General features: G+C 43.9%; 2 protein-coding genes across 9 annotated transcripts in view; one reads left to right on the plus strand and one right to left on the minus strand.

Moving 5' to 3' along the window:
* The first annotated feature begins 16,892 nt into the window (after nt 1–16,892).
* On the plus strand, nt 16,893–70,428 carry PLBD1 (phospholipase B domain containing 1). The gene is made up of 11 exons (XM_084617449.1): nt 16,893–17,228; nt 34,293–34,512; nt 38,084–38,167; nt 39,740–39,878; nt 43,739–43,900; nt 47,821–47,965; nt 56,519–56,719; nt 56,832–56,972; nt 66,239–66,424; nt 67,520–67,626; nt 69,401–70,428. Exons 1-11 carry the CDS (start codon nt 17,153–17,155, stop codon nt 69,566–69,568), a joined length of 1,629 nt encoding a protein of 542 aa, XP_084473575.1. The 5' UTR covers nt 16,893–17,152; the 3' UTR covers nt 69,569–70,428.
* Nucleotides 70,429–96,334: 25,906 nt separating this feature from the next.
* ATF7IP (activating transcription factor 7 interacting protein) overlaps nt 96,335–144,179 on the minus strand; it is a 168,292-nt gene continuing 120,447 nt past the window's right edge. For 7 of the 8 annotated variants that reach the window (XM_084634324.1, XM_084634326.1, XM_084634327.1 and 4 more), the window contains exons 11-15: nt 135,786–135,864; nt 129,621–129,779; nt 126,810–126,995; nt 103,322–103,434; nt 96,335–101,957 (exon numbers count right to left, since the gene is read on the minus strand). In XM_084634324.1, coding sequence (XP_084490450.1) covers nt 101,541–101,957; nt 103,322–103,434; nt 126,810–126,995; nt 129,621–129,779; nt 135,786–135,864 — 954 coding nt within the window. In that variant the 3' untranslated portion in view covers nt 96,335–101,540. The remainder of the gene's footprint in view (nt 101,958–103,321; nt 103,435–126,809; nt 126,996–129,620; nt 129,780–135,785; nt 135,865–144,179) is intronic. The other variant, XM_084634322.1, reaches the window with a different exon arrangement.

A 144,179-nucleotide genomic window follows, 5' to 3' on the forward strand; every position in this document is an offset into this window, starting at 1 on the left:
AGTATTCAAACAATGAAGCTTACTGCTTGAGCTGTCATTCAGTCTAGCACCCTTATTGTTGGAGACCCCAGAGCATGGCCACTAGTTAAGTTAAAAAAATAAAAGGCCATAAGGGTCAAGGAAGTCTCCCTGCTGTAGGCCTAAGGGCTTCTTTTCAACCTCCCTTAATAAAACTCAGGCCTGGCTGGTTTAAGTAAGCTCTTTTGCTCTTAAAATAATGTTGCAGCCGCAAATAATGCCTCATAGTATAAGGCTTGCTAATGCCAAGTTAAAAATAACAAAAAAAAAACAGCTACCAAGCCAAACAAAATGTGCTGGTTGTTTAAGTTGCTAAAAATGCTTATTAAAGGTTGCAAAAAATAAACATTATTATAACCCATATAAAACAGGCAAAGTATTTATGCAAAGTTTTAATTGGCTAATGTGTAGTGCAGTAGCATTAAAAAATATAAAAGTGTGTGTAATAACCTGCTCTAATGTGCAGGATTTGAGATTCTATTCTCCCTGTACCTTGTTTGCAGCTGCAAATAAACTTTCTGCTTCTCCACCCCGTTGTGTTTATTGGGTAACGCACACTGGGCAACAAACCCCTGCTGTTGTTTGCCTCTGGCACTGGGTGCCGGCAACAGCGTTTGGAGTCCCTGGGTGGGCGTAAGGCTGCAATTTAGCCTTGCCCGAATCCCTTCCGGCGGTCAAGGATTGCAGCGACAACCGACGCCCAGCGCGCACCGGTGAGTTCATCGGGGGCCTCAAAAAAAACGCAGTACCTCTATAATAACAATAAAAAAACAAAAATAAAAATATCAAAAAAACCCAAATCATCCTACCCCCAAAACCCCAAGTAAAAATGCGGGTAAAAAATAAAAAAAATTAATTTTCTAGTAAACTCTAAAGCAGCACAAACTGCTATAAATCAACCCCTTCAGTTGCCAGTAGCAGACTCCCTCACTGTGATGGGCGCCACAAGCAAAAATACCAAGCAAAGCTCTTAAAAAACCCCGAGGTCACGGTGCAGCCTTGTCCATCCCTTAACCCTGCCACCCTCTTACCAAAAACTAAAAAACAAAAACATAACTATTTAAAAATCATAAATGCCCAATATTCTAGCCGCCCAAACTTTAAAAATGTGCCCCTCCCAAATGCAAATTATAAGTGGTACACTAATAGTAGCAGCATAGTAATAAATAAGCAAAAAAAAGCGGGTTATGCTATTGTAACCCTCAATAACACCATAAAAGCTAAAAGTTTGCCCACTAAGACCTCTGCCCAGTTGGCTAAGCTAGTGGCCCTGACCCGTGAACTCAAACTGTCCCCAAAAAAAAAGGGTCAATATTTTCACTAATTCCAAATATGCTTTTGGTGTGCTGCATGCTCATGCTGGCCTGTAAGAACAAAAAAAAATGCTAACAGCCCAAGGCTCCCCAGTCAAGTACGGGCCCCAAATTCTACAGCTTCTAAAGGCAGTGCAACTCCCCTTGGAAGTGGCAGTAGTACACTGTAAGGCCCATCAAAAAAAAAAAAAAATCAAAATATAACCAGGAGTAATGCCAGGGCATATAAAAAGACAAAGCATGCTGCCACCCTGATGTCCCATCAAACTAAAAACACCTATATGCATGCCCTTATCCCATCAGTAAGGGAGCTCCCAACCCCTCAGTATTCTTAAAAAAAAAAACCAGCTAGCTAACAAACTTAATCTCCAAAAAAAAAAAAATGGCTTCATTCCCCAGAAAAAAAAGTCCTCTTACCAAAAGGCCTAATCCTGCCAATATTACAAAAATTACATTAAACCACTCGTGCTGGCAAAAAGGCACTTATCCAACTAATAAAAAAGTACTTTATAACCTCCAGACTCAGACCCCTGGCTGCCCAGATACAGGCAAAATGCCTAGTCTGTCAAAAAAATAACCCCCGACCAAAACACCCAGTGCCACCAGGGGCCCTGGAACCCACTCCAGGCCCCAGACGGGTGTAGCAAATAAACTTTACTAAGTTTCCCCAGACCCAAGGGTTCAAATATCTCCTTGTCATAGTAAATAAATTCAGCAAATGGCCAAAAGCCTTTCCATTTCGCAATTGCACTGCCAAAACAGTGGCTCTCAAGTTTGTTAAAAAAATCATTCCTCGCTTTAGACTTCCCCAGTAAATAAAATCTAACAATAAAACACACTTCACGTCAAAAATCGTCCAAATCATCTCAGACGCCTTACAAATTCCCTAAAAACTCCATACACCCTAAAAGCCGCAAGCCAGTAAAGTAGTAAAACAAACCAACCAGACCCTTAAGCAACATCTCTCAAAAGTATGCCAAAAAGCCTCCCTACGGTGGCCTAATGCCCTGCCCCTAGTTCTGCTCCTCATCCGTGCTCTCCCAAAAAGTAAATTAGGGCTCAGTCCCTTTAAAACTATATTTAAAAAAACATGGGTTATAAATAATACACCAGTTGCATCAAAATAAAAATTAAAATTAAAAAATGGGTTTCGGTCTCAGTATATATATTCCCTGTCTGCTGTTCTTTTGTCTCTTCACAGGTATACTAAAAATTCCCAGCCTCTACCCTTGAACTCACCCATCCACTCCCTGCAGCCTGGTAATTCAGTGCTCGTATGTACCTAAAAAAACAAGCCCCTCCAAAAAAAGTAAAAAAAACCCTATACCGTCCTGGTAGTCTCCCATATGGCAACAAAAGTAAAAAAACACAAAAATTAAATTCATTATACCTAGCTAAAAGCAGTGTCAACCCCCCCGCCCCCGGCTGAAAGGTAAACTGTGCATTCAGCCCCCTCCACTAAAAATCTTAAACTAAAATTACTATTCAAACGGCAGCCCGCCGGGAAGGCAAAAATATAAATAAAAAAGCATTCATCAACAAACTAAAAAAAATTGGCTGGGCTCTTTATTTTCTGGTTAAAGCCTTTCCTTGTAACTAAGTAAATTGTTTAGCCTATAATTTAAGCTTTTTTCCCTGTATTAATCATATTATGTTTACTGTGTTGTATGTAATCCTGTGTAAAAATGCTTATTTTGCATAGCTTTAAAATTTTTAATTTTATGCATAGCCCACTAGTAAGCAATAAAAATAAAAAAACTCAAGCAACAAAAATAAGTATTCTCAAAAAAAAAATTATTAAAAACCCCAGGGTGTGGCCACTAGTTAAGTCAAAAAAATAAAAGGCCATAAAAATCAAAAAAGTCCCCCTGCTGTAGGCCTAAGGGCTTCTTTTCAACCCCCCCTTAATAAAACTCAGGCCTGGCTGCTTTAAGTAAGCTCTTTTGCTCTTAAAATAATGTTGCAGCCGCAAATAATGCCTCATAATATAAAGTTTGCTAACGCCAAATTAAAAATAACAAAAGAAACAGCTACAAAGCCAAACAAAATGTGCTGGTTGTTTAAGTTACTAAAAATGCTTATTAAAAGTTGCAAAAAATAAACATTATTATAACCCATATAAAAAAAGCAAAGTATTTATGCAAAGTTTTAATTAGCTAATGTGTAGTACAGTAACATTAAAAAATATAAAAATGTATATAATAACCTGCTCTAATGTGCAAAATTTAAAATTCTATTCTCCCTGTACCTTGTTTGCAGCTGCAAATAAACTTTCTGCTTCTCCACCCCATTGTGTTTATTGAGTAACGCATACCGGGCAACAAACCCTTGCTGTTGTTTGCCTCTGGCACTGGGTGCCGGCAACATTATGGTTTCCAGAAACTTCTTTGACTAAGGAAATGCTTTATAAAACAATAACAACCCCAAACTTGTTCCTTGAGCAGCTGCTTTGTGTCTTTCTTGATCATGTATTTCTTTGATTTAAGTCCAACAGTGATTTTTTTTTTAAACATAAAAATTGAAGGTGGAGCGAACATACATCAGGACAGAATTGAAGTGCTAAGTTTCCTGGAAAAATGAGAGCAGTAGCCAGGGCTGCAGGCATCAAGGGATCATATTAATGTAAAATCCTACACTCAGGAAGAAGAAATACACACCACAGAAACAACTTGGGTATAGAACCAAGCAAACATATGGACCAGATTGAACTAAATTGTAATATTGTATTCTGACTACTATTTTTAAATTACTTTTCTTCCCTGTATTAAGCATTATAGTTGCTACAGGGAATGGGGAGGACTTGGATGAAAATGGAAGAAGGTAGGAGGTCCAAAAGATGGCTTGTCCATAGTTCCAAAATAATAAAAATAAAAATTGAGAACCGTTGCCCTGCACTTCTGTTTGGCTCCTTATTAAATTAGTTTTAAGTGGGTGAGCAAAAGGGTACGCTCCCTTACTTTAAAGTAGTAGTTTAAATGCCTTGTCTTTCTAAGATGGATCTTTTTCAGTCTTGAAATATTAACAAAGATAATTACAACACATCCTCCCCCTGTCCCAATTTTGCTGCCTATTCACAAATCTTCATGTGCATGTCTGCACTCCCTGAATGGCCAAAAATTTCTGCAAGCTGGTATAATATACTGGCTATCTGACACCACTCTACTTGGTGGAATATCTGACCTGTTTAAGTCTGCATAACCAAATCACACTCTGGTGTCTAGATCACTCAGGACAGAAAAGGTCTAATGTTATTATACTAAACAGAGATTCTCCCTTAACTCAAGTTGCAATGGACTATGTTTTTGGAGATAAATATTATGGGTTCCATTCCTGATGCCTTTCATGTACAGGTTAGCACAGACCCCACATTTGCAGCCACCAATGTATTACATTTACAGTCCCTAAATGCAGTTTTTATTAGACCTCTCCTCTCATGCACGGTTGGGGTCATTAATTCCTGTATAAGTCCTTTGATTTAAATAGTTACACCACTGATGAATCAGTTGGAATGTGTTATTGTGTGTCTCCTGTCCACATATTCCAGTCCTGTGCATTTCCTTTCCACATATATCAAGGCAAATTCATATTCATTTACCCTCACTTAAAAATATGCACTGTTTCTAATTTGAATTTGTCTAGCTTCAACTTCCAACCACTGGATCTTGTTATGTCTTTGCTAGATCAGAGTGCCTTCTACTACCAGAAATCTTCTCCCTTTCTGCTATTTCAACCCCAAATTTCTCCCTGCTTGTTTTAAAAACAAACTGCAAGGCATTGCATTCCAAATGGCTTAGTGAGACATTCTTCTGCCCCACAACTGGAGAAGATTTTGGTTGCACCTTTCACTTGCTCATTTGAAGTCATCTCACCAAATACCACCTACAGCTGTCTTTGATCAGCGTGAGAGCCTTGTGTTTTGGTTAATGAGCATCTACATTTCCTTCTATTGAGTTTGTACAGCTGCACTTCATGTTCGTAACAGCATTGCTTGTCTGTATTCCCTTTCCATTTGTGCATCACCTGCAATCCCGCTGGCCATGTTCATCTCTGCATACATTCTGTGTTATGGCATATCTTCATGGATTGAAGATAGTCTGTGGTGGTGTTATGTAGCTCTATAGGTAATTGATTCCAAACCTATCTCAGCACAACTAACATTAGAACACAGTGGCTTCTTAAACATAATACCTTGCTATGGGTTTGATTAAAGTAAATGAGGAACAAATGAATATTCTGTGCCCAACACAGCACTACAGGCCCTTCACTTGGAGATCCTAGAAAATATAGGGAAACCAAAGGAAAGACTAAAACCTGAAATGTTTTCCTTGCTAATAGAACTGCAGTAATCTCCTGTATGATGATCTGAGAGGAATGCAGAGAGAGGTGTTGAAAGGAAAGAGCAGCTAGACACAGCGTGTCCTTTATCACCCTGACGATAGTTCCAACCGTGTTTTAAAACTTTTCTGCTATGACAATCAGCTGTAAATCACATATTGGAGCTAAACATAGATATATATTTAACTCATTTAAATATTCCTTCCTTGCCAGTAATGTCAAATGGAGAGAGCATGTGATAAAAGTGAATTTTTCATTTTATGAAGCATGTTTCATAAATGAAAAATCATGAAATATTTGTTTTCAGGCAAACCTAGCACTTATGCATTTAGCCTTAGACATTAGAACTAATTTTATTGAAGGAGGAATAGTTAGCCACTGCACTGGGGGTTTATCCTCACCTCTTTTTAAGAAGCACTCTGGGACCTTTACCTTTCAACTAGAATAGCAACAAGGACAAAACAGTTTTGCACAAGGATGGTATATTTAGTAGTGCTGCATCCCTGCTACTGCTACAGTACTGCAATATGAGCTTTGGGCATGAGCCCAAGCCTTGGTGTGTGACTTGAATGAGAGCTCATCTGACCCAGATATGAAAGAGCTACCACACAAACTACAGTGACAACCTTTAAAAGAGTCCTGGTAAGAATGGCAATACTAGTTCAGACCAATGGTCCATCTAGTGGTCAGTGCCAGATGCTTCAGATAGAGTGAACAGAACAGGGCAATTTATGATGTGATCCATCTCCTGACATTCCAGTGCCAGCCTCTAGCAGTTAGAGGTTTAGGGACTCCCAGAATATGGGGTTGAGTCCCTGACCATTTTGACTAATAGCCGTTGATGGACCTATCCTCCATGAACTTCTCTCTTTTTTAAACTCAGTTATAGTTTAGACTGTCATAACATCCCCTGGCAATGAGTTCCACAAGTTGACTTTAAACCTGCTGCCTCTTAATTTCATGGGGTGACCTCTGGTTTGTGTGTTATGCAAAGGAGTAAATAACACTTCCTTATTCACATTCTCCACACCCTTTATGATTTTATAGACCTGTATCATATGTCCCTCACTCATCTCTTTTCTAAGATGAAGAGTTCCAGTCTTTTTAATCCTCACATGGAAGCTGCTCCATATCCCTGATAATTTACATTGCTCTTCTCTGTACTTTTTCCAATTCTAATATATCTTTTTTTTGCACGCAGTATTCAAGGTGTGGGCATGTGTTAACAGCTGCTTTAGAACATCAGGAGGAATACCCAAAATAGGACAAGAAAGTCTACAGGATCTACAAGTAATCTGGATTGCAGGGGGCAGAGGAGGGATGCTGCTGCTTTATCATCTCGCCTTCTGAGGCATGACCATGTTAGACATATTTTTTTAGCAGCATAAGGAACTGGTCTTTCTTTGATGGAAAATGTGTGGTCTCACAGGGCATGGCCTCATTCTTGTAATAAATACATTGTTATATTGCGTGCTTTTCTGACAGCCACTTTGTGGTTCTTGAATGTACCTGGAAGCGATGGGTTAAAATGGCACCTATTGGAACTAGGTGCTATGGGCCATTGGATGAAGCAGCAAGTCCGAGGCATAACACCATGACCCACGCAACATATAGGAAATTGCTGCTGTGATGAATCTGCCTCTGGCAGGAAAAGCAAGGATTTAGGATTGGAAGACAAGCATCCATAGGGGAAGCTGAAGAGAGGCCAGCCCTGATCCCAGCAGTGGGAAGAATGGTATAGAGAAGGGGTTTTCAACCTTTTTCTTCCTGAGGTCCCCCTCAAATGCTATAAAAATTCCTTGGCCCGTCTGTGCCACAACTGTTTTTCTGCATATCCAGTAGCTTAAAAGCCAGGGTCAGCATTAGGGGATAGCAAGCAGGGCAACCGCCTGGAGCCGCATACCATAGGGGGCCCAGTGAAGTTTTGTTGCTCAGACTGTGGCGTCAACACTGCGCGGTGGGGCTCAGGTTTCAGCTTCCTGGCCTAAGCCCCAGCGTTTCCAATGCTAGTCCTCCTCTCTGGTTTACTTTGATGGCCCCCACAGGGGCATCAGACCCCAGATGGTGAATCACTGGTATTGAGTAGACAATAGGGCATGAGACACTAAAGACAGTTGATCTTGGTTCATTTCCCAGGTCAGAGGCTCCCCCTGTGACCTTGGGCAAGTCGATTCACCCTGTAACGAGCTCCCACCTGTTGCCGGTGTTGCCGGCACGCAGTGCCGAGAGGCTAAATAACAGCTGGGGTTGGTTCACTACCCGGTGTGCTACACCCAATAATCACAACGGGGTGGAGAAGCAGAAAAGTTTATTTGCAGCTGCAAAAAGGTACAGGGAGAATAGAATCTCAAATCCTGCACCCAGAGCAGGAAGTTACACAGGCTTTTATACATCCTTTTTCCCAGCATACTTATCCAATAGCAAGCTGCCCTAAGTATCCATATAGCCAGCCAATCCAGTTCCCAGCTAGTTCCCTTGTTCTCTGTATCATTTGTTAAACCATACATAAAGCTGCTTTAGTCAGCATCGTTCTTCCATATCTGCCCTGTTCGGCCTTACTTAGTTTCAGACAGTCTGACTCTGCAACAACATATTGTTGCAGATCCTCAGCATAACTGCTGTGAGTGCCTCCAGGTGGGGGGGAGGGGGGCGGGCAAGGACACTTGGGCCTCGTACGCAGAGCTGCTGCGAGTGCCTCCAGGCGGGAGCGGGGGGCCAAGGACACCTGGGCCTAATGCGAGGGGGCTTCATCGACACTCATGGTCTTCCATCCCCTCAAATTACCTAGTGGCCATGCTCCAGTGTCCCCAACAACTCCCTCCTTTGAGAACACTCAACAACCTTGGCTCTGAGTTTTCTCACTTGGGCTACTTATTTCTTTACAAATAGGACTTTGCATAAGCACTTTGTGATAGCCCTGAAGAGAATGACTTATTAACTTTTGCAAAAGGGCCCTGACACATGATACTGCACAGCATAATACCAGTAATACAAGCAATACAGGAAAGAGAAGTTTCAATAACAGGCTAAATAAACCACCAAGCCAAAACGACAAACCCCAGCCTGAAAACAAGGTTTGCAACCAATCGCTCTCTGGGGCGGCATAGGCCACCTGTGCTCCGGCTCGGGCATGGGCCTCAGCCTGTACCACCTTTTCATAGATTTCATAACTGCTATCATTTAAATATATACAACATTGGGGCCCGACGAGGGCACAAACCCCTCCTTGGGATGCCAAGAGATAGTCCAAAGCCAGCCTGTTTTGGAGGGAAAACGTCCTGAGCTGCTGTACCTCTTTATTTAATGTTTTTACTGCTGACCCTAAATCACTAACCGAGTCCTCTAACTCTAAGGCAACTTTCTCAAGTACCATTTGCAGCCTTACAGTATAGCGGCCTATGCATGCCATGGCTGGCCCAGTAAACAGTGGCGCTATTCCCAGTACAGAGCACCCTACAAGCTTCTCGGTTGTGAGGGAATTCTTCATATTGCCCTCCAATGCCGTAGTCAGTCGCCGCAGGGTCTTTTCTCGTGACTCAACAGAGGTATTTCGGGCATTTCTAATCTTTCCTTTGGGCAGTGTGGCAGTTATGGAAAGAAGAGGAACTCCATGAGCTATATAACAGCTACCTGTCCAGTTGGCTGGCAGCACCTTGTAAGCCTTTTGGCCACATACAAAATAGTGACCCTGTAGGGCCCAGTAAGGACTGTTTCTTAAGGGGATTCCTGGGATATTTAAGGCTGCTTTGGCTGCTTTTCCAAACAGTTCATATGCCCCTAAGGGGGCATCCCATCCTCCTGATTGGGTACAAGTGGGGGCGTTTCTAACTGTGCCGTTCAAATTACACTCGCCATAGGGACCACTACAAACCCCATCATTGGCTTGCTACATTGGAGATGTTAACTGGACGGCAAGTTATATTTCCAAACCTTTCTTTTGTGGTAAGATTATTTGTAAGAGTTTCCCTAAAAGAGGAGGAACCATTACACCCACACTGTTGGCCTCCCCTTTTGGTCTTTATCCAATACCCATCAGCCCACTGTGTAATAACAAAGGAGCTTTTTCCCACAGGACGCCCATAGTGATCAGATTGGCTTCGGGTAAAACATAACACTTCCTCAGTGAGTATTGCAACTGAATACTCCTGGTCCTGTTAGGTGGCTTGCTGTAAAGAGGTCTTATTCCAGAATGGCGAGTCCGTTCTTTCCTGCTCTTTGGTGGCGGCTAATTCTGCTAGGGTCAGGGGCAGCATGTCAAGGGGCATTCCCGTTTTGGGGGACAGTGGAGTTGGAGCACATACCCAGCAATTAGTCTGGTTTGTTAAAGTAGCAACATTGTGCGCAAGCGAAACAATGGAGTTATGCTCCCGATATGCATGGTTTGGAAATACCAATACAGAGAATAACAATGTTACCCAATTAATTATCACCAGAGTCTTCCCAACCCAGGGTCTCCAGGACCTGGGTGGGCCCATTTTAGCGTTAAGGTGCCCACTATTTGTGTCTTTTAAACAGTAGCTTTAGCCCGAGATCGTCACTAGATGAGGAGTCAGCAGGTTGGACGGTCCACTGTCCTGCTGACGAGGGGGCAGGTACTGCCTTCAGACGAGAGTGATGGATCCAGTTCTTGTGTTCCTCGATCTTTGCCGCTGTATGGGAGATCAGCAGGACGGTATAGGGTCCTTTCCACTTTTCCTGGAGAGGCTCGTCTTTCCAGGTATGAACAAGCACAGAGTCACTGGGCTGTAAGGAGTGGACGGGAGAGTCCCAGGGGAGAGGCTGGGAATCCTTGTATACCTGTGAAGAGACAAGAGAACAGCAGACAGGGAACACATATACTGTGACAAAAAAACATTACCCAGCTCCCATTCCCCTGACAGAACCGGGGTGCCATTTATAGGCCATGCCCTTCCAAACATAATTTCAAAGGGACTAAGCCCTAATCAACCCTTAGGGAGAACGCGGATACGAAGTAGGATGAGGGGCAAAGCATCAGGCCATCGCAGTGAGGCTTCTTGGTACACTTTTGAGAGATGCCGTTTAAGGGCCTGATTGGTACGCTCCACTACACCACTGGCTTGCGGTCTCCAGGGCGTATGGAGTTTCCAGGGGATCTGTAAGGCATGTGAGATGCTTTGAATGATTTTTGACATGAAGTGTGTCCCGTTGTCAGATTCCATCCACCAGGGGAGTCCAAAGCAAGGAATGATCTCCTTAACAAACTTGAGGGCCACTGTTCTGGAAGTGCAATTATGGCATGGGAAGGCTTCTGGCCATCCGCTGAACCGATCCGCTATGACAAGGAGATATTTGAACCCTTGGGTCCGGGGAAACTCAGTAAAGTCTATTTGCCACATTTGTCTATGGCCCGGAGTGGGTTCTAGGGCAGCTGGTGGCACAGGATGTCCCGGTCGGGGGTTATTCTTTTGGCAGACTAAGTAGTCCGCTTGTACCTGGGCAGCCAAGGGTCGGAGTCCGGAAGTGATAAAGTATTTTGCCATTAGCTGGATAAGTGCTTCCCTGCCAGCATGAGTGGTTTGATGTAGTTTCTGCAGCACCGGCTGGATCAGGCCCTTTGGTAAGAGGACCTTCCCTTCCGGGGAATGGAGCCATCCCTCCTTTTCCCGGAGACCGAGTTTGTCAGTTAGCTGTCTCTCCTCCCCAGAGTACTGGAAGCTCCCCTACTGATGGGGTAAGGGCATGCATATGGACGTTCTCAGTCTGAGGGGATGGCAGGGTGGCAGCATGCTTAGCCTCTCTATCTTCCCGGGCGTTACCTCTGGCCACATCTTGGTCTTCCCTTTGATGGGCTTTACAGTGTACCACCGCCACTTCCAAGGGAAGTTGTATGGCTTCTAGGAGCCGGAGGATTTGGGGCCCGTACTTGACTGGGGAGCCTTGGGCTGTCAGCATTCCCCTTTGCTTCCATAGGCCAGCATGAGCATGCAGCACACCAAAAGCATACTTTGAATCAGTAAAAATGTTGACCCACTTTCCTTTTGACAGTTCAAGTGCACGGGTCAGGGCTATTTGTTCGGCAAGCTGGGCAGAGGTCCCAGCAGGCAAACCTTCAGCTTCCACAGTGTCATGGAGGGTCACAACAGCATAACCCGCCCTCCTTTGCCCATCTTTTACAGTACTGCTACCATCAGTGTACCACTCATAATCTGCATTTGGGAGGGGTACATCCTTTAAATCCGGATGGCTGGAGTACTGGACATCTATGATCTCTAAACAGTCATTTGTGTTCCTCTGTTTCTGGCAAGAGGGTGGCTGGGTTAAGGGAGGGGCAAGGCTGTAAGGTGACTTCAGAGTTCTCTAACAGCTTAGCCTGGTACCGAGCAATCCGAGCCTAGGTGAGCCAAAGCCCTCCCTTTGCATCCAATAAGGCTCGGACCATATGGGGAGTATAGATTTGCATAACCCCTCCCAATGTTAGCTTCTCGGCTTCCTCAAGCACTAGGGCAGTAGCTGCAACCACCCGTAAACATGCCGGCCAACCCTTTGAAACCTGATCCAGTTGCTTAGAAAAATAAGCCACAGGACGTGTCCATGCTCCTAACAGCTGTGTGAGTACTCCTAGGGCCACCCCCTGAAATGGCTTAGAGAGATCCGGCAGGCCCAGAGCCGGGGCTTCCATCAACTTCCTTTTCAAGATTTTAAATGCCCCGTCAGCCTCTAAGGTCCAATAGAAGGGGTCATGATCCGCTCCTTTTACACAGTCATACAGGGGTTTAGCCCACAGTCCAAACTCTGGGATCCATATCCTGTAAAAGCCTGCCATACCCAGAAATGCCCTGAGCCGCTTACAATTACTTGGGGTAGGAACTTGACAGATAGCTTCCTTTCTTTCACTTGAAAGCTGACGCTCCCCTTGCCGTATGTGAAACCCGAGGTACCGTACCTCTGGGAGGGCGATTTGAGCCTTACTCCATGCTACCCGATATCCCCGGAGTCCAATAAAATTCAGGAGGCTCACGGTGGCTTTAAGGCAGGGGGTTTGGCCCACAGTGGCAATTAACAAATCATCTACATACTGCAGAAGGAGGGCCTCCGCATTATCCCACTCCTCTAGGTCCCTGGCCAGAGCCTGGCCAAAGAGGGTGGGGGAGTTTTTAAATCCCTGGGCCAACACTGTCCAGCAAAGTTGCTTTTTGACCCTTTTTCGGTCCTCCCACTCGAAGGAGAAAATCTCCTGTGACGGGGTGGCAACTGGGATGGTAAAGAAAGCATCTTTCAGATTGAGGACTGAAAAATGGGTATACTGTCCCCCTGTAGAAGCCAATAAGGTATACGGGTTAGGGACAAGAGGGTGCAGAGGGTGCAGAGTCTTAACCCGTTCATTGACTGCGCTTAGGTCCTGTACCAGCCAATAAGTGCCATCAGGCTTCTGTACTGGTAGAATGGGAGTGTTCCAGGCTGACTGACATTCCCGGAGAATACCATACATTAGGAATTGATCTATAGTTTCCTGTAAACCTTCTCTGGCTTCCCTCTTGATTGGATACTGTTTTACTTGCACAGGGCCTTTCCCTGGTATGAGCTGAATAGTAATGGGGGTCTAGTGGGTAGCCTTTCCTGGGATTCCTGATGCCCACACGAGAGGGTACACCTGGTCTTCCCACGGGCTCCATTCTGGGGCTTGCATGGCTGAGGGCTCAACTGCAAGGGTCATGATCCATGCATTCTCAGGGGGTAAGGTAAGGGTTATTTCATCCTCAGTAAAATGCAGGGTGGCACCGAGGCGACAAAGCAGATCCCATCCCAGCAGAGGTGTTGGACACTCAGGGAGGTATACCAGCTTGTGGGATATAGTTCGGTTTCCCAAAGCGCATTCTGCTGGGGCATACACTGGGCACTTGGTGTCCCTGCCTGTGGCTCCCACCACAGTAAGGGAATCTGCTACTGGCAACTGAAGGGGTCGATTTACAGCAGTTCATGCCGCTCCAGAGTCCACTAAAAAATCTATTTCTGAGCTTCTCACCCGCATCTTTACTCAGGGTTCCGGGGGTAGGGTGGTCCGTCTCCCCTGACACCCCTATTCCTGCTCCGCCATCGCCATCATAGATGCACCCCCCTTTTCTTCCTCTTTGGGCACTAATTTTTCCAGTGTCCCTCTTGTCAACACAAGGCACACTGGTTGCGACCCAGTTGTCTCTCCTGCGAGCCTGGACGTTCTTGTCCACGGCCCCTTCCTCCCCGGCCACTTCCCTTAGTGCCGGCCTGTACAGCTGTTACCATCAGTCCTCACTTGCTTTCTATCCTTCTCTGTCTCTCTCAGACTATAAGCTCGGTTTGCAGTCTCTAAGATTTGTGCCATGGTCATGCCCATTAAATCCTCCTTTTTTTGTAACTTTCTCTTAATATCAGGGGCTGCTCTGCTTGTAAAAATTCCCTTAATAATTGACTCAGTTGCCTGATCATCGGGGTCTGCATTAGTGTTCTGTCGAATTGTGTCCCGAATATGCTGTAGAAAGGCCCCTGGGCTTTCTTTTAAATCCTGCATTACTTCATATGGCTTTGCCCAATTATTATGTCGGACAGCCAAGTGACGGAGTCCACGCAAAAGTAACTCCTTATAGGAGGTAAGACGGGTCATATCCCCATGATCATTTGGATCCCACCTGGGGTCTGCTCGGGGGACTTGTGCATCTGGGTCAGGGACATTAATACGATCCCGGTCATACCGTTTCTGCGCCTCCTCCCTTGCCTTGGACATAACCTGTTGTCTTTCAACCTCAGACAATAGGGTTCGCAGGAGGATGTTACAATCATCCGAGTCCGGCTTGTGACTACTGAGGCACCTCTCAAAGACTGATATAAACCTGCTTGGGTTGGTGGAAAACTCTCCTGCCTGTGCTTTGAAGGCAGCCAAATCCACAGGATTAAAGGGCACATAAGTATAAACCTGCATAGTCATCGCCGGACGCCTATCCGATCCAGACCGGGCAACTTTAGTTTCGGTGATTAAGGGGTATAGGCCAACCATTGGGGACTTACAAGGTGTGAGTGTAGGGGCCGAAGGGGACACCGGCTCTGCCATTACAGTGGGGGTGGGGGTCTGGAGACTAACATTAGCTGCTACCGAACCAGTCGGAGTCAGATTACAGTGCTGTAAAATATCTGGTCGAGTACATAAAGTCAGAAACAAATGCGCATACCAATGTTCATTCCATTTCCTTGTTCTCTGACAGAACAGGAGTAACTGAAGGATCGTGTTGTAATTAATTGACCCTCCTGGTGGCCACCACTTCTGGTCCTCTAGTTGATATTGAGGCCAGTCAACTGTACAGAATCATTTTAATTGTCTCTTAGTCATCGGATCCTCACCAAATACCTTCCAGTTTGCTAGAATGCACTCTAGGGGCGTACACCATGCCCTAATCCCCGAGCTCTGTCTCTGTCCCATACCTACAGGGTAACTCTGGGCGTCCCCAGGTTCCAACAGAGCATACAATCCGGATTTCAAAAGGTTCCTACCTTATCCAAGGGACCGGTTCCTCACCGTCGTCCACAGCTGCTTCTCCACTATATGAGTGCGTTGCACCGTTGTGCCCTCCGGGGTCGATCAAATCGCGTCTCCTCCGAGGCCCCCGATGAACTCACCAGTGCGTGCTGGGTGTCGGCTCTCGCCGCAATCCTCGACCTCCAGGAGAGGTCCGGGCAAGGCTAAATAGCAGCCTCGTCGCCCACCCAGGGACGCCAAAAGCTGTTGCTGGCACCCAGTGCCGAGAGGCTAAACAACAGCTGGGGTTGGTTCGCTACCCGGTGTGCTACACCCAATAATCACAACGGGGTGGAGAAGCAGAAAAGTTTATTTGCAGCTGCAAAAAGATACAGGGAGAATAGAATCTCAAATCCTGCGCCCAGAGCAGGAAGTTACACAGGCTTTTATACATCTTTTTCCCCAGCATACTTATCCAATAGCAAGCTGCCCTAAGTATCCATATAGCCAGCCAATCCAGTTCCCAGCTAGTTCCCTTGTTCTCTGTATCATTTGTTAAACCATACATAAAGCTGCTTTAGTCAGCATCGTTCTTCCATATCTGCCCTGTTCGGCCTTGCTTAGTTTCAGACAGTCTGACTCTGCTACAACATATTGTTGCAGATCCTCAGCATAACTGCTGTGAGTGCCTCCAGGCGGAGGCGGGGGAGGGGGAAGGACACTTGGGCCTCGTACTCAGAGCTCCTGCGAGTGCCTCCAGGCGGGGTAGGGTGGGGCCAAGGACATCTGGGCCTAGTGTGAGGGGGCTTCATCGACACTCGTGGTCTTCCATCCCCTCGAGTTACCTAGTGGCCATGCCCCAGTGTCCCCAACAGCGGCACAGAGTGCCCGAGGCAAGCAACAGCTGGGTTCGTTGCCCAGTGTGCGTCACGCCAATGATCACAATGGGGTGGAGAAGCAGAGAAATTTATTTGGAGCTCCAAATAGGGCGCAGGGAGACTGAGCTGTCTCAACTCCTGCAGCAGTGCAACAGATTCCAGTATACATTTTATACCTTTTCCTACTTCACTACACAAGCTTATGCAACCAATTACCTGTTGCCCCGTACAATACCGTAGCCAATCGGCGAAAGCAGCCAGTTGTGTTTTTTCTCAGCAGCATTGCCCGAGCCTTGCCTTATTTGGTCCTATTTGTTACTAGTTTTTGCTAAACATTTCTGCCTTATCCATCTGTTTCCCAGGCCGAGGCTGGCCTTGGCTGGGGAGCCGTGTGCAAACCTGTCTGTTTGTGCGCTAGCCTCCTCAGTGTTATGCAGGATCACAGAGGGTTCAAGAAGCAAAGGGGCCTTGGTTTATCCGGGCCTAGAGCAGGAAGGCTTCCTGGACACTCCTGGTCTTCCACCCTCCCGAGTTACCTAGAATAGTGCCCAGTGTCCCCAACACACCTGTAAAATAGGAGCCGTTCTCTCCCCTCCCCCAGCCCGTAAGTCCCTTGCTGAGCGTCAGGGCTGAGGAATACACAGGCACCTAGAAGAAAAGGAGGACTTGTGGCACCTTAGAGACTAACCAATTTATTAGAGCATAAGCTTTCGTGAGCTACAGCTCACGTAGAGAGACGCAAGTGTGAGCAAGGGCTGGTGGGTGGCGCAGCCCTGGGGCTGTTGCGGCGCTGAGGGGCTTGTGTTGGGTGGGTTTTGTGGGGCACGAGCGGAGCGAGCCAGGCCGGGCCTGCCCCGCCCCCGTGTTTGGCGGGAAATGCTGGCCCGAGGCGGGCCCGGGAGCGTCCAGGTGCCGCTGCCGCCCGCCCCCTCTACGGCGGTGCCGTGTCCCCGGGACAAGCCCCCCGCCAAGGCACAGCCCGGGCGGGAGGGCGGCTCCCGGGCAGCGAGTCTGTCCTGTGTAGCCGCAGCCTCTCCCCCAGCACAGGGCTCAGCGGACGGGGCGTGAGCCGGCCCCGGGAGGAGGCGGGGGCAGCGGCGGGACCTGCCCTGAGCTGTTCCGAACTTCCCCAAGTCCCGCAGCCGGGAGACGCGGGGAGCAGCATGGCCCGACTCCGCCACGCAGCCTGCTGCTGCTGCTGCTGGGGGCTCATCCTCCTGTGGGCGGCGGCCCGAGCAGGTGAGAGCGGCCCCCCTGGCGATAGACAGACACCGCCGCTGCCCCGGGGGACGGACAGATTGACCCCCCTCCGGCAGGGGATGGAGGGAGACAGTACACAGCCCCTTCAGCGGGATGGAGAGAGAGACAGACACGGGGGCCGTCTGGGGGCCAGACAGATACTGCAGCCCCCACCACCTGTCGGAGTCTGTGCCAGGCACCCAGGGTGGCTTCCCAGCGCAGTGACAGACAGACAGACAGACCCCCGCAGGGCTCCCCCTCCACACCCTGAGCGCAGCGCGGCGCGGCCTCGCCGGGCAAAGGGCTGATCAGTTCCATGGCTCTGCCTGCCTGAGCTCGTCCCTCTGGGTCTTCTCAGCGAGTCCCGTTGTATCAGAAAGGCAGCTGGAGCTGGTTTTGTCTGCCACTGGCGCCCATAGCTACAAACCCTTCTTGCTGCTTGTGGAGTTACTCTTCTTAATCTTCTTATTTTCTATAATAAACCCCTCAACGTGGAAGCAGGTGCAAATTCCGTGATTGTGTTGTGCATCTCCAGGTCCATTCCCTAGTGAGTCGATAACTGTGCCCCTTGCTGCCCAGAAGGATCAGTGTAGCTGAACTGGCATGAAGTCGAGGGTCTAGCCATGATAGGGATGTTTGAGGCAGCCAGGACACATTATAAAGGGATTTAAAACAAACGTCCCCTCGGTCAAGTCCTTCAGTTATGATAGGAATTAATGATAGCCGACTGGTAGGCAAGAATAGATGCAGCACTACTTCCAGAGCAGATCATGCCCTGCAGTCCAGAGGGTAGTCAGTACAAAAAAGTTTATTTAGGTGCCCATATTTCCTTGTGTATAGCTAACATACCCAGTGGAGAATAGTGGCTGTAGGCACGGAATATTATAGTAAAGAATATGATACATTACAGTGGTCCCCAACCTTTCTGTGGGAATAGCATATTCCTATTCCCAGAAGAATGTGATGGGTGCCAGACACTCCGGCGCTGAAATGCCACCGAGAAATGGCAATGCTTCTCGGCGGCATTTCGGCAGCGTGGTGTCCTGCGGGTGCACACAACTACCCCGGCGGGTGCCATTGCACCCGTGAGCACCGCAGTGGGGACCCCGGGATACAATGTTACAATTTGTAACTTTAATGTTCTGATTTGTGGGTGTATAATAAATATTGTCCTTTTAGCCCCAGAAGTGCTACATAAATTAAAGATCTGGTGTTTTGTGTCTGTATATTAACTTGTTGCTTTTACTGTGGTCAATGAGAAAATATCAGGTTATTTTAAAAAAGTTTCTTGTCTTATATTACAAAGACGAGAAGCGATTCTGCACAGAGCTGCTTTTCATTTTATATCTGCATAAGATATTTGTAGCCAAAGTTGTAAGGTTAAAATTAGGTTAATTTAATAACTAAAACTGATGTGAGCTGTAGCTCACGAAAGCTTATGCTCAGATAAATTAGTTAGTCTCTAAGGTGCCACATGTACTCCTTTTCTTTTTGTAAAACTGCTGTAGCACTTTCAAACTCCTTCATGGATTGCTTTGATTTTTCTGCATCCTGTTTATTCTGTCTATTGTCCCACACCCTGGTGACTTCAAAGCCAAGGGTTGGATTTAATTGAGATGTACATTTTTGGTAGCCCTGCAATTTTCTGTAGAACTGGAGTTTCTATTTTAAAAATTAATTTCCCACCTATTTCATTTGAGAAACCTTGCAGATATGAATGAATGCCATGGGTCTAATTGTATGCAGCTAGAAAAAAATAGCCCCTGAGAAGTGTGAACAGTCCTATTAACCTCAGTGGAAATACGAAACGTCGTGATGAGAACAGAAAAGATTATTCAGTAACTGGAAGGAAGGAGGAAAGAGAAACTAAAAGGAAAAGTCTGGTCACTCAGTAACAGACTTAAAGGTGGCAATTTTGCAACAAAGAAGCTTCAAGAACAGAGAAACTGCCGAACTAGAATTAATTTGCAAACTCGATACCATTAACTTGGGCTTGAATAGAGATTGGGAGTGGCTGGGTCATTACACAAATTGAATCTATTTCCCCATGTTAAGTATTCTCACACTTTCTTGTCAGCTGTCTGAAATGGGCCATCTTGATTATCACTACAAAGGTTTTTTTTCTCCTGCTGATAATAGCTCATCTTAATTAGCCTCTTAGAATTGGTATGGCAACTTCCACCTTTTCATGTTCTCTGTATGTATATATATCTTCTTACTATATGTTCCATTCTATGCATCTGAAGTGGGCTGTAGCCCATGAAAGCTTATGCTCAAATAAATTTGTTAGTCTTTAAGGTGGCACAAGTACTCCTGTTCTTTTTGAGGAGAGGAGCAGGAAGTTAAGGCAATAGCCCATGGTATAGAAAATACTATCCAGAGTTCAAATTTGCAAGAAGTAGTCTGACATCTCCCCCAGCACAGGAACAACAGAAATATATCAGAGTAGGAGGCAGGAACTAAATTAGTTTCTTTCTTACCACAGGTTTCAGAGTAACAGCCATGTTAGTCTGTATTCACAAAAAGAAAAGGAGTACTTGTGGCACCGTAGAGACTAGCCAATTTATTTGAGCATAAGCTTTCGTGAGCTACAGCTCACTTCATCGGATGCATACTGTGGAAAATACAGAAGATGTTTTTATACACACAGACCATGAAAAAATGGGTGTTTATCACTACAAAAGGTTTTCTCTCCCCCCACCCTACTCTCCTGCTGCTAATAGCTTATCTAAAGTGATCACTCTCCTTACAATGTGTATGATAATCAAGGTGGGCCATTTCCAGCACAAATCCATGGTTTAACAAGAACGTCTGAGGAAGGGGGGGATAAACAAGAGGAAATAGGTTATTTTATAATGACTCAACCATTCCCAGTCTCTATTCAAGCCTAAGTTAATTGTATCCAATTTGCAAATTAATTCCAATTCAGCAGTCTCTCGTTGGAGTCTGTTTTTGAAGTTTTTTTGTTGAAGGATAGTCACTTTGAGATCAGAAATCGAGTGACCAGAGAGATTGAAGTGTTCTCTACCAGCAACCACATACCACACAACAGAACCACTACCCCAGGAACCTATCCTTGCAACAAAGCCCGTTGCCAACTGTGCCCACATATCTATTCAGGGGACACCATCACAGGGCCTAATAACATCAGCCACACTATCAAAAGCTCATTCACCTGCACATCCACCAATGTGATATATGCCATCATGTGCCAGCAATGCCCCTCTGCCATGTACATTGGGCAAACTGGACAGTCTCTACGTAAAAGAATAAATGGACACAAATCAGACGTCAAGAATTATAACATTCAAAAACCAGTCAAAGAACACTTCAATCTCTCTGGTCACTCGATTTCTGATCTCAAAGTGACTATCCTTCAACAAAAAAACTTCAAAAACAGACTCCAACGAGAGACTGCTGAATTGGAATTAATTTGCAAATTGGATACAATTAACTTAGGCTTGAATAGAGACTGGGAATGGTTGAGTCATCATAAAAAGTAACCTATTTCCCCTTGTTTGTTCCTCTCCCCTCCCCCCCCCCCACTGTTCCTCAGACGTTCTTGTTAAACCCTGGATTTGTGCTGGAAATGGCCCACCTTGATTATCATACACATTGTAAGGAGAGTGATCACTTTAGATAAGCTATTAGCAGCAGGAGAGTAGGGTGGGGGGAGAGAAAACCTTTTGTAGTGATAAACACCCATTTTTTCATGGTTTGTGTGTATAAAAACATCTTCTGTATTTTCCACAGTATGCATCCGATGAAGTGAGCTGTAGCTCACGAAAGCTTATGCTCAAATAAATTGGTTAGTCTCTAAGTACTCCTTTTCTTTTTTCTTACCACAGAACAGTGAAAAAAAATCAAGAAACTTTTGCTGTAAAATGGATGAGAGTCCAATTTTGTGGGAGGGGTGGTCATAGGAAGAGATGTAAAGCTGTCCTACCTTATCTCAAAGACCTATTTTTCAAAGAACATGAATCATTTGTGTGATTCAGAAGGTAAGGAAACTCAAAAAGAAACTTGAGCTATGGAGAAAGTGTTATAGCCAGTATCTAACTGCCTCAACAGCTTTGTACTTAGGCATTCCCCTGTCCCCCAAGAGCCTGATTCACTTGGCTAATGAACCCCTATGCCCTCCCCTCCAAATTTGAGTGAGTGGACTTGAGACCTGGTGCGTGGGGTTGTAGTACCACTTAGGTTTGGCCTGGTTAAAAAAGTGGTGAGGCTCCGGAGCTTATGCTTGTATGTATGTTTGTGAAAATCATGCATGGAAGTTTCAAAATGCAATACATAATTCACATAGGGTTTGAATGTTCCCCCCTCACACCTTCCCACCATTTGCACATATCAAGTAACTAGTTTTATATAATGGTAAGTGTGGTGAGATGAAATATCTTGCTTTGACTTGATAGTATGGGGGGAATAAACATGAGTTTGGACCAGTAATTAAGTCTCCCTACTGGAAGAAGGAAAACCCAAGTAGTGTATATCCAAATAAAACAGAAGGTATTGTCCTTAGATTTGTTTCTTAATTTGGAAAGGTTTAGGTTTCTTCTCTAATATATGTGCAGTATAAGGAAATCTATGAACAAGTACTAGAGATTTAACATTTGATACGTATTTCAGTCTTAAATGTACTTTGAAAGAGTGTAAACTTCCTATTTTTGGGGCGGGGGTTTCTGAAATCTTATTAAGCAGATAGTACAAGCAGTATCAAAATAAAAATAAAACTGGAAAAACACCATAAGTTCCTCACTGTAGTTGAACTGAAATGTTGCACTAAAACTTGACATCTAACTATTGAGCAATGTGTTTGTGGGCTGAAAATGAAAGAGGTACAAATTTGTACAAGTTCTGCATTTGTGGTTGCCAAGTTCTGCAGAAATCACTTTCACGGAGATGGTAGGTATGGTGTTGTACAATTAATCCTCTGCATTACCCCACCTAATTTATACTGTCCATCAAACTTAATTGTGCATACTTTTTGTAATTAAAATATGTTATTTAGTACATTCAAAGCACTTGATGAATACACCCAAACACCACTGAGGACTAAGCCTGCAAACTTGGGCAAAAAATACTGGTGCTATCACTCCTCCAAAGTTGCAACTCCTGCAGTTTTAAGGAATAAGTCATAAAATATCAGGGTTGGAAGGGACCTCATCTAGTCCAACCCCCTGGTCAAAGCAGGGCCAAGCCCCAAATCCGTAAATGGCCCCCTCAAGGATTGAACTCACAACCCTGGGTTTAGAAGGCCAATGCTCAAACTGCTGAGCTATCCCTCCTCAGTTGTTTAAGATGTCTAATTTTAAGATAAGGTCCATTATTTAATAAGCTTTTTAAAATATGTAAATCTAACCTAGGACTGGCCGAGCAGCAAAGGAAAAAATAGTAATTAAGCAACACTTGAAAAATTTTACTGGTGTTATGAGATGTGCCAAATGGTATTTGAATAGCTGTGGAGCTGGTTGAATGCTGGGGGGGAACAGTCTTTAACTTATTTGATAAATATTAATTACATTTGTCAAATAACATATACTGAATACTGTTGAACCTGCTTTCTTTGCTTTTCTCTCTACTTTCTCTTATTTCTTATAGTAGATTGTGATTTTTTTTCTGGACATCATCAGCAGTGTCTGTCTCCTCTTTTCCTCCATTCTCCCTCAATCTGTTCTCTCCTTATTTCTCTTCATTGTGTGCTCCACTGTCTACCATGCTTTGTATATCTCTTCTTTTTTCTACACCACCAAATAAAAGAGCACCTAATTTTTAGCATATCCCATTAATCTCTCCCTCTCTCCCATACCTACCCACACATGCAGACACAGGGCTTGGGAATTTTACCAGCACCTGACAACAGGACCACCATCTACCAGACACAGACTGATAAAAGATGGGAAGTGGCTTCCACTGTCTAGGATATCATTAGTTGAAAGCAAACACCACTTAGCTTTTGGGAAAGGGGAGGGTGCTAGGATTAATACTAGAGTGCTGTCTCTAGATCTTTCCTTGAGGAAGTCAATCTTTCCTATCAGCCCCCAGCCAGTATGTATTTGCTAAATTTGAATTCCCCCCGTAACCCTCAATGACTACTGGAAGGGAGGAGGAGTATTCTTGTTTCATTTGCTTTCCCACCCCTATGGTGTCTTGGCTGCTGTAGGGTGTGGTAGTAGGTATCTCCACAAACTACCCTGTCGGCAGGGTTGGTTTTTTTTTTTGACTCATCCTCAGTGAATAGCTCCAATGTTCGCCTCTGGTTGCTACTCAGACCTTCCCAAGCAGCAACAGAACAGAAACTGACCCAATTATTATCAGTGGTACTGCTGTTATTCAGAATCCCTGTGGACTGCAGTGGAAACTGATAAGACAGTGACCAGCTTTCACTCTGCTGCAGTTTAGCAAATCTATGAGCAGCTGCGGCACTGAAACTGTTTGCATCACTTACACTTGGTTCCTCTTTATCTTTGCAAATACCAGGGGTAGAAATTTTAATTTTTTATTTATTTTTAAGACACTTTAGACTCTGCAGAAGTTGATATTATTCACCTGGAAAAGATTCCAGACAAGTTTTCTCAAGTCCTGTGTATGCTATTGATTTTCATAGAAGGTTTATTAATGTGACAAAAGTTCAGAAGAACTATAATCACAAGGTCCATCATCATATGTCAGTTCTGTGTGTTTGTTTACAGAGTGAAATGCTAGTAGAATAGAAAAACTGAAATGGTCTGTGTGTTGAAAAAGTTTGGATTATATTGTGATGTAAATTTATGTAAGTGCATTCAGACCTTGCTAGTTTGCGGTTTCATGTGTTTAGAAGTGTTACAGGGCAGCGCTAAGGCTGAATAGGTTGACTGCAAGCCAGGTGGAGTGAGTTAAGAAGGACTGGATGGATCCCTTAAATGTACTTTTTCAGACTCTAGTAGCAGTGTTTGAGTTTTTAAAAAAGTATAAAATGTTTTTGGAAGTTAGCTGGACTCTACTGAAACAACTTAACTTCGTTTTGAATGGATATTTTTGTTGGGGATTTCCTTCATTTAAAAAAAAAATCAAAGAAAGAAAACAAACAGCAAAAGTTTAAATTGGGTTAGCTTGTAAGGCCTGTGAGAGAAGAGTACTTTTCTGGCAGTTCTTGTGAGCACATCAAAGCTTGTCTCCCCTTCTGCAGATTGTAGTAAGTCATAGAAGGGGAGGAGTGAGTTGGGGATGGAGGAAGAGAATTATACCCGCTTGAGATGTGAGAATAGTGGATGACAGAGGGGGAGAGTCTTCTATTCACACCGAAAACTTTATGCACTTAACAGATTTTTATATTTAGAAAATGTTAGTGTCTAGTTTTTAAATGTGGATAAAAATCTCCAGCTTTCCCCATTCCATATTTACTTTTGATGTCCCTTTTTTGTGCTCCCAGATTCTACACACATGCCCACACATACATGCATGCCTTCTCCCTTTAATAATAAGACTGAACAGTTAATTAGCTCTTTTCATCCATAGTTTAAAGCAGTTCTTCACAAAGCCTCTTGCCTCCCTCATTGCCCCTTGCCCTCATTTTTAGACCAGGGAGTACAGCTCTCCATGGCTCCCACAATCCTACCCTTTAATGCTTCCCATGGTCTCCTGCCCTCAACCTATCCAAGCATCCCCTAGTTTAGGCTCAGGAAACCATGCTGTCAGCAGCAGGTCAGATTATATTTATAAACATTTAAAAATAAATTGAAAGCCTACTATAATAGCCTCATAAAGACAGCTCTGTACCAGTGTGGCCCAGAATGGAGGCATGGATTACAAGAAGGGAGGGCGTAAAGTAAAATAATGCATCTTGCAATTTTGAAGCACCTCTGCACAGACTGTTTCTCCACCTTAGTTTAACTGGTTGAGAGTCAGGATCAGGTTTTACTTCAATGTGTTTTTTTTGTTTTTGTTTTTTTAAAGGCAAAACAGCAAACAGTTGGCTCACTTCAAGGAAGAGAACACCTTGCAACATGCAAATCCTTATATTACTAAATTAATCCTTCTGTGTAAGAACAATAATTAACTTCTCTACTTGTTCTTAGTTGCTTCCCATTTATTCACTAGGTTAAGGAGGAATAGAGTACTTGCTGTCCTCTCCACCCAGTTTTCCAATTCCTCCTCTTTGTATCCCTGTTCTTATACGCTCCTCGTTAATGCCTGTCCTCCCTACTGAAGCACAGAGCACAGACCCCTTCACATAAGCTCTTTATATTATAAATCTTTACAAGTTCTCCACTAACTCTTCCTCTCTATCCCTGGAAAAACAAACAAACAAACAAACTCAAACACTGAAAGATTCTACTCTTCAGCAAGGCCAACAAAATAAATATATACATTTGGAGTTTGTAGGCCAACTCATTTTGGAGATATGATGAGTCAAAACAGTCTTGAGAAATTTCTCATCCCTGGGTAAAAATGGTTCTGGGTTGTGACATTCAGGGTATTAGCTTCTTTGAGTAAGATGAGCTTTGCGGAGCAGGCTGGAAGTCAGACTTATAATTGGAAGCTAGCTTCTACCTTAGTAGATGGAGATGCTAGTGCTGCTCTGTAGTGGACCTGTTGCACCATCTGTTTTCAGGGGAATCTGGATTGTACCACTGTTTATTAACTCTTGTTCTCTCCCCCTTCCTTACCCTTCACTCCTACATGGTCAGTTTTTGTGAACTCAGCTTGCAGCAGGATGGATAAAAATCAATGATTTTTTAAAAAAAAAATTAAAAATCGGTTTTTATTTAAATAGGATTTTTTGATAAAATGCTTTTTGAGGAAAAAACCTATCTAAAGATAAAGATATATTATAGCTCAAAGATATCTCATCATGGAATAGAGATTATAAATTCTAATTCTATAGTATGAGACAATATATTCATGTAACGTTTAAGAAAAGTTTTGTAAATGAGTTCCAATAGTTCATGGATTAGGCACCCAATTTTATGAGGTTCCAGGGGCTTCTGTATAGATTTAGGTTAATCTTTCTATCTGCTCAATGGGACTCAGTGTTCAGTCTAGAAGATACCATCAGAGATGCTTAGTTTTGCAGTTCTCAAACTGGATTTGTGTCTCCAGAGATAACATGCTTGTTAACAGCTAAAATGTTTTTAAATAAATAATATGTAGAGATGAGAAATAACAGACCTCAACCCTGTCCCTCTGCAAATTTGTGTACACAGAGTCAATCCCTTACCTCTCTCTAAAAGTGCAAAGTTTCAAAAAGTTCAATGAATAGAAGATTATTGGGGGCGGAATAGATCTGGACAAGGAGAATAAGTCTGGAGATAAATGTGAGAACGGAGGGACAGGCAGCAGAAACAAAAGTGAAACTGAGCAGCATATTCCAGAAGTCTTGAGGTCTTTCTGAGTGTAGCCTTCACTGATTTGAGATCTATCATACCATTCTCTCACTAGAAGGGAAAACCTATAATGGCAGCAGGTCGTAAAAGAGACCCAGTTTGGGAATATTTTAATGAAGTTCCTCTACCTGTGGGTAAGACAGGCATGCGTGCAAAATGCAAACAGTGCAACAACGAAATGCAAGGCCCAGTTGCCCGAATGAAACAACATCATGAGAAGTTTTCCTTCTCAGGAGGACGCTGCGTTGAAGATGATGAAAGAAACATGTCTGAACATGCAGGATCTTCAGGTTGGTAAACTTTTTTATTTCATACTTCTTTCTTAAGGACTGCCTGTCTTCCTTCTGGACTATTCTTGAATTCTCACGTTTGAGCAAAAAATATAGTTGTTACTCTATGGTACTATCATTTTAGATGCAGTTGTGATAAAAAATAAATAGTTGAAATAGATCTTCCTTTTACAATTTCACCTTTAAAGTAGTACTGAGTCTCAGTGAATGCAATGAGTAATACTAAATGAGCAGTATGGTAATAATAATTAAATAACTGCACTGACTTATTTTGTTTAGGAGAACCCATCCTCAACATACAGGATTCTGAAGACTGTCCACCTTCAAGATCACCATCATTTTCTGTAGTTTCAGAGTTATCTGCCAGTGATAGTGTTTCAGTCACATCATGTATGTCACATAGCCACAGTATATCACCTGCAGCAAAAAGAAAAGAAAATCTCCATCATCCAGAAACAACCACAGATAAGTTTGTGATAAGAACGAGCAGATTACAGAAAGAGGTAATTGATGAAAAAATTGCCTGGTTTGTTTAAGGAACCAACTCTCCTTTCTGTATGATTGACAACCCACACTTTATTAACATGGTTCAGTCATTAAGACCAGGATACAGTTCACCCAACAGAGCAGATGTCGCAGGCAAATTGCTGGATAAAGTGTATGAAAAAGGAAGTGAGCAGTGTACAAAAGGTCTAGAGGGTGAAATTGTTAACCTGAGTCTTGATGGGTGGGGAGCAATGTCCACAATAATCCTGTTATATGTGCTTGTGTGACAACAGAAGAAGGGAATGTCTTCCTTACAGAAACACTTGATACATCAGGAAATGCACACACAACAGAATACTTACAAGAAGTAGCAGTAAAAGCTATAAACTGTGGGAAAAAATTCAAATGTCTAGTATGCAGCTTGGTCACAGACAATGCTGCAAATGTATCCAAGATGAGAAGAAATTATTTAGAAGAGAGTGAGGAAAGTCCCAAGCTAATAACGTACGGTTGCAGTGCTCATTTGGTGAACCTCCTAGCCAAAGACTTCAGTGTTCCAGAAATAAAGGCTAATGTTGTTGAAATTGCAAAATATTTCCATAACAACCACTTTTCAGCAGCTGCTCTGAAAAAAGTGGGAGGAACCAAGCTAACTCTCCCACAAGATGTGTGATGGAACTCAGTAGTGGACTTTTTTGAGCACTATATCAAGAACTGGCCTAATCTGATGATAGTTTGCGAACAAAAACATGAAAAAATAGATGGCACTGTCACAGCCAAAGTTCTTAACATTGGGCTTAAGAGAAATGTGGAACACATGCTGAATACTCTGAAGCCTATTTCTGTAGCCTTGAACAAAATTCAGGGAAATAGCTGTTTTATTGAAGACGCTGGTGAAATTTGGAAGGAACTGAGTAAGATCTTAAAAAGAGAAATATGCAATGATGAAGTTAAATTACAAGCATTAAAAAAATGAATGGGACAAGCACTATTTCCAGCTCATTTTCTTACAAATATTCTCAGTACTTGGTACCAGGGTCAAACCTTAACTGCTGAAGAAGAGGAGTTGGCTATGACATGGACATCCAGCAATCATCCCTACAGAATGCCAACTATAATAAACTTCAGAGCTCAGGGTGAACCACTCAATAAATATGCTTGCTGCTGATGTTTTAAAGAAAGTCACACCAGGGAACTGGTGGAAGTCACTGAAGCACTTGGATTCAGAGACTGTTGAAGTGATAATCTCACTTTTAACAGCAGTAGCTTCTTCTGCTGGTGTAGAAAGAATATTTTCTTCCTTTGGACTAATTCATTCCAAATTGAGAAATCGTTTGGGACCTGAAAAAGCAGGAAAGCTTGTTTTTCTTTTCCAGATTATGAACAAACAGGAAAATGAAGGTGAAGATGACTGGGTTAGCTGCAGAAGCCAATATTTTAAGTTTCTCATGTTGACCTGGCTGACAGAATCCATTTAATTTTTTATTTTTTAAAAAATATATTTCATTTTATTATTTTAGTTAAAAACAAGTTTAACAAAAACAAACCTGATTTTAAAAAACTTGAATGTTTAACTACATTAAAAAATCATATGCTTGTTTTGTTAAAATATTATATGTTTGCTGTTGAAGAAGACCATCTAGAATACATAACGTTGTTGTTTTAGTTAAATAAAATAATTTAAATGTCTGTCTGGTGATGTTCTCCTCCTAATACAGCATGGCAAGAAAATCCGCCAAATATTAATGATTAACCTGTTGAATTGGAGATAGTTCACCTCCCATTGATTTCATAAATATCTGCTTCAATTACCTTTGGTAAATGAAATAACCAATCATTCATTTTCTGATATAGCTGTAAAACTAATCTGAAAAGTTTTCAAAATAAATCACTTTAAAAATGTACCTTCTAAAAATGAAACCTACCTCTACCTCTGAGTTGTGAAGAATATGTATTAAGGTTATAACAACCAACAAGAAAGCACTTTGATGTCGAAATCCATGATTAAATTGAGTCTTCCCGACTAGTGATTTAAATAATGATTTAAATCAATTTGATTTAAATCAAATCCACCCTGGCTTGCAGGGATTGTTTGTAACTCTTTTCAGCACTACCTGCTTACCAGCCTGATGAAACCAGCTCTTATTTGTTCAGCTTTCGGTCGTTCAGCCCAAGTGAGTCTCACATGACAATGGGATTTCAGTTTCTCCTAAACCTAGAGCAGTACAGATACATTATGCATTACTAGATGATAACTAAGGAGGTTTAACCTTTCTTCTCTGCCATATGTGCTTGAAGAAATGTCAAGTCTTTCATGTCTCAAAGCACCCTCTATTTAGCTTCCATCCACACTAGTCAAGCAACACCTTTTAAAACATCTGCTCCAACTGCCATTTGGGAGGGAGTACTGGAGTGGTTCCCTTCCCAAATATACATGTTTGCGTTACACCCAAAGTACCTGATATCCTCAGAACTCCTATAACACTGAGTCTGGAAAAAGAGAAATGTAGTTCACTGGTAAATAATAACCAGAGCTGGACTTTAAATTTTGATTCAAGAGAGCTGTACCTCTTATGTAGCTGAGTATTATGAACACTGACATGATTAGAAACAGTTACTGCTCTGCCTCTGAACACTAGACTAGCCAATAAAGTGTTTCTGACTGTAAAGTTACAACCTTTTAAAGTAATAAACACTGAAGTAAAAAGAATGAAAACTGCCTTAAAGCAACTGAGTTATCACCGTGTCAGAAGTGCTTGAGCAAGAGCTTAGCAACTCAGAAAATAGTTTTTTTTAATTGAAAAACTTCATAGCTTATGATGGAAAAAAATTACTTCTTAACAGGGTATTTTAGGGCACTGAGCAAAATGGGTGCATTTTATTTGAAATCAAGCTAGGTATCCAATCATGAATGCCATTACATACTGCCTTTGCAAAGCATTAGATATTGTGCTGATACTCATCTCTTAGCTGTTTATATGGTGCCAGTCGTCATAGTGTGAAAGCTAAATATGGTGAGATTTTCACGGTTGTCCATGCTGCATTCAGCTCTCTGCTTGGCAGGTTTCCTTAGTGTGTTTCTTTTATTTTTCTCTCCTCTGTTTTTCCTTGTCTTCAGTTCTTGCAGGAAACCTTTTGCACAAAGGTGAGTCATGTATTTTGTTCTGAAAATTCAGCCTTGGGCTTAGTCTTATCTCTTCTAGAATAAAGTTCCATCGTCAGTAGCTTTTAACCAAATATGCCTTGTCTCTAGCTCTTGCAAGTTTTGTCCTTGGCACCAATAGCTGTATTGTCCTAGAGGAATGTAGGCAGTGTTGCCCACTCTCACATATTTATCATAAGAAACACAAATTTGGCCCTTGCTGGAGCCAGTCTTCCCATGACGTGAGAGGCTCATCCTTCAAGTGATTTTTTTCAGGCTGTCTGGAGAAAATCCCGTCTGATAGGTTGCCTTCCCCCATGTCCTCACCTCCTGGGGAGTTTGTTTGTTTGTATAGTCACTCAATCACAGCTGCGATAAGAGACTTGCAGAACACTTCTTCTCTCCTCAAGAGCCAAGAAGGTTTTGGAGGAGGGAAAGAGAGCAGCCAATACTATTTTCTCAAGAGAAGAAGGGGAGGAGAGAACAAAAATTACCCAGCAGCTCAGGGTGTCCCTGTCCCACCCTTCTTTCGAAAAATGGGTCAGTCTTCTCTCTGCTCCTCTATCCTCCCCTTTCCTCTTCTATAATGCTGCCATACCAGGCCTGGGATGGAGGAGGAGGAGAAGGCCCTCTTGGAGCTGCCCTCTCCCAAGGCCTGTGAGAGGGGTGTTTGTGAAGATCTTCTGAAGCTGCCTAGGCCTGGTGTGTTGTGAAGATCCAGTGGAGCTGCCCCTCCTCCCAGGTGTGTGCGTTTGCGCGCCTCTCTCTCTCTCCCGCTGGAGCTTTTCCTCCGACTAGGTCTAGATGGGGATGAATAACCTACACTGGAGGAGCAGAGGTGTGCTGGGAGTAAGGGGCACATACAGGGTTGCAAGGCAAGAGGTGCGCAGAATTGTTGTGTGGCTGGGTGTGTGGAGTTGATATGTAACTGGGATAAGTGTGAGTGCTGGGGATTTGTCACAAAATAAGTTGTTTTGGGGTTGGGAGTGCAACGTTGATGTGTTGGCCAAAATTGTATTTCTCACTGTAAATTGGCAATGTGAATTGACACACGTATTGGAGGCGGACAGGGGAAGTTAAAGTCAGAAGACAGCTCAGTAATCATTAAAATTAAAAAAAAAACAACCACCACCTTACAATTTGAGACAACCTCATAATTTTGGGGGTTCTGACTCCTGATTTTTTAACTTTTGGTGTTTGCGGTACTATGCAGCTGTCTTGATGGGTTGTGAATGGAGTCCTGATGTTACCAGGTCCCATGTCACTGAGGGCTGAAAGATGAAGGTTGGGATTTTCAAAAGTATTCAGCATTGGTCTTTTGCCATTGACTTCCTACCAGAGCAGAGTTAGGCTAACTGAGCACTTTTTCAAAATGCCAGCTGAAGACTAGGATTTTGAATTGGTAGAATAAGTGAATAGGGACAGGTCATAGAACAGCAGAGTGATATGCTCTTGGCATCTTTTCCTGTATTCTGTACAGTTGAGTTTCTGTGCTGCCTTCACCTTCAGCCTCTGATCCGGCGTTTTAAAATTGGTCAGTCTGTAGGTGACTAATACATGGATTGCTGGGGGCACATCTTCATCGGTGGGAAAGGGCACTGATTATATAAGTTTTGTGGGAAGCTGGATGTAACCATCATCATCCTTTCAGTCTTGTGCCTTGAAGAAATTGTACTGAGAAACATCCATGTATTTGTATACAAGACAAAAGTGAACATGGTGTTGAAATTTGAGGAAACCATCAGTCTAACTTAAGTGCATTGCTGTTTTAGCAAGATTGCTGTTTTATTTAATGTGATTTTCAAAATGCTAAAGGAAATAAGCTTGTGTTTTTGTCAGGATTCTATAGAAAAGCAAGATAAAATCTCAAGTTCTAGGGAGCCAGTGTCATAATAGCTTGGGGTTGCCTGCCTGGATTAGAGGTGCAAAGCAGCTATCAAGTGGCTCCTTCACAATTAGTTAAACAGGAGAACTATTTAAAAAAAAACCTTTGCAATCTTTTGAATCTCAACTGGAAATCAAAGTTGATGATGCTTATGGTACTCTGTTCGTAAATTGCTTTCCATATGTCTCTTTGTAGAAAGAAAAGGAGTACTTGTGGCACCTTAGAGACTAACCAATTTATTTGAGCATAAGCTTTCGTGAGCTACAGCTCACTTCATCGGATGCGTACTGTGGAAAGTGTAGAAGATCTTTTATACACACAAAGCATGAAAGAATACCTCCCCCACCCCACTCTCCTGCTGGCAATATCTTATCTAAAGTGATCACTCTCCTTACAATGTGTATGATAATCAAGTTGGGCCATTTCCAGCACAAATCCAGGTTTTCTAACCCCCGCCCCCCCCCACACACAGAAACCCACTCTCCTGCTGGTAATAGCTTATCTAAAGTGACCACTCTCCTTGCAATGTGTATGATAATCAAGGTGGGCCGTTTCCAGCACAAATCCAGGGTTTAACAAGAACGTCTGGGGGGGGGGGGGGTTAGGAAAAAACAAGGGGAAATAGGGGAAATATTTTCCCTTGTTTTTTCCTAACCCCCCCCCCCCCCCCAGACGTTCTTGTTAAACCCTGGATTTCTGCTGGAAACGGCCCACCTTGATTATCATACACATTGTAAGGAGAGTGGTCACTTTAGATAAGCTATTACCAGCAGGAGAGTGGGTTTCTGTGTGTGGGGGGGGGCGGGGGTTAGAAAACCTGGATTTGTGCTGGAAATGGCCCAACTTGATTATCATACACATTGTAAGGAGAGTGATCACTTTAGATAAGATATTGCCAGCAGGAGAGTGGGGTGGGGGAGGTATTCTTTCATGCTTTGTGTGTATAAAAGATCTTCTACACTTTCCACAGTACGCATCCGATGAAGTGAGCTGTAGCTCACGAAAGCTTATGCTCAAATAAATTGGTTAGTCTCTAAGGTGCCACAAGTACTCCTTTTCTTTTTGCGAATACAGACTAACAGGGCTGTTACTCTGAAACCTCTCTTTGTAGAATTTCTTCTGGGTCAGGTATGGGAGCATCTTCTTTTCTATATCAGGACTCAACTGTGGCTGATGCTATGCGTTGAAAAGATTGTGGACATAGTTTCCTGCAAGTGATATAGCACATGGTCACTAGCTTTTTAGAGGGTTACTCTTAATACAGTCACAGTGTGTGCAGCTAATGTAGTATGTTTCTATCTTTGGAAAGGCAGTAGGAGAGTTTGCTGTAGTGTAAAATGTGTTAACTTTAATTGAGCGAGTACTGGGTGGAGCGTTTTGTTTAAAAAAAAAAAAGTCAATATAATTGTTTTGAAATGTGCCAGAATTTCAGTCCTGGAAACTGAGGATGTCCACAGGTCCAATATGAGACAGGAAGTGGCTCTACATGCTTTTCCACGTCTCTGCCCTGCCAATGAACTGGACCTTAGCTCTGTTCCTCAGGGGCCATCTCGAGGCCTGAGTAGGTAGTCTGGTTTTTGTAGCTTTTCATTTTTTTCACCCTTTAAGATTGTGAACAGAGGTATCAGATATGGTGAACCAACCAGTCTGTCCAGTTGTCTGTTACTTAAGTGAGCAAACAGGCATCTGATGATGATTATTCTAGGTCATTAATTATAGATTGAAACTAGTGACCTAGAATTGGTTGGCTGCATAAACTTCACTACCAATTGTCTCATCCATCTAGTTCTCCATGAGGGATAGGATATTGCAGTGGAATGAGGTCCCCACACGTCTTATTGCTGGAGATATGTAATACAACCTTCTAACTTTCTCCTCCTTGGTTTTTGCTTGCAGAAATCCGCTATGCAACTGTATATTGGATGAAAACTGAGAAAATAATCCAGGTCAAAGATATATTGGACAGAAATGGAGATGCCTATGGCTTTTACAATGACACCATACAATCAACAGGGTGGGGGATTCTGGAGATCAGAGCAGGCTATGGGAGTCAGTCCATAGGCAATGAACACCTCATGTATGCAGCTGGCTTTTTGGAGGGCTATCTCACAGCTCCGTAAGTACCTTTCAAGTTAGCTTACTCTGTAAATACCTAATTTCAGTGCATGATACTGCCAGCTTTTTCTTCAGGTCTCTTTTCTCCCTCTCTATTTTGATGCATATAAGTTAACTATAAATGTGGCAGTTCAGATATTTGTTACAATATAATACTTATCACCTTTCATTCAAAGATTTCAAAAAGTTTGTTTTTTAACAGAGAGTCTCACAACAGGCTGGAGAGAGAGAGATGAGTATTAAACCCATTTTACTGATGAGGAATTGAACCACAGAGATTAAGTAACTTTTCTAAAATTCAACAATTGGAATGCAAGCCCAGAGTCCTGTCTCACATTTCCCCCAAGTAGATCACAAATGGATGAATTAGTCATTCTTGAAAAATAGCTCTTATGGAGGGATACGTACATCTTCCCTTCCTTTCCTTGCTCAAATGCTGAAAGTACCCGAGTTAACATAAGGCAGTTGTTCTCCCTTGGGACACTTGCATAAGTCTTCCATGTTGAAATCTGGAAACAAATGGGGGCATCTCAAGCTTCCCCATCTAACTGCCTGCCACATTCATCTCTGTGCATTTGGAAGGTCTGTTCTCCAAGAGCCAGCATTGTCTGAATTTTCTCCCATAAGAGATAAGTAAGTCTCTTTATGCCCTTGTTCTCTCCTTTTGCACACAGCTGTGACCATGCAGCTTAACTATCGCTTTTAAAGACTCTCCCCATCTGATAACAGCAAGTGGAAAGCATAACAGTCTGTTCCAAGATGCTGAAGGCTTTACTTGCATCAACAACTGCTCAGCTGTCAGGCATCAGGCTACAGCAAAGCTATCTAAATAGACTGGCATGCTCTATTTCACTAAGGAGCACATAGAACTTCCCTATGTTTCAGAAAACTTATGAAAAAAATGTATGATGAAATAAACTAAGAGGTGCTGATGCTCTTCTACTAGATCTTATCCTTTACCACATAGACTAAGAAAGTATGTGTCCTGTTGTGCTTTTTTTTTTTAACTTGTAAAAACAAAATGACTTGCAAATAAAGGAAAATCACCACTTCATCCTCCCTATCCCTCCCACACCCCTCCACTCTTAAAAGGAAATAATTTGGCTGTTCCTGTGTTCATTTAGTACCCTGGACACTGATTAAAATGAGGACAATTTTATTTTTTAGCATTGCTCCCAAAAGCTGCATTACCTGGTACTATAAGGAGTGAGGGGGAAAATAGTTTATTTTATAATTGCTTTTGGATTTTCAGAATTCACAGTTCAAATCTGGTGGACACTACCTGTTAAATTCCTTAATACTAACTAGTTGTATTCAGACTGGGATGCAATCTATCATTGCTTGGACTAGAAATGGCTCTGAGTTCTTTCAAGTACCCTTGTTTTATACATGAACTGAGAATTATTGGCACAGATTTTCAAAAGCAGGTGCCTGAAGCTAGGCACCTAAATCCATGTTTAGGCAGCTAAATCAATGTCCTGACTTTCAGAGGCACTGAGTGTCACAGTTACAGGGCTGGCTGCACCTCGGATCCCTTCTCTGGTCTCTGAGTGCACCCCCACAGGTAATAGCCCTCATGTCCTCACCTTTTCCAGGGTGGAATCCTGCAATGCTCACTTAGACGTGGCCCTGGGTTACAGTATCTGTGGATCAGCTGCACTTACCCCTGCAGACCTGACTGGGTTTGGGTCTCGTCATACTTCCTTTCAGTGGCAGACAGAAATAAAATTGAAAGGAGTACTAGGCCTCATTTTGCTCAGCCAATTACAGAGCAACTCCAAATCCATCACACTGAGCCCCTGCGTTTCTCATGTACTTCAATGGAACATGATAGGTCCGAGAGAGCTAACTTTAAACTTGAAATATCATTGGTCAAACATCACTCTGGTACGATCTCTCCCAGCCTGCATCCTGTCAGTGATGCTCCTCTTGATTTAAAGAGGTAAATTGAAATTCTCCTTTGGCGTGTACCTTGAGATTCTCAGTCCGGTTTCCTAATTGCCTTACATTTTGTCCTAGGTAGAACAGAAAAGCTTAAACTTAATCTCTGCTTGAGTATGACACCATTATAAAGCATGAAGGACTTAGACGTTTCATTTAATATCTCAAGGCAATTAAAAAAAAGATCACTTGAGTCCCTGAACTCCTTCCTCCCTTCTGTCTGATCTCTGATTCGTATAAGGAGGCGAGGCCTCTCAAGAAGCTACAAGTCCCTGATTCTGCACTGGCTTGGTCAGTGAGCAGCCTAGAGATGCCACTGGTGTAAAGTGTGCCCTCTGTTGCTGGACATTCACTAGGTGTGGCAGATAGAGGTGTTTGTTGGGGGGCTGGTTACAACTCCTTGGTTACCTGCCCTGGCCCAAGCACTTATTAGAACAATCTGGGAGCTTCTCTAACTTGCTTATCTGGCTGTCATCCCCAAGGGAGCATCTGCCAGATGGAGTGTACTGCACTCTGGCCATTCCCTTTCCCTGTCCCCAACATGCCCCCTCCGCTGGGGTCTGAGGGGGAGGACTATGTAGGGGCCCACTCTGCAGGTTCTGTGCCTGCTGTGGGAATCCCCAGAGGGGGAGTCATGGTGAGTCTCTCCTTCCTTTGTGCTGCCTGAGTGGTACAATGGGAGCAAAGCAGAGATGAGAGTTTTCTGCTTACATAGGACTTGTGGTACATAGGCCCTCTGCAGAGGAATGCATTTCACCCTCAGATAGGAACTGGGAATAAGGCCTGCGGATCTTGCAAACCTATTCGTCCCAATGAGGGTTGCCCTTACAGTGAAATGACCTAGGATTGTTGCAGACTTTAACAGAAAGAAGTCTGGCCTTGTGACAAGTGCTCAGCATGATCATATGCAACCCAGGTTACATAGTTGGCCCTGATGTATTGCTCTCAATGCTAGGCGGGAGCTCCCTACACAGATGAGTGGCTTAGTTCTGCTCACTCTGGATCCCAGCAAAGCTCCTGGCAATTCCCATCCATTCCTCTTCCTCAAAACAGTAAGGCCAGAGACAGTCTTTAGTGCTCTGGAAGTGTGCAGGACCCCTTTTTTCCTCTTTAAATATACATTTTTTGCATAGATATTTAGCTAATCCATTGAGGAAGAAACACTTGGTTAATTGGTAGTAAAACACTATTAGATATCAGTTGAGTTTTTCACAAGCTATCAAATCAGCATCCACCTGAATGCTTTCTTGATCCCAAATGGGATCATCTTCCAGTAAACCATTTGTGTCATACTTTCAGTTAACGTGTTAGGACATCCAAGATGCTACAGACCTGAAACATGCTGGAAAACAGAAGTTTCATTATAGAGATACTTTAATCTCATTTTCTCATCTTTTTCCATTGTAAGACAGTTTGAGTGGGTGGTGAGCTATGCCATTTATACTCTGAAAAGTCTCCTCTTATTACATGCATCATGGTTTGTCTTGCACCAGAGATGCAAAGTTAATACTGTGATAAAGAAACAGCTGACTTGCAAACTATGCTGCTTATCTGTTACTATTCATGAAACCAGAAATGAAAGAAATGAAGGAAAAATGGCAGAAAATAACTTTTGACACTTATTCTTTCAGGCGTATGTATGACCATACTTCAAACCTGTATCCACAACTAATTAAGAATCCCACCATTCTAAGCACCATTCAGGAGTTTATGGGGTATGTATTGAGTTACTAGAAATGTGATTCTTGCATTCATGGCTTAGAAATAAAAGAATGATGGAATCCTCAGGTCTTTCAGCAGAGTTTGTTGATCTTGTTTGTGTGCTAAAGAGGAAGTAGAGGCTCCTTCTGTTATGATTATGTACCTAACAAGAATAAGAAGTGCAAACATATATTAAGAAGGGAATATGCCCTGTTCCCTATTCTGTTCCTTCAAAGAGGCATTTGAACTCTCACAAACAGGTTTAATTAATGCCAACTAATTCACAAGCTTACTGTATTCAGTTACTTTATGGACAAGCTTGTGTACTGAATACCACATTGGACTATCTCTTGGCACCTGTAATTTTTCCTATATATTTCCTACTGTAGACATTTGTATAGTGTATATTCTATAAGGTCAAGTACATTGTATGTTAGTTACTAAGTGCTGGAATCTTTCACTTACACCTGCGAGAATCAGGAGTGACTTTGTTCAAGTCAATGGAGTTACACTAGTTTAAAACTGGTGCACATGAGAAGAGAACCAGGCTCTAAATTGGGTGGCTCAGCATTTGGCCTAACTTATTTATTTCCTTAGGTTCATGTGTTGATATAATTTCTGTTTTCTTTCTTCGACTACAAATATTTCTGCAAAACCTCAGCCATTTCTGTAAGCTGTGCCTTTTGCCCATCTTTATGCTAGGAAGTGATGGCTCCATGGGTAGCATGCTTTCAGTAGTTCTGGACCCCACACTAGGACTTGTGCTTGTGGCTCATGCTGTTATTGCTGCACATATAAGTAGTGATCCCTCTCATAAGGTACTACATTAAAGGCATTTTTTTTGGCCTGTTGAAGCAGAAGTTAAGGATCCCAATGCTTCCTTATACCCCTCTAACCACCAGCCTTTCCTCAATGAAAAAAATAGCAGGCAATCACTATGCCCTGGTAAACATTCCAGGCGAAGTTCTATGCTGCATCTCCAAAGAGACGCTGCACAGCAGGTGCAGCTCAGGGTGGTGGATGGGGGTGAAAGTGGCTTTATACCCACCATTGCATGGCCCAGACTATGGATTGCTGTGGGGATTGATCTGCTTTACAGCAACCTTTGCTGGGCTGGCTATAGGCTGCTATACAGTACAGAAAACCTGTAGGCCTGAGAGCTATGACCATGCCCCTAAATGTTCCCAGGATGCACACTATTCCTGAGCCTGTGGAGGGAGGGAATGGGGGCATCATAGAGCCATTTATGTCAGCCCTACCTTGCGACAGCACCAAGGGAATTCGGTTGCAGTCATTTTACACTCCTGTATGCTTACCAGACTTGGGTAAAGGGGCCGGAGCAGGGGCCAGAATTTGGTCTGGCCTATTTTAACAAAACATGGTGTTTTATATTCTAAGCTCTGTCTGGGAGGTGGAGTGGGGAGGGAAGGGGAGAGACAGCTATGGCTGAGCAGCATTATCACAACTACATTTGTCCATGGTTAATCCACTCTATTATTTAGTTAATTATGGTGTAAAGTGTTTTTCTTTGTAGGATACATGGAATATGAAGAGTGCTCTGTAAAACCAAATTTTTTCCTTTGCAGGAAACAGGATCAATGGACCAGACAACAAATCAAAAATAATAAGGATGACCCCTTCTGGAGGCATGCTGGCTATGTTATTGCACAGCTGGATGGGCTGTACATGGGAGCCCAAGAATGGGCTAAGCACCACAAGCAAAGAGTAAGAGTGATGAAGCTCTCTAAGTGATTCTAGGGGGAGGAGGGAAGGATAGGGTAATTCAAAGTCAAAGATGTAGAAGATATTTAAAGACAAGGGTCTCTGCTGACCTATTCAGCAAACAAAGCTTTCATTAACATTAGTGGATATTCGGTATGGATTATGTAAGAAGTCTTCAGTGCAGATCAGAGAAATTTTCCCTAAAACTAATTTGCAACTCTGTCTTCTTGAATGCTGGTGGGGAATGATTTTATAATGCACACTCAGATTGGAAGATTGCACTCTTAATTGGTTTCTGGGCAAATAATTCTTGGGTGTTCAAAGTGGCAAGAATATTGTGAATAAAAAACTGGGAGGTCACTAAAGCTTTCACCTTTATTTTCAAAGGTAACTTTAAAGCCCTGGATTTTTAAAAAAAAATTAGTCTTTCATTTTAGAGTGTGTGTGACAGTATTATGGCAGAGTTGTTTGTGATTCATATTAGAATTTGTATTGGAAGTATCATTTCAAAGATCCAGATCATCAGCTGGTGTAAAACAGTGTAGCTCCATGAACTTCAGTAGAACTACAGTAATTTACAACGGCTAAAGATCTGTCCCAAAATGTCTAATGCATGTCACACAGTGAAAGTAAGGACTTCAGTAACTGACCTTTCAATCTTTGCCTAGGACTGCAAGGAAGAGGGAAGGTTGGGAGTGGTGAACTGCAAGGCAGAAACATTTAAAATAGCAAAGCCCTTTTTTTTTTTTCTGTAGAATTTGCTTTGGGCCTTTATTGCAGGGGAAGCCAGACAGTGAAAAAGAAAGAGACAGGGTCCGTTCAGAATAATGGAGACACACTTCTCTGTAGGCCAGAGTTGCTGAGATTCTGTTAAGAAAGCTTGACTCTCGGACAAGACTGCACAAGCTTTCATAACTAGGGCCCTACCAAATTCACGGCCACGAAAAACACATCACGGACCGTGAAATCTGGTCTTTTGTGTGCTTTTATCCTATATTATACAGATTTCATGGGGGAGACCAGCATTTCTCAAATTGGGGGTCCTGACCCAAAAAAGTTGCAGGGGGGTCACAAAGTTATTTTAGGGGAGTCTCAGTATTGCCACCCCTACTTCTGTGCTGCCTTCAGATCTGGGTGGCTGGAGAGGAGCAGCTGTTAGCCGGGCACCCAGCTCTGAAGACAGTGCCCTGCCAGCAGCAGTGCAGAAGTAAGGGTGGGAGCGGGGCGAGGCGGAGTGGGGCAGGGCAAGGCGGGGTGGGAGCTTGGGGGAAGGGTGGAGTGGGGGCAGGGCCTGGGGAGGAGCCAGGGATGGAAGAGGTGGGGCAGGGGTTTGGGAGAAGGGGTGGGGCGGAAAGGGGTGGAGTGGGGGTGGGGCCTAGGGGGGAATGGGGGCCAAGCACCCCCTGGGTAGAGGGGAAGTCGGCACCTATGGTGAATTTGGTAGGGCCCTGACTACACAGCATCCTTTGGACTTCAAAGGATTTGTTGCAGGACTTCGATCAGTGTCTTGAGGCTCTCCCAGAATCCTGAAGACGAGATGCTAATTCCTGAGCAAATGGATTCATCGGAAAACTTTAGACATGTAGGAGTATGCTTGTGATGTCCCCTTTTCTCCATCTCACCTCTCCCACTTTTCCCTAGGGGGAATGCTTGTTCCAGGTTCTGGGTGGTCATGACTTAAAGCCAGATGCGGGATGTTCAAAAGCACTCAGCATTGGCCTAGTCCTGCTGCCATTGAAGTCATTTGGAATTTTACCATTGATGTCAGTGGGGGAAAGAGTTAGACCAGCACTGAGCGCTTTTGAAAATCCCATGCGGACAGTATACAAAGTATTGTGCTGATCCAGTCAGCAATGGTGTATGCATCATCACAATCACTTACCTTGTACACAGTGCCAAAAAACATGGCCCTTTTAAGTAGGTCACTGTGAAGGGCTCAGCTCACCTCTGGAGTTGCTCCTTGTGGTCAGGCATGGCAGCTCTCACCCTGTCTGGCACCCCCTGCCGACCGATGCTCTGGTCCTCTGGAGGTCAGCCTCTTCCTGGGATGATCCTACAGCCAGGTCATGATTTAAGTCCACCCATTCCAGGGTGACATACAGTCCAACAAAATAAAAATCCAGTCCTTATATCTGGTGTCTGGCTCCAATGCTGGGCCCTGTAGTCCTTTCCCCTTCTCTGGCCTTGTGCCACCATACCAGTGGTTGGTATGGGAACCCAGGCACACACAGTACACCACTTCCTAGCCCAGGGAACCTATAATCAGCAGCCAAAGACTGCTCCATCTCACTTCTTGCTGCTACCTCCATTGGCTTCTTCCTACTCAGTTTGTCAGGCCTTCTCCCCTGCAATCTCTCAGTCCAACTCTTGATTATTTTTGAAAGTGGTTTCTCATGTATAATTTAATATAGAAACTAAAGTTGTCCTATATACCGACTCCCAGGACCCTCTTCTGGGTACATCACACTGTTGTTTAAAAGAAACTCAACACTTGAGTCATCCCGCTGTTTATAGACCTGAGGTACCTTGCCTGCCCCTCCCCTGCCATATCTTTTCACTAAAAAATGTGAGAGTATAAAGCAATATAATAAAAGTTAAATGTATGTCTCGGCCTTCCGCCTCTAAATCACAGCCAATATTAGGGTCACCTGCTATACAAGATCTTAGCTTAGTGGGGAAATTTTGCTTATTATTGGAACTTTTGGCAAATGCTTTATTTTTGGAAGGTTTTTCCCTTCCCCTTTGTGCACATGTGCACAAAGCAGTGTATTACATTCTTTCTGCTGATTACTTCCACTTGAAAAGCAGAATAGTTTGAATAGCTCGTGGACAATACAGTTCTCCATTTTACTTCCATGTTAAAATAGGTAGCAATTGAGAGAACACCATTCTCTTCTCTTCCACCTCTCCCCAGCAGTCTCTCTTAAGAGAGGCCAGCTTCATGGTTAGGAACAGGGCTTCATGGAAGCACTGTACTTCTTTCCTACCTGGTTGCTTCCCCTTGCAAATCAACCAGTCTTATTCTTCCAGCCACAAGCACTCTGTCACCCTATTGAGCCTTGTCTACACAAAGGGTATGGTGTTAACAACCATGGAGAATTTTCTAAAAATTACCCTGGTGTCAAGAAGGCTTAAGATTAGAATTCTGTTTATATGTTTATCTGGAAGAGGCCAGGGGAGAGACTACCAAATGATAGGTTACAAATGAACTGTGAATTAGATCACTCTGGTCTCCTAAAGCCAGGATGGGATTTTTGAAAGTCCTTGGTCTAGTTCCTGGTGATTGGCTTTCTCTATTAACCAATCTGAGAAAGTAGTTTCACATTTGGCTAGTATCACTAAGCTTACCTAGCTCCCCATGCATCATTTATCTCCAGTCTTTCCAACCTCAGGATGTGTCTGATCAAAGAGTTTGTATACACAGGGAAGTTAGTATGAATAGCTAAACACATTAGCTATTGTGGGCTTTTTTTTCTCATGTAGACAAGCCCAAAGTCTTTGTGAGACCTTAGTGCTCATCTGGGTCATTAATAAAGACATTTAGATAAATGTACAACTGACTAAGTTTTCAAACCTAACAGTACAGTAGCTGCTGACTCTGGGCTTTCTGTACAGATACAACAGGTTTTAATAATTCTTGTTAACTTCTCCTTTTCTTCCTTAGTTGTTTTCTCCATAGCAGTATTCCAGTATCAATATAGTGTAATTATGGCATTATATGAACAAATGTTTTATGTAAAGGGAATAACTTAATGATTCCTTTGGGGGTGAAAGAAAAACAAACTTGTATTAACAGCTGAAGTTGCTCACTTAGTCACTTCTCCATCTGAAAATAATTTTGTTTTGGTCTCTTTGCCTCCCAGCCCCTGAGTGTCTTTGATGTCCGCTTCCTGAATGCAGTTGGAGATTTACTGGACCTTATTCCTGCATTATTCACGTATTCAGTAGTGGGTTGGTATAAGGATGACCCAGCAGGCTTTGGGAGATATCAGTGGGACATCGGTCACTGCTCTGCTCTTATCAAGGTGAGGGCAACAAAATTTCTCATAGCTTCTAGCCCCTGAGTAGACTTGTATCATGATCATGTTGATGTAACCCTCATTATTATGACAGGTTTCAGAGTAACAGCCGTGTTAGTCTGTATTCGCAAAAAGAAAAGAAGTACTTGTGGCACCTTAGAGACTAACCAATTTATTAGAGCATAAGCTTTCATGAGCTACAGCTCACTTCATCAGATGCATATCGTGGAAACTGCAGCAGACTTTATATATACACAGAGAATATGAACCAATACCTCCTCCCACCCCACTGTCCTGCTGGTAATAGCTTATCTAAAGTGATCATCAGGTGGGCCATTTCCAGCACAAATCCAGGTTTTCTCACCCTCCACCCCCCCACACACAAATTCACTCTCCTGCTGGTGATAGCCCATCCAAAGTGACAACTCTTTACACAATGTGCATGACAATCAAGTTGGGCTATTTCCTGCACAAATCCAGGTTTTCTCACAACCCCCCACCCCCATACACACACAAACTCACTCTCCTGCTGGTAATAGCTCATCCAAACTGACCACTCTTCAAGTTTAAATCCAAGTTAAACCTGGATTTGTGCAGGAAATAGCCCAACTTGATTGTCTTGCACATTGTGTAAAGAGTTGTCACTTTGGATGGGCTATCACCAGCAGGAGAGTGAATTTGTGTGGGGGGGTGGAGGGTGAGAAAACCTGGATTTGTGCTGGAAATGGCCCACCTGATGATCGCTTTAGATAAGCTATTACCAGCAGGACAGTGGGGTGGGAGGAGGTATTGGTTCATATTCTCTGTGTATATATAAAGTCTGCTGCAGTTTCCACGATATGCATCTGATGAAGTGAGCTGTAGCTCACGAAAGCTTATGCTCTAATAAATTGGTTAGTCTCTAAGGTGCCACAAGTACTCCTTTTCTTTTTTCCTCATTATTATTTATATTTCAGGAGCACATAGGGGCCTCAATCAGGTGTCAGGGCCCCATCATCTTGATTCCATTTTGTTTTAACTGATACTGTACATAGATAGGTTTCAGAGTACCAGCCGTGTTAGTCTGTATTCGCAAAAAGAAAAGGAGTACTTGTGGCACCTTAGAGACTAACCAATTTATTTGAGCATGAGCTTTCGTGAGCTACAGCTCACTTCATCGGATGCATACTGTGGAAACTGCAGAAGTCATTATATACACAGAGACCATGAAACAATACCTCCTCCCACCCCACTCTCCTGCTGGTAATAGCTTATCTAAAGTGTTCATCAAGTTGGGCCATTTCCAGCACAAATCCAGGTTTTCTCACCCTCCGCCCCGCCCCCCCAACTCACTCTCCTGCTGGTAATAGCCCATCCAAAGTGACCACTCTCTTTAAAATGTGTATGATAATCAAGGTGGGCCATTTATTATCAAGTGAGTTTGTGTGTGTATGGGGGTGGGGGGGTGAGAAAACCTGGATTTGTGCTGGAAATGGCCCACTTTGATTATCATGCACATTGTAGGGAGAGTGGTCGCTTTGGATGAGCTATTACCAGCAGGAGAGTGAGTTTGTGTGTGTGGTTTTTGGAGGAGGGTGAGGGGGTGAGAAAACCTGGATTTGTGCTGGAAATGGCCCACCTTGATTATCATACACATTTTAAAGAGAGTGGTCACTCTGGATGGGCTATTACCAGCAGGAGAGTGAGTTTGTGTGTGTGTGGGGGGGGGGGGGGGCGGAGGGTGAGAAAACCTGGATTTGTGCTGGAAATGGCCCAACTTGATGAACACTTTAGATAAGCTATTACCAGCAGGAGAGTGGGGTGGGAGGAGGTATTGTTTCATGGTCTCTATGTATATAATGTCTTCTGCAGTTTCCACAGTATGCATCCGATGAAGTGAGCTGTAGCTCACGAAAGCTTATGCTCAAATAAATTGGTTAGTCTCTAAGGTGCCACAAGTACTCCTTTTCTTTTTGTACATAGATAATTTTTCTAACAAATCATTCCAGTTCTTGTTTTTGTATCATGTTACTCTTGTATTTGGTCTTTCATTTGTCTCTAAATTGAAGTTGTTTAAGATCTGAAGATGGCTAAAAGCCACTTTGGAGAGATAGATGATAAGTTCCCATGCATTTTTAAGGGGTACAAAACATCTCAGAATGGCCAATCATGTGACTCTGCAGCGTGCCTTTGAAAAGGTCAGCATCTGATTTTCCAGAACCAGTCTCTGTCCCTTGGTCTGGTAGTGATCAGGAAGACTGTTGAGGCAGCATTTTAGCTTTCTGGGGGGAGGACCGGGGGATACCTGTATCTGATTTAGAGGTAACCTCTTTGTGTAAATTTGGGGAGTTAAAGATGCTATAGGAGGCTGTGCAACTGGGGATTTTCACAATCATCCAGGAGAAGCACTATGGTCCTATGGCAATTGGTGTGATATAAAAATGGTTAGAAATTGGTTTTTCGTTTCTAGGGGTGGTCTCCTTCCCTGTGCTGTTACGGGGTTGGAACACTGCAGCTGTGGGCACAGTGCTCTGAGGAGGGAGTGCCATCTAGATCAACAGGCAGTCTTGGTTTGATTTAAAAAAGAATTTTTGAGAGAGGTTTTGTTATTGGGCTTCGGAAAGAATCTCACTGCAGATGGTGGCCGCAACATGGTGCTTCAAAGATTAAGGTGACAAAATGGGGAATTCTCAGGGTTCCAGATGGGATCTGAAGACTTCTGGGACACTCCCTTTTGGTGTGGGGAATGTCGCATCTCAGGAACCTTAGCTTAACCTTGAAAAGAGTCCGATATTTATGTACTGTAACTGGCTCCTGGATATTAGAGCTGAGTGAAAACTTAAAAATGTTCTGTCAATATACATTTAAAATTTTAAACAAATTTGCTTTTACTGACAAGGTCCCTTGTCTTTGCCTTCTGTACTTTCTATTTAACCAGGTCACCAAGAGGAACATACACAAAACCAGCATATTTTCAGCTCATATTGAAGAATATTGTAGAAAGCAAATTTTGCATTTGTAAATATGAGTATTTAAGCAGGAAACTTGATTCTAAGTAGCACTCAGGGAACTGAAACATATCATAATACATGTGTCCAATAAAAACTAAACTAACTAATTTCAAATAATTACTACTAATTGCTTGTAAACAGCGAACTGACCAAGGATTATTCCCAGAAATGTCAGTGACTAATTTTTAACAGCTATAGCTGGCTGCCATTGTAGGGCAGCTTCTCCAAGCTGACCTCTGTAAATTTCCCTTAACCGGTTCCACCCAGGTTGGCAACACGTTCTTTTTTTAAAAAAAGCAAACAGAACACAAAACAAACCTTCATAACAAAAATTCTTTCCTCCCAGGTGCCTTGTCTGGGGTGAAGGTGTTAGCCTTCCTCCCCAACTTGGAGGCCAGGTCACACCACCTCAATCTTTTCTCCTGTGGGCTGGGAGAGGTCAGCAGGCAACCAGTGCTTCCCCTGCTCACGTCTCTCTCAGAGTAAGGCAAGAGTCAGGTTGTATGCCATGCTTTTTCCCAGAACTTATTCTGGATGGCGGACAGAGAGGGGAGCCTTGTCCCACACCACACTGCAAAGCTCCTAATCCCAGGCCCTTAAAGAAACAGTACCCTGGGTTTCCCCAGACACTGTCACCTTCAGACCACTTCTTCTCTCCCAGCACCTGCAGCTGTCATTTCTTAGGCCCTTATATCTGCTCCAGAATTCCTGGTCTCCCAGGCATCCCCTCTCTGGCTTTAAAGATTATTAAATCTTATAAAGATTATAATCTCCCATTATAACAAGAGATTCAAACTTGATAGTCTGATAATTCTTGAACAAAGGCAAAATCCATCATATGGGTTTTTTGCTACAAGTTGTTCTTCCAGGTCTACTGGTGTAGAGTTGAGTGTTACAATGATCAGGATTACTCACTGTTCTGCTTCTGTTTTCTAGGTTCTCCCCGGATATGAGAACATCTATTTTGCTCATTCCAGTTGGTTTACATATGCAGCTACGCTGAGAATATATAAACACTGGGACTTCAACATCACTGATCCAAAGACTGTTACTGGTCGGATCTCATTCAGCAGTTACCCAGGTAACTGGGGTGAGAATAGGAAACCTCATACTCAGCTTTCATAAATGCATCCATGTCTGTATGTGCCCTCTCCACAGCTCACTGACTCTTGTGGACTCTTCTATAAAAGCCTTATAGACAGGACACTGTTACTGTAGGCACCGAGGCTGACCTACCTTAATACCCTTAGAAGCCAATAGAGGAAAATATTTTCCAGATTTATTGTTTTGAATGTGTCCTTTTTTAAAAAAATTGTCTGAGATTGTGTTCTGAAGAGTACTTGTTAAATATTCTGCAACCCCCTGGCGCAAATGTCATTCCTTTTGAAAGAGTTTGAATTCTGCTTGCTTGGTACATGTTCGCCTGCATTGCTGATCTTTTCCCCACCCTGCCCAAGAGTAGCCCTACAGTGCTAGTGTGTCTCTGGTGATAATACAGTTCTGAACACTTCACTTTAGTGGTGTGACTGATACTAATGGGATTACTAGGGAGTATCAGATTTACATCATCTTTGACATTTGGTTGCCAGTCCTCAAATTGATTTTTCAATCGCCTTTTTGATTTGTGAAGGTGGGGGTACGTGTTGGGGGAGGGCGATTCTACCTGACCAGCGAACTTTAGACTTACTCTCCCTTCAGAGGATGGTCTTTTTTTCTTGTTCTTTATGTATGCTTCATGTTTTAGTTATGTAGCCAAAACTACTTATAAACTGCCACAGACAGACTTGGCAGCACATCTCATTCTCCTCATCCTAGAGCAATGTTAGAAAGTGCCAGTAGTTAATGTTAAAATGTGGATTCTTGGTTTTAAAAAAATGGGTGGGAGTTCAGATGGAGGGGTGGCGGAAATGATTCTAAACTTCAGGACTTGAAAAAGTAAGCAAAATGAAAAGCTGTTTGTGTTTGCATCACACACGTTTGAAGCTGAAATTCAAAACTTAAAATCATTTTTTTAAAAAAATAGTTGAGATGGGTATGCAGGCAGAGGCTAATTCTGATAGAACTGTGGTCATCAGTTTGTTTAGCTGAGGATTTCAGTACTCCAGTTAGTTGGTGTGTTTCCCTTGCAACAGAAGCTGAAGGGTCCTCAGTGTCTCTACCTACAAACAGCAATAACCCTGGGGTGGTAGTGTTTTTTTGAATGACATTTGAATGAAATTGAGGTTGAGGGACTGCTTGTCTTGTGCATCCTCTCTCTCCGCAATGGTCCTTAGGCACCACCTTCTCTTAGAGATTTGGGCTCTCATCTTTGAGAGGCTACTGAAGTCAGATTAGAAAATTTCCACCAAATTATCTCCTTTCAGTAGTGCATTCTAGCAGTATTAGGAAGAAAGTCTCTATAGTAATTCCAGTCCCCACTGGCAAGGAATGCCACTCAGTCTCTGTCACCTGTTGAGAAGGAAAGGTACTGTCTAGGTACCTAAACAGACAGAAGGCTAAGGGCCAACCTGGATCTGAGATCTCTCTGAAAAGATGCTGTTGAGAACCATTGCACCCTTTAGAAAGGGAGATGGAGCTTACATGTGTACAGACATACTCTCTGTGCTTCAGATATGGAACCAGAACTACCGATTTAAAGTGTTGCCATTTGGGCTGGCATATGTGCCAAGTGTTACAAAATGCTTTGCAATCTTTGTGGCCTCGTCACACAAGACAAAAATCTGAGTCTTCCCTGATTTGACCAATTGGCTCGTCAAGCACTTCACCTTGGAAGATATCAAAGAATCAGCCACTGAGGTGCTGGTATAACTAGAGTTCATTCTAGAAGACCCAAAGTCTCAACTTGTTCCCTAGAGACAGTCAGAATAGCCCAGAAATGTTGTAGACATGGCTCATCTTAAAGCTTTCTTGTGCCAGGACAGACTCTGATACAATGATATGGTAGAATTTGCCATTACCTGCAAATTTCAGCAAAGACAAAAAGCTACAAAAGTTAGGTGTCATGGCCACAGTGAGGTTCCTGGCTCCCAGGGTATGTGTCTACATGAGAGAAATTCAGCGGACTCTGAATTATGGTGTAGTATCACATGCCATTAGGAGAGCCAGATCCAGTGACCTCATCAGTTGGCACTAGCTGACAGTATGGCTCACAGACTCTTGCACTTTTCCAAATGATGGACAACAACTGAGACGCAAGCTTGGTGTCAGTCTAGGGACATCCTGCAATAAGGAAAACTTCCAAATTCTTCTGCTGTAAGTTGCAGTAATGTGATGGAGTCTTGTACCTTTCGGTCATTTAGCCCTCTGGGGTCTACAGTGGAACCCACAGGTCCCATGTCACAGCTCCAAATGAAGACTGCAGCCTTTTCCATGTACATGACCCACACCAGGCTATCACTTTTTCCCCTGAGCCAAGAGAAGTTTGTTCTGACAGAGCCAGCCAGCAAACTGTCTTGATAAAATACACTATATTCTGCCTGGTTGCAATCGTGCTATTAGCAACTTCTGGTTAATGGCAACATATTGTTGGGAACCAGTCCCATCTCATTAACATCAATGTTAATGGGATTTGGATATTAGCAACAGCATGCTTCTTATTAACAGCTTTTTTTTTGAAAGAAAGGGCCACCTGCAGGCATGTTTACAAGACTGCAGCCCTGGAAGGAAGCACTGGGATGTGCAAACCTGCCTGAGGCCAGTGCTTCGCATGTCCCAGCCACTTCCTTCTGGGGCTATATCCCAGCAAACTGGCCTGCACACAGGGACCACAGGAGATAAAGGGCTGCAGGCCGGGGGACTGCAGCCCAGATCCCAGAGCTGCACGGTACCTCTCTGTGCTCTCTGGGGGACTGCACACGCAGAAGGAAGCGCTGGGACATGCTGAACTCTGACCCCTGGAGAGCGCAGGGAAAGGTGCCATGTAGCTCCGTGGGCCCCAGTCTCCCACTCCCCACAGAAAGCCCCAGCATCCAGGCTGCAGCTCCCCTCCCTGCTGCTGCCCTGCCCCCAGACAAGTTTGCAGGGCTGCATCCATGGAAGGCACGTCCCAGCGCTTCCTTCTCTGGCTGTTGCTTCACTTCCACTTACTAGCAAATGCTGGATAATAGCAATAAGCGGAATCTACTGTAATTGGAAACGCAAATCAGCTCAGTGTAAATATAAGTATTAATTGACATTTCACAGATAGAGACGGTATGAAAGGCATAAAACAGAGACAGCCATCCCTCCAAGCCATCCCTGATAATTAGTTTACAAAAAGTAATTCTAGATTATATCTGGCCTACCTCATGACAGAAAAGTCTTGGCTCTTCTACTTTCCAAAGCTGCTTCACATCCCCTGTAAGAAGTGACATGTCCTCCCAGAAAAAAAAAATATACCTCCTCTCCAGTCAGTGTACTGTTTGACCCCAACACGAGTCACGTTGCCCCAGATAGCAGATCCTCCACATTGTGTCGCAATAAATACTGTTTTTTTATTATAGCACCCTATCTTTTGCAGTCTGGTAAATAGGTTGTTAGTTAGTTAACATTGGGTCACAGCACATATTATGTTTTTGATTAAGCATCCTTTATTTTGTAGTTAACAATAGATACAACTAGAGGGTCGTACGCTTCATTGCTTATGTCGGTCGAGCTGACAAATAGGGGTGGAGGGAGGTAGCAATACACTCTCCATCTCTGAAACTGCAGCAATTTTACAGGATACTGCCACAAAACCTACATTTTATTGTCAGTTTGTCTTAGCCGCTCCTCTTTGTTGATTTATCAGTTTCCTATCAACAACAAGTTCTCCTTGATGGTGCCCATTTGGTGCTGCGGGCAGAGGAGCCTGAGCAGTAGCATTGTGACAACAGAGGTAACTCAGCCAGTTATCACTCACTCCCTTCAGCGACCTTAACCCTAACCTTGCTGCCTGCATTGGTCATCTCTCCCCTGGACATTGCCCATGTGATGCTGCACACAGAGGAGCATTGTGACAACAGACACAAAGAGAAATGCCATTGAGTTGAGTGTAAGGCCTGGCTTTGCTCAGCCAATTAAGATTTCAAAACCAGGCTGAAATAAATGATGCTTTAGCCACTGGGTTACCCCTATAGAGAATACCACATGAATCTAAATACAGCAGATAAAATACAAAATTGCACAGGCCAGGACCTGATTTCTGCAGCTGCTGTGGGAAGCCCTGCTGCATGGACCATGGAGCCAAGCCTCAGGCAGGAACCAGAGCCTGATGCTCCTAGCCAGGGCCAGCTCCAGGCACCAGCGAACCAAGCAGGTGCCTGGGGTGGCAAATGTAAAGGGGCGGCAGGACGTTGCGCTCCGGGGTGGCAATTTGCCCTCAGTGGCGGCAGGAATTCGGTGGCCGCTCTGTCACAGCACGTTTCGCGCTTGGCGGCAATTCGGCGGCGGGGACATGACTCTTATTCAGTCACCAGCAGCAATTCGGCAGCCGCACCATCACTCCGCCTCCATGTTCGGCGGGAAGGATTCTGCCTCCCCGTTTGGTGGCAAGTTGGGGTTTTTTTGCCTCTTGGGGTGGCAAAAATGCTGGAGCCAGCCCTGGCCCTAGCACTATGATGTTACATTGGGTGTGGTTCCCAGCATGTCTAGCAAAAGAGCAAAGAAAGCCAGGCAAGAAGTGGCTTCATCATGGACTCTCCAATGTGTTTGCTGTGTGCAGCTCTGTTCAAGAATTCAAAGAAGGCCTTCAGTGTGAAGGAGCAAAACAGAGATTGCTTTCTTGATGAAGACGACTTGCATAATATGCCTGCTTCCTTTGGAAAGACTCCCACTAATGGGATCCCCACTCAGAATCACTTGGGCCCCCCTCCTGAAAGAGATAATTATAGCCATTTTTGAAGAAGAAAACTAAAGAACACAATACATTAGCCAGCTGTCGAGTAGCCATCTCCGGACCCTGTGGATTGAGCGAGTTACTTATTGATATCTAACCTTCCATTTAAGCAAACTAATTGAGAGCCACCTCCAACTACACCTGTCTACTGACAATAATCCTGGACGCCTCCTGGTCAGGCTTCTGCCAGGACATGGAGCAGAGAAGCATTAGTCACATCACCAAAACCAATAGGTTCTGCCTGGAATGTGAAGGGTGAGGGGCCTGGAAGGAGCAGGGATGTGAGTGGCCCTGCGGGGGGTGGAGGGTTCTGGCTGAAGTGGGAACAAGCATGCCGGTTGGGGGGCAGGCTGGAGTTGGGGTGAAGAGTCTGGCTGGAATAGAGTGAGGGGGCCACTAACTCATACCCAGTTCTTACCCTTTCCCTAACCTTGAGATCTCTTCCTCACCCCTGTATCCAGAGTGACTCTGCTGCCCTGTTACAGGCTTTTTTAAGGTCACTGCCTCACCTTTGTATTCTAAGTGATGTCTAGAACATTCTTGTAATTTTGGAATTTATGGATGCAGTGGTCAAAAGTTATTGTGTTACATGCAGACAAACCGAGAAATGCCATCAAGTTAAGTGTAGGGCCTCACTTTACTCAGCAGTTAATAGTGCCATGATGAATGAGGCTCCAGGTCCTGGAAACTTCAGTTTCCTACATTGTTTGGAGATAAGGTAAATGGCTCTGATCCAGAAGATGTAATCAGATTGCTTGTGTTGGCTTTGATACAGGAGTGACAGGGTTCATTTGAGAAGTTTGTTTGAGAGATGCTGATAACGATGGGAGACTGGTTTACAGATAGGTTAGATGGATTGTACAGAGAGGCAACAATTGACCAAAAAAAAGCAATTTCAGTTACATCAAGCTCTCATGCATCCTTAAACATAGATGACAAAGACAAAGATGAATGAATGGAACTCCAGCCATCTGCTGATATCTCAAGTTTCCACTTGTCCTTATTTCTGAGGGATTTTTCCCCTTGTTGAACTTGTAGCATGCATTTAACTTTTTCCTTTCTCCGAATATTGATATATTCCAGGCCACACTGGCATATTTGCACGTATGTTATTAGGCTGGGAAAGGATGACAGATGATATTTTATTGAAAAAGAATTGAGGATAAAAATCAGTGAATATGAAAACCCAGGAAGAAATCATCCTTTCTAGCTTACCTGGATTTTGATGTTTTTGTAATTAAAAATTCCACTTTTAAATAACAATTTATTGTATAAATTAAGAAAAAAATCACAAATAACAGAAGATGTGACCTGCCCGGGAGGGGGACCCAGCCAGCCAGACCACACACTACAAACAACCACACACAATCTCCTGGAAATGTCTACTTTTAAGATCCTTGAAAGACATGGTATTCTAAAAGATGGCTTGTTTGAGTCAGGTCCATCAGACCACTATATCTTCAAGGAGGAACAGGAATTGGCCTTTGCAGTCACATGGTAGGGGCTATTACTCCATTACAGGGCCTGTATATGGATATCTAAGGCTTGTCTACATGGAAATTGAAACCAATATAACTAAACTGGTTTATAATTAACAGCTTGAGTTATTTTGGTGCAAGCCTGTGTGTGGACACTTATTTCAGAGTAAGAATGGCCTATTCCAATATAATTTAAATTGGTAAAATCTACTTTTATTCCGAATGAGTGTCCACACACAGGTTTGCTCCCAAATAACTCAAGGTGTTAATTACAACTACAGACAAGTCCTAAGCATTTTGTACTGCCACTCATCACTGGAGTATCCAAGTGTGTAAAATAGACTATCAATAGAGAAGAGTCTTCTGACCTTCTTGGCATCTCTAGCTCTTCTCCCATATCTGATGATAGAAAACTAAAGGAGAGTGCTAATTGGCCATTATCTTTGAAAACTCATGGCAATCGGGGGAAGTCCCAGACGACTGGAAAAAGGCTAATGTAGTGCCCATCTTTAAAAAAGAGAAGGAGGAGGATCCTGGGAACTACAGGCCAGTCAGCCTCACCTCAGTCCCTGGAAAAAACATGGAGCAGGTCCTCAAGGAGTCAATTCTGAAGCACTTAGAGGAGAGGAAAGTGATCAGGAACAGTCAGCATGGATTCACCAAGGGCAAGTCATGCCTGACTAATCTAATTGCCTTCTATGACGAGATAACTGGCTCTGTGGATGAGGGGAAAGCAGTGGACGTGTTGTTCCTTGACTTTAGCAAAGCTTTTGACACGGTCTCCCACAGTATTCTTGCCAGCAAGTTAAAGAAGTATGGGCTGGATGAATGGACTATAAGGTGGATAGAAAGTTGGCTAGATTGTCGGGCTCAACGAGTAGTGATCAATGGCTCCATGTCTAGTTGGCAGCCGGTATCAAGTGGAGTGCCCCAATGGTCGGTCCTGGGGCCGGTTTTGTTCAATATCTTCATAAATGGATGGTGGAGGATGGTGTGGATTGCACCCTCAGCAAGTTTGCAGATGACACTAAACTGGGAGGAGAGGTAGATACGCTGGAGGGTAGGGATAGGATACAGAGGGCCCTAGACAAATTAGAGGATTGGGCCAAAAGAAATCTGAGAGGTTCAACAAGGACAAGTGCAGAGTCCTGCACTTAGGATGGAAGAATCCCATGCACTGCTATAGACTAGGGACCGAATGGCTCGGCAGCAGTTCTGCAGAAAAGGACCTAGGGGTTACAGTGGACGAGAAGCTGGATAGGACTCAACAGTGTGCCCTTGTTGCCAAGAAGGCCAATGGCATTTTGGGATGTATAAGTAGGGGCATTGCCAGCAGATCAAGGGACATGATCGTTCCCCTCTGTTCGACATTGGTGAGGCCTCATCTGGAGTACTGTGTCCAGTTTTGGGCCCCACACTACAAGAAGGATGTGGAAAAATTGGAAAGCGTCCAGCGGAGGGCAACAAAAATGATTAGGGGACAGGAACATGTGACTTACGAGGAGAGGCTGAGGGAACTGGGATTGTTTAGTCTGTGGAAGAGAAGAATAAGGGGGGATTTGATAGCTGCTTTCAACTACCTGAAAGGGGGTTCCAAAGAGGATGGATCTAGACTGTTCTCAGTGGTAGCAGATGACAGAACAAGGAGTAATGGTCTCAAGTTGCAGTGGGAGAGGTTTAGGTTGGATATTAGGAAAAAATTTTTAACTAGGAGGGTGGTGAAACACTGGAATGTGTTACCTAGAGAGGTGGTGGAATCTCCTTCCTTAGAAGTTTTTAAGGTCAGGCTTGACAAAGCCCTGGCTGGGATGATTTAGTTGGGGATTGGTCCTGCTTTGAGCAGGGGGTTGGACTAGATGACCTCCTGAGGTCCCTTCCAACCCTGATAGTCTATGATTCTAAAGCTGTGCTTGGGATAGGTTTTATTTATTGCTGCATTTTGTGTTTTGGAACTAACTACTCAGAACTTCAAGCTATGAGTGTTCCCTGCCTGTTTTGTGCTTGCAGAAACCTGTTATTGCTCTATGTTCAGAGAACAATTATTTGTAGAGTAATTCTCTTCTAGGTGTATTCCAATCTGAGAAAAGCCATGGAATCCTGATTTATGAGAGAGGATAATGGCTTGAGCCTTCAAAGTCGCTCTGGCTCTATTGTAGCACATATGCCTGATACAAGTTATATGCCTTTTTTGTTTGAGAAAGGAACATCTTTTGGTTAAAGCATGGGACTGTGAGGCAGAGCTGGAGTCTATTCCATGTTAAGAGCCCACAAAGATAACAGGAACTCTTCTGTTTTGTTTAAGGTTTTTTGATGTCTCTGGATGACTTTTACTTACTTGGCAGTGGCTTGGTAATGTTGCAGACCACAAACAATGTGTTTAACCAAACTTTACTTAAACAAGTGGTGCCCGAATCTCTCTTTGCCTGGCAGAGAGTCCGTATTGCCAACATGATGGCAGACAGTGGCAAAACCTGGGCACAAACTTTTTTAAGATGCAACTCTGGTAAGTAAGTTTATATGAACTTCTGAATAAAGAAAACACTCCCTACTTTTTTTCCCACCCAGCTTCTCCAGGCAGTAGTGAAAGATCTAACCTCCTCCTACTTGCCCCCTAGGAACCTATAACAATCAGTACATGGTCCTGGATATGAAGAAGGTTAAGCTGGAAGGAAGCCTGGAGGACGGAGCACTCTATATCGTTGAGCAGATCCCAACACTCGTGGAGTATTCTGATCAGACAAGTGTTCTCCGTAAAGGTAATCACTGTTTTGATAGTTTTAGGGTTAGGAAAATTCAACCATTTGTGCAAACTGATGGGAGTGTTATTTTACTTCTGGGACTCCAAGTTGGGAAGCTTTTTGTGTAAATGTCACCGAGATCCAATGGCAGTAATTTCTTGTGTGCACCTTGGTGTTCCATATGAAACTGGCTCCCACCTGCTGCATCTGAATGCAAATGGCCACCGTGAACATCTTTTTAGGATGTGCTGAAGGTAAGAATTGGTGACTTGTTCTTCTTTTGCTGACTTGGCTTTCTCCTGCATGGTTTTCCTCTATACTGGAGTGCCTTTATTTTTTTCTCAGAGGCGGGAAGAAGCATTTTTAATTAGTGCTGAATTATTTTGACATTGAGAGTCACTTGAACCTTTTTGTGATTGTCACCCCAGAGGGAAATGGGTTTAAAAGAAAAAAAAGGACTCCGATAGACTCAGTCTCTGAGCTGAGCTTTCATGGGGCTATATTATCTAGCAAATATTTGCTCTCCAGAAGATATCTTAAGCCCACAGCAAAGCTAGTGACAGGTTGACTGAAAATATAACCCAAAGGCATTGTAAGAAATCATGCTAGCAGCCAGCATCAGCAATCAGGGCACATTCACAAGCATTTTCCAGGCACTTGTGTCTGAGCTCTGTCCACAGTCTTCATTGTTTTGTTTCCATTGTTCTATTGTGCAGTTGCACAGCTGAAGATGTATGAGTTTCAGAATTGACCCACATTCACAAACATTCAGGAAGATGCATCAGTCATAACTGTGGTGGGTTTGTTCTGGCTTTCTGCCCTCTCTAATTCCGTGGAAGCGTCTAGAAGATTTTTGGTGCTATCGCAATATAAATAACGCTTTGGGGGGGGGTGCTTATCATGAATAATCTATAAATTTTCTTCATCTGCTTTATGTTTTGTGTACCTCTAATCTGCTGAAGATGCAGAAATAAGTGGTTTTTCTCCTTCTGTTTCTCACTTTTTGAAATGGCTTAATTAGGGACAGACTAACAAATTGAGGCCTCATTAATCCCCTCTGACTGGGGGAGCTCATGGCAAACTTCACTACCTGCAAACCTAGAGAATCTGATGTTGGACATTGTGGACACATGCTTCTCCCAGATTCTCACTGAGGATCTGAAACATGGCTACTTATATGGCAGTTGGTTGTTCCTGCTGCTGCGTGGGTGGGCTTAGCATCGCTACTCTGGTGGCTCTTCCGAGGGGCTAGAAATGAAGGAGCCTAATAGCTGATCTCAAGTGGGGTAGCAGGAGAGAGGTCTTTAGAGAGGTGGTTCCTCCTTCCCATTGCTCTGGGATTGCGACAGATACCTGAGGTGCAGTGCCCGCTGGTGATGGCAGAGGATGATGCATCAGTGACTGGGACCAGACCATCTGCCCTGTGTGATTGGGCCAAGCCTTTCTTAGGCTGAGCTGGAACTGCTGTCGTGCAGTTTCATTTTGGTCTTGTGCTTGGCACAGTCATTTTTGCCTGCTTCTGCCAAGTCCTCATTTGGGAGGCCAGTTGCCTGTCTAGTATTATCCTTCTAGCCCATTTTGTTGATGATCTGTGTTTTTCCTAGTCAAGTCCCTCTGTCTCTGGACCAGATTAAGTTGTGTTCTCTGACTATGCTTCTGTCTCCAGGCCCCCTGGCCTGGCCATTCACTTGTACCATGTGTTCAGTTCAAGAGAACATGGGGAAGTCTGATTCAGGTCATCTGCTGGTTGGGTGTGGTTTAAGCTATTCTATGTGTTTCCAAACCCTAAGTTTTCCTGACTTATGCATTTGGGCTACAGTCAGGGAAGCTGCTGGTCTCGTCCCCCAGCTATAGCTACTTCCTGGAGCCTGTCTATAGTCAGGCTGTATTTGGACCTGACCTACCCCTCACCCCAGGATCTGCAGTCACTCCTCTCCATAGTTTGTACAGAATGTTCTGCCCTAAGCCTGGAGCTCCTTTTTAAGGCCTAAACATTTGCCTGAGAGCCAAGCAAATAGACTCATGGCCTGTCCCTTGTCTCCAGATGAGCAGAACCCGGAATCCCTCTGTTCAGCAACTTCAGGCAGCTGATCTCAGTGGCTATCTTCCTGCCCACCAGAAAGAGCAACTGAGAGACGGTGGGTCTAGTGCTGCCAGTTGGCTCCTTCCCTCAGGTTGTCAGGGCTAGCAATGGCTCTGGTCAATTAAGGGCCTGAAAAGTGATGGGGTAACATCAGAAGTCATTGGGGGAAGTCCTGGTGTCTTCCAAGCTGGTGGTCCATGTGTGGCCACCCAGCAGGTGTGAGAGAGGAAGATAGAAAATGTGCAGTGAGGACTAAAGAGTTAAAGGAAATCAGAGCAGGAAGAGGAACAAGTCACAGCTGGGGAATTTACAAAAACAACCCACAAACTGAAATTTTGGCAAAAAACAGAAAGATCAACTCTGTATTTGAATGTTTCTTGTACCACATGTAGAAGATTTTAGGGAAGGGTAGAGGCAGAGCCAAAAGGTGCAATTCAGAGGCACTTGGGAAAACTAAAAGCATGTAATTTTTTAAAAGAAGTTTTTTAGCTGTTGTGTATGGCTAAGTTTTAAAGGATTGGAGGCTTTAGAGAAGAGAATATGCAGGAGTGGAAAATGAAATGAATTGTGAGGCTTAAACAACTTACTGCTTTGGGAAAATCTTCATGTGTGTTAAATGTTAGAAAAAATAACATTTTACATTACGTGCTTTGATAACATGGCCATTTCCCAAGTTTCTGGACATGTTTTGCATATGTTGGATCAAGCACAGTACAAATCAACCATTTCCCCAAAGTCTGAAATACATACACTTCTTCTTCTCATCCCAAAGCATGAGGAGCACTACAGAACCGGCACTCATTCCTGTCTGTGGCTTGTCCCTCCATTACGCCCAGCCTGGTGAAGTCCCTGCATACAATCTCCTGCCATGTAGTTGGTGGTCAGCCTTCAGGTCTGACTGACCGTGGTTGCGTTTGCATTATTTTCCTCTGCATCCTGTTTGCCTTCTAAAGTGTTGTAATTATTATAATCTTTTTGATTTCAGCCAGACCTATACCGTCACTTCACATCCTGCTCCTTCTAATTTCGTCAGTTGTCAATGTCATTCCACAGTACGTACACTTCCATCTTCCAAAGAACTCTCATCTCTGTTATCTCCAGCCGCTTTCTGATGTCTGTTTCATTTAATGCAGCTGCTTCCAGACCACAGAATAATACTGCTAGTACATTGGTTTGATTCATTTTCATTTTGATGCCAAACAGTGTTTTTGTCAGTCCATAATTTCATCAACTTCTGTGTAGCTGTTGTAGCTGAAGCACATGTCCTTTTAACCTCATCTTTGGTGGAACTGTTGGTTCTGATCAATCTTCCTAGGTACGTGTAAGGTTTTACTTGTTCTATGACTTCACCACTGCTGCATTTCAACACTTTACATATTGTCCCTTTTCCAAGATGCAACCACTTCATCATCTTGGCATTTATTGTAAGTCCAAGTCAACTACACCAATTTTCCAAGGTAGTGAAGACCGTCATCATCAATTCAAACATGTCTGCTAGTTGTACAGTGTCATTTACATGAGCCAAAGAGCTTAACTTTAGATCACCCAGCGTCACGCCCTCCAACTTATATACCATTTTTAATGTCCAATTTAAGAACATGATGAAAAGTGATGGTGATTCCATGCCCCCTTGTCTTACACCAAACTTTGACTTGAACCAGTTGCTTAATTTTCCACCAGTTCTTACGGCACCACAGGAATCTTTGTACATAACTTCTATAATTGCAGTTATTCTGTCTGGAACTGCATATGATTTTACTACTTTCCATAATGCTTTTCTCCAAACCAAATCAAATTTCTTCATGAAGTCGACGAAAAGAGCAAACATCTTTAATCCCCATTCTCGCTTTTTTTCCATCAGCTGTTGGAGTGTGTGTCAGATCAGTTCAACTTTGGCCTGGTATGAAGCTGCACTGATCCTTGCCTACTGCTACTTCTAAAACTGGCCATAATCAGTTGACAATTACTTTCATCATGATTTTTCCAGTACTGATAATAAGCTTTTACCTCTTCAATCATTCAAATTGGCAGGATCTCCTTTCTTCAGGATTGGTACAACTATTGCCTTTACCCAGTCATCAGGTACTTTCTCTTGCTCCCAGACCTTATATATTTTTCTAATGCTTTGATAGCACTTATTCCACCAGCTTTTAGCAGCTCAGCTGTTATATTATCCATTCCTAAAGCTTTCCCATTTTTTAACTGCTTCATTGCTCTTTCTGTTTCTTTTTCAGATGGTGGTTTAGTGCTTATATCCATTTTGCCCTGTTCATCTGGCATGTCTAGAATGCTTGCTTGCATCTGGAAAAATTACACGGTTCAGCTCTTTGTCAAAATGCTCCTTCCATACTTCCAGGAACTCTTCGATATTTGTTGTTGGTTCACTGGTAGCATTTCTTACCACTTGCATTGTTGACTTGATTGTGTTTCTGTACAATTTAACCTTTTTGTAGATAGATGGGAACTCTGATTTCAAACCAGGGCAGATAGGGCTTGTTTCACCTCTTTAGGCAAGTCTGTCTAGGAGAAGAAAAACTGATTTCAAATCCAAGCAGTCCAAGCTTGTTAGCCTTGAAGGGCAAGTAAGGTGGAACTGTTGATCGTGCCTGTTCCTAGCAGGCCAGCAGGCTATGACATCGCGTTCCCATGAGCTGGATAGGGTAGAATGTGCTAACAAGCCATTACATCTGAAATTGATTTGTTATAGAAACAATACAGCAAGCCAGACTGATTTATATGGCCTAACAAATGGAAATGGTCATGGATTTTGATTAACAGCTAAACCTATTACACATATTGCAAGTGGAATGTTAGAACTGTTCGTGTCAGGCCAGACTGAGCCAGTAGTGGAGGAGTTAAGGAAGTTACACATTACCTTTGCTGCCAAACAGAAGACACATTGGCTGAGTACAGGAGAGTTCACAGTTGGACATTATACTTTCTTTTACTCAGGACACTCAGGTGGACAAGTGAAGCATAGGGATGGGGTTGCTATAGCAATGGACAAGAGAATAGTTACTTCAAATAACTGCTGGAAACCAGTGTCTGAGCAGATTGTCATAGCAAGGTTTACTACTGCCTGCAGTAAACTATGCATAACTGTGACCTGTTGTTATGGACCACCAGAAGTAGCAGAAGTGGAAGAGAAGGGTGGGTTGTAACAACAGGTGGATGGCATTGTAGATGAGATTCCTGATCATGATATGATTTTTATAATGGGAAATATGAATGCAAAGGTTGGTAGCGGATATGATAAGCAAATGAATAAAGTTGGGACAACATGGTATCAGGATGGCAAATGAACTTGCTGTGAGATACACAATCTGATTATTGGTGGAGCTTGGTTTCTTCATGAAGATATGCACAAGATTATGTGCAGCTCAGCAGACAGTCAAACTAAAAACCAGATTGACCACATTATTATTAGTAAAAAGCATAGAAGGGCACTTTTGGATGTTAGACTATAGAGGTGCTGGCTGTGGCAGTGATCATGAATGACAAATGGGAAAAATTAATATTAAGTTAAAGTCCAAGAAACAGAGGGGTGTAACTGGAGCCAAATTTGATCTTGATAAGGCTAGCTATGTGAGGGAGGTGTACAAGTTGATGCTTGAAAGGTGTTTCATTAATTTGTGTTTGATGAAGAAAACTCACTACAGACTGGATGGGAAATATTCAAGGAAGTGACAAAATACAGTGGAGGAAGTTATTGGAAGGTGTAAGCAAACAAGGGAAAGCTGGACATGCAATGAAACAAGAACATTACAGGAAAAGTGTAAACAAGCCAAGACTGCTGGGAAAGTGGAAGAAAAAAAAGTGTTGCAGTTGCCCAAAGCAGTGACGAAATCACAAAGATTGGACAAGCAAAAGTTCTGGAAAGAAGAGTCTCAGCAACTAAAGATGGTGTCAAGAGAAGAATATATACACTGCAGCATCAAAATAATAGCCCTTAAAGCATTCTTGCGGAGCAAGTGAGCTGAATGACAAGGGACTCAAGACTTACTTTAAGGGAAAGCTGGAGCAAAGAGGAGAATCTTGCAGTGTTCATTAAAGTTGTCCAGGCTTGGGCTTAGGTAACATTTCTAAGTGTATTTCTCCACTGCAACCAAGGATATATCTTTGTCTCCTTTGAGCTTCACGTATGAGACAGGCAGCCAATGTGGTCCCGCAAAACACAGGTGATGCTGCAGAGTAAAGGTGGAGAGGAGGTCTCTGAAAGCCAGGATCCAGATAGACACAAGCACCTTGAGTTTTAGTTGTAAGTGAACTGGCAGCCAGTGCAGAGCTCAGAGCAGGAGCAATATGCTCTAACCTCCCTGTTCTACTGAAAGTCAGGCACCTGCATTTGTACTGGCTTAAGCGTCTAGGTGGCCTTCATGGGGAGCCCTAGGTACAGCAGGTAGCAGCAGTGGAGACCTTAAGGTGACAAAGACATGGATTGTTGAGGCGAGGTCCATATCTGAGAGAAAAGGATGCAATTTCTTAGCCAGCCTTAAATGCAGAAGGACTTGCTGGCCACTGCATCTGTCTTTGGCCTCTGGAGCAGAGGTGAGTCAGGTAAGACACCGAGATTGTGAACCTCTTACTTTGCATCTACATAGCACCTTCCATCCAAAGATCTCACAGCACTTTGCAAATAGTAATGAATTAAGCCTTCCAGCCCCTGTGCGAGGTTGGCAAGTATTATCCCCATTTTATAGATGGGAAAACAGAGTCCCAAGAGGTTGTTTGCCTACAGTCAGAAAACATGCCTGTATTAGAGCCAGGAATAGAGTCAAGATTTCTGGACTCTTAAGTCTTGTGCATTAACCACAAGACAGTCCTTGATTCCCCACACAGCACTCAGTACAGTCCCTTGCTGCTTCACAATCAGGAAAAGTAAAAAAGAAAGTTCCTCCTAGAGACCCAGGAGAGTCCCTGCTGTATGCATGGGCCAGCCGCCCCCCATACTCCCAGCTCTATGTACTGCTCGTTGTGCACTCTGCATGGTCTAACCTGCAGCAACGGCATGCCTCTATCTGGAGCAGAAACTCACCCAGGAGTTGTTACATGAGGGCACTGCACTATGTAGGTGGGATTTACAGCCTTGCAGAAGCAGGGAACGGTGAGGGAGAGGCTTTACTTGAGGAGAACTTAACGTGGGTTACTTTGCTGTAGTTTTTAAATATATTGCTTTCTAGGTGGGGGTAGGGAGGCATCTGCATTCTTTGCCTTCCTTTGAGACAGTACAACTGTAGAACTTATTGCTAAATAATAATTAACCCCCTTCTGTTTGGAAATGAATGTTCCTGAAAGCTGTCCTGCCCACACCTTGCCAGCTACTTCTTTGGAGGATGGCTCAAGTACATTAATCTATGGAGGACATCTCTTTTACTGCTCAGAGAAACATGTTACGCTGGATGTTCCCTTCAACTAGGTTGTGTGTCATGTCAGACAATGCAGGCTGTGCAGTTATACAGGACACCCACTTCTGTGCCATGTATGTATTGAGACATAAGACTGCAAGCCACCTACTCAGAGAAGTGCATGGCTCCCACATATTGGCTACTAGTTCAAAACTTTATATGTCTAAACGCTTGGTTTGTATTTTTGTAACAGTTGCCTAATGAGCCCCAACTTATTATTTGAGCATCAACCAATCAGATTCCCCCACTCCAACTCCTCAGAACAAGGGGCGTTACATCAGTCGGTATTGAGGTGGGAGACCTAGCAAAACCCTGGTGTTGAGACTCAGTAGGTGGCAATCTCCCTTTGTCAGTAGCAAACCAGTGCCCTAGGCTGGGGATGAAGATGGCTGTGTAGCTCTAGGTGCCGTGTTTCAATATATGCCATCCCATTACCACCTCATTCCCCCATGGGGGAAAAGACTACATTACTGTACATTTTTAATTGGCAGAAAAGGATCACATTTTAATTCTTCTAGGATTTCACTTCAGAGCCAGGTCCTATTTATGGTCCTGAATGATCCCATGTCATTTTTGTATTTTTTGCAAACTGAGGAGGTTCCTAACTTATTTGTACTGTAGACAATTGCATTCTGCCTTCCGAATAATCTCCCTGTAATTTCAGTTGGATACAGTATTCTTTACAGGTACTTTCATGACAGGATTGTCTTGACCGTTGTCTTATGTGAGATAGGACAAAACTATCCTAGTTCGAAGTCTTTGGGCTTGCTGAGGCAGTGATGGCAGTGGCAAGCACAAGATTCTCTCTCTCTCCCTTATTGGTCAATATGTGCCATCAGCTACCACAACCTTCCAGCCTTCTCCACTCTGGCTCTCACTAGCCTGTCGCCTGTTTCTCTGGGGATCCTTTTGTGTTGATCTGCTTTCCGATCAGGTCTATAATAACAGTTAGTTCTGTTTCAGAGTAGCAGCCGTGTTAGTCTGTATTTGCAAAAAGAAAAGGAGTACTTGTGGCACCTTGGAGACTAACAAATTTATTTGAGCATAAGCTTACTTCACTGTGGCTCCTTTCTGGGTTACTTGAGTTGAAGGCTACTGGCCTCTTTGGTTTCATGGTTTGTTTTGCTGTGACCTCTCTTTCTGCTTGTTGTTTCAGAGCCTTAATTGTATCCCTGATGTCTTGGGTGCCTGTTTGTTCAGTGCCTTGGCACACAATTTTTCCTCACTTCTGCATTTGTTTGGTGCTTTGGCACATCTCAACTTTTCAGCATGCCGCTTTGATGCATATATTTGGTGTGTGAGGTTGATGTGCTTTTCATTTTAGGAATCATTTTTTCTTTCAAGAAAGAAGCTCAGTGGCTTCCAGATGTGCTTGAGGGAGGCATGTATTACTGTGGATGAGCACTGTTGCTGCATCCTCTGCTTCATCAGATCATGAGGGCGCACAGGTGGTCAGCTCTTCCTGTGGGCACTATCTAGACCTGAACCTCTCAGACCTCAAGATACTCCTGTAAGTCTAACTTGAAACTGGCTCAAACTTGCTTTGTGGGATAAGCCTTCAAAGTGGAAACCGGAGGCCTGAGACTCTGTTAGCACCGTCTCTCCAGTGGAATTACTTATGAATTAACTCATCTGCTTCCAATGGCGACTGATATGTTCTGCTGCTGTCAGACTGGGTCTAGATACTGTTCCCTAGCCGGCACTGTTAAGGCAACACAGCAATTAAACATTTTTTTTAAATGAGTGCACAGTTTGTTTAAATAATTAAACAACAGAATGGGTTATCTCCCTTGCAGGATACTGGCCTTCGTACAACATCCCTTTCCATGAAAGGATCTACAACCTCAGTGGATATGCAAAGTACGTTGAGAAATATGGCTTGGAGTTTTCTTATGAACTGGCCCCCAGAGCAAAAATCTTCCGACGGGACCAGGGGAAAGTGACTGACTTGGAGACCATGAAGTATATAATGAGATATAACAGTAAGAAGCTCATTTGTTTTCCATTGATCTGATTTTTTATTACTTATTTATTTTTTGTATTATGTTGTTGCCTAGCAGCCCCAGTCATGGCTCAGGACCACATTGTGCTCAGCGCTGTACAAACACAGGACAAAGAGACAGTCCCTGCCCTGAGGCGCTTACAATCTATGTCTGAAATAAGACTGGAAAATCTTTTTTTTTTTTAAACCCCATGCAGGAACAAGGGAGGTTTTCATTTATGAGTGCACATGCCATTGAGGTCTATTCTAGCTAACCGTTCCAGAGAACATCTGAAACACCAACAGAATTAGAAGACTTGTTAGGGCTCTCTGGGGAGAACTGTTCTTGAGCACAGCTGGAGCAAGGAAAGGGTCTTGCAAAGCCTTAAGTACTAGGCAATGTGTCTATAATACTAACATAGAGGATTTAGCATAAAATCGTTTTAAAAGACTCCTTTAACTTTCCCCTCTCAGAAGGAATGTCCTTCAATGCACAATCCTCTGTCTTGGTGCTGTCAGGATCTGCCTTACTGGGATTAATGGGAAAAAGTGGTCTGAATAAACACCATCTCTAGGTACAGATGACCATAGCTGCTTTATTTTTATTCTCTTTTGCATATAACATTTGTTTGCCACATGTGAAGTTTGGAAGGGCTTTTCCGCATGGTGAACTGGAAGTGATCTGAGGGAAAGGGCCTGGGGACTGCCTTTCTTTGGTTCACTGAGTAGCAATACACTACTGCAATCAGATGGGCATAGTTTTCCCCCACTCCCCAATTTCCTACTATTGCAGGGGGCATTGATAGACCTTGCTCCTTGCCATCTTCATTTTTAGTTTCTTGTTTTGTAATCTTTTTTCTTCTGTTCTAGACTAAAATATTAAGGCCAGAACTGCTCACTACCTTCTCTCTCCTGATCCCTCCCCCATTCTCTTGTACGAGTTGACTTTCTCTCATTACAACCTCCCAGGTAGTGGCGCATCAGCTTGCAGAGTATTCCATTTGGGACTGTATAGGAGGAGCCCTTAGCCCCTGCTGGGGACGGTCGTGTGAGTAGACTGGCTTTATTTCTTTTCTCTTCCCCATTTATTTCCCAGACTATCTGAAGGAGCCCTATGCCAGGCACAATCCGTGCAACACTATCTGCTGCCGCGAAGACCTGAACCCTTCTCTCCCAGTGCCAGCAGGCTGCTATGACTCAAAGGTAAAGACCCCTAAAGCCCATGGCCTGCCTTACATACTGTCTGAGTGAAAGTAGGGCGCTTGCTCTGGACCTGCCAACCAAGTCTTTGTACTCTGCAGAAGGAGGTTCCCTGTCTGTCCCTTCTGTCCCCCAAACTTCGACAGTGGGGGAGAGTCAGGAATAAAACACTATCCTGGCCAACACTTCTTACCAGCGATTAAAGAAAAGCATCTGTAGGGCAGGGTTAGGGGAGACTGGCTGCTGTATTTGCTTACTTAGCTAGGGCCCTGCCAGCCTAACTGACCGCTCTGTACAGTGTTATGTGGTTTCTAGGATCTCTGATCCTCTGCACCATCTGGGAATTAGTTGCTTTCCAAAGGATTAGCTAATTGCCAGGGTTTCCTGAGGCCACAAGGGAGTGCTGTGGGGTGGAGGGGAAGCACCTGGGCCACACAGGATAGGGCTTCTGCCTGCCGTGAGTCTTGCTTGGCCACATCTCCTCCCTGCAGCTGCATTCTGGTCCTTCTCCTCAAGGTGGCACTGGGAGAGCCAGGGTCACGACTAGCTGGGGTGAGGTCAGTCTCACTTAAACACAGGGAGCAAGAGGGCTGGAACCAGATGGCAGATGGAGGTGAGCTGTACATTTTGTGGGTGGATGGATGCTGGACCCCAAGGTACGTGGGTACATACTTGTCCTGTGTATCCAGGTGCAGAATGCTGGGGTGAGATTGCTTACCCTTAGGGGTCTAAGGATTAATACCCAAATTCTATTAAAGCCTGGCAGTAAGTAGGGCTCAGGAGTGTACTAGTGATCAAAGGCCCTCAAAGTTATCTTATTTTCAGGGTGGCACAGAGGGAATGGGAATTTGCCACGCAGCTGTCTGCTCTCATTAACGGGGACCATGCAGGAAAGTTTCTTCCTCCTGACCTCCAGTGACCCCTGTGTTTGCTAATGCCTTACTCTTCAGTGAGTCATTTTCTCTAGACTTAACCTGTATAATTATTCTCAGCACAAAGTTGGCAAAGGTCAAGTAACTTTTAGTTTTAAGCCATGATTCAATAAAAAGGAATGATTTTTACAGGCAGGATTTATGGCAGCTTTGTTCCTAGTACAAATGCTAGGCAAATTAATAATAACCCTTAAAACACTGGCAAGGTCTAAAGTGTTTTACCTTGTCAGGGCTAGCCTGTTTCAGGGATTGTGTGCGAGGCTGCAAGGACAGGCAGCATCAGAAATTTTTGGCAGATCCAGTTCTGAGGATTTCTGCTCTTCCCTGGCTTGCCTGACTTGTGTCAGATAGCAGGGGTCAGCAGGGACCCAGGGGCCTCGTTCTGGCAGTTACACTGGGTGCAGAAATGTGAATGGGAAGGTGGCTAACGTGGCTTTATACCTCCCTGTATTTTCTCAATAAGTCCCCCAAGTGGTTGTTGCAGTAGCCAAGAACAGCTGGAGCACAGCACTGTTTTGGCCATGTCCCCGCCCCACCAGCTGGGGAGACCCTTATGCTGGGGGTATTCCCCAGGGGGCTGCCTTTACATCATTGGGGCCATAAGCCACTTGGGTCCTTGGTGTCTTAAGGTGTGGGCAATACTTGGTTTAATAAACCTTTCTGTTTGGGGGGATGTTGCTTGAACTAGCATAAGTTTTCCTCTACTCAGTTTCTTTCCCTTACTCCTGCATATACCCTCTTGGACCAACCTGAGCAATGCCCTCCCTCTCCATAGTGTTTAAACACTTCAAATGCAATAGAACAACGTATCCTCTAGCTATAAAATCCTGCCCTGTCCTTCACAGGTGGCAGATTTCCATATGGCTTCAGTGTTTGCAGCCTATGCTGTCAGTGGCCCACCTGTAGAGGATGGGCTTCCTGTTTTCAGCTGGAAACAATTCAATGGGACCAAGCATCAGGGTCTGCCAGAATTCTACAACTTTGACTTCGTCACCATGAGGCCAATCCTGTGAAACTGGTATCAGCGTTGATGAAAAAATATTTTTCCTTTTTCTGAAAACTTTCATTCTCCCACAAAATAAAACATTCTTTAAGTCCCTGTGCTTGTGCCTTAACTGCCCTCTGCTTACCTAGCTTCCAGAGCTTTGTTCTATGAGGCAATGGGCTTGGGGAGGCACCATCTAATCAGTCCTGTAAGAACATAGTATCTTACATGAGTTATTCACAAACTGCAGTCAAAGAATGAGAATAATGACACAAACCAGCAATGAATGAGGAGGCTCCTTGGGCAAGTCACTTCACTTCTTTGTGCCTGAATTTCTCCATCTGTAAAATTTGGATGACGCTTGCCTTCCCTTTGTAAGGTACATCTGAGAGCCATGGGTGAAAAGTCTATACAAGAGTTAAATATTATTATTACAAATTAGAGGCAGAACAGGTCCACTTCACAATGAGGCTCTGATAGCGCTGCTCCCTGGGGCTGGGTGGAAACTGTCCTGTCTACAGTGCATTCTTTTCAGTAGTTTGTGTTAAAGCTAACGATGCAGAAAGGCACCTGGTGCGATTTTCCCACCAGATGCCTAAATGCCATTAAAAATCCAGCCCTGGAACCCGAGAGGCAGTCATATGCAGAAGGGAGGCTTTGTAGAAACCTTTGGACTCAAACAGGCTGTTTTGTGGCTAGATTGGCGCGAGTCAATAGCTGTGAGGAATAGTTTAGTGGAAAGCAAGGTATTTTCCTCTCTACATACAGGCATGTGACTGGGCAGCCAGAGACATGGAATTTGTTACTATCTTATCTACTGAATTGTTCAGTGGCCTTGTATGAGTCACAGGGTATGTCTACACTACGAAATTAGGTCGAATTTATAGAAGTTGTTTTTTTAGAAATTGTTTTTATATATTCGAGTGTGTGTCCCCTCAGAGAAAATGCTTTAAGTGCAATAAGTGCATTAACTTGGCGAAGTGCTTCCACAGTACCGAGGCAAGCGTCAACTACTGGAGTGTTGCACTGTGGGTAGCTATCCCACAGTTCCCGCAGTCTCCGCTGCCCATTGGAATTCTGGGTTGAGATCCCAATGCCTGATGGGGCTAAAACATTGTCGCGGGTGGTTCTGGGTACATATCGTCAGGCCCCCATTCCCTCCCTCCTTCCGTGAAAGCAGCAGTAGACAATCGGTTCATGCCTTTTTTCTTGAGTTACCTATGCAGACGCCATACCACGGCAAGCATGGAGCCCGCTCAGGTAACCGTCACCGTATGTCTCCTGGGTGCTGGCAGACGTGGTACTGCATTGCTACACAGCAGCAGCAACCCATTGCCTTGTGGCAGCAGACGGTGCGATAGGACTGGTAGCTGTCATCGTCATGTCCGAGGTGCTCCTGCTCGCCTCTGTGAGGTCGATCAGGAGCGCCTGGGCAGACGTGGGCGCAGGGACTAAATTTGGAGTGACTTGACCAGGTCATTCTCTTTAGTCCTGCAATCAGTCCTATTGAACCATCTTATGGTGAGCAGGCAGGCAATACGGATTGCTAGCAGTCCTACTGTACCATCTTCTGCCAGGCAGGCAAGAGATGAGGATGGCTAGCAGTCCTACTGCACCATCTTCTGCCAAGCAGCCATGAGATGTGGATGGCTTGCAGTCCTTCTGCACCATCTGCTGCCAGCCAAAGATGTAAAAGATAGATGGAGTGGATCAAAACAAGAAATAGACTAGATTTGTTTTGTACTCATTTGCTTCCCCCCGTTCCCCGTCTAGGGGACTCATTCCTCTAGGTCACACTGCAGTCACTCACAGAGAAGGTGCAGCGAGGTAAATCTAGCCATGTATCAGAGGCCAGACCAACCTGCTTGTTCCAATAAGAACAATTACTTAGGTGCACCATTTCTTATTGGAACCCTCCGTGAAGTCCTGCCTGAAATACTCCTTGATGTAAAGCCACCCCCTTTGTTAATTTTAATTCCCTGTAAGCCATGTCGTCAGTCGCCCCTCCCTCCGTAAGAGCAACGGCAGACAATCGTTCCGCGCCTTTTTTCTGTGCGGACGCCATACCAAGGCAAGCATGGAGGCCGCTCAGCTCACTTTGGCAAATTAGGACCACATTAAACACCACACGCATTATCCAGCAGTATATGCAGCACCAGAACCTGGCAGAGCGATACCGGGCGAGGAGGCGACGTCAGCGCGGTCACGTGAGTGATCAGGACATGGACACAGATTTCTCTCAAAGCATGGGCCCTGGCAATGCATTTATCATGGTGCTAATGGGGCAGGTTCATGCTGTGGAACGCCGATTCTGGGCTCGGGAAATAAGCACAGACTGGTGGGACCGCATAGTGTTGCAGGTCTGGGATGATTCCCAGTGGCTGCGAAACTTTCACATGCGTAAGGGCACTTTCATGGAACTTTGTGACTTGCTTTCCCCTGGCCTGTGGTGGGGCCATAGACGGAACCCGTATCCCTATCTTGGCACCGGAGCACGAAGCCGGCGAGTACGTAAACCGCAAGGGGTACTTTTCAATAGTGCTGCAAGCTCTGGTGGATTACAAGGGACGTTTTACCAACATCAACGTGGGATGGCTGGGAAAGGTACATGATGCTCGCATCTTCAGGAACTCTGGTCTGTTTCAAAAGCTGCAGGAAAGGACTTTATTCCCAGACCAGAAAATAACTGTTGGGGATGTTGAAATGCCTATAGTTATCCTTGGGGACCCAGCCTACCCCTTAATGCCATGGCTCATGAAGCCGTACACAGGCAGCCTGGACAGTAGTCAGGAGCTGTTCAACTACAGGCTGAGCAAGTGCAGAATGGTGGTAGAATGTGTATTTGGACGTTTAAAGGCGCGCTGGCGTAGTTTACTGACTCGCTTAGACCTCAGCGAAACCAGTGTTCCCACTGTTATTACTGCTTGCTGTGTGCTCCACAATATCTGAGAGAGTAAGGGGGAGACGTTTATGGCGGGGTGGGAGGTTGAGGCAAATCGCCTGGCTGCTGGTTATGCGCAGCCAGATACCAGGGCGGTTAGAAGAGCACAGGAGGGCGCGGTATGCATCAGAGAAGCTTTGAAAACCAGTTTCATGACTGGCCAGGCTACGGTGTGGAAGTTCTCTTTGTTTCTCCTTGATGAAACCCCCCGCCCCTTGGTTCACTCTACTTCCCTGTAAGCTAACCACCCTTCCCTCCTCCCTTTGATCACCGCTTGCAGAGGCAATAAAGTCATTGTTGCTTCACATTCATGCATTCTTCATTCATTCATCACACAAATAGGGGGATGACTACCAAGGTAGCCCAGGAGGGGTGGAGGAGGAGGGAAGGAAAATGCCACACAGCACTTTAAAAGTTTACAACTTGAAAATTTATTGAATGCCAGCCTTCTGGTTTTTGGGCAATCCTCTGTGGCGGAGTGGCTGGTTGGCCGGTGGCCCCCCCCACCGCGTTCTTGGGCATCTGGGTGTGGAGGCTATGGAACTTGGGGAGGAGGGTGGTTGGTTACACAGGGGCTGTAGCGGCAGTCTGTGCTCCAGCTGCCTTTGCTGCAGCTCAACCATACGCTGCAGCGTATTGGTTTGATCCTCCAGCAGCCTCAGCATTGAATCCTGCCTCCTCTCATCATGCTGCCACCACATTTGAGCTTCAGCCCTGTCTTCAGCCCGCCACTTACTCTCTTCAGCCCACCACCTCTCCTCCTGGTCATTTTGTGCTTTCCTGCACTCTGACATTATTTGCCTCCACGCATTCGTCTGTGCTCTGTCAGTGTGGGAGGACAGCATGAGCTCAGAGAACATTTCATCACGAGTGCATTTTTCTTCTTTCTAATCTTCACTAGCCTCTGGGAAGGAGAAGATCCTGTGATCATTGAAACACATGCAGCTGGTGGAGAAAAAAAAAGGGACAGCGGTATTTAAAAAGACACATTTTATAAAACAGTGGCTACGCTCTTTCAGGGTAAACCTTGCTATTAACATTACATACATAGCACGTGCTTTCGTTCCTAGGTCGCATTTTGCCTCCCCCCACCGCGTGGCTATCCCCTCAACCCTCCCCCTCCCTGTGGCTAACAGCGGGGAACATTTCTGTTCAGCCACAGGCAAACAGCCCAGCAGGAACGGGCTCCTCTCAGTGTCCCCTGAAGAAAAGCACCCTATTTCAACCAGGTGACCATGAATGATATCTCACTCTCCTGAGGATAACACAGAGAGATAAAGAACGGATGTTGTTTGAATGCCAGCAAACATACACTGCAATGCTTTGTTGTACAATGATTCCCAAGTACGTGCTACTGGCCTGGAGTGGTAAAGTGTCCTACCATGGAGGACGCAATAAGGCTGCCCTCCCCAGAAACCTTTTGCAAAGGCTTTGGGAGTACATCCAGGAGAGCCGTGAATGCCAGGGCAAATGAATCCTTTCACATGCTTGCTTTTAAATCATGTATAGTATTTTAAAAGGTACACTCACCGGAGGTCCCTTCTCTGCCTGCCGGGTCCAGGAGGCAGCCTTGGGTGGGTTTGGGGGGTACTGGCTCCAGGTCCAGGGTGAGAAACAGTTCCTGGCTGTCAGGAAAACCGGTTTCTCTGCTTGCTTGCTGTGAGCTATCTACAACCTCATCATCATCATCATCATCTTCTTCGTCCCCAAAACCTGCTTCCATGTTGCCTCCATCTCCATTGAAGGAGTCAAACAACACAGCTGGGGTAGTGGTGGCTGAACCCCCTAAAATGGCATGCAGCTCATCATAGAAGCGGCATGTTTGGGGCTCTGACCCAGAGCGGCCGTTCGCCTCTCTAGTTTTCTGGTAGGCTTGCCTCAGCTCCTTAAGTTTCACGCGGCACTGCTTCGGGTCCCTGTTATGGCCTCTGTCCTTCATGCCCTGGGAGATTTTGACAAAGGTTTTGGCATTTTGAAAACTGGAACGGAGTTCTGATAGCACGGATTCCTCTCCTCATACAACAATCAGATCCCATACCTCCCGTTCAGTCCATGCTGGAGCTCTTTTGAGATTCTGGGACTCCATCATGGTCACCTCTGCTGATGAGCTCTGCATGGTCACCTGCAGCTTGCCACGCTGGCCAAACAGGAAATGAGATTCAAAAGTTTGCGGTTCTTTTCCTGTCTACCTGGCCAGTGCATCTGAGTTGAGAGTGCTGTCCAGAGCGGTCACAATGGAGCACTCTGGGATAGCTCCCGGATGTCAATACCGTCTAATTGTGTCCACAGTACCCCAAATTCGACCTGGCGAGGCCGATTTAAACGCTAATCCACTTGTCAGGGGTGGAGTAAGGAAATTGATTTTAAGAGCCCTTTAAGTCGAAATAAAGGGCTTCATCATGTGGACGGGTGCAGGTTTACATCAATTTAACGCTGCTAAATTCGACCTAAAGTCCTAGTGTAGACCAGGGCACAGACTCTCTGTCAAGTCTGCAAAAGGGGCATAGGAACTTATCCTCCTCTGTGAGATACCATATTTGGGGTCGGGAAGGAATTTTCCTCCAGGGCAGATTGGAAGAGGCCCTGGAGGTTTTTCGTCTTCCTCTGTAGCATGGGGCATGGGTCACTTGCTGGAGGATTCTTTTCTCCTTGAAGTCTTTAAACCATGATTTGAGGACTTCAATAGCTCAGACATAGGTGAGGTTTTTCACAGGAGTGGGTGGGTGAGATTCTGTGGCCTGTGTTGTGCAGGAGGTCAGACTAGATGATCATAATGGTCCCTTCTGACCTTAGTATCTATTAATCTATAACATCTGTGAAGGAGCAGTGCTGTAGCTATTATTTCTTCGATACCCATGTGCCTGAGACTGGAAAACCTTGCAAGTAGTGTCCATTGGTCCACAACTGCTCCCTGAAGATCCTTTAGGTCAACACGAAGAGTATAAGGGGAAGTGCGGACTGTCCACCTCTCCAAGTTCATCCTTAATGCCTCATGGCCTGAGTTGAAATCCTCTGAGTCTGAAGCTGTCTTAGCACCAGATTTCTTATCTGTAACTATAACTGTAGATGGTTCTTAGTGTTTTTAATAGTCTCTTTAGGAGTTAGTGTAGATTAGTTTTCCGCACCCTTGGGAGAAGGACTATGCAGAGATTTCTGAGGTTTAAGAATCATATCTCCTGTTCTTGCTCCTCGGTCAGCAATGACCACAACCACTGTCTTTACTGCCTTGGGGAGGCATATATCTCTGCAGGTGCAGGATCTGCTCCTCCTTCCCTCTCCTGAGAGGGATGAGCACTTCAGCTAAAGAAGTACCTCATGGAGAAAGCCATGAGACCCCAATCAGATCCAGGCTAGGGATATTCCTCCTATGTTGGTTCTTTCTAGGGTGCCACCTGGAACTGGGGTACCACTGAACCCCCCCGACCCACCAGCCTGGGCTCCCTTTTACACTGTACTGCTGTGACAAGCTGCAAAGCCCTCTCCAGCCTGTACTTTCACCAGCATACATACAGGTAGGGACACACCCAGCTGCAGTACATGCAGGTTCTTTTACCAGCCCCTGCATGGGAAGGCTACAGCTAGGGCAACTACCAGGTTGTCAGGCAAGCACCCCCTCTGGAGTATAAACCCAAAATTATGCCATCTTGCGCTACACAGAGAACCGTACAGCTTAAGCTCATAAAATTTGCCCCCTCCATCAATGTGAAGAGGAATATGCAACAGCCTTTTGCCCTTGAAATATGATTACCACACACTGGTTTAGATAAAGCAAAAATAAGTTTATTAACCACAAAAGATAGAGGTAAAGTGATTATAGGTGATAGCAGACAAATCAAAGCAGATTACTTAGCAAATAAAAACACAAACTAAACTTAATATAGATTGGATATGAATAGCAGATTCTCACCCTAAGAGATGATACAAGCAGGCTGCAGATTCTTAAGGGGCAAGTTGCACTTGCTTACAGCTTGGAATTCCCAAGTGTTCCATTCACAAGCTAGAAATCCCTTTAGCCTGGGTCCAGCAGTTCCCACAGTTCAGTCCTTGTTCCTCAGGTGTTTTCAGGATCTTCTTGAGTGGGGCACAAAGAACAACAGATGATGTCACTCCCTGCCTTATATAGCTTTTGCATATGGTGGGAACAGTTTGTTTCAACTCTTGGTTCCCAGACTGGACTGTGGAAAAACACTGACATCCCAAGATGGAGTCTAGAGACACGTGGTCTCATCGCATGTCCTTGCAGAGTCCTAGCAGGCATTACTCTGAGGCTGTCAGTAGCATTCTCAAGAAGGCTCCCCAGGTGGGAGATAAGCTTCTCCTAAGGCCTACTGTTTTCCTTATGACCCATTCCCCACTCACTGTCTAGAATGAAATCATCTTGTCTAGCAGGCATTCCCCAGGTGTAACTACATTTGAAATTCAGAGACATAGTCAATATTCATAACTTCAGATACAAAAATGATACATGCATACAAATAGGATAATCATATTCAGCAAATCATAACCTTTCCAGTGACATTTCACATGACTTATCTTGCATAAAATTCATTTTAATTATGTCATATCACTCTGAAGACTATGGGGTGCAGTTTCACACCTCCCTGCACATCAGCCTCAGCCCTTGAGTAGTGCCCCTCCAACCACGAGCACTGGAGCGGAGGCCAGATCTGATATAGCCAAAGACTGGTTGTCTTAGGCTTCTCACAGGAGTAAGGGCAGCCTCATGGGCACAAGAACATATCTCCTTCCACATCTGCTCCAAAAAGAAAGGATCCCTCCCCGACTCCTTCCAACTCAGGTGAGTCCTTATGTTTAGGTGCTTCAGACTTAAGGGTGCTTAAGCCTCCTGATCATGAGAGCAAGGGGCCGAGGACAAGGATCCAGTGGTACTGACTCAGGTACCTGCTAGTAAGCTGAAGAATTGGCATTTTCTGGCACTGATCAAAAGCTCCAGGTGGGACTGTTCTGACATCAGAAGAGGAATGAATCCACTTCAAGGAGAAAGAGCTACTCCCCTGCTCCATCTATCAGCACAGAGTACCAGTGATGGAACTGGATCTGACCTTTACATGGGTTGAAGTTGATGTCCAGGGGGAACCATCACCTCCACAAAGGGAGGTTAGCCCAGAGAGAGCTTCTAGACTGTCCTGGAGCCATCCTCCAACCAGACAAGACTACCCTCCCAGGGACCACTGGTGCCCAAAGCAGGCCCTTTCAGAGGTCCAGAGAGGCCTGTGCCACCTTCCAGCTTTTGAGGCCCCTAGCCATAATAAAAATAAAAAATGACGACACATGAAAACAAAATAAGGCACCAAAAAAAAGAGTGAGAAATAATTTGAATATTTTTTTATTTAACAAATGCTTTTCTAGCCTTTTTCTGTGCAAAACAATGGGTTTTTTTTACCAAATCACATCTCTTATTTGCTTAAATTTGAAGCTCTAAGCCGAGAGAGAGTGTCACATTTTGGTCCGATAGGAATGCGCATAAAAACAAGTTGCGAAACTTATCAAATGCCAAAAAAAATAAGAAATGTCTAAATTTGAGGCCCCCTTTGAGCTTGAGGCCCAGGCCAAATGGCCCTCCTGGTCCCCCCTATGATTGGCCCTGGCCCAATGCCTTGGGGATCCTCCCCCCACCAGCCTTTGAACTGGCCTTATTGGGGTCCATGGGATCCCTATATGTGGTATCCTGGATCCATGTGAGAGTCTCACCAGTCCTCTTCCCTTAGGCAATAGCAGTTGGCGCCTCTGAAGTAAACAGAGGAGGAAGACGTTGAGCTGGATCTACTGGTACAGACAGGTGAATCATCCTCCTTGCCCAATGAGGCAATTGCCCCATCTTCATTATCCCTGCCGGAAAACCACAAGCACTACCCAGAACTCTTGCAGAGGGTGCCAACTGAACTTCAGATCCCACTTGAGGAAGTTCATGACACACAGCATAAGCTCTTGTTCATCGTACAGCCCAGGGGACCCAATCGGGTAGGTCTCCCAGTAAATGAGGCTATCATGTAACCTACCAGGTTGGGATGGCACACCTACATCATGCTCTTTTACCCCCAAAAGAGCTGAGTGATGATACTTTGTCCCTGTGAAAGGGTCAGAATTTTTCTTCACCCGTCCTGCCTCTAACTCTCTAGTTGTACGAGCAGCCATGGAAGGATCTAGGCAACAACACCCCAAGACTACCCTTGCAGAGAAGGGTGCTAAATATTTTGACATTCTGAGGCGGAAGGTGTTCGCATCCATCAGCCTCCAGTTTAGAGTTGCTAACTACCAGGCCCTGTTAGTGAAGTATGATTTTATGAATGATTCCAAGTTCTTGGACTATACAGATAAACTTACTCAGGAGGACAGGGTAGATTCATGCCACAAACTTCACTCCAAGCTGCAGTTGACATGGCTGATCCCATATCTAGAACCATAGCAATTGCAATGGTAATGTGGCATGAATTGTGGCTTCTCTCTTGAGGATTCCTCTGAGAGATTCAGAACACCATTGAGGGCTTGCACTCATTAAAAGACTCAAGGACAATCCTCTGTTCCCTGGGCATTTATACCGTAGCCCCAAAGAGGAAACATCATAAACAGATATATAAACCCAGGCTTCTTCCACAGTTTTTTGCAGCCAATGACCATACAAAGCGCTATGCAAGCATCAGAAGTTGCAAAGACCAACGTATGCAAACCCATCAATCTCGATGTCAGCCATCCAACCTCATCCACCAGCTAAAGTTTACTTCTGAAAGGACATTTGAGAGTTGCAAACCAAATCACTCCCCACCTATTTCCCAAACCTTTGGTGGCCATCTAACATACTTCACGCACAGCTGGAGGGCTACAACAATGGACAAGTAGGTACTAGATATTATCCACTTGGGCTGTACCATCAAGTTTCTTTCCCACCTCCCCACAACCCCTCCTCCCAGCCTCTCTTCAGCAACCACTTTCACGAGATCCTCCAATAAGAGGGGCACTCCCTGCTCGAATGAGGGGCTATCGAGCGAGTGCCACCGCAGCATCAAGGTAAAGACTCTATTCCCAATATTTCTCAGTTCCCAAGAAAAAGGGAGGATGGCTGCCCATTCTTGACTTGCATCAGCTAAATACTTCTATTTGCAAATTAAAATTCCCCATGGCTAAATTGGTATCAGTAATTCCCTCCCTGGAAAAAGAAATATGGTTCAGGAAAGGTGTTTGTGTGTGAATATTCACCATTCCCACAGGAGATTCCTCAGGTTTCTGGTAGCACAGGGACACTTCCATTTCTGAGCACTCCTGTTCTGTCTGGCAACAGCACCGAGTCTTCAGAAAGGTCTTCTCAGTGGTAGTAGCACAGATGAGACAAAACAGCAACCCCATTTTCCTGTACTTGGACAAATGGCTTCTAATAGGCAGATCTAGCCAGGAAGTTCAGGTGACAATCTTATCTTTGCTCTGCCTCCTGGCACCTATGATAATCTGTGTAAACATGGAGAAGTCTACTCTGGCTCTCACACAGATAATAGACTTTATGGGAGCAACCCTACACTCAACCTCAGCAAGGGCAAACCTGCCTATGGATAGATTCTAGGCCATGAGCAGCCTGATAAGACAAGTCACTCACAGACCTTGAACTACAGTCAAGGTCTGTCTTTCCCTACTAGGCCAGATGGCTTCTTGTACTTGTGTAATGCTGTTTTCCACCCTGTATACTCACAGGGACAGCATGAATACCAAAAAGTGACAGTCCCCACCAACATCAGGGCTTCCCTTGCCTGGAGGATGAAACTGGAGCAAGTGTGCATAGGAGTCCTTTCCCTTCCTCCCATGCCTGACACAACCATAATCACAGACACACCCCTCATAGGCTGAGGTGCACACATAGGCAACCACACGATACAAGCTACGTGGATGAATATCAATTTCCTGGAACTAAGAGCAGTCAGATGGGCCTGCAATGCACACCTCCTACTTAAAAGGCCCTGACATATCCGGATAATGTTGGACGACATAACGACTGTCTTCAGTTTAAGCAAACAAGATGGAATGAAATCTCTTCCTCTCTGTGTAGAAGTGGTGCACTTATGGAACCGGTGTAACCCGGACTACATCACGCTCTCAGCAACATACTTCCCAAGTGCACAAAACTCACCAGTGGACAAATCTCAGGAGGCACTTCTCCATGACCATGAGAGGGAGATGCACTGAATTGTGTTAAATGAAATCTTCGCTCAGTGGGGAATGCCATCTTGGGACCTGTTTGACTCCCAGATGAACAAGAAGTTCAGCATATACTGCTCCAGAGCAGCACTAGGTCAGGACTCAGACCCATAGACTTTAAGGTTAGAAGGGACCATCATGATCATCTAGTCTTACTTTCTGCACATTGCAGGCCATAGACCCCTCACCACTGGCTGAGTTACTGAAGTCCACAAATCATGATTTAAAAACTTCAAGTTACAGAGAATCCACCATTTACACTAGTTTAAATCTGCAAGTAACACCTGCCTCATGCTGCAGAAGAAGGTGAAACCCCCCCAGAGTCTCTGCCAATCTGATCCTGGGGAAAATTGCTTCCCAAGCCCAAATATAGTGATCAGTTGGACCCTGAGCATGTGGGCAACAGCCACCAGCCAAACACCTGGGAAAGAATTCTCTGTAGTCACTCAGAGCCCTCCCCATCTAGTGTCCCATCACTGGCGATTGGAGATATTTGCTGGTAGCAGTTGCAGATTGGCTACATGCCATTGCAGGCAGTCTCAATATACCATCCCCTCCATACACTTATGTTATCATCAAGATCAGCCTTGAAGCCAGTTAGGTTTTTTGCCCCCACTGCTCCCCTTCAAAGGCTGTTCCAGAACTTCACTGCTCTGGTGGCTAGAAACCTTTGCCTAATTTCAAGCCTAAACTTGTTGATGGCCAGTTTATATCCATTTGTTCTTGTGTCCGCATTGGAGCTAAACTTAAATAACTCCTCTCCCTCCCTGGCATTTATCCCTCTGATGTATTTAGAGAGACCAATCATATCTCTCCTCAGCCTTCTTGTGGCTAGGCTAAACATGCCAAGCTCTTTGAATCTCCTCTCATAAGGTAGGTTTTCCATTTCTTGGATGATCCTAGTAGCCCTTCTCTGCACCTGTTTCAGTTTGAATTCATCCTTCTTAAACATGGGAGACCAAAACTGCATATAGTATTCCAAATGAGGTCTCATCAGTGCCTTCATAATGGTACTAACACTGCCCTGTCTCTACTGGAAATACTTTGCCTGATGCATCCTAGGACCGCATTATCCTTTTTCACAGCCAAATTACATTGGTGGCTCATATTCATCCTGTGATTAACCAATATAAGCAGGTCTTTCTCTGCCTCTGTCACTTCCAACTGATATGTCTCCAGTTTATAGCAAAAATTCTTGTTGTTAGCCCTTAAATGCATGACCTTGCACTTTGCACTATTAAATTTCATCCTATTTCTATTATTCCAGTTTACACGGTCGTCCAGGTTACCTTGTATGATATTCCGGTCCTTCTCTGTATTGGCAATAACTCCCAACTTTGTGTCATTGCAAATTTTACTAGCACATTCCCACTTTTTGTGCCAAGGTCAGTAATAAAAATGTTAAATAAGATTGGTCCCAGGCTGATCTATGTGGAGTTCCAGTAGTAACCTCCCTCTTTCTACTTTCCTGGGCAGCCCACCCAAGGTATGCCTTTCCTCCATTTCTCTGCTACCCAGGTTCTACTGAAGATTCATCACGACCCAACACAACTCACTCTCAGTGCTCACAGCTAGCCCAGACAATTCTGGTTCCTGTGAATGTCAAGCCAACCCTTCCCAGATCTCCTAACGCAGGAGAATGGCATGGAACAGACACCCTAACCTGGACTCTCTTTGCCTCATGGCCTGGTATTTGGGTGGGTGTCAGGCCTAGAGCATTCATGTTTAGAGGCTACTGACACTATTCTCAGCCACAGTATTTTCTGGTGGAGTTTTTTCTGCTATCTAGCTGAATGGAGGCATTTATCTGGACACAACACAAGCATTTATCTCCAGGGACAGCAGGTATTTCTGCTTTTCTAGACTACCTCCTCAATCTCGGGAAGTTGGACCTTTCTGTTGGCTCGTTGGGGGTCCACCTAGCAGCAGTTAGTGCCTTCCACCCTCAGACAGAGGGCAGTGCTACTTTTACGCACCCCCTAACAACCAAATGCCTGAAGGGTCTCCTAGGCCCTTCCCACCAGTGGTGAAACCAACACCTCAATGGGACCTCAATCTTCTACTCTCAATACTTAACACACCACCCTTGGAACTACTGGCCATGTGCTTGATGTCCCACCTGTCTATGAAGGACTTTCCTTGTCGCCATCATATCAGCCAGGAGCGTGAATGAGCTAGGGGTACTCATGGTTGACCCACCAAACATTGCTTTTCATAAAGAAAAGATTTCCCTGTGACTCCAACCGAAATTCATCCCTAAGGTAATTTCCAAATTTCACATACATCAATCAGATCACCAATATTCTTTCTGAAACCACATAACTTCAGCAAAGAGCGGAGGCTTCACTCTCTTGACGTCAGACAAGCTTTGCAAAGAACAAAACCAATTAGAAAAATGCCTAGTCTATTTGTTGCTATAGCGGATGAGCACGGAGCAAGCAATAGCAGCTTTGAGACACTTTTGGTGGATTTCTGGCTGTAGCCTCCTTTACACTCAGTTAGTGCATCTCCCTTCCCCAGATGGGGGTGGGGGCCCATTCCACTAGCGTATAGGCAACCTCAGTAGCATCTCTTTGAGCTGGTCCTGTGCTGGTCACTTGTAAGGCAGTAACCTGGCATTCCATCCACACTGCCACAAAGCATTCTGCTTTAGTCCAAGGCCCTCCTGGAGACACAGCCCATGGAACAGTAGTATTATAGACATCTATATCGCCTGCATCCTTGCATCTCATGCCTATTTGACTGCTGTTTACCAGTCACCCACATGTGGAATACACACAGGGACCAGCACTCGAAGAAGAAATGGCGGTTACTTACCTGTCATTGGAGGTTCTTTGAGCGGTGTGGTCCCTATCTGTATTCCATTACCCCTGCTCCTTCCCGTCTGCTTCAGATCATGACTGGCTTCATATTAGAGAAGAAATTGGAGAAGTGGTCAATCAGCACCTCCCCTTACAGCTTCGATGGTGAGCATGGGGGAACTCCAGGGTGCAGCCACAGTCCAATGGACACGGCTTGCGAGAGTTCCCCAGCTGAGGCACATGGTGTGTGTGCGTGCCTGTGTAGAATACAGAACCTCCAGTTCCAGGTAAGTAACCTCCATTTATTATTTGTATGGTAGTGCCTAGACCCCCATTTATGGTCAAGGGCTTCATTGTCCTGGGCACTGTGTACACACCCAACAAAAAGACAGTCCTTGCCCCTGAAGAGCTTACTGTCCAAGCTAAGATTCTCTAAGTCCTAGTATTTATTCATATGAAGGGGGAAAAGTGGGTTTATTTTGGTCTTTCCTCAAAGCTCCATATGCCAGATTGGCCAACGTGCTAGAGCTCCTGACTCAAGGGTGAGCAGTTTGTGCCTATATGGTCTGACTAATTCACTATAAGGGGCAATCTTCTCCAAGGAAAGACATAACTGACCTATTGGGATCAAGCTGTTGCACAGATGTAACATGGGGTGAATTTTATTGTGGCTAAACACACTGTGGGCATGGAAAGGAAGGGTTTCTCTCTCCAGGAGGCCCTGTACAACAAATACTTGCAAATGTAAGGGGAGGGGGAGTGTTAGCCTAGCGCAAGGAGAATGTGGGGGCAAGGATGCATGCAGTTGAAGAACAATTTAATTCTTGAAATAAATGAAAGGTAACAAAATAATATGACTATAAATTAGCCATTTCTATTGCAACACGTCCAACTGAGGGCTTTGGCTCGCTGCCTGAACACCATCACCATAGATGGAGACAGCAGGAGAATGGGACTTTTCAGTTGTAATTATTGGGCCTGCTGAGGCACCCAGCTGGACTGATGCACCACCCGCTCCCTTATGTCACTTTGCACGGGGTTTTGAATACAGTAATCGCTTCTCTGCCCTTGATGGAAGTGATGTCTTTTACATTTGGCTGGTACTACTTAAGTTCCATAAAAGCAATGTGTAGGTACATCTGTTACACTTGTTGCTTCCTCTGTAGGCGTGAATAGAGGACAGTTATATTTAATGTGTACAAAGTGTCAAACACTCCACTTGCCTTTATTCCTTTTTTAATTTCCCGATAAATAAAAATGTCTTTTAAAACAGGACCAGTATCTAATGAATTGATCCACTTGGAATTTAGTGGTACAGTCATGTGGCAGCCGGGGAGGGAGGGGGGAATGAGCTTTCCTCCCCTTACCATTTGGCTCTGTCCTTGTCTAACACTTCCCATTATACACCGGCAGGTGGCAGCACAGTCTCACTCATGCACTCTGCTAGGGCAGGAGCCCCGTCACTCCAGGCAGCGCATGACGGTGCCTTTACACCCAGTCTTTGTATTTAGTAAATATGATTCCAGACAGACTAGCCAAAAATGCAGGGATATGGGGTCTAGTCTGTTGAATGAGAAACCAACAAGCCCCCAATGGCCTGTCAGTTTCTGAGAGATTTAAAGGGGTTAAAGACGAGGCTGGGATTTGTTTTACCTTGGACTGAGGTCTAATTCTAGCTCATGCAGAGTCCCTGTGAGGCCTTGGGAAAGTAAACTTTACCTGTTCCTCCCTGGCTAAATGAGGATAACCTGTATCGTTCTCATAGGCGCATAGAGAATCTAGCTACTGTTTATAGAACCTTTTGAGCATGAAAAGAGCTGTCAATGCACAGTGTAATTCTAACTGCTCCAGCCAGTGCACAAGCAGCAGAAAGCAATGGTGCAGCTAGTGACCCAAGAAGGGCAGTTAATCCCAGAGTAGTGAGGAGCCTTCAGTGCTGTGTGCCGGCAGGAGTGTGGCAGGGGTTTGAAGTTGCATTTCCTGGCATTGAGATGCCATCACCCAGTCAAGTTATTTTCATGGCTGTGGACGAACATCCTTGCTGCATGTGTGGGAAGCTGCCCCAATGGATGTTGCCATCCTGGAGAAAAGTTAAAGTTCACATCTCTTTCGTCTCTCTTGCCAGCCACCTGGGGAGAGTGGGAGAGAGAGAGAGAGACATACCGCTGCCATCTGAGGAGGGAGGGGTGTCAGCTACAGGTCTTGTAGCACTAGCTCCTCCTCTCTTTCCCCCGTGTGTGCATGCTGGGGGAACGGCGTATGAATGGTGGGCAAGGGGAGGCAGATGGGGCTGAGAGCTGCATCACCTTTGTCAAATTGCTGAAAGTTTGCTTGATATCTCAGGGCTGGCTCTGACCCCCCTCTCCCCCGCCACGTCCCAGCACTCGGTCAGCCCTGGAAGTGTCCGACTGGCTGCAATGGTGTGGGGTCTAGGGGAACTGCCAGAATCCTCCCTTAGGTTACTTTAGAAATGAGGGAGGAGCAATTGTAGCCATACAGTATTTCCCATCCACTCCATTGGAGACTTTCAGGATCCTTGTCTGACATCAGCTGGGGAATGCAGCCCGTGCACCAGTGCCTGTGGAAAACTAGCAAGCATAGGAAGAGTTTTTGGTTGTTTACAGTCCTGAAGCTTTGTATGTTGGGCTAGAGCTTACTGGAATATTAGCTCCTTGGTCTGGTAGCATTTCTTTAATAAAAGCGTTAAATTCTGATGAGATGCATTCAGTGTGGAGGCTCTGCTCTAATGGGCAGCCCATTGACACAAGGTGGCCCAAAAGAGAAGTTTTTGCTTTGGGTTAGTGGCACTAGTGGTGTGAGGTTCCAGTGTTGTGCTTTATTACAGAGCTCTGAACTTACTGTGTGGTTTGGTTCTTTGATAAGTCTGAGTAAATGAACTAAGTATTTTCTGTGCAGTGTTAAATGAATGAGAACTACAGGATGAAGGGAGCAGAGCACTGTTCAGCATCCCCTCGGGCACCAGTTGAGCATCTCACTTTGCAGAACAAAGGCAGGAAGTTCCAGGGCTTGGTGAGAGGAGCTGCCATGGTTCAGGAACTGGAAATGTCTAGACTAGTGTGTAAAGGGAAGGAAGGAACTTCGCCAAGAAGCTGGGAACTAGAACAGCACATGCTACCATGTCCTGATCTGACTGCAGGAAATTAAGAACTGGACCCTTGCTGAGATTCAGACCCTAGAATTGTTGGAACTGAAAATGGAGAAAGTGATGAAACTGTGAGCTGATCTTCCATCTCACAATACCATCCCCCCTAGGCCTGGTCTACACTAGGACTTTAGGTCGAATTTAGCAGTGTTAAATCGATGTAAACCTGCACCCGTCCACACGATGAAGCCCTTTATTTCGACTTAAAGGGCTCTTAAAATCAATTTCCTTACTCCACCCCTGACAAGTGGATTAGTGCTTAAATCGGCCTTGCCGGGTCGAATTTGGGGTACTCTGGGCACAGTTCGATGGTATTGGCCTCCGGGAGCTATCCCAGAGTGCTCCATTGTGACCGCTCTGGACAGCACTCTCAACTCAGATGCACTGGCCAGGTAGACAGGAAAAGAACCACAAACTTTTGAATCTCATGTCCTGTTTGGCCAGCGTGGCAAGCTGCAGGTGACCATGCAGAGCTCATCAGCAGAGGTGACCATGATGGAGTCCCAGAATCGCAAAAGAGCTCCAGCATGGACTGAACGGGAGGTACAGGATCTGATCGATGTATGGGGAGAGGAATCCCTGCTATCAGAACTCCGTTCCAGTTTTCAAAATGCCAAAACCTTTGTCAAAATTTCCCAGGGCATGAAGGACAGAGGCCATAACAGGGACCCGAAGCAGTGCTGCGTGAAACTTAAGGAGCTGAGGCAAGCCTACCAGAAAACCAGAGAGGCAAACGGCCACTCCGGGTCAGAGCCCCAAACATGCCGCTTCTATGATGAGCTGCATGCCATTTTAGGGGGTTCAGCCACCACTACCCCAGCCGTGTTGTTTGACTCCTTCAATGGAGATGGAGGCAACATGGAAGCAGGTTTTGGGATGAAGAAGAAGAAGATGATGAGGTTGTAGATAGCTCACAGCAAGCAAGCGGAGAAACCGGTTTTCCCGACAGCCAGGAACTGTTTCTCACCCTGGACCTGGAGCCAGTACCCCCCAAACCCACCCAAGGATGCCTCCTGGACCCGGCAGGCAGAGAAGGGACCTCCAGTGAGTGTACCTTTTAAAATACTATACATGGTTTAAAAGCAAGCATGTGAAAGGATTAATTTGCCCTGGCATTCGCGGCTCTCCTGGATGTACTCCCAAAGCCTTTGCAAAAGCTATCTGGAGAAGGCAGCCTTATTGCATCCTTCATGGTAGGACACTTTACCACTCCAGGCCAGTAACACGTACTCGGGAATCATTGTACAACAAAGCATTGCAGTGTATGTTTGCTGGCGTTCAAACAACATCCGTTCTTTATCACTCTGTGTTATCCTCAGGACAGTGAGATATCATTCATGGTCACCTGGTTGAAATAGCGTGCTTTTCTTCAGGGGACACTGAGAGGAGCCCGTTCCTGCTGGGCTGTTTGCCTGTGGCTGAACAGAAATGTTCCCCGCTGTTAGCCACGGGGATGGGGGAGGGTTGAGGGGATAGCCACGTGGTGGGGGGAGGCAAAATGCGACCTTGTAATGAAAGCACATGTGCTATGTATGTAATGTTAACAGCAAGGTTTACCCTGAAAGAGCGTAGCCACTGTTTTATAAAATGTGTCTTTTTAAATACCGCTGTCCCTTTTTTTTTTTCTCCACCAGCTGCATGTGTTTCAATGATCACAGGATCTTCTCCTTCCCAGAGACTAGTGAAGCTTAGAAAGAAAAAAAAACGCACTTGTGATTAAATGTTCTCTGAGCTCATGCTATCCTCCCACACTGACAGAGCACAGATGAATGTGTGGAGGCAAATAATGTCAGAGTGCAGGAAAGCACAAAATGACCGGGAGGAGAGGTGGTGGGCTGAAGAGAGCAAGTGGCGGGCTGAAGACAGGGCTGAAGCTCAAATGTGGCGGCAGCATGATGAGAGGAGGCAGGATTCAATGCTGAGGCTGCTGGAGGATCAAACCAGTATGCTCCAGTGTATGGTTGAGCTGCAGCAAAGGCAGCTGGAGCACAGACTGCCACTACAGCCCCTATGTAACAAACCACCCTCCTCCCCAAGTTCCATAGCCTCCACACCCAGACGCCCAAGAACGCGGTGTGGGCCTCCGGCCAACCAGCCACTCCACCACAGAGGATTGTCCAAAAACCAGAAGGCTGGCATTCAATAAATTTTCAAGTTGTAAACTTTTAAAGTGCTGTGTGGCATTTTCCTTCCCTCCTCCACCACCCCTCCTGGGCTACCTTGGTAGTCATCCCCCTATTTATGTGATGAATGAATAAAGAATGCATAAATGTGAAGCAACAATGACTTTATTGCCTCTGCAAGCGGTGATCAAAGGGAGGAGGGGAGAGTGGTTAGCTTACAGGGAAGTAGAGTGAACCAAGGGGCGGGGGGTTTCATCAAGGAGAAACAAAGAGAACTTTCACACCGTAGCCTGGCCAGTCATGAAACTGGTTTTCAAAGCTTCTCTGATGCGCACTGCACCCTCCTGTGCTCTTCTAACCGCCCTGATGTCTGGCTGCGCATAACCAGCAGCCAGGCGATTTGCCTCAACCTCCCACCCCGCCATAAACGTCTCCCCCTTATTCTCACAGATATTGTGGAGCACACAGCAAGCAGTAATAACAGTGGGAATATTGGTTTCACTGAGGTCTAAGCGAGTCAGTAAACTGCACCAGCGCGCCTTTAAACGTCCAAATACACATTCTACCACCATTCTGCACTTGCTCAGCCTGTAGTTGAACAGCTCCTGACTACTGTCCAGGCTGCCTGTGTATGGCTTCATGAGCCATGGCATTAAGGGGTAGGCTGGGTCCCCAAGGATACATATAGGCATTTCAACATCCCCAACAGTTATTTTCTGGTCTGGGAATAAAGTCCCTTCCTGCAGCTTTTGAAACAGACCAGAGTTCCTGAAGATGCGAGCGTCATGTACCTTTCCCGGCCATCCCACGTTGATGTTGGTGAAACGTCCCTTGTGATCCACCAGAGCTTGCAGCACTATCGAAAAGTACCCCTTGCGGTTTATGTACTTGGTGGCTTGGTGCTCCGGTGCCAAGATAGGGATATGGGTTCCGTCTATGGCCCCACCACAGTTAGGGAATCCCATTGCAGCAAAGCCATCCACTATGACCTGCACATTTCCCAGGGTCACTACCCTTGATATCAGCAGATCTTTGATTGCGTGGGCTACTTGCATCACAGCAGCCCCCACAGTAGATCTGCCCACTCCAAATTGATTCCCAACTGACCGGTAGCTGTCTGGCGTTGCAAGCTTCCACAGGGCTATTGCCACTCGCTTCTCAACTGTGAGGGCTACTCTCATCTTGGTATTCATGTGCTTCAGCGCAGGGGAAAGCAAGTCACAAAGTTCCATGAAAGTGCCCTTATGCATGCGAAAGTTTCGCAGCCACTGGGAATCATCCCAGACCTGCAACACTATGCGGTCCCACCAGTCTGTGCTTGTTTCCTGAGCCCAGAATCGGCGTTCCACAGCATGAACCTGCCCCATTAGCACCATGATGCATGTATTGGCAGGGCCCATGCTTTGAGAGAAATCTGTGTCCATGTCCTGATCACTCACGTGACCGCGCTGACGTCGCCTCCTCGCCCGGTATCGCTCTGCCAGGTTCTGGTGCTGCATATACTGCTGGATAATGCGTGTGGTGTTTAATGTGGTCCTAATTACCAAAGTGAGCTGAGCGGCCTCCATGCTTGCCTTGGTATGGCGTCCGCACAGAAAAAAGGCACGGAACGATTGTCTGCCGGAGGGAGGGGCGACTGACGACACGGTTACAGGGTTGGCTTCAGGGAGCTAAAATCAACAAAGGGGGTGGCTTTACATCAAGGAGTATTTCAGGCAGGACTTCACGGAGGGTTCCAATAAGAAATGGTGCACCTAAGTTATTGTTCTTATTGGAACAAGGAGGTTAGTCTGGCCTCTGATTGATACATGGCTAGATTTACCTCGCTGCACCTTCTCTGTGAGTGACTGCAGTGTGACCTAGAGGAGTGAGTCCCCTAGACGGGGGAGAGGGGGAAGCAAATGAGTACAAAACAAATCTGGTCTATTTCTTGTTTTGATACACTCCATCTATCTTTTACATCTTTGGCTGGTAGCAGACGGTGCAGAAGGACTGCATGCCATCCACATCTCAGGGCTGCTTGGCAGAAGATGATACAATACGACTGCTAGTCATCCTCATCTCCTGCCTGCCTGGCAGAAGATGGTTCAATAGGACTGACTGCAGGACTAAAGAGAATGACTTAATCAAGTCACTCCAAATTTAGTCCTTGCGCCCATGTCTGCCCAGGCACTCCTGGCCGACGTGGCCAGGAGCACCTCGGACATGACGATGACGGCTACCAGTCCTATTGCACTGTCTGCTGCCACAAGGCAATAGGTTGCTGCTACTGTGTAGCAATGCAGTACCACGTCTGCCAGCACCCAGGAGACATACGGTGACGGTTACCTGAGCGGGCTCCATGCTTGCCGTGGTATGGCATCTGCACAGGTAACTCAGGAAAAAAGGCACGAAACGATTGTCTGCCCCTGCTTTCACGGAGGGAGGGAGGGAACGGGGGCCTGACGATATGTACCCAGAACCACCCGCGACAATGTTTTAGCCCCATCAGGCATTGGGATCTCAACCCAGAATTCCAATGGGCAGCGGAGACTGCGGGAACTGTGGGATAGCTACCCACAGTGCAACGCTCCGGAAGTCGACTCTAGCCTCGGTACTGTGGAAGCACTCCGCCGAGTTAATGCACTTAGAGCATTTTCTGTGGGGACACACACACTCGAATATATAAAACCGATTTCTAAAAAACCGACTTCTATAAATTCAACCTAATTTCGTAGTGTAAACATACCCCTAGTCTCCACTGGATTTATCTCCTGTTGTTTTTCTGTTCACCAATGTTTAAAGAGGCGGTTTCTTTTAGTTACCTTGTTTCTTAACCATTAGGAAAGCAGCAGTAATTCAGACTTCTGTCTACTTTAACATGTTTGAGCTGTGAATCTGCCATTTAAGTCTCAGCAGCTCCTTTGTTTGTATGTACCAGGTCACTTTTGCTCTTTGATACATCTTTTCATTTACTTCTAGATGCATTCTTTCATTGCAAAATAAAACCAATCCTGTTGAAAGATTTTTTAAAAATCTGCACATGTGCCAACCAGAGCAGTTTGAGGTCTCTAGTACAACTGGTGCATTTGGCGGTAAACTAACTTGATTTCACATTACTTTCGACTCTTCTTCCAATTATTTAAAACTTAATTAAAATAATTGGGGGCAGGGGGGAAGCATCTGTTTAAAAGAATCCTGATAAGAAAACTGCAAAAACATTCTTTAGATTGCACCTCTTGAACCAGGTGCTTTCCAAAGAGAAATATTCAGTCCTTGCCCCAAAGAGTTTGAGCTAAGTTCCTGCAATGTGATACAGATTATTTTTATATACGTATGAAGTTGAGCATGATTGACTTCCCAGTTCGTAACACCAATTTCCAATATCTATTAGAGTGTCCTTATACTCTTCCCGGTACATAAGTCAATGCCATATGTAAAGTAATAGCAACAGAGCATGGGAAGGCTTAGCAGATTTTATATAGCAAAAGGTAAAGCATTTGCATTAACTTGTTTGAAATAACAGAGTTTTAAAATATCACAATAATCCTGCATCAGGGAAAAGAGCCGCTTGAAATAATCAACTACTATTAAGTTCTCCAGTGGTTGCTTACAGACGTACATACTTTTCAACTGGTGCCATTTGATCACAATAGTCTTTGCCTCATCAAACGTATAGAACTTATATAAATGTTGATCACCTCTAAGACAACTTAACTGAAGTAGGAACAGTACTGCTCCCTACACACTGAATTTCTTACGGGGAGAGATTCACCAAATGGGAGCCTGCTGGCGCACATCCATCTTGGAGGCAGCTGGGCTGGAGGCTGATGTGACTAACTCCAGCTGCAGTCCAGGCTGTAGCTCTCAGCACTCAGGTCACTGCTTCTGTCACCAGGAGCAGCGATGTGTGAAACTGCTCCACTTTTAAGAAGTTTGTTTTGTGTGAATAAACATTCACACTGCTGGCAAATGCAGAGCCTTAGGAACCACTTTTAGGCTATTGTGGTTCTCTTACCACAGCCTTTAAAGACCCCTGCCCTGTAGAGTCAGCAGGCTCCTGTGCAGCTTGGCCTCATGTGCTGCTGCCAGGATCTGTGCTCTCTTCAGCAAGCTCTTTTACCTGCTCCACTTCTTGGCTGCAGTACATCTTAGAGCACAGGCTAGCCCAGTGGTTTTCACACTGTGGGTCAAGACCCCAAAGTGAGTTGTGACCCTGTTTTAATGGGGTTGCTAGGGCTGGCATTAGACTTGCCGAAGCCCTTGGGCTTTGACCCCCCCTGCCCAGGGTGGCAGGGCTCAGGTGGGCTCATGCTTCAGTCCCCCCTCCTGCGGTCGTGTAGTGATTTTGTTTGACAGAAGAGGGGCATGGTGCAATGAAGTTTGAGAACTCTGCTCTAGCTAATACCAGCCTTCCCAGGTAAAGTGGTCATCTCCCTGCCATTCCAGAATGGCAGATTCACCACACCCAATGAAAGGTGAGAGTTTAAGGGACAAAGTTTTCAGACTGCAAGTCCTTTGAAAAAAACAGCTTTGTAGGCCCAGGGAGTAAAGACTGCACTGAACTACGCCCAGAGCATCTAGGTCTTTGCCAGCCTCTCAGGTGCTGGATTTTCAGGGCAGGTCAGTAAAATCTCAGCATGGGAAGTGGATTTAGTTAGACCATATTCATCTCCCCTGGCAGGGCTCCATTCTCCTCTCAAACTAGGATTCACTTAGTTACTGATTGGTATCTTAGGGCAGAGGTCCTCAAACTGTGGACCGGGAGCTCCATCCAGGTGGTCCATGGACAATTCCCTCCAAGGTGCATGCCTGGGTGGCTGCACATGAGAGAATGAAGGGCCACCCACTGAATTAGTGGAGCCGCACAGGTGTGGCTTCACTAACTTGGTGCCTGGACTCTGGAGATTTTGCACATTTAAGGTGAGGTGGTGGTCTCGGGAGGAACAGGGGGTAAGTGAGAGGGGGCAGTGGTGTGAGAAGAGAGGGTGGGGGGAATTTGGGATGTACAGGGCTGTGGTAGCCAGAGAAAGAGGCAACTTTCCCCAGCTTCAGGGCTGCAGCTGCCAGTGAGAGATCCCCCTCCCTCTCAGCCCCAGTTTGGGGGCTGTTGCAGCAGGGGAGAGAGGGCACATCCATCTCATTAGAAAGGTAAGACTACTGATATTAAAATACAAGTTGTGTGTGCTTTTATTTGTAGAACAAAAGCAATTTTTTTTTAAAATATAGCACTTTTATTCAAAGCGCTTTACAATACTTAGCTAGCAGTACAAACAACATTTGGAAAGATCATTAAGCTGACTGCCAAGACCCTCAGCAATTTTGAAGTGGTCCGTGAAAAAAAAAAAAGAAAAGAAAAAGAAAGCTTGAGAACGACTGCCTTAGAGCATCTCTATAGTACAGCCTGGCCGACACATAAAACTTAGCTTGACATAGCTAGAGGTGAAAAATCCACCCCCCCTGAGCTCTGTAGCTTTGCTGACCTAACCCCTACTGTAAATGCAGCTAGATTTGCAGAATAAAGGGCCCTAGCTACCGTTGCTAAGGGAGGCAGCGTTCCTACAGCCATGGTTTGTGTCACTGTGGGAACGCCACTTCCCCAAGCAATATTCAGTAGGTTGACAGAAGCATTCTTTTGTTGACCTAGCTACGTCTATGCCCAGAGGTAGGTTGGCACAGCAACAGTGCTCAGATGTGTGGATTTTTCACACCCCCTGATTACCATAGCTATGTTGATTTACGCTTTAGGTGTAGATTGGACTTTAGAAATGTGCATTACAGCTGGCGGGGTAGTGGCAGTTGTAACTGAGGTTTTGGCCATGTTCCCACTGTTTCAATTCCTCAAACTTCTCCAGGCTTTGGCTTGGCCAGAAGGGGACTCTCTTTTATATAGTTGAAAGGGGGACTAAAAGGTCTTTCCAAGAAAAGGAAGTAAAAAAAAATGCCTTTCTCCTGTTCTTTAGGTGCCGCTGTAATACAAATTATTATTTAAATAAGTGACTGCTAGTGAGAAAACACATTTTCTTATTTGGGGAATACCAATTGAAACTGCGTTCTCCAGAGCTGCTCCCTTTTCCCCTGCAAATTAAGAAATAAAGGTTGAGCCCCATCCCTGTTCAGTGTGCTGGGACCAGACCACACTTTTGAGTGCTTAACTGGGCCCTAATAAAAAGAAAAGAAGGACCTGTGGCACCTTAGAGACTAACAAATTTATTTATTACTAACTGGGCCCTAACAACATTCCCCCCCGGGGCTCTTATGAAATTATACCACCCCTCCAGGCCAGGGTACTGTGTGATAAAGGGTATTCTGCAACTAAAGCCCGAGTCACACTTGCCTGAAACTCATCCTTCCATTTACACCAGTGCAAAATGCATGTAAAATGCTGCTCATTCAGCAGGGTTCTTTTGCATTCACTTTGCACGAGGGAAATGACAACACAAGGTGCAAGGCAACAGTGAATGAACTGATCCCTTCGTTTATGCTTGGAGAAGAAAGCTGAGGAGCTTAGGCTTCAAGCGTAACATGCTGTCCCCAACTGCTACATACTCCCCTTCAGTATATGGTAAAACCTGTGCTCTGTGCCATCTGGAACAAGCAGATTCTCATCTTTAATGACCATTTTTAAAGAAGCCCTTTGTGGTTTCAAATACACTTTTATTCAGCCTTTAGTTAATGACTGTCTATACTTAGCTTGCAAATTTTGCTGGTCCTTTGGTTGGTGGCTTGAGCCAGCTTTCACTGCAATTGCTGTAGAGACAATAGCAATACTTAGCAGTTAGGTTTGTGCATCTTCAAAACGCTCTATCCAACATTAATCCTTGCACTGCAGGTGGGAGCCAGGTCCATAATTCCTATTTTAAACTAGAGCTGGGGGAACTGAAAGAAAAGGTAAATGGCTTGCCCAAGGTCCCACAGCTGTTCAGTAGCAGACTGGGAAGGCTCATTTCCCCATGCTGGTGCCTTGTAGTAACTACTTTTTATAATAAGCTTGTGAGTCTAATTCACATGTGTTGGGAAGGTGATGGGGTGTGTGTGTGTGGGGGGGTATTAAATGTCAGTGTCCTGGCTCCTGTTCTCCACTCGGGTTCTCTTTGCTTTTGTGAAGTGCTGTAGGTGCCTGGAACTGCAAAAGATGCTAGAGCAAACCTTTTGAGAAGGCAGGGAAAGTAAAAACGACCCTGTTAGTGGTCCCACAATAATTTCAGAGCACAACCTCCGCTACCCAACAATTCGAAGAAGGTGGTAATAGGGTTTAAAAATCTGAATTTTTGGAGCTCACCCCAGATCTCCCCTTCATAGAATCATAGAATATCAGGGTTGAAAGGGACCTCAGGAGGTCATCTAGTCCAACCCCCTGCTCAAAGCAGGACCAATCCCCAATTTTTGGCCCAGATCCCTAAATGGCCCCCTCAAGGATTGAACTCACAACCCTGGGTTTAGCAGGCCAATGCTCAAACCACTGAGCTATCCCTTCTCCCCCAGCCAGCAACATCTTCAGTGGGGAAAGAGGCATACCTTGCCATTTGAGAATAGACAGAACTCTCCTGGGATGAGCAGAACCAACCACAGATGACTCACAGTGTTAAAAACCCAGTAGTTTATTTCAAAGTATAAATTTCAGGCTTTGTGGACAAAACCCCATGACAGTTAACACTTGTACACACACTAATCTACAGTACATACAAAAAATGGGGAGAGCTTGCAATTGCCCAGTTTAAATTGGGCATTAGATAGGTCCTACATTATCTTTATTTACATGTTCAGCTGCAAAAGAAAAATCATGTCGTGAGTCTCCTACAAAGGATATTGTCCGTATGTGTTTTTTAATGGCTGATAAATTACTAAAGCCAAACTAGACCCCCAAATGCCTACACAGTTACCTTATTTACAGATATAACCCATTAAATCCAGACAGCTCTTTAAATATTTTTTAAAGAAAGAATGCTCAGGCTGCACAATAAAATGAGAAACAACATCAGTTTTAATAGATTGATTAGATCTGAAGATGAAAAATTAAAAAAAAAAATTCATTTGCATTCTCCATCTATTCCTATGTTTCACGCTCCCCACCAGAAGCTGGTTGAATTGGATCTTGGTTGCAGGACTGGTTAGACTCGCAGGCTAGCTTGAACCCCTCTGAACTGTCAATACTTTTGTACTTGGTGCCCACCCCTACCAAAAAAGAAAAGTCAAATTAAAAAAATATATATTTAATATATCAAGCCTTTATTTTAAAAATCTGGATAGATTTTTTTGTTGTCGACTAAATGAAAATACTACAAAGTTTGTAAGAAGGCAGAATCACAGCTTAGTTGTATACAGTGTTTGCAGTACTCTAATACTGGGACACTGCTCTTCAGGGAACCAGAACAAAACTAGGTAGTTTTGGTCTGTCCTTTCATGTAATATGATTTCTGGTTCATTAGACACTTTAGGCAAACAGCATAAGAGAACTGACCAGGTTTGTTACAGTACGATACTGTGCTTGGAGCCTAGCAATTCTAGAACTATTGGGCCCAATCTTGCTCCCCATGAAGGTTTTGCTACGGTTTTCAAAGGATGTAGGATCAGGCCCTTTGTGTGTAAGGTGAAGACAGCACAGGTATTGCCACCTTCCCACCCCATGCTAAAAATTCAAGTCAGGATGGGCAACTGTCTCAATGCTAGTGCTAGATAATCTCTAGACATGGATGGGGGTGTAAATAGTTTGGTGTAGCAAGTTTTAATATCAATTGCTACTCAGAGCACTTAAATATTTAACACATGCTTGACTCCAGGCATTAAGAGAATTGTACAGCTATTGCACCTGCAATTTCTGCAGGCTGCTGGTGCAGGAACAATGATGCACAGACACATATTGTGCCTGCAGGTTACAAATCAACACCTTTTAGGGCTTAGTTGCCTGAATTTGATAAAGCTTTCTCAACATAATCTGAGAAATGAAGTGGGGGACAGGCAGATCAGTGGGGCTGTGGCAGAGGGAAATTCAATGGACATTAACAGCATTTTGCCAACAGCACTCCACTTGTGTACAGAAAGGAAACCAATCTAATTCCTCTCCCAACCAGAAACTGAATTAAATTACACTACTCATAACCTGGAAATCAGATCCCAAGAACTACATAAAAGAAAAGAACATGTCAGAAATGAAGGTGGGAAAAATAGACCTAAAGATACAGTACTGTATTTCTTAAAACTTGGAGAACACGCTCCATCTTTGTATTGTTATATACACAGTGGCAAGAGCAAAAACTGTAAGCAAGGAGCATCCACACACTATAGTACTGAGAACATGGGGTGGGGGAAGAAAACTCTGACAAAGTGCAAAACATAGATTAAAAACAGCCTTGCCCCTTAATGTCACTTAGATACTTTAGTACATTTAAAAACAAGTGTTGAGGCTTTCAACAATCCTAACTGGGACAAACACTTCCACAGAGAGCTCCATCCTAAAAATGCACTTCATTTACAGTCCTGTACTAAGCAGTCCAACAAATATTTTTTGTAATACTCTGAAAGAAGGTATTTTGCAGTATAACCAGTTATTCCAGAATGTCTGTTACAAGCAGAAGTTTGAAGTTTTTAAAACAGTTTTATTGCTTCTATGGGCTAACAAGTCTAAAACAAAAAAAACAGAAGTAGCCACAACAGGGTAATCTAGGGGGCCACAGTGTGACTTCCAGCTGAGGAGCTCAGCACGGCTCCTATTGGTTAACGTAACAGAGATAATGCCCATTGCAGAGAACAATTCTATTCTGAAAGTGACACTGTAAAACGGCATAATGGGGACTCCTATTTACGGTCTCTGATTTCCAGATCAGCTAACTTGGAAGCCTCCAAACATAGTCAGGTATCAAAGTCAAACTATGTTCCTGCTGATTCACACATTGTCACCATCAACTAAAGATTCAGCAGTTGCAATTATCTCTTTGGGCAAAGCAGAATCATTCTCCCATAGTTGTGTTGATTCCACAGAATAAGCGGAAACTTTTTAGTCGCCCATATGACTAAAACACATCAAAGACCACCACAGACTGGGAGCAGATCTGCTGAGCAGGTCACTTATTGCAGTCACTTTTCAGAGTAGAACCACATCTTACTATTTTGTAAATAAAGCCAGTTCACCCAGTTCTGCTGCTTCCCTTCAGGGCCACGAAATCAGCTTGAGATTTAAAGAATTATTCTTGACTGCATTTCCATCTTCCTTTGTTTAAACACACAGTCCAGCTAAAGACAGGTTGCACAAAATCTCCAACGACCACAATGGTAGGACATTCCTGATAACCACCATTTCCATCAGATGAAAGGAATGGAAAGTCAGCCAAGGGGACCTCTCTCCAGCAAGACAGGGCCAATAACGGTCAAGAACTGAATGAGGGAAAAACACGTATTACAGACATGCTCACATGTGACTGAATGGTGTGGACTGGAGTCACAATGGAGAGGATGTTAAACAAGCAACATCCATCCTAGGGTGTGGGTCCCCTCCTGCCCCCTTTTAAACTACAATCTTTCTTTGCACTGAAATGTCCTCCATCTTCCTTTGGTACTGCTCCAGACAGCTTATTAAAAGTAGTCCAAGGAGAACTAAATATGTCCTAAGATGGTCACTGTAAAAAGACAGTTAGCCGCATTAAGATCCAACTTTATATAAACAGCCTAAAACATACAATTAAGCAGGTCTTATCCTTGAAGGTGGCAGACAGGACAGTGGTTAAAATCAAGGAAATGTCAAATCATTATTATTCGCACCGGGGAAATGAAGGTGGCTTTTAATTCAGTGGAGAGTTAAATACCGTGGAAAAAATCAACAGGTGTGAACCGTCTCTTGGGATACTTGAATTCCTAAACCTTCATTCACTGAGATCAGTGATATTCCTGACTACAGCTGCTAACACGAAAGATAAAACAGAAGTTCCACAGGAGAGAATGCGTCTTGTTCATCTGAAAGGAATGAAAATCCCAGCAACAGGAAGGAGTGATGGGCATGCAAGAGCATAAATGTTACATACAAGAGGACGGGAGCCCCTATAGGGGGCTTTACAATACAGCGTTATTTTACTGACACAAGTTCTTTATAGGAACAAAATAAAGAAGCCATACTCCTACAACACATTTTATCAACATGTTCTGGCATTTAGACTTTTTCATTTCCAACCTCATAGTTTAAAATCCAGTAGTTTCAAGAGACGAGAGCAAAAAAGCTTCTACTGTGGCTGGTGCAAGGCAGTGAAATGGGTAAAGGATGGCTCCTTTCCCTGCCCAGGAAGTTGTTTGACTCTGCTGGGCAGGAAAGAAGACAAACCAGCTCTATTCTTCCGAAAGATGGCAAGGTAGAATCTTACCTGCCACATGCGTGTGTAGATCTGTGGTTCTGTTCAAATCAGGCCATAACAAATGCCTGGTGGAAAAGCAGCTTTCCTTTTGGCTCAATTCATAAGCATCATGAAAGGCCCTATTGAAGTTTGCAATTGCTCTACAACTTTTGGGCCAATGGGTGAAATAAGTTTTCCAAAACTGTGTTCTGGATTTGGTTGTTTATCCAGTGGAGACAGACTAGGGGCTGGGAGAAGAGATGGGAATGGGGAACCAACATTATCTTGATACCTTTTTGTATTAATACAGCATCCAAAGCATGTGGGATGAAATGGAAGACTTTCAGTGCCACACAGATTTCCTTTGGCCAATCTAGCATGCCGCCTTCCCAGGAGCATAGGGAAGGGTGCTGATGCAGAATACTGTCTGTATAACCTACTAACCATCTTCATGGGATTAAACCAGCCACTCAAGAACCGTCTGTTGCATTGAATGATATCACAGGTGCAAATGAACCCAGAGATGCCAATGCTACACTTTCTGGGGTCTGTCAGAAGAGAGCAATTGTAGGGGGGCCAGGAAGAGGAGCAGCAGCAACAGGAGGCTAGAAAGGGGAAGAAAAAAAATAGCACACCTAACCAACACAATAGAGATCTGGCTACATTTATTTCTGAAATTACTCTTTAAGGCACAAAATAAATTTAAAAAAACAGGGCTGGAAGTATGAGAAGGGGGCAGAGAATTATCTGAGCTACAAAGAGAAAATGTGAATGAAGTCTCTACAAACCAGTTTCAGACCTGATTTGATAATACTCCCAGATTCTAACCGGGAGGTGTGGAGTGGAGAGTAGTGGGGGTTTTCTTGCACCACCTCCAGATTTATACACACACCCCTCCTGCATTGGACAGACTCAAGATTTCTTTCCCTCTGGAGAGTGGATGTGTTTGTAAGATGAAACCAAACTACTCAGTCTTCCAGTTCAAAAGAAATCAGACCCAGAATCCTTTCCCCTCACAACCTTCTTACTGAGTTGTAGGGAGCAAGTGAGTCTGTTTCTGTCCTCGTGTTAGCGCCATTTTAACTGTTCAGCACGTCACAGACGTGTTGTGTTTGCTTCGGGCAAACTGTGCAATTTATGATCTTGTTCCCAGTCTGAAGCAGAATCCCAGTTGTCCAGAATCCCCTTGGATAAAGGGTAGGTATCTCTGAAAGGAGCAGCCATGGGGGAAGAGGAACATTTAGATTTCAAATTCCCAAGGCTTGAGCTGTCCAGAAAATAAGGTCTCTTGCTGCAGGCTGAGAATTAAATTTTGCTTTGGGTTCTCAATAGATGTAGTGTATCACACAGGGCTGTCCAACATAATCCTAAAGAGAGTGAACTGAACAGTGAATTTTGTGTATGGGATTAAAATCCCAAACTGGAGTCACTCTTGATAGTGGGAAAGTTTTAATGGCTCCAAAGGTCTCTGGTTTAACTGCTCTGGGAAGAGATCACATCTGTGGACTGGGGGTCACAGAAAGGTCCAAAGCGTCCATAAATATCCTTAGCCCGAACTGCAAAGTAATATTTGCTGCCAGATACAAACTGTGTGAGAGTGCATGCCATAGGCAACGGGAGGGCCTTTACCTCCCCAATCTTCTTCCACTGGGAAGGCATGGTGGCACTCGGGTCCTCATGGTAGGCATACAGATGGTAACTGTCCACACTGGCACAGCTCCGGTCCACTTCCATGACGCTCCATGACAGCACAATACCATTCTGGCTCTGTACTCGTGCCAGCTTCAGCTGTGGCTTCTGAGGCAGGGAGGTGCTGGCAGCTTCAGGGGGCAGGCGTGGTGGTTGTGGGGCCTCTGGCAGTGGTGCTGGGTGCACAGGACGTGGCGGCTCCTAAGGGACATACAAGGGATAAGAGAAAAGGTCACAGTCTGTAATGAGGACAGAAGGATGCACACATCACTGTTTCCAACATGGATGAATTCTGAAGGCCTGACCCAACACACTAACTGAAGTCAATCGAAAGGCACCTATTGACTTCATCAGGCACCAGATCAGCTAATAATTATCAAACAGAAGAGCTTGAAGGTCTCGTGTTTCAAGGCAGGTAAGGCCTGGGAGGATCTGAACACAAGGCCCTCTCTTACCAATGGAGCTGTATTTGAAATTCAAACCAGTGACTTTCTCCCCGGGGTACGATGGGTGAGTTTAATGGTCTCACTCAAGGCAACTCGAGTTCCCAACAGCTCCTATTCCCAGAACTCCATGGACAGAGTTGATGCTGATATCTAACAAGACAGTAATCAAGACATTTTTGATTCCAACTCTACTAAAAAATAGAATGATAAAAAATAAACCCAGTGACCCAGGCTCTCTGCTGGTGCAAACTGACACAGTTCCATTGATTTTAATGGAGCTGCCCCCAACTTATCCCAAGCAGTCAATCTGACCCAGTGTCAGCTATAATGGAAAAGACAAATCACTAAGAAGGGGTTAAATTCAGCATTACAAAAAATGGAAAACCAAAACCTGCTGTTGACCGTTATTTTCAGCACAACCCTGAGTAAGGAGCGGATCACGTTGTGTCCCTTTACAACCACCACCAACAGCGTAACCCTAAGATAAGAACAATCCTCACTTAGCATCCTGCACCGAGACACAAACACCACTAATAATTGTGCTGAGAAACTGCAGGAGCCAGAGCCTTCTCATCCCCCCATGATAATCTCTGGCACAAGAAATGACTCGCAGGTAGAACAGTGCAGAGGAATGTTTATTATTTTGAGAAAGTGTCCATGATTTCCATTGTAGCTATCCCTGTTTGCAGCTGAGATCACAGGCCGTAGTCCTTAATCCCTTGAAGACTTGAGCTCTTTGACCGAGCACGTTTTCTCAGCACACCCTGATCCCAGGAGGGCCCTGGCACACATCTAGTATTAAAGTGCAGCAATTCTCAAACTGCTATGTAGGCCACTGGGGCTTTGTGGCGCACTTGCTGATGGTGAGCTGGCAGGTCACGTGGGTCTAACTCTCCCCGTTCCATGCTGCTAAATCACAGGAAATCCTAGGATTTCTTTTCCATGTAAGCAATTGCTCTAGTTGTGGCAGCTTTGTGAATGAGATGGGAGGAGCCCACAAGGCCTCGACTAACGTGGTCCACACTATGAAATACTTTGAAAACCATCTATGTTGAGACAAACCTGTGAACAGAGACACAAATGTGGTGGCACTTTGAAGCAATGGATAACTGTACTTACAGCGTGCACTTGTGGTGGCCGGTGATGCACTGTGAGTTGAGGGCCTCCAGATCCAAGGGTTAGCCCGTTGTTCACAACATACGCAGTTGTCTGAGGCATTCGCATGGTCAAACCTACAAAGACACCAGGGGGAGAGAAGAGATAGAATCAGGACCCTGAGTAGTCAATACCTTGTGCCAGCCAATCAGAATGCCAGAGGACTGACCCTTTATGAAAGCTAAGTAAGTATTTTTTATGAAACTCCTCCTCAGACAGCTGGAAAAAGGCTAGATGGGATGGGCCCTAAAAGGGGAAGGAGACACAAACAGAGCTGCTTCTCTCCCGCAACCATCAGGGAGCGAGAGTAAGGCAGATGCGCATGTTGGGAGGGGGCAGAAGAGCAATGCTTGAATGTCCATCCCAGGAGGCAAGAATCCTTAGTAGCACCACAAGAAGTGATGCAAAAGATTCTAGACCACAGAGATCATGAGAGAAAAAGCAGACTAATTTGGGGCCCAAGGAGGGGAAAAAAAGCAGAAACCGACTGCAGCAAAGTAATGTTTACCCAATGTACCAGTGCCAAAAAGCTGCACTGTGGATGGCAAAGAGAACTGGGTTTCATCCCATTTGAGAAGTGTTTATCCACAGAAGGCCATGAATGGTTTTTATGAACACTTATCCACATGAACTGGCATTAAATGAGGCACTATAGAGAACCCTGACTAGGGATGGACTAGATGACCTTACACGTAGTGCCTTGGACTTTTGATAATTACCAAGGGACTGTTACTTACCTTACAGTAACTGTGGTTCAAGGTGTGTTGCCCCTGTATATTCCACTCTTGATGCGCATGCACCCCATACACTCAAGTGCAGATTCTTTTGGCCAGAACTATCTATTGGGTGCTGCCTTGTGCCTCCAGCCAAAGACACAATGGGTGGTGTGTCCTCATTCACCTCTCAGTTCCTCACCAATACAGAATCCAGGTACTCCACAACAGCAGCGAAGGAGGGCAGGTCAGGGAATACATATATGTAGATAACACACCTTGAAGAACCACAGTTACTGTGAGGTCAGTGACATTTTCTATCTATCTATCTATAGTCCACTGTTGGTGACTCACCAGTAGTGACCTAGATCACAGGAGGCGGGTGCCAGGAATCTACCTGAACAATTGTTAAACCGCCGTACCAAAACGAGCATCAGATCTTGATGTGTCTACAATAGACCAATGCTGGGTAAATGTAGGCACTGAACCCCAAAAAACTGCCCTATATCTCTAGCACTGGAACATTTCTTAAAGAATCTTCAGCAGCTACTTGAACTTCTCTCGTTGAGGGAGCTCTCACTCTCAGTGGTGGATCTAAGTTTGCTATTTCATAGCCCAACGCAACATATGGAAATACAATCAGACATGTTGATACAATTTGACCTTTCACCCTATCCACATAAACTACAAATAATCTCAGGGAATACCGTAAATGGCTTAGTTCTATTCAGAAAGAAAGAAGGCACCCTGGGGTGTAAAGTTTAGTTTCCCTTGATTGGAATGTGACTTTGGAAAGAAAATAAGTAGGCATATTACTTGGTTGAGATAGAAATCAGAGACTACCTTCAGCAACAACTTGGGGGGAGGTCTCAAGGTTACTCTATGCCTCAGAGAAACAGTGAATAGAGGTCCTGCCATTAGAGCTTGTATTTCTCCTATGCTTCTGCCAGATGTTATTTCTACTAAAAAGGCTGTTTTAATGTAAACCTGGAGCAGGGAACACGTAGCTCAATTATGGATCCATTAAACCCATCAGTACAATGTTGAGATAACATGGAGGGGGAGATTCTCTGACTGGAGATATACTCTCATAACACCGGAGATGCTGGCAAACCAGGTGCTAACTCATGCCAAGACTCAACTGAATATTGACAAATACATAGCTGGAATCAGTCTGGCTCACTTTTGTGTTAGTATTCTTAAAATAGGTATTAGAATTCTAAGAATGTGTGTAGTATTTAGATTTATTGAATGCTTGTGAGTTGATGCATGCACTAATCTCATTTCTGTATCCCATATTGTATGGTAATATTTAAGCATTTGTATGGTAAGCCTTTGTAACTGTGTAAAACACCAGACAGGAGAGAGACGTTAACTAATGTGAAATGCTCATCTCCAACGGAAGATGTTATGTCCTGCCCAACAAGGAAGACCCATCGACACCAATGGACTAGAGTGGAACATTAAAGAGGACAAAAGGCTTTGTTGTCTACTCTCACCCTACCAAGAAGATAAGTCTAACAAGTGAACTCCTCCCATTAGCTGAGTTTGCAGCTTAGAGCAGACAGTGGGAAGGGAATAAAAACCCCTAACAAGGAGGAACTGTATCTCGGTGGTGATTGGATTCTGGGGGCAAGGTTTATAGGCATAATCACGGGATCCCCAGCTGCTTAGCCCTAAAGGACATACACAGCTTGCTTATTTTAGAAGCTTCTATTATCTTTTGACGCTTAAGATTGTAACTCATTTGTGTATGTATGTTTATCTGGTTTAATCTTGTAAATTACTCTTATTTCCTTTTACTAATAATAAATCTGTATATAGTTTATTATAGGATTCGCTACATGCGTCTTTGGTGTTAGATTTAAGGTGCAACTGACCTGGGGTAAGTGACTGGTCCTTTGTGTCTGGAAGTAACATGAATATTGTTGTGATTTGTGGTGTAAGAGACCATCTACCACAAAGGTAGGCTTGCTTAGATGACAATATAAATTGGAGTACCCAAGGGGACTGTCTGTGACTCCATGATTAGGCTGTTACAGTGTACCTGAGGAGTTTACATCTGATAATTGGTTGGTGAAATCTAAGTAAAGAATGCATAGCCAATTTGGGATTTGTGAACTGGTTCCTAACAGTCTGCCCTGAGGTTGGTACTCATGCTCTTGAGTCACTGCAGGACAGCTTGACAAGGCCTTTCAAGGACCTAACTACTGTAGAGTGTGAAAATGTGAAATACGCCTGAACTGAAGAGTAAAAAGCTGAAATGACTTTCAGGGAGCTCACAGATAGCCCAGAGTTTTTGACTGATTGCAGGCAATCAAGTATATCTGTAGCTGAGTTTGAAATTGAGGTAACTGGTGGTGCTGCTCCTAAATAGAGAACATTCCACTTGGTAGAGTAAGCAAGCCTAGTGGAGTCCTTTCTAGTGGGGATGAGAATGTTCTGTACTTCATCTGAGCAAGTCCTCTCTAGTGCTGTTAACCAGGCAGCATCCATGTTGTGAGGTATAGGGAATGTAAATCTGGATGGAGAATCTGTCAGTCTCTGAGATATATAACTCAGACATAGGTGAGGCTTTTCGCAGGAGTGGGTGGGTCAGATTCTGTGGCCTGTGTTGTGCAGGAGGTCAGACTAGATGATCATAATGGTCCCTTCTGACCTTAGTATCTATGAATCTATGAATCACATCTGGCTGAAAAGGCAATCATATGCTGGAGGATTCTTCTAGTCTGAGAACCAGAACAGCCCCAGCCATGCTGGAGCTACCATGATCACCTTGGCTGAATTCTGCCTGAGCTACACGAGTACTCTTGGGATCAGTGGAATTGGAGAATAAGTGTACATTTGGCCGGGGACTAGAAAATCAGAAATGTATTGGACAGAGATACCCAACTGTGCTATCCTCTGGAAAAGAGCTTTTGACATTTCTTGTTTTTCTCTAGGCAACAAGTTCTATGGTCGGATGATCCCACCTGAGAAATAAGTCTTGGACAGTAGTATTCTTTACTGACCACCCAAGGTCATTTGTAAGCTGTCTGCTGAAGTGATTCACCATCACATTCTGCAAAGCTGGTAAGTGTACTACTGTCGGAGTAGTTGTGTGATGGACACAGTAGTTCCATGGGCGTACAGCTTCCTGGCAGAGGTGTAGATCTTGCTCCTCTTTGTTTGTCTATATATGCCTGTGGTGTTTCCCATCATGATCTAACTCAGAACTGGGAGGGAAACTGTGCACAACCAACAAATGGCCCTCGGCTCCAAAACATTTACGTGAAGCTAGGCTTGAGAAATCCACATGCCCTGTCTAAGTGGGCACTCCATTCCGGTGTGAAGGCGTCTGTCAGTGTCTTTGATGGGGATGATGGAGAGACAGGTTCTCCCTTGCACATTTTTAGAGGGTCTTTCCACCTGTTTAATGACGACAGGATTTCTGGGGGCATGCGGATTTTCACATCAAAGTGAGCATGCCTCACTGATATACAGACTTCACCTTTGCTATATGAAACAGCTCAAGTCTACATATATACATACACGCAGGAATCTATGTGCTCTGGAAGCTTGAGACAAGTTCTTACAAATGTCTTCAGATGAACTTGAAGTTGATTTGTCAGATTGACTATGGCTTGGAAGCTTTCTGTAAGTGAACTTATCATCTAAGTACAGACAACCCTGGATTCCTTGTCTTCTGAGATAAGCTGCCACTACAGACGGCATTTTGTGAATACCTTTGGCACTATCAATAGACTTAAATGCTAACCCTCTGTACTGGTAGCATAAATTGCACACCTGAAACCCAAGGTATTTTCTGTGGACAGGATTAATAACTATCTGAAAATAAGTGTCCTGGAGGTTGAGAGCTGAATACTAGTCATGTGGATCTAAGGTTGGAATTAGCAAGGCCAGAGTTAGCACCTTGAAGGAGAGGTTACTTACCTTGTGCAGTAACTGGAGTTCTTCGAGATGTGTGACCCTATGGTGTTGGATCATATTAAAGAAGTTCTGTATTAAAATCACAAATGAGTTTGATTTCCCATAGTTTAAATTCCAGGGTATTACTAATTAAGAGGTCTCTTGGTTTTTGGTAGTTTCTCTCCCTCTATGTGTGAAACTTGCAAGCTGCTAATTGCGTTAGTACATTCTAAGACAGAGTCTGTTCTCAAAGCAATTCACACAGAGAGAGACTCAAAGCAATACTCTGTAACAACAGAAACAGCACCCAGAGACTCCCCGCCCTTTTGTTGTATTAACAATTATGATTAAAATAGAGATAGAGGATGTTTGTGGATGGATGCTTGGTGTGGATAACAACTGAATGATCAGGGAGGTGCCAGCCTAAGAATCCAGTGTCCATCAGCTGAAGAAGGCGTCATGTGGAAATAACCAGAGGACCCCAGGAGGGCAGACTGGAATCCACCCAACAGCCTCAAGAATGGGAGAACCAAAGAACAAGATAACATCTAGCAGCACGGAGCCGTCAGGAATGTGCTATCTGCTGATTGATTCAGCAACAGCATGATGAAGCAATTCCCATAGACTGGCATAGGAAGAAATTCCTATAAAAATGGACTCTAGAAAGTGAGAACTTTGGGGTCTGATTCTGCAATCCAACTTCCAGGAGCATCAGATGAGCATCTGACAAGGCCCTGCTCCCTCCTCATGTCCAAGCCACCTGGCCAGTGGCTTGGCATGAGCAACTCTAAGGCTGGTAACTATGATAACAACCGTGCAGAACCTGTGTGTGTGTGTCTGTATAATGAATGTGTGAATAAATATGAGACTGAATGGAATGTTATAGCTATAACTAACTGCTTACTATGATTATTTCTGTATTCACAATAAATGTGGTATTTTGCCTTTTCCTCTTTAATAAGATCCTGCTGGTTTTTATTTTATTGGTATAACAATGGGTGCTCCACTTCAGAAGCTTGTGCACCCCATGTGCTTTGATCAGAGAGTTTTGGAGCTGTGCCTGTTTGGCGAGGGCATGCACCCTGCACATCCTTTTGCCCCACACCAAGGCTACACAGGGCCATGCAAGCAAATCACCCTCGATTCTTTCTCCGCTGCAAAGTCCCACAGAGGAAACTCTGAAACAGAGGGGAGGAGGTTGGGCAGAGGATCACCCTTCACACATCTTGAAGAACTCCAATTACTGCACAAGGTGAGTAACCTCTCCATCCTGAATAGTGTCCCTCTGGGTCCTCCACTTCAGGTGACTACTGAGCAGTACCCTCAGCTGGAGCGGGGAGCTTTAGAGCTGTGTGCAAGACTGAAGACAGGAGTGCATACCTAACGGAAACATTTAACCTAGAAGCCTAGACCACTGCATAATGTTTGGAAAAGGTATGTATGGAAGTCCCAGTTGCAACCTTGCAAATCTCCATAACAGGAACATGTCTAAGTCACGCCACAGAGAGGGAGACATCTCATGGAATGGGCTAACATCAAAGAAGAAGGCTGTGTATTGGCAGATTTATAGCAAGACATAATAGAGCCAGAAATCCACCTGGAGAGCTTCTGGGTGGAAATTGTGGACCCTTTGGAATTGCAGACCTATCAGCAATTGATAAAAACAGTCTGGACAACTGGTTTGATTATGTCCTGATATAAGGCTAATGCCCTGCTAACGTCCAAGGTTTGTAAGCAGTATCCTCCCTGGACTGATGTTGTTTAGGGAAAAAACTGGGAGATGGATAACTTGGTATGTAACTCAGATGACACCTTCGGTACGAATTTAGAATATGGACATAATAAAACCTTGTCCTTAAAACAAATTGTAAATGGGGGTGTTCAATATCCCCCATTTCTTCAACCCTTTGGGCAATAGCCACCAAAAAGGCAGGCTTCATGGATAGGTTAATTAGGGAACAGGTAACCATCAGCTCAAAGGAAGGTCTCAAAAGACACATGAGTACTGAGTTCAGATCCCAAAGAGGAGCAGGCTCTTTAAACTTAGCAAAAAGGTTTCTCAGCCCCTGATAAACCTCACTATTGAGGGATGAGCAAACACTGAGAAACCCTCAACTGGAGAATGAAAGGTTGTTACTGTCACCAAGTGGACTCTGTTAGAACTCACACATAATCCTGTCTTTTTCAGTTTCAGAAGGTAGTCCAGCATAGCCAAGAGGGAAGAATGAATGGATGGAAGACACCACTGGTTATACCAGTGGTTGAATCTCTTCCCCTTTGGAAGGTAATACCTTGTGTGGATTCCTTTCTACTGTTCAGAAACTTCTGTTGTTCCTCCACAGTACAGGAAGTCTCTATTCCTGCAAACCATCAAGGAGCCAAGCCTTGAGGTGAAGAATTCCCAGACTGGGACACGGAGTCCAATCAGCATCTTGAGAGAAGAGATGAGGAATGGATGGAAGGCTCATTGCCTGACAAATGGCCAGGTGAACCAGGTAAGGATACCAGGCCTGCTGTGGCTGTGTTAGAACTATTAGTATGACCTTGGCTTTGTTTTGTTTGATCTTGTTCACTATTTAGTATTAGAGATGTCAGGGAAATGCATACAGAAGTCCCTTTTTCCAGGGAATGAGGAAAGTGAAGGCTCAACCCCCCCTCACACAAAACTGTCTTCTCTTCTTGTTGGTGATGGTGGTGAAAAGATTCACTTCTGGAAACTCCCCGGTCAGAAATATGTGATTGAGAGTCCAACTCCCACTCAATCTTGGGAGAAGCATCTGCTGAATACGTTGGGCATGGTGTTTTATATGCTTGGATGTTTCACTGCTGAAATGATAATGTGATTGGCTTTACATCAGTGCCATAGCTTTATTGCTTCACCACAAAGAGAAGGGGATCCCGTTCCCCTTATTCGATTAACGTAAACCACGCAAGCTATATTGTGTGATAGATTTGTTTCTGATTAATGGGAGAAAGTGAAGACAGGGACTCCTGAGTGCCCTCAGCTGTGGAAAGTTAATGTGCAAACAAGCTTCTAAGGTACATGCCCCAGAATGGTATCTGGCACTAAGATGTGCTCCCCAGGCCAACAAAATGCATTTGTTGTTATGGTGACAGTTGCAGATGGTTGGATAAAGCGGATATCTGCACAGACACTGTGAGGGTCCTCCACCAATAGAGGGCGTCTACTTGATAAAGGTCTGATTTTGGTCTGTCTAGACTGTGTTTATTTGCCGAGTAAACATTCTGAACCACCCCTGGAAACAGCAAAGGTGTAACCTTGTATAATGTATTACAAAGGAACAAGCTGCCATATGTCCCAAAAGTTGGAGACAATTTCTTGCTGAAATCTGCAGGCTTATTTGAATCCTTGTGATAAGGTCTGACAGAATTGAGAAACTGTCTGTAGGAAGGCAGGCTCTGGCTGTTACCATGTCTAAGAATGCCCCTATGAATTCTAGTCTATGTACAGGGATCAATGTCTGGATACCTAGCCCGAGGAACAGTGACAAGGCTGTCTGTATGGTGGAAAGAACCTTGCTGTAAGACTGGCCCTTGATCAGCCAACTGTAGAGGTATGGAAAAAACTATTATTGCCTTCTGATGAAGACAGGCAGCAACCACTGCCAGAACCATCAAAAATAATCTCAGGGCTGAGGAAAGTCTGAATGGGAGCATCTGGGCCTTCACAACATCCTCTGGCAAGGAGTTCCACAGGTTGACTGTACGTTGTGTGAAAAATACTTCCTTTTGTTTGTTTTAAACCTGCTACCTATTAATTTCATTTGGTGGCCCCCTGTTCTTGTGTTATGACAAGTAAATAACACTTCCTTATTTACTTTCTCCACACCAGTCATGATTTTATAGACCTCTATCATATCCCCCCTTAGTTGTCTCTTTCCAAGCTTAAAAATCACTGTCTTATTAATCTCTCCTCATACGGAAGTTGTTCCAGACCCCTAATCACATTTTTGGTTACCCTTTTCTGAACCTTTTCCAATTCCAATATATCTTTTTTGAGATGGGGCGACCATATCTGCACGCAGTATTCAAGATGTGGGCATACAATGGATTTATATTGAGGCAATATGATATTTTCTGATTTATTATCTCTCTCTTTTTTAATAATTCCCAACATTCTGTTCGCTTTTTTGACGGCCGCTGCACACTGAGTGGATGTTTTCAGAGAACTATCCACGAGACTCCAATTTAACATCCGTATGGGGGGGAAAACACCACATTCTTTCTTGAGTAGTAACAGCTAATTTAGACCCCATCATTTTATATGGACAGTTGGGATTATGTTTTCCAGTGCGCATTATTTTGCATTTATCAACACTGAATTTCAGCTGCCATTTTGTTGCCCTGTCACCCAGTTTTGTGAGATCCTTTGTAGCTCTTCGCAGTCTGCTTGGGACTTCACTATCTTGAGTAGTTTTGGATCATCTACAAATTTTGCCACCTCACTGTTTACCCCTTTTTCCAGATCATTTATGAATATGTTAAATAGGTCTGGTCCAAGTACAGATCCCTGGGGGACACCACTATTTACCTCTCTCCATTCTGAAAACTGACCATTTATTCCTACCCTCTGTTTCCTATCTTTTAATCAGTTACCAATCCAGACGACCTTCCCTCTTATCCCATGACAACTTACTTTACACTTAAAAGCCTTTGGTGAGGGACTTTGTCAAAAGCTTTCTGAAAATTTAAGTACACTATATCCACTGGATCCTCCTTGTCCACATGCTTGTTGACCCCTCAAAGAATTCTAGTAGATTCCAAATTATATTTTTACACTTCATTTGCCAGAGTTTATGCTCCTTTCTATTTTCCTCACTAGGATTTAACTTCCAGTTTTTAAAGGATGCCTTTTTGTCTCTCACTGCTTCTTTTATTTTGTTGTTTAGCCACAGTGGCACGTTTTTGGTTCCTTTACTATGTTTTTTAATGTAAGTTAAGCCACTATTACATTGTCTTCTAAAAGTTTCCATGCAGCTTGCAGGGATTTCACTTTTGGTGCTGTACCTTTTAATTTCTATTTAAGTTCCTCCTTTTTGTGTGGTTCCCCCTTCTGAAATTAAATGCTATAGTGTTGCGCTGCTGTGGTGTTTTCCCCCCCATACGGATGTTAAATTTAATTATATTATGGTCACTGTTACCAAGAGGTCTAGCTATATTCATCTCTTAGACCAGATTCTGTGCTCCACTTAGGACTAAATCAAGAATTGCCTATGCTCTGGTGGGTTCTAGGACTAGCTGCTCCAAGAAGCAGTCATTTAAGGTGCCAAGAAACTTTATCTCGGTATCCCGTCCTGAGGTGACACGTACGCAGTCAATATGGGGAGAGTTGAAATCTCCCATTATTATTGAGTTGTTATTTTTATAGCCTCTCTAATTTCCCTGAGCATTTTACAGTCACTACCACCATCCTGGTCAGGTGGTCGTTAATATATCCCTACTACTATATTCTTATTATTAAAGCATGGAATCACTATCCACAGAGATTCTATGGTACAGTTTAGTTCATTTAAGATTTTTACTTCATTTGATTCTATGCTCTTTCACATATAATGCCACTTCCCCACCAGCATGACCTGCTCTGTCATTACAATGTATTTTGTACCCTGGTGTTACTGTGTTCCATTGATTATCCTCATTTCATCAAGTTTCTGTGATGCCTATTATATCAATATCCTCATTTAATATGAGGTACTCTAGTTCACCTATCTTATTATTTAGACTTCTAGCATTTGTACATAAGCACTTTAAAAACTTGTCACTTTTTAGATGTCTACCATTACATGATGTAATTGAATGGGATTCTTTTTCATTTGACTGTTTCTCATCAGATCCTATTTGTATTTTATCATCTTCCATCCTCTCATCCTTACTAGGACATAGAGAATCTCCATTAACAGATCCTCCCCTAAGGGATGTCTCTGTCCGAACCATGTGCTCTTCGCACCTGTGTGCTTTCCCAGCCCTTAGTTTAAAAACTGCCCTACAACCTTTTTAATTGTAAGTGCCAGCAATCTGGTTCCATTTTGATTTTGGTGGAGCCCATCCTTCCTGTATAGGCTCCTCCTTTCCCCAGTTCCTAATAAAGCTACACCCCTCCTCCCTACACCATTGTCTCATCCACATATTGAGACCCTGCAGTTCTGCTTGTCTAATTGGCCCTGTGCGTGGAACTGGAAGCATTTCAGAGAATGCTACCATGGAGGTCCTGGACTTCAATCTCTTACCTAGCAGCCTAAATTTGGCCTCCAGGACTTCTCTCCTATTCTTCCTTATGTCACCAGTACCTACATGTACCATGACCACCAGCTTCTCCTCAGCACTACACATAAGTCTATCTATCTGCTATCAGCCACATCTAGGAAAGCTTGTAACAAAGTTCTAGCCAATATCTGACCTTCGGTTATGATATCCTGAAACTGCTCCCACTGTTCTGCTAGAAGATGTTCAATAAAAAGTAAATTTTGAATAACTGGAGTGATTGTACTTTGCCACTAATACATGGTAATTTGTTGTCCTAAATTGCAGGGTTGAGGATAAATAGGTTTATGGCCAAAAAGGTCAAGGAGCTTTTGGTCCTTATCATACAGGGTTGATTTAAAGTGGGGTTGTATGTCACTTTCATTTGCAACTTTGACCAAAGAATTGGTTGTGGGGTGTGAAAACAAAAATTTGGAGTCTTTCACTGGGACACAGTACTTTTTATCATTTCTCTTGCACATGGGTGGGTTGCTGGAGTGTGTGAGATAGTTTTGATAGGATCTAAGAGGGCTTAATTCATGGGTAAAGCCACTCTCACAGAAGGTCACATTTGCAGAATGTCCCAAGAGTTTATTTTGGGATTCCCAGACCTCCTCTAGTGGGATCTACAATGAGTCTACAATCTGTTTCACCAGGTCCTAGAATTTTTTGAAAGGATAATCCAGGGCCTCATTCGGGGAAGATGAAAGGATGTTGTTTTGTGGAGTAGTTTCTATATTTGCTCTGGCCTGTTGTTCTTCAAATGTTTCCTCTTGCAATTGAGGAAGAACAGAAGGATTAGGAGATTGCATGTCCTAATGACAGAGGGTAGGGTCTCATAGAAACTGTTGACAATGAATAGCCGAAAGGTCCCATTATGGCCACTGTGGGGGACCATAAGGCACTGGGCTGGCACTAATTGATGTTCATACCACGGAGAAGGAGCAGGAACATGTCCCTCATGTAAATAGTCTCTCTCCCTGTAATTATCAGGGAGGGAGGCCCAGTAATGGTAGGTAGAGGAATCCTGGATAGAGATATGGGAGTCTGATGAGCGATCTTTCTCCATGTCCAAAGGGGGTGTGGGGGAGCTCCGAAAGTGGCAGAAAATCCAGCGGTACTGGAAAGAGCTGTAAATCCAGTGACTGATATCCTTGGTACCAATCAGCTTGATACCCATTAAGAGAGAAGACTCTGGCTCAGAGACATGCAGATCCCTGGATTACCTAAAGTCCCGTGGTATCGTCTCCATTATCTTACCTGGAAGAGGGATCTACTTCAATTAGTGCCTTGTACAAGAAGTCAGTACCAATGATACTGAGCACCTCGAAGAGTGTGAAGCATAAGGCCACTTAGCCTTCTGGGGTACTGAAGTGGTCATGCAGCTAGGCACCAAAGGTTGCATAGGAAAATCAGTCGGTATTGCCCTGCTAGTAGCAGACAGCTTCTCCTTGTTGCACTGGTCAGACTAAAATGGTACCAAAGATTGTTCAGGCAATGAAGCATGTTTGCAACTGTGGCTCTTGGAAGAACTCAGGGCCTCAGAGCCACAATTGATACTGAAGGAGCCTGAAGCCTCAAGAGTATCCAACTTCGTGTCGGAGGGTTTAGAAACAGTTAGTCTAAACGGAGACCAAGATCTTTTTGGGGCAGGCTCTCTGTGAGGCGAGCTGGAACTCTTTTTCTTAGAGGCCTCCCCAGTAACTTCTGATGATTTCTCCTTCGAAGGTCTGGGTGAATGTGATGCTGGGGTAGATGGGGCAGAGGGCCCCTTGACCTGGATTAGAGGCAAGAGAAAGAGCACACCATCATGAGTTGTTTGAGTCTGATCTCTCAATTTTTTCTAGCATTGTTCTTGAGGGCTTCATAGAAATTACACTAACGGATGTGCTTGTCCCCCAGACAGTGAATACAATGGGAATGTCCATCACTGACAGGGATAATGTCCTGGCAAGTGAGACAATGCTTGAATCCTGGCTTACCTTTGTAATGGAGGAAAGGGACCTCCTCCTCAGAGAGTAGGAAGGGCAAAAATGAGTGAATAAAATAAAAACCCTCCAAATGAAAAATAAAACTAGACACTGATAAGGGCTAAACTATACTAGAAAGCAAGCTTAATGAACAGCTAAGCTGGCTTGGCTAGTTGCTCTGTTTCAAGCCAAGGTGGTTGAGACAGAACTGAAGGCAGTTCACCTGGTTGGCCCTATATAGCCTTAGCACAGGGCATGAGGTGGTATAGGGCAGAGTGCATGCACAAGCCTAACGGACATTGCTACTGAAAAATCTCTAACCAAAGACACACAGGGTGCATGTACACCAGAAGTGAAGCTCCCACAGGGATGATACTCAAAGAACCTGAGCTTGTGCATGAAGGTGTTCAATTGTCTCAGGACCAAAATAGGGCACCAGCCCCCTTCCCTTTTGGAAATCAAAGTAATGGGAGTAAAACCTCTCTCCCTCCCCTATATTATTGAGGTACTTCTTCTACTGCTTCCAGATTTAGAAGTGATTGCACCTCTGATGTAGCATGCTCTTGGAAGAGGGGTCCCTTAAAAGGGGTGAGGAAGGTGTGTGTGCGTTGGGGAGACTGGAATTGGATAGAATAGCCCACCTCTGATTTACAGGACCTTAGTGATGGTGTTGCAGACCCCACAAAAATGAAATAAACTTCTCATATGGAGGGGATATAAAAAAATGCAACAGAAGTTGTACTCTATTTCTGACAAAGAGTCAAACATTCTGCCTTGATGATGCTGAAGCTGGTAAGAAGACAGTAGATGATTTCCTCCTCTGAAACTTCTGGCACCTCTTGGGTGGTTCAGGTTGTTTTTACGGGGTATAAAACTATTGTCTTTGCTGTGGTTCACACTTAAAGTTTTTTCGCATTTGTACAGAAATGAAGGTTACTTACCTGTAATGGGAAGTTCTTGGAGACATATGGTCTCTACCTGTTTTCCACGTGGAGGTGTGCATGCATGCTCTGGACCAGAGTCTGGAGATTTTTAATAAGCAGTGCCCACTGACCCACACATGTGCAGTTGAAATCCTCATGCTCCAGATCGAGGGCATAAGGGCATGCGGACCAATGCCTGCCTCTCCAATGATTTCTTTTACCACAAATCCAATCAGATCTGAAGCAGAGGGGAAAGGCAGTTGAATACAGATCGGGACCACACATCTTGAAAGACTTCCAGTTACCAGGTAAGTAACCTCCATTTCTTGAGTGCTGGTCCCTGTGTGTATTCCACATGTGAATGACTGATCAGCAATATTCAGACCAGAGGGGGGCAATGCAAGGATGCAGTCAGCAAAGATGCTCAAAGAACTTCAGTCCCCACAGCTAGATCTGCAGTGGAGGCTGAACTAGGGTGCAATGTTTTATGAATGTGTGACTTGAACTCTAGGGAGTCATTCTACAAATGTCCACTATCAGTACCTCCTGTAAAAATGCTGTGGAAGTATCTTGTACTCTTATGGAGTGTGCCCTAACCCCTTGCGGGGCACATACACACACTTAGTAGTAGTGCATGATAATGCAACCAGAAATATACTTAGAGGTTCTCTTGTTTGTCCTCGTGACCTTTCTGCTATAGTGACAAACAGTCTTAGTGATTTTCTAATTAGTTTGGTCCTTTGCAGGCAGAATGCCAGGGCACATCTGACATCTGGAAAATTAGATCTTTTCTCATCAACAGAAGCATGGAGTTTGGGGAAGAAAAGAGGTAAGCAGATAGGTTAGTTGACATGAAATTCAGAAATTACTTTACAGAGGAATTTAGGATGAAGGGAGACGTTCTCTTTGTGAAAAATGGTATATATGGTGGATCAACCAAGAGTGCTCCCACCTTGCTCACCCTTCTGGTATAATAGCAACTAAAAATGCAATCTTCAGGGAAAAGGTGGGACATAGTGCGTGTGGCCAAAGGTTCAAATGGTGGTCTGGTAAGTATTGAAAGGATGAGACTGAGGTCCTATTGAGGTGTAGGCTTGATCATTGGCAGAAAGGTCCTGACAAGGAATCTAACTGTTGCTGGGCAAGTGAAAACTGAACACCTGTTCAGTGAAGGAAGGCAGGCAACGATCGCTGCAAGATGAACCTGCTGTGAGCTAATAGAAAGACCTGAGTTCTTCAATGACAGGACATAATCTAAAATGACTGGGCTATCTGCAGATTCTGAGAAAGAGTGATTGTGCTGTGCCCAGGCAGAGAAGCATCTCCATTTAGCTAGATAACAGTTCCTGGGTGAATCTTTCCTACTCTGAGTAAGAGTGGCTTGGACAGCTCCCAAGCATGATTGTTCTAGTTCTGATGCCCATCCAAAAACCAGGCATGGTGGTGAAGTAGGTCTGGACTGGAGTATCTGATTTTGCAGTCTTCCTGAGTTACAAAATCTGGGAAGGGACAGATCCTGATAGGAGAATGGGTTGACAGTCTCAGAAGTTCCAGTAACCAAAAGGGTCTGGGCCTGTGGTAGCAGAGGGATGGGAGGAAAGACATCTGAGTTGGTCTGTATAACAGGAGAGCGTTGCTCTGGGAGTCGTGACCCCTAGCTGTCCTGGAGTAGTACAGGAGAAGTTTGCTGTTTGCAATGTGAAGAGATCCCATTGGGGTGTCCCCCACTGAATAAATATCTTGCTCAGGACAGAGTTGTGTATTTCCATTCTGGTCTGCAGAGAAGTTCCTGCTGAGTTTGTCTGCTAGAGAACTCTGAACACCTAATAGTATGTGGCTAGAATAGTGATGTGATTTCTGATGCACCAATTCCAGGCAGAGGGGAAGGGATCTTGCTCCACTCTGCTTGTTTTACATAAAATACTTTGATGATGTTGGCTGACACTATTTGGATATGGTGTGAATGTATGAGTGGGAGAAAGGCTTCGCAGGCCAGGCAGACAGCTCTCATTTTGAGCAGACTGATGTGCAGCCTGGCCTTGTAGTTTTTGGTTTGCAAGTAATCTGTATTATCAGATTGCTCGATTGAAATCTTTCTGTGAGGAGAAAAGCTCTTGCTGAAATGGAGACCACTATCACTCCAATAAAGTTTATCGTCCATATGGGGGGGGGGCAAAATGGACTTTTCTTTGTTCATGCAGACATGGCTGCTAGAAGATGAAGCAGGAACAAAGTTGCTGACTTAACCCGGTGGTTGGAACTACTTGTTAGGAGCCAGTCATCCAACTATCGGAAGCCTGAGTAGCCAGGACATCTTGTCTGGACTGCCATCACACAGAAAACCTTCATGAATACTCTGGGACCTGTTACTAGTCCAAAGTGAAGGACTCTGAACTGGTAGTGTTCCCGACCTACCAGGAAATGAAGAAATTTTTTTGTTGGGAGGATGAATATCTACATGAAAACAGGGCATCCTCCTTCATACTGAGAGCCGTGTATCACATTCCCTCCTTTAGGGAGGGGATTATTGATGCTAGTGTAACCATCCTGAATTTTGGCTTTCAAATAAAGATGTTCAGTTGTTGAAGGTCCTCACTGGGTCTCCACCAATCACTTTTTGGAACTAAGACATATAGGAATAGAATCCTCTCTCTTGATATTAAGATGGTACTTGCTCTATTGCCCTTCATTAGAGAAGAGACACTGCCTCTTGCCAGAGAATCTCCTCGTGAGAGCAGTCCATGGAGAGGGGCTGGGAAGGAGGTTTGTGGGGGTAAGGGAGAGAAATTTGACGGAGTAAGCATGGTGGATGGTTTCTAGAACCTACTTGCCCGTTGTGATATAGTCCCAATTGTAGGCAAAAATATGAGAAGGCCCCCAAAGATTAGGGGTGGAGAGACAGAAGTGGCTGGCATCAATAAAGGTAAGCACTTTTTGACTGAGGCATCAAAAGTAGCCCTTAGCACATGGGTGAGAATGGGTGAAGGTCGTGGCAGTAGAGGGGGATGAAAATCAAGGTCTCTTAACTCTTGTGCAGAGGTTCAGCTGGGCACTGGTGATGGAATATTTGTGGAGGGAGCAGGCTTGACCTATATACTTGCCTGTGGTGTTCCCTTTTTGGGGCCAGGGCGTAAATTCCCAGGGAGTGAAGGGTACATCTACAGTTTTTCAACACATGTAGAGGCTCATCAGTTTTCTCACTGAAAAAGTTTGACTTGTCAATCTGTAAATCCTCTATGGAGTTCAACACCTCTCCAGGGAATCCTGAAGAGTAAACCCAAGACTCCTACACTTCATAACCATACCAGTGAGTAGCCCTCTATAGACTTCTAGGGACCTCAGCATCACTCATGTCCTTCAGTGTAAAATTTCATGAGTCTTTACATTAAAAAGTCCACATCCCTCAAACAGAAGATTCTCAATTGTAACTCGTACCTCAGGGATTCCTGACGATTGGAGCCAAGAGAGTCTCCTCATGGCAACTGAGGTAGCCATGGATCTACATGCTATGTCAGCAGTATCAAGGGCGACTCAGAGCGATATAAGTGCCACAAGCTGACCTTCAGCAATCAGAGGCACAAACTTATTTCTGCTATCTTGAGGAAGCCTATTGATGAATTTAGTGATGGAGTCCCAATTTAAATAACTGTACTTCACCAAGAAGCTCTAGTAACTGGTGATTTGCATTTGAACACCAGATGTTTAATAATTTTTCTGTCCAAATAAATCTAGTTCCTGGGACTTCTTGTTTCCAGATGTTGCTTTCTGTCGTCTTTGGCTACACCTTTTGTTAGGTGGTGCAACAACCAATGACCCAGGTGTGAGTGTAAAATTGCTAAAAACCTTGGGAAAGCATTTGGTAGGAATGATCTGCTTTTTTTGATGTTGGTACCAAAGAAGTGGGCACCTACCAAAGCAACTTAGGTGGTGCTAAAAGCCCCTCATTGATGGGGACTGCAAGTCGTCCAGGTTCAGAGGTGTGAAGGATTTCCAGGAGCTTGTGTGATTTGTCCGCGAGCAGTTCCACTGGATACTTCAGTCTGAGCCATCCTACAAGTCCTGGAACATCTTGTGGTCATCTGGGGTTGTGGTATGGGTACAACAGCCTCATTGGCAGATGACAATGTGATGGGTGCCAGGATGGGGTGGTCCTACATCTGTAACTCCTCATCAGAGCCATGACCAGTCTGCTTGGTTGGCAGGAGTGTGCATTGAGTTGCCTTTAATAACCCCTTGTAAGGTTGTGGGTGAGGGGATCTAGCTCTGTACTGGGATGCTGACACTAGTATTCTAACCTGATGAAGTCCCCATAGTGTCCATTAAGGCCAAGGATAGGCATATTGAGCGGATGGTCATGGGAGTGGATTCCAGAGGTAACATCCCTCTTTGAGGTCTTATGTCTGGGGTAATAAAAATCAGCCATCGACCCATTTGTGGCGTGTACTAGCCAGAATATCCAGAGAACAAATTGGTGTCTCCTCCCTACTATCAGCAGAACCTGGGGATGACAATAAGAGTCCTCCAGGGTATGAGAAGCTGTTCCAGCTGGAGTGCTGGGAATACCCTCACACTGTGCTCTGTTCAGTACCTGTGTAAGAACAGCAGTTGGTGCTGGAAGAGGTTCCTTCACTACCACTCACCAAGAGAAGTCCAGTACTAAACAGACCATGAGGTCCTTTGACAACGTGTAGAATTGTGATATAGTTAGTTGGTACTATTGTAGTCAGGTGAGTGGATGGCATCAGCAGCAGGACAGTCAGTATCAGAGATATCAATACCAGGAACCTTGGGGTTGAGAGGTTGGTTCCAGGTGACTTCTGTGATACCAAGAAAGGGGGTCAAGAGGCACAGGGACCAGTGCCAGAATGAGTGCCAGCGTGGCCATTCTGGTGCCTTGAGCTATCATTTTTGAGGTGATTTGTGGCCTCTTGAGGAAGGATCTGATGAAAGAGACCTACATCTCTTCCCTTTGTGGGATTGGTGCTCTTTTTCCCCATTCCCTTTGGTTCCCCAGTTAACGAAGGATGAAGCTTTTGAAGTGGTTATCTCACATTTGTGAGCAAAAGAGCTGGGAGGAGCACTTTTTGAAACTAAGTGCTCAGGAATTTGAAGAGGGATATATCAACCTCTCCAACAGGAGCATCTTCAGATGAATTCTCAAGTTCTTGGGGTTCTCTTAGAAAAAGATTTACAAGTGGCACATCTGTCCGTTACATGCCCCTCCCCCAGACACAATAAGCATCTGGTGTGCCCATCATTAGTGGGCATATAAAAGGAAATCTTGGAGATTTGTGTTCAGTCATAATGACTGGTTTAGGTATGGGGACAGATTCTCCGGGTATGTCTACACAACAACTAGACAACTGCTGCTGGTCCCCGACTTGGGCTTGTGGGACTTGGGCTGCAGGGCTGTTTCACTGCTGTGTAGATGTTTGGGCTCAGGCTGGAGTCTGGGCTCTAGAACCTTGTGAAGTGGGAGTGTGCCAGAGCCCGGAAGTCTACACAGCAATGAAACACCTCCACAGCCCAAGCCCTGTGAGCCCAAATTGGTGGGCAAGGGCTTGCTGCAGATGTCTAGTTGCTATGTAGACAGACCCCCAGTCAAAAACAAATAATATGTGACATAAAGAAAACCTAAGAGAAACATTATAAAAAAACTCTAAACTAACATTGAGTAAGTACCTATCTATTTACAATTATTTACAAAAGAATGGGTAGACTGCACAGTGAGCAGAGTGTCTTGGATGCTGCAAGTTCTGACTCAGAGCCATGGGCAGTGAGAAGGAAGTGAGGGTGGCTGGGGTCTTCATGCCTTGGCTTGAAGCATGAAGACACTCAGGTGCAAACATGGCCCCCAATGGACACTAATGGCCGAAAGAATTCAAACTTGAGAGTACTGGGTACATGTGCACCAACTGTGGAATATCTATAGAGAAACATTTGAAGAACACTATTTCCTGAAGATGCTTTCTGTGGAGAGCTCCCAAGCACTGACCAGACCTGCTTAGCCAGTGCAATCTGATATGCTGACTGCCTGAGGCAATACAGCCACAAGTCATTTATTACACACACATTGTTTATGCTTTTTTGCAAGAGAAATATACAGTCTTTTCTGGTATTCTATCTGCCAAAAAGCCTAATTTTAAAACTAGGGCAGTGGATCAATTAACTTAGCACAAAGGCATGGTGTGCAGTCACATACTATTCAAGTACACAGCATTCTGAGGCAGTATATAACAGGGGCTATGGAACCAGTCGCCTTGCAGAGGTATGAGTCTATTCTCATTCTCAGGACAACTAGTGAATATGGTCATTTATGCTTGTCAGTGTAGAAACCATCCATAGCAGAGGAAGGGAGGGAGATGATAAAAGAGGAACTAAAAATAGCAATTAAAAATCTGCACTTAATTGTTGCATGAGTTTAGGCACTTTATGCTTGACGTGCGCCATTCATGACAAGAAAATAATTTTCTGCTGGGGGAAATATGAATCAAGTTCTCACAGTACTGAGTTGAGCTTGCTGACATCTACAACCAGCATGCATCATAGCTCATGCTGTGACTGCTGGGAAATCTCAGCTCCCTGGAGATATACAGGGGTAAATAAAACCAAAGATAAATCTCACTGGAACAGGGTCCAAAAACATAGCATGGGACACTACACATTGTTATGGAATTATACTGAAACTGAGCATTCTGATGGTAAGCCATGTCTGATTTACTACAGTGGAGGCGCATCTTACTCGGGGGTTAGGTTCTAAAGTCAGTGCGTAAGATGAAAATCGCATATAGTCAAAATTACCCTTGAAAATCCCTTAAATCGCCTATAAAGTACAGTATACTGCACATGGTTTTGTGTATATTGTGCAACCCTGTACAGTAATATGTATAAATGTATAATGTATACAGTAATGTACAGTATATAATAAAAAGTACATATGCAAAATATAATTTTACAGTATTTTTAATTACATAAAAGAGAAACGGAAGAATGAAAGAATAAAAAAGGAAAACAGTAAACTTAACCACTCACCATTCATCCTGGATATTCTTGCTAGTCTACGATGACGATAATGGTGATACGACGACAACTATGACAGATGAATGATGACGATGATTAGTACAGCGCCCGTTTGATGAACGATGAGACAATGAAGATGGGCACTGAACACACTCCGATGATTAGTCTTCCTCTTCCCCTGACAACGCTGCTGGATGGTCGTCAGGGCTTGTCGTCGATCCAGGAGACGGAGATGATGGAGAGCTTGAGTGACAGAGAGCATGTCGTAGACCAAGTGGTTGGCTCTGGTTCAGCTCGAGAAGTTGATTGCGTAGGCTCATCTGCTGCTGGTTGTTTTTTCTTGAAAAACATGATGCTCAGCAACTGTCGCTGTTGTCTCTTGAGCTGCTCATACATTACTTGATATGGTCTCAAATCGTCCATAATACTACGTGTGCTTTTGAGGCTTCGTTCCATAGAGGGATCGTATTCAGAAATTAAATCATTCAAGTGTTTCGCTGCTTGGAACACTTAAACAAATTTATGAAGATTCCAACTTGCTGGCTCTTCCTGTTCGTCATCATCATCTTCTGTAGACGATTTTATCAGTTCCTCTAACTCTTCATTTGTCAATGTTTCTCTATGGCCCTCAATTAATTCTTCAATTTCTTCCTCAAGGATGTTGACGAAGCCATCACCACCTACTTGCCTGGCCACCTGAACAATGCGTTTCATTTCTTTGTCAGTGGTCGGGAAACCCTTAAAATCATTCACACATTCTTTCCATAGGTTTCACCAACATGCATTGACTGTTTCAGGCTTGATTGCATCCATTCCCTGTTTAATATAAGTGATGCAATCGGCAATGTTGAAGGACTTCCAGCATTCCCTCACATTAAGACTGGGATCAGCATCCATAGCGCTATGTATTCATGAGAACATAAACCTCGTGTACGTGGCCTTGAAGCAGCGAATCACACCTTGGTCGAGAGGTTGGAGGAGTTATTGGGGGGGGAGAAAGACTACTTCAACGTCGTTAGGCGCAAACCAGGGTGTGTGTGTCTCAAGGTGGCCAGGAGCCTTGTCTATGATCAGCAACACTTTAAAGTCAAGTTGTTTCTCTTCGAGGTACCTCTTGACCTCCGGAATGAAACACTTGTAGAACCAATCCAGAAACGCTGCCGCTGCTGTCACCCAAGCCTTTTTATTTGATTGCTAGAACACAGGCAGGAGATTTTTGTTCTTGCCTTTTAGGGCACGGGGATTTGCAGCCCTGTAAAGCAAGCCTGGCTTTATTAAATGCCCAGCCGCATTGCCACAAAACAACACAGTCACATGGTCTTTAGCTGCTTTGAAGCCAGGAGCTTGTCTTTCTGATTTCGAAGTGTAAGTGTAGTTGGGCATTTTTTTCCAGAAGGGCCCAGTCTCGTCAGCATTAAAAACTTGTTCCAGAAGATGGTCCTTTTCTTCTATGATTTTCTTTGTTCGGGGTAGGCTTTTGCTGCCTCTTTATTGGCAGATACAGCTTCACCAGTAGTCTGCACGTTTTTGAGGTTGAAGCGGTTCCTAAAACTGTTAAGCCAACCTTGGCTGACTTTGAATTTCTTTTCATCAGAAGGCTGTCCCTCTTCGGTGGGAGGTTTGAACAGTGCATAGAGGCCAATAGCCTTTTCTCGCAATATGTTGCCATCAATAGGCACATGTTTACGGTTCATGTCTTCCAGCCATAAGTTTAATGCCTTTTCAGTCTTCACTAAAGTCTTATCACGCACCTGGCTCGTCACCTTAGCATTTATTGGAGCACTTGATGCCCCGGCTTGACGAATTTCTCTCTCTCGAATCTTGATGGCACGGATGCTAGATTCGTTGCGCCATATTTACACGCCACGATGGAGACCGACATACTGTCGGTCAATAAGACCAACACAGCCAGTTTTTCCTCCAGCGTTGGAACAGATTGCTATTTCTTCAGTTGAGAACCAGATGAAGTAGTTGGCTTGCGTTTAGGGGCCATGTTGTACAAAAAATACATATCTTTAAATGCGAGAATCACACTCAGTGCAGCGAGATACTCACACTATGAGAGGCATGTGGGAACTGAGAAAGACTGAGGGAACAGCAGAGCCACATCTCCCATCGCACGCTCACTCTGGGGCATACGCTCTTTGAGTGGAATGGTGGGTGGAATCGCCGCACTATTTAAATTGTTATTTTTCTTTTTTTTTTTCTGCCGAGTGCATATAGTTGAATTCACGTAAGTTAAATGCGCATACGATGCAACTCCACTGTATATGGGTTTAAGAATTTTACTGCATAAGAATAAAATACAGTCTCCCCACTTCCCTGGTACCGCACTTTTACAAGACTGGGGCATGTCAGATGTTCAGTTACCTTATAAACTCATTCATAGTTTGGACAAATCACCCAGAAGTGCATGGCTACTAGTGTCATTGTCTGAGGAGATGCCTATCCAGCCTTACCTCATCACATGCCTGAGTGAGGAATGTTTTCGAAGACCCATGATCTTATTGACTTGTGATTTTCTCATGTCTTCATAAGCTGAGAATTCACCCCACAACTCTGCATAATATCGTGAGAGGCATCTGGGCATCAAATGAGTACCCTGATATTATCAATCTCCACAGTACTAGGATATACATGAAAAAGGACCTCTTACCTGCACTCTGTGGGCTGACCTGCCTTAAACCAGGGCTCTGCATGATGGCACCTCTCACTGGATTCTGAGCTGGTGGTGCAGGAAGGGTAGTATAGACCACTTGGTGGTTAGCAGGAGCTCTAGGTATGGGGAGCCTAGCAGCACCCTGAGTCACTGGACGATGTGTTACATTCACTGTTGTCTGAGCTGGAAAAATAAAAAGGATCACAAATTGAAGTCAAAAGGATTAAAACTGAAACCCCCATTCCAGAATGCAGGCATCTTCGACAACTGATCCATGTGAGCCATGGAAAATAAAAGCAGTCTTTATGAAACGTTACATTAAGTGCATCTACTTTTAAGGGGATAAGGAGGATACTGAGGAATGTGGTCTGAGCAAAACTGAAGTGTGTGTTATATTTTGACATTTCTATATTATATAAAATATATAAAAATTTTAGATAATCAGAGAAGACAAATATATAATATCCAAGAGATACAGTTCACGGTTAAATAGTAAATTCTTACTTAACATGGTTCAAATGCCCAAAAAACCCACACATTTTACTATTACTAAGTCTCCTCTGCCAAAACTAAATAGTATCCTAACTGTAAGGAATAATATAGAAAAGCCTGGGTGGTAAGTGTGCTTCGGCATTATTCGTGAAGAGTGAGCAACAGTGCAGATCTCATTAGAGAGCTCTCATGATTGGATAACATCAGGTCTAATTGGTCTTTAGTCACTCACCTATCAGGGTGGGGGGAAGAGAGACCTATGTTTCCCTTATACCTTTTTAATTTTTGAAGTCATGCTGCTAACAGAAGAAAGTTCAAGCTGGGATGGAGGGACCTCCACAGCAGCTTAGCTACCAGAGCTGCCCAAGGACTAGCGAGGTACTAGAGGTGAGTGGCTGTGCTATTGCAATCCCTTCAGGAATTCAAACCACACAGCTGGTGCAGATTCCCAGTGCCTGAACAACCCCCCCTCCCTTGGGCAGCTGGCACCTCAATGGCCCCTACAGCTCTCCTTGGACAGCCAACAACATTGCAAATAATTTCTAGAAGTGTCCTATCCAGTGGACCATGTTTCTTTATTGGATTGAGAGGACCAATCTTGTCCCAGCTGAGGGACAGACTTGATCATCCAGTAGGACTTCTCTGTCTAGTCTATGATTCCCAGAAGGATGCAGCTTATAGGACAACAGCTTATTCTGCCATCTAGCCCCTTCCACAAGGACTCATCCACCTTTCTCTGCTTAAAACATTTCAATTTCTACAGCCTTGGAAGAACCCAAAGAGGTTAGGAAGGGAAGAAGGAGGATCCTGGGAACTACAGGCCAGTCAGCCTCACCTCAGTCCCTGGAAAAATCTTGGAGCAGGTCCTCAAGCAATCAATTCTGAAGCGCTTAGAGGAGAGGAAAGTGATCAGGAACAGACAGCATAGATTCACCAAGGGCAAGTCATGCCTGACTAATCTAATTGCCTTCTATGACGAGATAACTGGCTCTGTGGACGAAGGGAAAGCAGTGGACGTGTTGTTCCTTGACTTTAGCAAAGTTTTTGACACTGTCTGCCACAGTATTCTTGCCAGCAATTTAAAGAAGTATGGGCTGGATGAATGGACTATAAGGTGGATAGAAAGCTGGCTAGATTGTCGGGCTCAACGGGTAGTGATCAATGGCTCCATGCCTAGTTGGCAGCCGGTATCAAGTGGAGTGCCCCAAGGGTCGGTCCTGGGGCCGGTTTTGTTTAATATCTTCATAAATGATCTGGAGGATGGTGTGGATTGCACCCTCAGCAAGTTTGCAGATGACACTAAACTGGGAGGAGAGGTAGATACGCTGGAATGTAGGGATAGGATACAGAGGGACCTAGACAAATTGGAGGATTGGGCCAAAAGAAATCTGATGAGGTTCAACAAGGACAATTGCAGAGCCCTGCACTTAGGACGGAAGAATCCAATGCACCGCTACAGACTAGGGACCAAATGGCTCGGCAGCAGTTCTGCAGAAAAGGACCTAGGGGTTACAGTGGACGAGAAGCTGGATAGGAGTCAACAGTGTGCCCTTGTTGCCAAGAAGGCCAACGGCATTTTGGGATGTATAAGTAGGGGCATTGCCAGCAGATCGAGGGACATGATCGTTCCCCTCTATTAGACACTGGTGAGGCCTCATCTGGAGTACGGTGTCCAGTTTTGGGCCCCACACTACAAGGAGAATGTGGAAAAATTGGAAAGAGTCCAGCGGAGGGCAACAAAAATGATTAGGGGATTGGAACACATGAATTATGAGGAGAGGCTGAGGGAACTAGGGATGTTTAGTCTACGGAAGAGAAGAATGAGGGGGGATTTGATAGCTGCTTTCAACTACCTGAAAGGGGGTTCCAAAGAGGATGGCTCTAGACTGTTCCCAGTGTTAGCAGATGACAGAACAAGGAGTAATGGTCTCAAGTTGCAGTGTGGGAGATTTAGGTTGGATATTAGGAAAAACATTTTCACTAGGAGGATGGTGAAACACTGGAATGCGTTACCTAGGGAGGTGGTGGAATCTCTTTCCTTAGAAATTTTTAAGGTCAGGCTTGACAAAGCCCTGGCTGGGATGATTTAATTGGGGATCGGCCCTGCTTTGAGCAGGGGGTTGGACTAGATGACCTGCTGAGGTCCCTTCCAACCCTGATATTCTATGATTCTATGGCTGGCACTAAAAAGATAAAAAACCTGCTGAAAAACAGGGTCAGTATATTCATCTCAAAAAGTTAACACAAAGAGACCAAACAACACAGGGTTTCAGAAGCTACTCACCACATTCACAGAACTATATAAAATGAAGTTACCTGTAGGTAGTACGTGTATGGTGGTCTGGGAAGGCCCACTTGTTGGCACACCTGTCTGCTGCAGAGAAGTCGCCTGTAAAGGTTGCAGTGGGCGAGCCAAGGGCTGGGAGGATAGACCTATTCCAGACACGCCCGACTGATTCTGCTTCTTGGCATCTGCTTCAAAAACAGAACGAAATTGTAGACAATAGAAAATAGGGATTGAAAAGGCCTGTTGGGTCATCCAGTCCCTTCCCCTGCCACTCCCAAACCAATGTTGTCCCATAGCATGCTTGCTAGTGTTGTGGTTCTTCCACCTTTTCATTCTACAAACCAACATATAAAAGATGCTCTAAAGGACCCATCTTCCATCAGCCCAATCTCTCTGTTTTTTTACATTTCATTCTGCCATTCTCAGGAAAGACTGGGCAGACCACTGTGATTCAGGGACCAAAGTTCATGAAACACTGCGCTAAAGCCGTATCTCTTCTAGTTTTAAATGGCTCAAACTACAAGCCTTCAACTACTTCCTTTAAAGACTATTCCATGAACTAACAATGATTATTAGGCCTTATTTTTTATGTTTAGTATAGGCATTGTTTTCCTTAATTTCATCCCTTTATCCATAGGAATAATGCTGCGCACCTCCTTATGTAATTCTTGTTCTTCTTTGATGTTTGCACCTAATATTTGCAGACACGTATGTTCTCTCCCCAACTTACTCAGCACTTAGGGTATATCTACAGTACAGTGGCACAGCTATGGCCGTAGGTCAGTGGTACTGACCTACAGCACTCAGGGCACAACATTTTTCACAGTCGTGAATGACGTAGGTAGGTCAATCTAATTTTTAAGTGTAGACCAGGCCTTAGTTTTGTTTTCTGTTTGTAAGTCAACTCCTCCAGCCCACAATTAATTGCTGTTGCTCTTCTCTGAATTCCATCCAATTTGGTTATCAGAATGATTTTTTTTGCACTGAGAAGCTGCTTATTTTGCTCTACTGCATTGACAGGTGGATCTGTATATGCAGCCTTAGCAATGGCTTGTGAGAACTTGAAATTATTTTCAAGTTAGGCTGAGAAATACTCTTAAGTGCTTTATGAAAAGCAAGATTAATCACATTTCTACTGCATTCCTTTGTCCACAAGCAGGTTAACAAGGAAGTGGCAAGACATCTCTACCTAGATGCTTCAGATGCTGTAAAGGGAAAAAACACCAGGAAAACAAAAAAGCAGAATCAGTAGAGATAAAAAGCCACACTGAGGAAAGTCTCGATGGGGCTCACTCAAAAGACCTGGGATGACACAAGTGGACTCCTAGCAGCCAATAATTCAGTTCAACAGCACACAGAGAATCCGTTTGAAGATATTAAGTAGCGGAAAACAAAAATCAGTACTAGGCTCCTGATAAAGTGCCAGTATGCAGTGGTGATATGAAAGCAGAATATATTTTTGAAAACCACAGTGGGCTTCACTAACTCTATTAAAAGGCACTAAGAAGAGTTTGTTCCACACTTCAGGCTTGATGAAGACAGCACAAAACCTCCCTTCTGGTGAAAATGTTTCCACTGTTCACTCAGTGCAACTTTTAGGTCTTTATCAAATGGCTTCAATCATACTTGACAGCTAATCTGACAGTAGGAAAAAAAACCCCAAAAACCCTTTGTCCAGCTGTGTAGATGTTCAAGGTCTTTTGTCACAAGATTGTCTGTCTGTAGTTCACTCACTGTGACTAATCTTCAACCTTTAAAACTCTCAATATCAAATTTAAACCTTTAACAGTGCTAGGTTATGATCTACAAATCCAATTGACCTGTGGATTATGTATCCTGGCAAGATTACACCAGTGTCAAGCTGTCTGGAGTGGCTCATGAAGGTGGGTGCCAACCTCAGGGCAGACTGTTACAAACCAGGGAACAAACCCCAAATTAGTTGTGTGTTCTATAATTAAATTTCACCAACCAAGTATCAAGTGTGAGCTCCTCAAGCACTATATAACAGCCTTAAAGTGGAGTCATAGACCGTCCCCTTGGAACTCCTGTCTATCTTGCCACCCAGGAGGGTCTGCCTTTCTGATAGATGGTCCTTTACACCAAAAATCACAACCATATTCAGGCTCCCAAATGACCAGTCACTTATCCCAGGTCAATTGCACCTCAGATCACACACCAAAGACAACACTTGTAGCCAATCCTGTAACAAACTAACAAAAGATTAATTAAGAAAAGGAACAGTTATTTAGTCTCTAAGGTGCCACAGGTACTCCTTTAAGGTTAAAGCAGGTAAACACACAAACACAAATGAGTTACAGTCTTAGGGTCCAAAAAGTAATAGAAACTGCTGCAATGTGCAAGCTCTTTCATTTAAGGCTAACTCTAGCTAAACTAAGAAGCTTGGAGATACCTTGCTTATACTTAGAAATATTTTCCTCTCTAAATTCCAAGCAGCATAGTGATGACAATTTCTTGACAGGGATTTTTATTCCCTTCCCCCAGAGTTCAAGCTGCGATGGGACAAGAATTTGTGCACATCCCCTTTCTCATGAGTGTGGGGAAATCAATCAAGTCTTCTGTCCACTGATGTTCCACAATGGGTTCTCTGGTGTCTACAGGTCTTCTTTTGTTGGGCAAGAGAGGACACCTCTTGTGGTAAACTAGTATTTCACTTGGTAATGCTTCTCTCCTGACTTTTGGGATGTCCACTTTCATAACAAACACTTTTACAGTTACAGAGAAAACACTTAAATATTACCTTATAATATGGGATACAGGACATAATATGTGAAATTAATGCAGGCAGAAACTGACAAGAATTTCATAAAGTTCAAATACTAAACACATCTCTCTAAATCTAATACTTATTTTAACAATACTAATACACAGGTGAGAGACTGGTTTCCAGCTATGCATCTATCAGTGTTGAGTGAGGCCTATGGGCTTTGGCATGAGCTGGCACCTGGTCTATCAGCATCACACCCTTTAAAAAAAAAATCACATTCTGGTCTTGACACTGTAACACCATTAACAAATGGTTTTAAGTCTTCCGAGGCATTGTCGTTTTCCTACAATCAGACTAGCTGCTGTATTTAATTGAAGCCACTTGATAAAGACATAAAAAGTTACATAGCATGAATATAGAAGAATTTTCAAAATAGGAGAGGTTTCATCCTGTCTTTATTAACTAGGAGAGAACTTGTGAATAATTCCTATCTTTATTATTTTGTGCCGGCAAATAAACTTTCTCCTAATTCAAAAAGCCATTTGCCTCTCTCCAGAGAGTACCAATTGTAATGCGTATACCTGTTCACTATGAAAATGATACAAACCTACCAACAGCTTTTATTTTCAGGGCAGTGAACAGCCATTCAGAGGTAATGAATTTGAATGACGTGAATGCATTCAAATTAGTAACCTAGAGATGAAAGGCTTCAGATCCCTTTACTAAGAATCAAAATCATTTTAAGATAGTCTTACCTAGCAAGAACAATTCCTGGAGACCTAGTGCGCCACCGGAATCGTAGGATTTTAAAAATTTATTTATTTAAAAAAAACCCAAAAAACTCTTACAGATTTTTTCAGTCTCACTTCATTATAATTCGAAAAAAGATTTCCCGGGGTTACTGGATAGATTCATCTGGACAAATTTACACTGATTTGTAAAAGTTGTAGCTGCAATATCAATCTACAAAAAAATCCCTTTCAATATTCAGGCAGAGCTGGGTGCAGTAGAATTAAATTACCGTGTTTATGGACAAAAATAGTTACTGTGCACTGGAGTTAAAATATTAAAATTAAAATATTAAAATTCAATTTAAAATATTAAAAACTGGTGGATTTTGTGGCTGCAGTGCATTGAGTTAAATAGTTTACAACCATTTTTAAAGAAAAGGCTCAAATTCAAAAACAACTGTTACAGTACTTTTCTGATTCCAGCATGTGTGTCAAATTCACTGAAGTAGAAAAACGTTTAGCCTTGGCATGACATAACATAACTGAAGCAGAGCGTGCTGTATCCTAAACAGCCTCATGTATCACTGACAAAAATCAAGAGCTCAATCAAATTCCAGAATGTTCATTGTTGGAAATTATATATGAAGTTGAAAAAACAGCAGTTGATTTTCAGATACCAGTCTTAGCTAAATTAAATGCTGGTGTAGCTTGTTTTCCACATATGAACTGATGCAATTACACATGGAAGAGACTAACAGAAAAGAAATATGAAAATGCAGAGAGGCTAGTCTCACAAGGCCATTTTTCTGAAAACAGTCACTTTTTTAAATTATTGGAGTTCCCCTTAATCCCTTACTGCTGCCAGTTTCACTGCATTCTTTATTTGCAGATGATGTCCCAACAGAGAACAAAAATGACTGGAAATTCAATTTCCATTTAAAATACGTGAATGACTTACAGTCTACATACAGGATATTTTGTATGGGAACATGTTGTATTTTAATTGCAGTTCTTGGAGCACGTAAAGGCTCCGTGAGGAAGATGAAGGACAAAGGGGAAGACAAGTAGAGAAATATGTTTGAAATCCACCTCACCATGCTAAATTTTAGTTCCAACACAGAAGCTGGAGTGACTGACTAGCAGGCCTGTGCACTGAGAGTGAATGCTATACAACATTTTAACCTTTGTTTTTCAGAGGGAGGTTCCTGTTGGAAAAGCGTGAGCTATCAGAAGGAACCTTTGCTTCCCTAACAGTGTAAGTGTTCAGTCAGGAATTGTATAAAATGTTCTCTCAGGGGATTTGGTAGAAAGGAAGGGGAGATAGAATAACACCACCACAGAACAAAACACAAACCTGCACAATTGGAGAAAACTCACCAGAGCACCAAGAACCTATGTAAAATAATCTAATAATAATTCTGTAGACAAATCATAAATGGCTAAAATCAGAGCTAGAGGATTCTCCAGACAGCTACAGTGCATCCGATGAAGTGAGCTGTAGCTCACGAAAGCTTATGCTCAAATAAATTGGTTAGTCTCTAAGGTGCCACAAGTACTCCTTTTCTTTTTGCGAATGCAGACTAACACGGCTGCTACTCTGAAAATAGACACTAAAGCTTTTGAAAGTATAAGTAATTTACAAACAGAGCATAGTTTATAATTGGACTTGAAGACGCCACGTTTTTTCTTTGAGGATTACTGAAATTCCTCTAGCAGCCCCAATTAAGTGGGCCCTGACAAAATGATGAGATTATATTGTGAAGCTGAGTTGTCAGACTGAAAGGAGCTGTGAACAAAGTCCATCTTTTACTGGCAGAAAAGATCTGTTGGCACAGGCCACAGTAACGTGGATCCACTTTAGGACAATATCACATAAATCTCTATTTGTTCCCTCTGGTTCCTTTTACAATTTATTAATCTCACTGGGTAGCACCTTTGAATACAAACATTGTAAAATAAATTTAACTTGTCAACTGAAGACCAACATTAAGATTAGATGACAGTGGTAAAAAGACCTGAGTGCCTATGTTACATGTTTTACTGCTCCTAACATTGGTGATGAATTATAGATATGATGTTTTCTAGTGTAGACACAGACAAAGAGCTGAGGTTGCATGACCTTCTTAGTTATGTCTCCTGTACTATCCTACCAGTTGAGTAGGGGAGGGAAGGGGAGTTCTTGGTTTTTTTGTAACATTACACTGCTATTTTACTGAAGTAAAGGCTACTATATTGTTGCAAGACCTTCGACAAATGGGGAAGAAAATTAATATTCAGATCAGGTGAAGGCATCATGAGTATCTCTCAAAAAGAAAAGGAGTACTTGTGGCACTTTAGAGACTAACATTTATTTAAGCATAAGCTTTTGTGAGCTACAGCTCACTTCATCGGATGCATTCAGTATTTCTGTGGAACTTCTTTGGTACAGCACTTAATACCACAGACTATCTTGAGACTTTTCAGGGACTAGATTTAAGGGAACAATGCAATACACTGGAATTGTAAGGCTAAAATTAGTTAAAAGGATAATTCTAACTTGCTTAAGTATCTGGTTTACAGTAGGTAGGAAGGTAATGCAAAAACTTTAAATTCACTTATCAATTAGAAATTCCCATTGTTCCTTTGGAAACCTGTGAAAATATAATTGTTTCTTTGGATCATCCTTCTCAAATTGGTAGGATGAAATACTAATGCTAGCCCAGTTTTCCTCACAGCTAAATGGATCTCTTCTGACTTACCTTGGGAAGAGCCATCATCTTCATCATCCAGGGTGAGATCAATGACACCTCCTGAATCACTGCCTGTGACCTTCCCACTCTGAAAGACAAAACTCCTGCATTTTGCAAAGGCAACTCCATGGAACACAGCAGATAAAGAGGTCTTGACTGAAAACTGAGTAAAAAGGGGCTCAGAGCTGAAGCATGGTGACTGGAGAGGCACTGGTAATATTAGGGGAAGGAGAAAATTTGAGAGGATATTCACAGTGGTTGAGAAGGAGCTGAAAACAGAATGAATGGTATGCAACACCAATATTTTATAATTTTGTAAGATGTAGTAAGAGATATTGTAGAGTACTTGTATTTTATAAATAAATTATTATTAATTATTATAAGCCACCTTCCATTCAAAAATCTCAATGTTATAAGCCAAAATACACAGCAGGCTGTGTTTTCCTCAGTCATTCTATGAAACATCAGTGTTGCTACAAGGAAACAAAAGCAGCAGCAGAGTGGCCACTAGAGAAATGCTTTAGCCACCTTGAAATTAACAGTCCCGACTATATGCCAATTATGAAACTGACTTCATACCGAAAAAGTAAACGCAAAAACCACTTGGGCACCTATATATTTACTGGGCATATCAACACTGACAATTAAAAATTTCCAGTTGTGTCCAGCCTTCTGAAGCCATTTCATTAATGTAATTATAGCCATAGGTTATGTTGAAATAAGACACAGATTAAGCCATTTGGAAGCACTCTTTTGAAGCTGATGAACAAAGGCAGCGTTTACATCTTCATGAGGACTCAATGTTGTAACAAACTAAAACATTACGAGCCAGAGAGATTTTCCTTAGAAGTAAACTGAGTTTCTGCTAAGAAGCATTCAACAAAATCTGGTTCCATGTTATTCTTTCAGCTATTCAGACTTGCTAGGCAGTCTACCCTCCACCCATGCACTTTCTTGAGATAAGAAAGGGATGAGGGGGAAGGGAAGAATGTATATTCCAGGGTCTCTGCACACATTCTCTGGAGAAAGTATCCATGATGTGAACTCCTGGTTTCTTAATCCTGCTGCAAAATTTGGGAACTTTCTTGTTGGTGTGGGTGGTGAACAGATGTATTGCTAGAGTCCACCACTGGCTGCAGATTCAGCAACTTTAGTGACTCCCAAACTCCCTGGGATAAAAAAAAAATGGGCTAAGAGTAAATGTAACAATTGATCCCAGGGAAGAATAAATGTGAAGAAATGGTATGGAATAGGGTCTCATCCATGGGCCAGTTCAAATGCCAATATCAGTCCTACAAAATGAAAGATGTGTGGTGCTGTCAAATGACTGTGGATCTGAAGAGCCATGACCTTAGAAGTTACCTCTATGAATTCTCAGTTGGGCAAACCATCCCTTCCACTGAGACACTGAGGGGGAAAAGGATGGTGTCAGAGCAGTTTTTCTGTGTATTATTAATCACAAGTGATGGAGTCACCAAACACTGGGACATTTGAATCTAGAGTGGCTGATATTGGTGATCTCTTCAGTAAGTCATCCAAACAGGGAAATCACTTGGGTTTTGCTGTCCCTGATGGCTGCTGTTGCCAGTGCTAAGGATCTTTATGAATATCTTACATGAGGCAAGACCAAAGTTGAGGGAGGTTTTATTGAAAAAGGCTCTATTTGAGGGCAAAATGAGATAACTCTGATATGATTCTAGATTTAGTATGATTCTTTCCAATTTGATACAAGAAATTCTCTTGCTCTCTTATAACTATGCTAGACAGAATAGTTTCCATCTTGAATTTTCTGTACTGGATGAATTGATTAGGCAAGTTGAGATCTTAGACAAGGTAATTTCCCTCTGACTGCATGGTTAGTATTAAGCAGACAGAAGATTTCCTTTTTCATGCTGAGGAAATGGGTAGGTGGCTTTGTCTACAAGATAATGTATGATTTCTGTGATAGCATTTCTTTTCTGGGAAGAAGAAAAAAAAGAAGAGACTCAGTGAGGAGGAGGAGGAGGAAGAAAAATCTAATGCTGAGCCATTTTTTAGTTTTCAGACTCAGTCTGAAGTGATTTCCTTCCACTCCTTCTGCCACAAGGAAATACAGATTCCGCAGAGGAACCTCCAGAGGGAGGAGAGAAACTTAACTCAGAAGTGGTCTTTGAGGCCTGCCTGACTTGTGTCAGTCAGTTAACAGGGCTGCAAGTTCTATTTAGCTTGGAAGTTGACTTTAGGAAATCTAGAAGGTCAAAATCTGGGAAAAAAAAATCTAACTGGGGACTCACAAAAAGGACAAGCAAGTCCTAAATGAATTAGCCAGTGAAGTCTCAGGTTTTTTTTTGCTTGTAAGAAGGGAACAATGCCTTAGGATCAGCCATGTCTTCCAAGGTCTTGTACAGGCAATCTCCCCAAAAGGAAAGGCCTATACGGCAGAGTGTAGATGCAAGACTGCTTGTCCTTAACCAGAACTAGTGATGAACTCAATGGTGCCTGCCATTGCCAGGGCTTTAACTGAGTCTTTCAAGAATTACATACAAATTAATTGGCAAGCAGAATGAGATCCAGCTTAACTTCCTACAAATGTGGCACTGAGCTCTTGAATCTAGAGAAGAGAACACAGTAACAGGAAGCCCTGGGAATCAGACATTTAAGTATCAATTCATACTGTTTTCTGAAGGTAGACTGAAATGTTTTGTCCCCACGGTCCAAGGGAGAAATAATCTCTAATGAAAAGAGGGTATTTTTCACAGATTGAGTGGCTCCCTAGCCAATCCTTGGAAAAAGTGGTCACTTGTTCCCGGTGTTGGAGAGGGTGAGGGAGACTGTAGAGCTTGCCATAGACCTATGGGCTAGAAGACATAAGAACTCTGATTACATCAGACCTCTGCCTATCACGATCAAGTTACATAAATTCATAGATTCCAAGGCTGGAAAGGTCCACTGTGATCATCTAGTCTGACCTTCTGTATAACACAGGCCACCAAATTTCCTCAAAATAATTCCTAGAGCATATCTAAGGAATCTAAGTTCTTGGGGAAGGGAAGATCTTATCTGAGTTTCCTGAGAGAAATATTTCTTACTACCTGTTCCCTACTATTTGAAAATCCAGTTCCACCCATTTCAACTGAAGACTATGCTTTGAAAAGGGACTGAGAGGAATAGCCTCTGCTACTCCTTCTGTAAGTAGTGTGGGAAAGGAAACAGCTCACTGTGATATGTGGCAAGTCACAGCCACAGTGTAGGATTTTTGCCTGTTGGCCTGGCTGAATGCTCCACCAGAAGCCAAAAGCAGCAGCCTGAAATGGAAGCTGACATGAACAGAATAAAGAACAGTAGATGGGGTGTCGAGGTAATGGAGCTGGGTAAGGAGAAAAGCACTCTTGGAAACTCGAGATTAGTCCTCATTTTGCCTAGCAAATCTGAACAATAGAAGGAAATCTATGGTCCAGTCTTCCAAGTGAACAGGAGCAAAAACAAAATGCTTAATTTTTTTAAAAGGTATATGATTCTAGAGATCATTCTGTACCTAAGAACATGCAATAGATCTGCTTGTTTCTATTCCCTCTCAGAACCAGGCTCTCACTTTTCAGCTGCAACATAAAGCTCGCCCTAACTCAGTGGAGGTTTGGTTGTCTGTAATAGTGGGGGATGAGATTGATAGCTGCCTTAAGGGTGGACAGCAAAGCTTTTTAAATTTTCCTAGCTGCTATGTTAATGTATGTACTTTAAAAAAAAAAAACTTGCTTCTGTCTTTTGTTTCTTCTAGAAGTTTGCCCTTTGTAGCCCGTGTAACTCTGTGTTTTATGAAACAATGACATCACAAACCCTATGGGCATGTTAACCACGGACTAATCTGAGCTCTTCCTAATGCAAGAGTCTTTTCTCCTCCCACATGCTAGAAGGCTGCAATTAAACAGTGTGACAAAGTTCCTGCTCTACCTTGGTGGGTCTTGAGCTCATTGGCGGATTTGCTCGCCTTGGAGCTTCACAGCAGCCCTCAGCTTGGCCGTTTTTCTGAATTCACAGTCCAGGTCAATGACTCCTGTGTCTGACCAGGAGTTGGGAGGATTTGGGGGGAACCCGGGCCCGCCCCTCTACTCCGGGTTCCAGCCCAGGGCCCTGTGGAATGCAGCTGTCTAGAGTGCCTCCTGGAACAGCTGTATGACAGCTACAACTCCCTGGGCTACTTCCCCATGGCATCCTCCCAACACTTTTTTTATCCTCACCATAGGACCTTTCTCCTGGTGTCTGATAATGCTTGAACACCTCATTCCTCCAACAGTCCGCGTTCTCACTCTCAGCTCCTAGTGCCTCTTGCTCCCAGCTCCTCACACACACACCACAAACTGAAGTGATCTCCTTTTTAAAACCCAGGTGACCTGATTAGCCTGCCTTAATTGATTCTAGCAGCTTCTTGATTGGCTGCAAGTGTTCTAATCAGCTTGTCTTAACTGTCTCCAGAAGGTTCCTGATTGTTTTGGAACCTTCCGTGTCACCTTACCCAGGGAAAAGGGACCTACTTAGCCTGGGGCTAATATATCTGCCTTCTATTACTCTCCTGTAGCCATCTAGCCCGACCCTGTCACAACAGTTTTAACCTAAACAATTAACTTTCACCAAGACACTGTAGAAATGTTTAAGTGATGAATGCAACAGAGAAGGGACTCTTACTTACATGTGCTTGGCACACAAAGAGCAGTGCTGTCAGAAAATAAAGCTTAAGTCTCTCTTGGGTTTTTATGATGAGGGGTTTATAGCCACTATTTCTGAATTTTAAAAATCATTAAAATAAGGACTTTGAGACAGATAAATAAAACAGATATGGGTGACTATGGATCATTGAGTCTCTCAGGCAAAAAAGCGAACAAACTTTAGAAAACCTTGGAGGTCATGTTTAAACAGCAACTGGTCACAAGACTCTGCTAGATCCTATCTCCTGAATCCTTCTGTAAAAGCAGCACTGATGTTTATAAACCTTTATATCAAAAAAGCAGAAATTTTACTACTAAAAATTCCATTTGCTACAATATTCCTTAATATTCTCTTTATTTGGCATATTTTTTACGTTTGTTTTTGTATGGTTAAACTGGTAATTCCACATCATGAGAATTTTGTATGTTTAACTTCTAGTGGTCATATTTTATATTTATTTATGCAACAGTGCCTCTTCTGTAGAGGGTGAAATAAAATTAACTTCATTTTTGTTTATTATTGTGGTTGTTTTCATACCAACACCATTAAAGCTTATGCCAGAGTTTCTTTTTAAAAGGAATCCTTTCCCAGTAATTTACAAGCTTAACTGTAAAAAAGTACTCTGTTCTGAAACTTTATGTCAAAGGCTACATCTTGAATATTAATACAATTACAGGATTGTAATAAGAAATTAATTTATGGTTTCTGTATGGTTTATAAACTACCTTTTTGTGCTCCTATTAATGTGTTCATGTTTGTTTTTCAAATTGGTCTGGTAAATTTCACTTTCCAAGTAAGCCATTTCATGGCAAAGTGAAGCTTTCCAGACTAGCAAATTTCACTTTGAAGTCTGCTGTGCAGCCAGCCCAACAAGATTAACAACACAGGCACAAGAGGAGTGTCAGTAAACAAGAGAGAGAGGACAGAAGAGACAAGGAAGAGTGAAGGGTGAGGGAAGAATAAACAGGCAACAGATGGGTAAGAGGGGGAAAATAAAGGAGGAAGAACAACCAACAAGAGAGAAAAAAGAGGCAATAGACCAGAACAGGGTGCAGTCATCTCCACCAATCCTGGAAGCAATATGCAAGTGCTTGACAACGTCACTTCACGTCTCATTTAGTGTTGTTTATTCTACCTGAAATACATGGCCAATAGGCACTGCTTTCATCTCTGATCCAAGTCTCTCCTAAAAAACTCATTTCTTAAGCAGTAAAAAGTTAATCAAGACTCCAGTACCTTCTTATATCGGTAAGCTGGTAGGCACAACCACAACACTGTAAAAATAATCTCTACCACGGCTCTTCTTCTCAATTTGCTTGCCATGAGTAGCAAGTAGATCAAAATAGTGAGGGAGAAGAGTGTATTGGCAATAAACAGCTCTTCTACACTACTAGGAAGTTCAGGGATGTGAAAGAGGAAAGACCTGTGCAGGACTGGAGGAGGGGAAGCAAAGCAGGTGACAAAGTATAAATCTCCTTCAAACCAGTGACTGAGACTGTGCAATTCTATTTTTTGTGGGGTTTAATTCAAATCCTAATTTAAAAAATAGTTTGAACATATATTACTTACTGCAGTGTTTAGAAAACCACATAATGAAAATTATTTCTAAAATGTATTTTAATTTGGGGGGGGGGAGGGGTAAGGAGGTGTTTATATTTAAACTTGGCATTCCTGAGTCTTCTACTGGTTGCAGCCATCTTACTGAAAAGTGATCTGACACGCTGGCTTGACTAAGTCTGTATGAAATGCATCTGGAAATATGTGTCTTTCATCATGAGAATCTATACAGATAATTGTAATGAAATAATCCTAACTTCAAATGTCAACTAATAGGATCAACTCAAGAGGTCTAGATTCCAAATTTTACACACCTTCAGATATAATGTGATAACATATCATCTGCTTCCCCCAATTCTACCTAGCAATTCTTTCTAAAAAGAAAGAAAGAACTGCAGCACTGCATAATCTGACAAGCAATCACACTAACCAGTGAGACACGCCTTAGAAGGTGTATGTCAGGAGCAAAGCAGGGATAAAGCACTTTTCTGTGCCTGAAGGCAGGTGATGTGGGAATAAGGAGATATAAATGGAGCCTTCCTATAACTGGCACAACACAAATTCTCACAGACGACAAAGAAATATACCACACACTCTAAGAATGAACTATTGGTGAAAGTAAAATGGCTGAAACCAAAGTATCTGCTTTGACCAACTAGTTAAAGTCTACAGTACTAGTAAATAGGATCACCATAACATGTAACTGCAAGAAGATGCCTTCATTTGGGAGGATGTCACCATGTAGATTTGCAATAAAATCTAGGTGCATACTATTAATAGTACAAAAATGGGTAAAAGTTCTTTGAAAGCATGTAACTATGTCCAAGTAGTCATCCCACAGTATAATGAAAAGAAGCCTTAGGTTCTTTATAGTAATGACATGGTGCTTTACTGATTCTGAAGTCATTCCCCCTCTCACTACTTGGAGTTTGGAGATATTGGGCTGAGTTATCACATTACATTCCACAGCTAAAACTTTTCACAGACTTGAAACATTTTGTTTTTCATGCGGCCTGTAAAGCACACTGCAGAGAAAGGTACAACATGTGAGCTTGGCACCAGAAAGCCTTTAAGACATCCTCTGCCATATACAAGGCTGATACCAGTTTACAATTTAACGAGCAGGAATTTCATTTCTATGAGAAATCTTAAAATACAGGGAATGAGATAGGAGAAATTTAAGACCAAAAAAGGTTAAGGAGGCTAATGGTCTGATCAAGACAGCTACAATTGTGAGAATCGTCTTAAGGAGAGGTAGTGGCTGCCATATCAGGCAATATACACCAATTATTAGTACACTAATGAATGGAACTCTGGGAAAGGAACCTTTTGGGTACTGCAGCTAAACACAGAAATATATGTGTAGACCTTTCTTTATCACTGTAAAACCTTGATTTTTACTGCATGGAAAACATTTGGGAGAAAGTTAACAGGTGTTTTCCACTATTTTATTTATAAATCAGACACTATATATAATTGTAAAAGCTGTTTTGGTATCATATAACGCCATGGTTCAGCTGATCACGTAGAAATAACAACGCATGGTTATTTATGTAATGCCACCTGCTTTATATAAAGAAACATTTAATTAAAAAAGAAAAGAAAACTTTAAAAAAATTGAAAATGCAAAACTGAAAATTCATTCCAGCCTAGTAAAGATACAGATTCTGAAGGGTATCTGTGGTAGGTCCACAGAATACAGACCATTTTTTATTAATATTAGAACAGTTTCTACAGTAACAAAACAGAAAAAAAAATTTGGAGTGCTCTAAAACAGACAAAACTGTGCAGCATCACATTACAATCATACAAGACGCACCAAGGCGTTATATAATAGCAAAATCACACTTAAAATTTTGAGGGGGGAGTTAAAACTGGGAGTACTCTGCTTATCTAGGGTGTTTTGGGGCCTGGCACTGTCTCTTTTTTCATCTGGATATGAAACTACAAATTTTGACCACACACTAAGAATTGGTTGTAAAGTAACAAGTTCAGCATTTTTCAACATATTTTAGCCCCACAGATTACTTCAGAATCAGATGTATATGGCCACTTAATAGTTATGGCCTCCAAAGCAATTATGCTCTTTCCTTCCTACAAAGTGTATTAAATATTCCAGCCTTGCAAAACTGTCATGAAAATTTACCAACCCAGGCACTATATCTA

This window comes from Lepidochelys olivacea (assembly GCF_965140295.1).
Source record: "Lepidochelys olivacea isolate rLepOli2 genome assembly, chromosome: 1".
In the NCBI taxonomy this organism is placed as follows: Eukaryota; Metazoa; Chordata; order Testudines; family Cheloniidae; genus Lepidochelys; species Lepidochelys olivacea.

Excerpts from the sequence above, each read along its gene's own strand:
- PLBD1 (XM_084617449.1), top strand. The coding sequence starts at position 17,153 with ATGGCCCGACTCCGCCACGCAGCCTGCTGCTGCTGCTGCTGGGGGCTC. Across the intron at positions 43,901-47,820 it reads ACTGCTCTGCTCTTATCAAG|GTTCTCCCCGGATATGAGAA; the intron begins GTGAGGGCAACA and ends TCTGTTTTCTAG. Across the intron at positions 66,425-67,519 it reads GTATATAATGAGATATAACA|ACTATCTGAAGGAGCCCTAT; the intron begins GTAAGAAGCTCA and ends TTTATTTCCCAG.